A 144,179-nucleotide genomic window follows, 5' to 3' on the forward strand; every position below is an offset into this window, starting at 1 on the left:
TATGTGTGATCTATTTTGGAGTATGATGTAAACTGTAAGTAGGCTTATTTTGAGCCCTTCTTCAACATTGAAGAAGGGCTCATCACTGTTTGGGACCTCCATGTGCCACTTCACATTATACCCCTCTTTGGTCCCCATTTTTGCATGCTTTGGCAGCCCATTTTGCTTCTATTTTTGGTCTTTTTACAGAACTGAAAATAGTCTTATTTTGACCCATTCTTCATGTTTAATTAAGGGCCTTTCATGGTTTGAGGCATATTTTATACACTTCATGTTATATCTCTCTTTTGGGCCCCATTTTTGCATGCTTTGGCAGCCCATTGTGCTTCTGTTTTTGGTCTTTTTATAGAACTGAAAATAGTCTTATCTTGGCCCATTATTCATGTTTCATTAAGGGCCTTTCATGGTTTGAGGCATCTTTTATACACTTCATGTTATATTTCTCTTTTGGGCCCCATTTTTGCATGCTTTGGCAGCCCATTGTGCTTATGTTTTTGGTCTTTTTACAGAACTGAAAATAGTCTTATTTTGGCCCATTCTTCATGTTTCATTAAGAGCCTTTCATGGTTTGAGGCATCTTTCATACACTTCATGTTATATCTCTCTTTTGGGCCTCATTTTTGCATAGCATTTTGGACATGTTTGCATACTGTTTTGGGTCCGGCCATCAACTGTAAAATGCTTTATTTTTGGCCCCTCTTCAACATTGTTGAAGGGCCTCTTTGTGTTTACGGCCAGAAATCACTACTTGCTTCTTTGGCCATCTTTTGGCCCATTTCTTGCATGAGAGTTTAGTCATACCTGTGCTGGTTTTTGTGGTTTTCCATAAACTGTAAAAGATCATATTTTGGGCCCCTCTTCAACTTTGTTGAAGGGCCCTAATCTGTTTGGGGCCAGAAGCTGTGGGTTGTTTCATTACCTCACATTTAGGGCTATTTTTGCATGCTAGTTTTTCCCTATTTGTGTTTGCTGTTTGGCCTCACTTAGAACTGTAAACATGCTTTTTTTGGGGCTGCCTTGAATCTGTCTTCACATGTCATGATCAAATAATGCATGCTTTGTATAGCTGTAAGCCATTTCATGTACCTAGTTTTGCATTTCGGGAAAAATTCCATGCATCGGGTGTCATTTCACCTTGTTTTGGGGCTGTTTTGCCCCTCATTTTGCTACTGATTTTTGCATGTTTGCATATCATATTCCATGTCTTTTCCATGTCTCATTAGAGTGGCATTTCGGTGCCTGAGGGTCGGTCCTCGGTTTGCGTGCACGCGTGCACGCATTTCGAGTTGTCTTGTTTTCATCTGATGGCCTCCTATGTGAGTGTGGCTGAGGCTTTCTCATGTTGGTGTAAGCCCATTATTGCATTGCGTATGCCATTTCATCCATAGCATTGTGTATGCTCGGTTGTGTATTACCTCGTGCAGCGTGTATGCCATTCCATAACATTGTGTATGTTAGGATTGTATCTTAGTTGCATTTCATGCATGTCATGCATATTGCATCGTGTTCGGGATAGGAGTTAGTCCGGGCACGGGAAACGAGGTGCATTTCGTACTCCGAGTGACGGAACGTGTCTCAATTCCCCAGTCACCGACACTCCGGATTATTCATGATGGAGTTAGGTTCTAGTTGTGTTTTCATGTGCATTCATCCTATATTGAATTGCGCGATTCGACTCCTCGGCCATCATGCATCGAGATGCGTGATTGGTGGCACGAGGATCGAGGCATGCATACATTTGTGAAAATACATTGCCATGCCCTTTTCCTGCTCTCTGTTGCAGCAAATCAAGAATCAGTAACTTTTCAGAGTTTGGCACGCATTTCGAGAACAGGTGCAAACAGAGGCTAATTGGGGCATCGTCATGGATTTCCGCGCAAAGGCAACCCGGGCATGCATCATTCATCAGAAACAAGGCAGCCCCTGGCTTGCACGCCAGTTTTACAGCTTTCTTAGTTAATTTGTTAATTAATTAGGAATTTGTACATTATTTGGACTGTATTATTTGGACTGTAATATTCTTTTATTCGGGACTGTATATTTATTCGGACCCTCTGTGCGAGGGCATAATTGTAATAAGTGTGGGTGAGTGTGATGTATGTCTTCCAACCCCACGTCTTTCTTCCCTTTTATTTACCTGCTTATGATGGTTAGATTAGGGCATATTTCAATTAGCATACAGTATGACAGCATGTTTGCTTCATTCATCTGTTTTGCATGCACCGGGCTCGGCGCATCATACTAACTGCATTTGTATTTCAATTTCAAAGTTGAATACTTGTTAGCTGTTGCATCTCATATGCCATGTTTAGAATAGCCGAGCCTGCTATAGTTTGCATTCTTGTATGTGTTGCATTAGGCATTTCTGTATACTTAGGATTCATGCATGATTTCTAATGAGTTTTTGTTTTGGCTTGGAGTACTCGGTGAGTTTTATGCTTTAGCATCCTTGGATGAGTGTGAGTGACTGCCATGAATAGCATGCTTACCATGAGGCTAAATGCTTATGTAATATATTTGCCTGAATGCCTGTGGGTGAAGGTTGGGTTACTTGGATTGGAATAAATCATCAACTGTTTGTTTTAAGCCCACTAGATAGTGGCAAAACCATCTTTTCTAAGCCCACCTGCGGGTGGCAAAATCTGCATTTTAAGCTTACTTGCGAGTAGCAAACCATCTTTCAAATAAACAAGCATGAAATGTTTTGTTCCAATTCGGGCAACCCAGTCTATACTTATATGCTGTGTGCATCACTTAGTAACCTAGGCTAATAACCGGAATAAGAACACACAATGTTTTCAAAACTTGATATCATGGTTAGTAGAGGCCGATCTTTGATCGGGCGAGCGGCGGTGCTCACGAAGTGACCTTCCCCAATCGTACCCAAGTTCCCGAGCCGAGGCAACTTTGGTGATGACGGACACGTGGCCTTAGGCAACGAGTCAGGGTTTCCTAAATTTCCCCAAAATAAAATATATAGGTGGCGACTCTGTATCTGGCAAAGCAGTCCATGTTTGACACTTCTTTTCTAAAAATCTGTTTTCTCAAAACGATTTGCCGGATCTGGACTCTTTGGTTCAGATTTAGAACCGTGACAAATTTGAGAGTCCTGAGCTGTAGTGACCCCAAATGAATAGAACGGGAGCTCGTTCCTCTCGGGGCGTTCGGGGACGTCTACACACACGGGCACTATCGTGTCGTGTATGAATCACGGGTGCGGTTTGGAAGTTCGTGGCCACATAGAGGCATGATGGACCAACCATTTTTATAGACTTTTGCAGTAGCAATTCACAATTTTCATCCATATTCTGCTCCGCGTCTTGGCAGACAAACAACCTCCAACAAACCATCCACACAAATTGACTTATAGACCAAAAGGACAAAACTTTCTCCCATGCTTGAGTAGAATCACCCATGCCACACATGCCATTCAATTTTTTTGAGCCACCAAGACTGCATCTTTCAAGTTTATAAAACCAAGAAGATAATGCACATGTTTGATAAACAAAACCAAGAAAACTTTTAGCACATTGCATGACAAGAATATCAACCAAAATCTCTTATATTTTTCAACCCATATCATGTTATCTATGAGGCACAATAACCAAGATGATCATAAACATTCAGAACATGACTTACCAAGAAGTTGAAAAACAACTATTATGAAATATAAAAATCAAAACATCTTGCATCAATAATTAGAAATAAATTTTGTCAAAAAGAGGTTTTTCCAAAACACAACTCATTAAATCCATTAGGATAAAAATCCTAACATAAACAACTAAAAAAAAGAAGTATAAATTTGTTTAACAGATCGGTGAAAGCACAACAATAATAATCCACAATAACAACAACTAAAAAAGATAGAACACTGTTGAAAACAATTTGTTTATGTAAAAAAAAAATAAAATAAAATTATCTGTTACAATCATTACCATCATCAAGAAGAAAAAGAAAAATAGCTCTTTCCATCTCTATTCTGAGATCCCTAAATCATAACAAACCCCAAATCAAAGACATAGATATACATGTATAGCTAAAAAAATTGAATATAGATATACGTTGTTTTTCTTGTTATTTATATCACCAATTTTCTCTTAAAAAAATCTCAATCGGAGATATCCATCGAAGGAAAACACCTGAACTTGGGTATCTTAAAAAAATATCAATGGCTTGTCGAATCAAATTCAAATTGCCATAAATTTTGATCAAATCGACGAAATGAACTTGGTGGTGGTAAGGTGCGGGGTTACTCCACTGTTACTTTGTTTACTATTTCTTTCTCAGAAAGCAGCACATTGAAGAAGAAGAAGAAACAAATGTGAAATGAGTAACCTTAAGGGCATCATCAATCAAATTGAACAAAAGAAAAACAAAGTAGAGTGGAAAAGAGAAAGCCCTAGAATGAAAAGGAATCAAGGAATTGAAAAACCTTATCAGTTTGGGGATCACTGATGATGAGGACTTGGAGGGAGTTTTGGAGGATGATCCTTCTATACTCTCTCTTGTCATTATGACCACAGCCGATTGCCAACGATGAGGAGTTCAGATTGGATTTGATCTAGTGCCCAGGCTATGGCGGTGATCGACAATAGAGTTAGAGAGGCGACAGTGGGACTCATGGCCGGAACAAGATAGAGAGAGAGAAAAGAGATTAGCGCTGTGTGTGTGTGTGTGTGTGTGTGTGAGAGAGAGAGAGAGAGAGAGAGAGAGAGAGAGAGAGTGAATTCGATCTAGTGTGCAAGCCATGGCGGCGATCAATGATGGAGTCATGGCGGTGACAGTGGGATTCATGGTCGGAGCGAGAGAGAAAGAAATAAGAGATAAGAGAGATAGAAGGGAGATTGATGGCGTGAGTGTATGAGAGAGAGAGAGAGAGAGAGAGAGAGAGAGTATTTAGGGTTTGGACAGTGTTGAATATGGTTTATATACAGAAGGGTATGTTGGTCATTTCATATATGCTTGTCCTTATGGACAAAGAAAATCAGTGCCTGGACCTTTGAACCAATAAAATTCGAAATTAGACTTCTTAACCAAGTGTCCTAATTTTTAATGTATTTTTATTTTTTGTTTGTATCTTCTATAAATTTGTTGTATATGGTACACATAATTATTATAACGATTCCGGTTTTGACTCGACCTTTGTTATATTCTGGACTCGGGTTTTGTGGTTTAATATTGCTATTCATGTCTTGTTTTCCCTCATTTGTCTTTGAATTGGTGTTTTGGAGTGCCTTGGGCATGTTTGGTATAGGTTAGCTGCTAGTTGTTCAAGTTGTTGCTGTGCAGAAATTTGCTTCTTCCCTTGAGCGAGACTTCTTGCGCTCAAATGAGTTTTGTGAGCTTCCAGCATTATTGTAGGCTTGCAGAGATTTTGGAAGGGTGATGTTCTTTGCTCGAGTGACAGTGTGCGTCTGTAAAACTTCTGAAGGAATGTATTCTGTGCTTGAGTGATGCTTCTTGCGCTCGAGTGTGGTCACTTATTATGACTGATTGCTCGAGCGACAACTCCTTCGCTGTCGCTCGAGCGAGCCTTGCGTATATCAGGTCGCAGCATCACTTTCTTCTTCATTTTTTTTGACCTGTTTTTACTCAAAAACCCTGGATCGGCTCTCTCTCTCTCTAAAAATCAACTTCTCTCTAAAAATCCTCTAGGATCTAAGGGTTTCTCTACCCTACTCCCTTTGAGAAAAATGTGGTGCATCTTAAGGGCTACCATTACATCCGAATAGAGTTTGATTTCATCATTTTTGAAGTTTCTCCTCTTCTCCTTTGGGCTTCTACACTTGATGTAGAGATATTTTACACTTTGTTATGATCTTTAACTTAGTTATTTGTTGTTATGTATAAATGGTGAGTTTTGGGATGTTTGGAGAAAACCTAGGGTTTGGATTCAAATTGAAAAGAGGGATTTCTATGTTGTACTCTATAAATGAATATGTGGTTTTGAATATGAGGTTATCTTGGGTTAGAATGGTAGATTTTAGCCTTTGGATTGATATTTGGAAAAGGGGAAAGTTTGCCCTAATATGTGTTAAATAATTATTTTGTATAAATAATGGAATTGGTATGAGAAATGTGAAATTGGGAGGATGTATGAATGAATGGTGTAGTTGGATTTGTTAAATCACTCACCTATGGAAATTTGATGAATTATCTGTTATAAAGATTGCATATCTGTTTAGAAATAACTGTATTGGGCTATCGGTGGAGAATAACTATGATTGTTGTAGAAATTGTATGAGGATTAGGTGAATTGAAACTAATCATTTAATTATATCATCGAACATGACGGTGTGTTAAGGCATTGAATATGTATAATTGATAGTCATTGAATATGACGGTACTTTAAAAACATTGTATATGTATAATGTTTTGGAAGAAGAAAGGGGTTGTACTCCATGTTTTGGGAGGAGATAGGGGATGGACTCCATTGAAACTAAGTTGGCCGGAGTGTCTAGGATGAAAGTCCCGAAATCATTTGCATACATGGGTGCTGATCTCGTGGACGAAATTTTCGTAAAATGGTAAGGTTGAAGTGCTTGTGTGATAGTTATGTAAAATGAGAACCACTGAGTTGTAGTCTCGGTTGGGTTATTTGGAAAATTATACACTTGGTATATGAATTGAAATGAAATAATTTCGTTGAGGCACAATTCATATGAGTATCAGTATTGAATGGTCATGGGAAGATTGTACGTTGGTCATAAATATTGAATGTTAGCTGACACTTATATCTTAGTTAAACTTCATATATTGTGATAAACTGTTTCTACTGGGTTTTGGCTCATCCTTTCCTCCAAGGACGTAGTTTGGGAGGACTTAGGAGCTGGAGGCTCTATTTTGTTATTTTATGTTTAAATGTTTATTCAAGCCGAGGGCTTTATATGTATGGAGCTTATGACTCATTTTTGTTGTAAAGAAGCAATGTTTTGGAAATATGTAAGCCTATAAGACATTTATTTTTGATGATACAGTTACGATACAACGGGTTCCAGAGGGAATGGGTCGGACTGGTCCACGTTTCTCCAACCGATATCTAAATGGCCAAGCCCACCTGAGAACCTGCACAGGAGTTCAATGGGGAACGGGGAGTCCCCCAGCGAACCCTCCGACGAGCAAGTTAGAGAGAGAAGTGGAATGTAGAGATATGAATTAGAAATAGAGAACTTAACCTTTTTCTTGTCTTCAATGTCTGCTTATATCCTTTGGTAATCATTTCGTTGTCTCGTCCGACCTGTCACCTTGGCCAAAAGTCTATGCTGTAACTTACCTTGTTCAGGGTGAAGGCGTGCTGTCCCGACGGAGGGGTGTTGTTGTAATAAATGCTGTGAGGGGCCACATTAATGGTGATGTGCAGTGGCAATAACTTTGCAGATCTTTGTCTGCTAAGGTGGCTTTCCCTTTACCTGCCACATGTCTGATATCATTGGTCCTTCATGTCATGTTGACTTCCCATAAAGGCCATAACCCACTATGAACAACCCAAGCCTACCACTTAGGGCCCAATACATAACCCAACTGATAAGGCCCAGCACAGTTGGAAGTCAACATGACATGAAGTACCAATGATATTCAGACACGTGGCAGCTAAAGGGCAAGCCACCTCAGCAGACAAAGATCTACAAAGTTATTGCCACTGCACATCACCATTAATGCAGCCCCTCACAGCATTTATTATGACAACACCCCTCCATCAGGACAGCATGCCCTCACCCTGAACAAGGTAAGCTACAGCATAGATTTTTGGCCAAGGTGACAGGTCGGACGGGACAACGAAATGATTACCAAAGGATATAAGCAGACGTTGAAGACAAGAAAAAGGTTAAGTTCTTTATTTCTAATTCATATCTCTACATTCCACTTCTCTCTCTAACTTGCTCGTCAGAGGGTTCATTGGGGGACTCCCCGTTCCCCGTTGAACTCTTGTGCAGGTTCTTAGGTGGGCTTGGCCATTCAGGTATCAGTTGGAGAAGCATGGACCAGTCTGACCCATTCCCTCTGGAACCTGTTGTATCGTAACTGTATCATCAGTTGGCGCCGTCTGTGGGAACGCTTTGCTCCGCGCGCCAGTTGTGCTCATTGTCGCCGGGGACCCTGTTCCAATAACCTTTTCCTGCTACCCATCAACGTGTATGGTCACGACTAGATCCATGGCTTCTCACCAAAATGCTGCTGACCATCAAGTCGATCCCCCCAATCCAAACAACGCATCACAGTATTTCATCGAGCTTACCAACGGCATCAACCGCATGGCCGAGCAAAACCAAGCCCTGATAAATTCTCTACTCCAAAAGGACCTTCCTATGCCTCCTTCACCACCTCTAGATATTCTGTCCAACCAAGAATGAGCCCCGAGCCATACTATCCCGCAGCCCTATCCACCAAACTTGGAAGGCCTGCAACCTCCTCCTCTTCATATAAATCCACCACCTCAACCCCCGCATCCATTGGTCCTGGCACCAACCCCCGAGGGGGAAGCCAGTAGCGTCCAACCCCCGCTCCCTTCCGGTGGTGATAATATCCCTCTCTGGGATGCAGAACTCCGAGCCATGAAGCTCCAACTCCAAGGGGTCATGAAGAACATCCAGCATAAACCCTCTACCATAGCAAACTCACCATTTGTTGCCTCTATCCGAGACAAACCCCTACTCCCAAGTTCAAAATGCCCACCATCGACTCTTTTGACGGCACGACGGACCCAGTCGACCATCTAGAGACCTACAGAACCCTCATGATTCTCTATGCATTCCCTGACAAGATCATGTGTCGAGCTTTTCCCGTGACACTGAAGGGGTCAGTTCGGCTGTGGTTTAGCCAGTTACCAGCAGACTCCGTCTCCACTTTTCAGCATCTCAGTGACTCATTCCTCAGTCATTTTATTGGAGCCCAGCGCCAGCGCCGTCCGGCAGCCCAGCTCCTCAACATCTGCCAGACCGAGGGGGAGTCCCTGCGTAGTTTCGTTACCCGCTTCAACACTGAAGCCTTGCAGGTGGCAGAAAACGATGATAAGGTCATCCTTACGGCTTTCATGGCCGGTCTGCGGTCGTCCGACTTCCTGTTCTCCCTCTCTAAAAACCCCCCGACCTCCATGGCAGCCCTACTCTCCAAAGCCCAAAAATACATGAATGCAGAGGATTCCTTAGTTGCCCGGCAAGATCCAATAACTAAAAACCCGACCCCTAGAGAAAAGAGAAAAGACTCAGAACCCAGAAACACCCAGTATAATAGCCAAACACTGCACTATACCGACTGACCCGCCCGAGCTGACCGATCGGCACCAGCCCGACCGCCCGGTCGGTTCGAGCAGTACACACCCCTTAATTCCCCCATGGAACAAGTCCTCAATCAGATCCAACGGGACTACCCCCTTAAATGGCCCCAACCTTCACGAACCCCTTCCAATCGGAAAGACCAATCCAAATATTGCCGTTTTCACTAGGACTATGGCCATAACACCGATGAGTGCGTTAACCTCAAAGATCAGGTCGAGACCCTAATACGTCAGGGATGTCTTAGCCGGTTCACGGACACCCGCCCTCGGTAGAGGCAAAGAACTGAGCCCCCCAGAAACAACCGCCGACGCAGTCCCCTCCGGCAGCCAGCCCAACCTAACCAAGGCCATGATCGCCTTCCATAGCAACCTCGGTCGCCAGGCAATCCCCCTCCACTTGTTGGAGAAATCAGAGTCATTTCAGGCGGCCTTGCTTGTGGGGGACCATCCCGCTCTGTTCAGAGGGCAGAACTCAGAAAGATAAGGCATGGCTCAGACAAAGCAGTTGCCACGGTCGACCGACCCTCTAAACAGCCCAAGCAGTGGACCGAGTCTATCACCTTCATGGACGCCGACTGTATAGACATCCGTTACCCTCATGATGACCCTCTCGTCATTTCTGCCCTCCTCTCCAACTACAAGGTCAGACGAGTTCTCATCGACAACGGCAGTTTTTCAGACATCATCTTTCTCAATTGTTTTCGCCAGCTCGAAATTGGGAAGGAAAGTCTGTCTCCTCTCCAAACCTCTTTGGTCGGTTTCACTGGCGACCGGGTGACCTCCATCGGCTCCATCGATCTCCCCATCACAATCGGCAAGTACCCACGGCAGACTACAAAGTTGCTCACCTTCCTTGTTGTCGACTGCCTATCCGCCTATAACATCATCCTTGGCCGCATCGCCCTAAATGCCTTTCAAGCCATCATATCAACTTATCACCTTGCCATTAAGTTTTCCACCGATCTGGGGGTCGAGACTGTAAGGGGAGAACAGACCTTAGCCAGGGAATGCTATGTCGCCTCACTCAAAGAAATCAAGCTGAAAGAGACAATGATCATTGAAGGACTTGGCGTCCGGGATGAGGATAAGCTGGTCAGAGGGGAACCTGTGGAGGAGCTCATTGAGGTTCCCATCGACCTCACCAACCCGGCGAAAACAGCCAAAATCGGCAGCCAACTGTCCCCCCAAGCAAAGGCCGACCTTACTGCCCTCCTGATTAAGCACAACGATGTATTCGCTTGGACCCACTCAGACATGCCGGGTATTGACCCCTCATTCATAACACATCGCTTCAGCATTGAACCCCATTTCCGATCTTACCGCCAGAAGCAGCGCATTTTCCATGCGGAGCGCAATACTCTCATTGCCGCAGAGGTCGACAAGCTCCTTGAGGCACAATTCATCAAGAACGTGGACTACCCTAGATGGTTGTCAAACGTGGTCCTGGTCCGCAAGAACAATGGTAAATGACGACTCTGTGTTGACTACTCAGACCTCAATCGAGCTTGCCCCAAAGACAGTTATCCCCTTCCCCGCGTAGATCTGCTGGTCGACGCCACGATCGGTCACCAAATGCTCAGCTTCATGGATGCCTTCTCTGGGTATAACCAAATTCTGATGCACCCATCTAATCGGGAACACACCTCCTTCATTACCGACCGAGGCACCTACCATTACTGTGTGATGCCATTTGGACTGAAAAATGCTGGGGCCACCTACCAACGGTTGGTCAACGCCGTTTTCCATCATCAGATCGATCGAAACATGGAAGTATATGTCGATGACATGCTAGTCAAGAGCAAACTCTCCGCTGACCATCTGACCGACCTGCGAGAGACCTTCGCCACCCTACAGAAGTACCAAATGAAGCTCAACCCAGAGAAGTGCGCCTTCGGCGTAGGATCTGGGAAGTTCTTGGGTTTCATGGTCAGTCAGCGGGGCATTGAAGCTAACCCTGAAAAGATCAAGGCCTTGATTGAAATGCAGCCACCCAGAACGGTTAAGGAAGTTCAAAGACTCACTGGCCGAGTCGCCGCCCTCAACCGCTTCATTTCCCGCGCAACGGATAAGTGCCTCCCCTTCTTCAAAGTTCTTTGAAAAACTTTTGAGTGGGCGACCGAGTCCGAAGAAGCCTTTCAGCAGTTGAAGCAGTGCATGGCCAACCCCCCCTCCTTTCTCAGGCAATCACTGGCGAACCCCTCTTCCTCTACTTAGCCGTTTCAAGCACCGCAGTCAGTGAAACTCTTATCAGGGAAGACGACTCTGTTCAACGGCCGGTCTACTACATCAGTCGAGCCCTCAGGGGCGCCGAGCAGAATTATCCATTGTTAGAAAAATTGTCCTTGGCCTTGGTCACCACCTCCAGACGACTCTGTCCTTGCTTCTAAGCCCATTCCATAGTGGTCCTCACCGACCAACCTTTGAAGAAGGTAATGTAGCAACCAGAGCTCTCTGGCAGACTCATGCAATGATCGGTGGAACTCAGCCAGTTTGATATCTCCTACAGACCTCGAACAGCAATTAAGGGGCAGGTTGTCGCTGATTTCATCCTAGAGTTCACTAATCTTACCCCAACCACGGCCCCTCCACCCCCACCAACCCCTACCGAGCCAGAAGACCGTCATTCTTGGACTCTCAACGTCGACGGATCATCCCGTAGAGAAGGCAGCGGGGCTGGTCTCATCCTCACCGCTTCTGAGGGTGGTTATTTCAAATGTGCTCTCCGTTTCTTGTTCGATGCTAGTAACAATGAGGCCGAATATGAGGCATTGATAGCAGGTCTCCGCCTGACTAGGGACATTGGTATCAGCCACATCCGGGTGTTTAGCGACTCCCAGCTCATTGTTGGACAAATTACGAGGGAATTCGATGCAAAGGAGGACACAATACGGGCTTACAGGGATATTGCACTTCCCCTTGTTTGCCTCTTCAATACTTTCCACATCCAGCACATCCCTCGGGCGGAAAACTCTAAGACAGACAAGATGGCTCAGTTGGCTTCCGCAGACTAGTCCGATCTCAGCCGTGGTGTCCGTCTCGAGTACCTAGCCCACCCTACCATTTCTCCCGACCAGCAAGAAATACAGTTCCTCCAGAATGAGCCCATCCCTTGGGCGTCGGACATCTTTCTATTTTTGACAACGTGGAAACTTCCAGATGACCAACAACAAGCCGCCAAAGTTAAGGCCCGGTCGTCCAATTACATCCTCGTAAGTGGTGTCTTGTACAAACGTGACTTTTCACGCCAGTACCTGCGATGCCTCAATCCGGCTCAAGCAACCTATGTGATGCGAGAAATCCATGAGGGTATCTGCGGTAATCATTCAGGCTGCAGGTCCCTAGCCCACAAAATACTTCGCACTGGTTATTTCTGGCCTACTCTCAACCAAGATGCGACTGACTTCGTTCTCAAATGTGATAAGTGTCAACGCTTTGCCAACATTTCCCATGCTCTTCCTACAGAGCTGATCACACTTTGCAGTCCCTATTCGTTCGCCAAATGGGGGATCGACTTAGTTGGACCACTTCCCACCGGCCGAGGCCAGACCAAGTTCGCGATTGTCGCCATTGATTACTTCACCAAGTGGGTAGAGGCAGAACCCCTTGCCACCATTACCAAACGGAACACAACCAAATTCATCTGGCAGTCGATCGTATGCAGGTTTGGCATTCCTCAAGCCATCGTCTCCGACAACGGCAAACAATTCGATAACGCCAAGTACAGGAAGTTCTGTGCAGACCTCCAGATCCACCTCTGTTTCTCCTCCCCAAGTCATCCCCAAGCCAATGGCCAAGTCGAGGTTACCAACCGTTCTCTTCTGAAGATCATCAAAACTAAGCTAGAAGCTGCTAAAGGACTTTGGGCTGAGGAATTACCAAATGTACTTTGGGCATACCGTACTACCACTCGGACTCCCACTGGGAAGACCCCCTTTCGCTTAACATACGGCGTTGAGGCGGTCATCCCAGTGGAAGTCGGTCTGCCTACCCCAAGGGTTTTACATCCGAACCCAGAACTGGCCGAAGAGCTCCGTCGGGCTGACCTTGACCTAATCAAAGAGCTCAGAGAAACCACTGCTGTCAGACTGGCCTCCTACCAACAGAAAATGAGAACACACTATAACCGCAGAGTCCGACCAAGGGAGTTCACCGTAGGGGACCTTGTCTTACGCGATGCAACCCTCGCCACCAAGAATTCGGCTGAGGGCAAGCTGACAGCCAAATGGGAAGGACCTTACGTTGTTAAAGCCAGACCTCGCCCAGGCACTTACCGACTTCAGGACATGGAAGGTCGAGACCTCCCTCATCCTTGGAATGCTGAGCATTTGAAGCGCTATTTTCAATAAAAGTTGTATTTTTGTATTGTCTAATTGATGCATGTTCTTTTTGACAATCTGCACACTTGAATGTTCTCATTTTCTCCGCATATGGTGTAAATTTATGATCCAATGGGCTACACTTTAATGACAACAAGCTTATATCTCAAATATCTGCATGATCTTTCAAATAACACTTTGATTGTAGCCTCAGCCAAACTGAGCATCAAAGCCTCGGCCAGACCGAGCGTGCAAAGTCTCAGCCAGACTGAGCATCAAAGCCTCGGCCAGACCGAGCATGCAACGCCTCAGCCAGACTGAGCATGACGAGCCTCGGTCAGATCGAGCGTGCAAAGCCTCAACTAGACTGAGCATGACAAGCCTTGGCCAAACCGAGCGTGCAAAGCCTCAGCCAGACTGAGCATAAAAGCCTCGGCTAGATCGAGCGTGCAAAGCCTCAACCAGACTGAGTATAAAAGCCTCGGCCAGACCGAGCATGCAAAGCCTCAGCCAGACTACACGCGACAAACCTTTGCTAGACCGAGCGTGACAAGCCCAGCCAACTTGAGTTACTTTAGGTCTCAGCCAAACTGAGCACGAAGAGCTCTGCCAGACTGGACTACTCAAAGCTCCTGAATTACTTGAAGAATCAGTTAACCGAAACCGCGCGCGCACTCGGTCAAGGTCATTCACGTAAACTTCACGCTTGTGGCATTAGTAGCCACACTTGGTCAAAATCCCAGGTCCATGTTGTTACAATACTCTTTACTTAGTCAAATTCCTTAGTCAAATTCCAAACTACCTTTTTATTTACCAACACTCTTACAACATGATTTACAACTCCATTTTGTGGGTAATTTGACACTTTACATCTTTGATGCTTTTACAAGTCTCTTTTACAAGTCAGATTGTTTTCTTACTTATCAACTTTTTGCAAGTCGAGTTCAGACTCACCAAAATAAAGACAACAGTGTGGCAAACACAAATTTATAATTTTATTACATTTTCAACCTCACTCTGCATGGCGTTTGTATTACAAGTTCAACTTCACTTTGCATTGAGTTTTTCTTAACTTTACTATGCATCCAGTTTTTCTTACATTTCCAGGTGCACAAGCAAAAACAATGGAATGAAAACACAACTCCAATTTTATTTATTCACAAACTTGTACATAAGTTCATTACAGCAATTCAAAAAAAACAAAAAAAAACAAAAAAAACAAAAACAACACAAAACAAAACACAACCAAAACTCTTAAGTACATATTTTTTCACTCCATTCACTCCTCTCCTTCACACGAGGCGAGATCTCCTTCCTCAATCCCCTCATCTAGGGGGGTCTGGGCTACGTCGTCCTCATCGATTCTAACACCACTGAAGTCTAAGTCTGGGAACAGCTCTTCTGCTTTACGCTTGAACATCTTCCACCCACTGTCCCAGAACTCAGCTATCTCGTGTTTGTAGAAGTCCGACCGCTGGAAGCTCTCAATAACTTCTGCTTCAGTCCTGTCCCCAGCGGTCGCCCCCGACGTGCCCGCCTCCCCAGCCACCTCCTTCGCTAAGTTGCTGGGGACCGCGACATCGATTGCCATCTAAAATTCAACAGACCCCTTGAATTGTTCTACTGCTGCGACACATAGATCGGGGTATGCTGCCCTTTTAGAGGCTGCCTTAGTTCTTTCTTCCTCCAACTCCTTCTGCAACCTCACCTTCTCCTCCATTGCTTTTGCCCGCTCATCTTCCAGCTCCTTCTGCAGCCCAGCAATCTTCAGGTCTGCTTCATCCTTCTCTTCGATTTGTTGGGCGCGCAGATCTTCATTACTGGTCATAGTCTCTTCAAACCGCTCGATGGCGACTGTGCAGCTCTTTTCAGCATTTTCTACCGTTTTCTGCTCGCCAGCCAGCTGGAACTCGAGCGACACTACGTTACGACGCTCGTCCTCTAACTCTAATTGGGCCGCGAGCAGCTCAGCACCCACTCGAGTGGCAATATTACGCTGCACAATCGCCAACACTTCCATTTTCTTCGCCTTCTGAGCCTCCTCCACCCCTTGGTGTACGCGCTTTGCGCAGCTTTCTTCCAGCCTGCACTCTCCTTCTTGAAACTTGCAAGTTGAACCTTCGTTTCCTCCAACTTGGCCTTCGCAGCCGCCGTCTTTCTCAGCAGAGCCCCTGCTTGGGTGGTTGCCTCCATCTGGGCAGAGCACAACCCCCTTAGCAGCATCGCCTCATTGAACCTAGCTGCAGAACGCACGGCTCCTTCGTCCACCACCCCCAAAAGAAGATCTGCCGCTGTCCTGGCTGGGCCTTCTTCTCCCTCCAGTCGCCCAGAAACTACTGGAGCATGGTAGATGGCATACTTGGCCTCACCCCCTCTCCTTGGGGCGCAGGACCCCCCTGGGGCTGTTTCTCTCCCCTTGCCTCAGGGCCAGTTGCCCCACCTTCCACTTGAATTTCGGGGGTGACCTTTGCGACCTCTAAGGTGATCTCCACCACTAATGGGATGACCTCTGAGGCAACCGCCACCATTTCTGGGGCAACCACCCTTCCTGGGGTTTGCCCCACTCCCTCATCTTCTGCCTTTTTGGCCATGGGGGTCTCCTCTGCCGTCACCTCCCTCCTCCTCTTCAAGGCAGGCTCCTCCTCACCCCTCCTCACATTTCTCTTTTTCTTCTTCCCCACACACTCCATCTCCATCTCCTTGTTGGCCCTCTGCTTCAAAGGATCAATTGGAGGCGGTCGTGGCTCAGATTCACCCAAGTCTTTTTCCCTCAGCGATTTGGGGCGCGGTCGGATCTTCTCCCGAGCGATCGGCTTCGGCAGCCAGTCTGCCTGCGACTCCTTGAATTTGCTGGCCTTGGCGAGAATGGACCTATCCTCCACCTCTTGCGCCTTTCTTCTCGCCTCTAATTCTGCCGGTTCCAAGTCCCCATCGGTTGGCCAAGGGCCCAACCCCGCAGCAAACAAAGCCGAAGGTTGAACGAGTTCGTCCCACCTGACTCCCTCCTCCTCCCTCCATGCCTTCACCTTCTTTACTCTCTCCTTCGCTGCTGCTCCCAGTTTTGGCTCCACAGATTTGGTGGGCACTCTCCACACCGTGCGCACCCCAACCCCTCCATTCGCAGAGACGTAGAACCACCGCGGCATCCATTCCTTAATTGATGACGGCAAACCAGTCACCAGATCCGTCCCTGCCGCTGCCTGCAACGTTACCCACGTTTCTTGCTGTCCTAAGGCCTTATAGCACGCGAAAAACTCATCCACCGTCATAGCCGCCCCTTCGTTCACCTTCGGCCACGTGCTTGCATAGGCCAGTATAATCTTCCACGCGTTGGGCATTAGTTGGCCCGGCGCCACCTCCAACCGGTTCAGGACATTTACCACCACTTGCGGAAGCGGCAGCCTCAGTCCTTCTTTTAGTGCTTCCTCGTAAAGGGCAAACTCCCCCGGCCGGGCGTCGGATGGCCTCTTCGTTGACGTCGGCAACAGTAGCTCTATTTCGGCGGGAACTTGGTATTTTTCGCGCATACCCTTCAATTCCACCGCAGTCACCGTCGATTTGTCAGCCTTCGTGTGCCAGTGATCTGGTTTCGCCTGACTGATTGGCTTCATAGCAGCCATCATGGTGGAAGAATGAGATTGTACTGCCGGCTCCCCCACCCTCTTTACTTGCCTCTCCGTCCTGTACTACTCCGCCAACTCCACCGCGTCGTCATCCTCAAGTGGATCAACCCTGGCGGTTTCAGCTTCTTCTTGGGCCATTTCTGTGATGTGTCTATGAATCGCTTCGGATGCAGGCGCAAGGAAATTCCAAAAATGTCGCAAGGGTGTATCACTTGCAACGAAGGAGCCTACACTTGGAATGTTTTCGTTTTTCGAAAAAATGTAGATACAATGTATAATACCAAAAGCCTAAGGTTTCCCTGTATTCCAAGGGTCGCAATTAATTTTCGCCAGTTTGAAAAATTTTCAACCTTTCGCCAAAACTGTCTTTTCAACACCCATTTTGACCCATCGTTTCACTTTTGGCCTAACGCCTAACCTCCCCCCACCACGAGATGCTGCCACGTGTACGGCCACGATTCACTGCCCCATTCCCCTACCCTGTCTCTTTCACTTCAAGTCACCACGTGACTCGCCGCCTCTCGAGCCTCGCACCCCGCCACCTCACCCTTCGCGGTCGGCCCTCCTCATGGTCGGTCCCCCCACTCGACTACCCTTCGCGGTCGGCCCTCCTCATGGTCGGTCCCCCCACTCAGTTACCCTTCGCGGTCGGCCCTCCTCATGGTCGGTCCCTCCACTCGACTACCCTTCACGGTCGGCCCCCCTCATGGTCGGTTCCCCCACTCGGTTACCCTTCGCGGTCGGCCCTCCTCACGGCGGGTCCCTCCACTCGGTTGCTTCCGATCGGTCATTCCTTCCACTCGACCTTCAACCCCCATCTTCCTTATTATTACCTTCGTTGGGCTAAAGCTGCACTTGGGAATGGCGGACTACTAACGTGGGTAGGCCCATAAAGGCCATAACCCACTATGAACAACCCAAGCCTACTACTTAGGGCCCAATACATAACCCAACTGATAAAGCCCAGCATAGTTAGAAGTCAACATGACATGAAGGACCAATGACATTCAGACACGTGGCAGGTAAAGGGCAAGCCACCTCAGCAGACAAAGATCTGCAAAGTTATTGCCACTACACATCACCATTAATGCAGCCCCTCACAGCATTTATTACGACAACACCCCTCCGTCGGGACAGCACGCCCTTACCCTGAACAAGGTAAGCTACAGCATAGACTTTTGGCCAAGGTGATAGGTCGGACGGGACAACGAAATGATTACCAGAGGATATAAGTAGACGTTGAAGACAAGAAAAATGTTAAGTTCTCTATTTCTAATTCATATCTCTACATTCCACTTCTCTCTCTAACTTGCTCGTCGAAGGGTTCGCTGGGGGACTCCCCGTTTCCCGTTGAACTCCTGTGCAGGTTCTTAGGTGGGCTTGGCCATTCAGATATCGGTTGGAGAAGCGTGGACCAGTCCGACCCATTCCCTCTGGAACCCATTGTATCGTAACTGTATCATCAATTTTATTGTTGTTAACTGGTGTTATATGCTATAGATTCAAGATGAACATTTGTGAATGTATATTGCATGTATTATCTTTTATAATACGAACTCTGATATATGAAAGTATACCAATTCTATTATAATCATTTCTCTTACGAGTTGGATTATTTATATTATTTTTGGGGGCGTTACAATTATTGATGTAAATCATAATTATTGATATAAATTTTGAACATTTTTTATTATTAACACTTAATTTATTCATACTTTTTTGTGACATAGTAAATTAAATTGTAAAAATTGATTAATTTCAACTTAAGAAATTATTTTTTTAGAAACGATTGTAATTCGTATAATATTCTAGAAATAATTCACATATTTGGCAAACAACCATTCATTATTTTTAAATATAAAAAAAATTTATGTCATTCTAAACTACAAGGACTTAAACAATAATTTTTTTTGATACAAATATTTTTTTTAATAAAATACAAAAATATTAAGAAAATAAATGATTTTCTTAACAATTGCCAAATATAATGGATTTTATTATTTTTTTAATCTCATTTGTCAATTAAATAAATTAAAATAAAAAAATAATTTTTTTGACTTAAATAGTTAAGAAGTGACTTTTGCTAAAATCAAATAGAAATAAATATATATATATTTTTTTCTATTAAAAGTGATACTTGGTGGAACTTATTTTTTTATATAACAAAAAAGTAAAATAGGAATTACATGTGATAATTTATTGTTTCAGCAATATTACAAACCCACATTTTTACCCACAATGATGTGACAAAGGAGTTGGGGCCCATGACATTAAATGTATAGCAAATCAAGAGTTGATACATATGATACCACATCATTATAGACACAATTGTGGGTATTGTTTTGTGGGTCTCAAAATATTTTTCTTATTGTTCATCTAAACTTTTTTAGCACTTGTGAAATATGGTGGATCTTGTTAATTTTTTTTTGCTCAAATTGCTAAAAAGTGAGTTTTGCTAAAATAAATAGAAATAAATGTTATTTTTCTAATAAAAGTGATGGTTTGTGAAATATTTATTTTTATTTAAAAAAAATGAGGGTTATAGGTGATAATTTATTGGTCATCTATAATTATTTGTAGATCAAATGAGAATACCGTTCTAAATTTTCTTCTTACTTTTTTTTATATAGGTACTTTTATTTTGTAGAAATTTAATTTTATTATATTTAAATATTTAATTTTAATTTTTAAATTAAAAATAATTTTGAAAAATCATATTTAAATTATTTTATGCCATTATAAAATATATTTTTTTAATATCATCTTATTCAATGATCCATTTCTAAAAAGGTGTATTTGCTTTTATTCATTAATATTAAAATTTTAATTAATCTTATTTATTATTAAAAAATAAATTAGAAAATAATTTTATATATTTATATATACAATTTTGTTTCGATTGCTCAGGTTATTTGGTTTCTTTGTCCAAGTCCATTCAAATTTATTCAAAATTTTGAATTTTACATAGGTTTTTACCGAATTAAAAATTATCTTGCACAATTTCTAAATATTTATAGGCTTGACTTGAGTTGCTTGTGTTTAAGTCACCCAAATTTACAACTTTAGCAAGGGAGTTGAAAGTTACATTATTGAAGTTGTGACAAATTAAAAATTGATACATAAATTTTGATAAAATTATAAAACTTAAATTGTAAGTTTCAATATTTTTTATTTTTATTTTCATAATTTACATACAAAAATCTAACTATTTATATTATTTCATATAAACATATTTTATTAATTTTTTCATCCCATGTTTTCACTAGTTTTAAACATATTACAATACGACTAAGGACAAGCATTAAACCCCCTTTGCCTTTCAATTTTCAAAAATAATTTTCTAAATTTTCAATTTGTATATTTATATTTTTAATAATTTTTAAAAATATTTTAATTAAATTTTTTATTTTTAGATTTACTTAATCTTAATATACTTAAAAATGAAAAAAAAATTGTATAAAAATCTTTAAAAAATTCATTGAATACAACAAAATATGAAAATATATTGAATTTTTTTTTTTTTTTTTTTTTTTTGTATTTGGTATTTTTTTTTTGTATAAAAAATTCACAACTATTAAGAGTATTTAGATTAAGTGTATTTTAAAAAATAAAATAAAATAATGTAAAATATTTTAAAAAATCACTAAAAATAAAAAAATATGAAAAACAAAAATACAATTCAAATTTTCAAAATGTACAATATATTTTTTAAGGTTTTTTACCCTTTAGGTATGGTATGGGAGCTTCTATTTACACACTGGTATTTATCTCAATACACAATTTGCATTGTTTAGATATCAATTTATGAACAAAATACAAATGTTCAGATATCAACAATCGAAGGAAATTTTTGTTCGAACAATTGTTTTTTTTTTCAGAAGTTGATATTCGAAGGTAATTTTTTGATAAATCTCATTTTTAAGTGTTTTATTCTATCTAACCCATATTCTTTTTTGATATTCTATTAGGTCCTATTTAATATAATATGACCAAATCACACTTCTAATTTTTTGTGAATGTTTCCATTTTGAAATTAGTACACAATAAAAAATAACAATAGTCTCTCATTCTATAGAGAAAATCTCTTACATTATCAAAATCTTAAATCGTCTACCTTCTAAAAATCTTTCATTAAATGTTGATGGGAGCTTTTACATTACAAATGTATGTTGGTAAATAACATCCCCTCATAGAACAATACACACACTTAATGTTACATGAGTGTGTGAACATTAATATTGGGTGCGATTACTTATTTGTATTACAAAATTAATGTGAATATTCACATTTCTATGTACACAATACGTTTGTGACCAAAATAACACATTGTTGTTTTTATTAGTATGACTATTTTTGAATGTGAATATTAACACATTGTTGTTTGCGCTTGTATTACTATTCCTGAATGTGAATATTAACATCGATTAATGATGTGCCGATCACAATACTAATTGCAACACATTACAATGTGAACATTCACATTGTAGTGAGAAAACATGAAACAAAATAATAAAAAAAAAAGTGAAAATCGACTATTTTGATTGTTCAATGGTAACAAAAATGATTGTTCAACTAACAACTAACATTCGAAAAAATAAAACTCATATCAAAATACAATGTGAATGTTTATAGTTTTCAATTAATATACAACTAGCCTTAAAAAAAATTAAATTTATACTAATGTGAACATTCACACTGCAACATGAAAATATGAAACAAAATTGAAAAGAGTGAATTGACTATTCCGATTGTTCAATGGTAACAAAAATAATTGTTTAACCAACAAATATATTAACAAACAATATGCAACAAATCATTAGACAATATATAAAAAAAAAAACATTAAATAGTTCATATATATTTGATGCACATTTTTATAAAAATCTGTATATAAACAATACCGGTATAATACAGGTGAATAAACTATACAATATCGGTGACTATACAAACCAATGAAGAGACTATGATTTATATATAACAGTGGCAAAAAAATGATTGTTCGTCGCCAGTTTACCATCATATCTGTTGTGAGTTCATCATCATCATCTCTATCATCGGTCTGTAACTAACATTCTCTTCCAAATATTCTACCATAATAGGACCTTAATGCAAAAATGGTGAAAGGAGATCCTTGATCAATTCCTTATATTGAGGCAAAGAAAATGCTAAGAATAATAATCTTTCATATTCTATATACAATGTTTTATATACTATAAACGAAATATATCAAATAATTAATATTTTCTTCCATAAATATATAGTATAATATATATATTATAATAAAAGTCTAAAAAAGTAAAATAATCCACATAATTATTCTAATATGGAAAAAATGACCTATTAGAATACTAGTCTACATGAGACTTGATGGACACTAGAAATTTTGTGGACTTATTGGGCTATAAGTTAACTAAATGAGATTTATAAATAAATCTCTCTTTCATTTTTGTTCAGAAGTTAATATTCTAATGGCATGTTTGATTGGAAGGATTAGAGCATGGGATTGAGATTATTAATCCGCGGGCCCAATTATCCTATGTTTGTTTTGACATTTTGTTTTAGGATTATCAATCCAATAGATAATTAATCCAACAAATTTGTAGGATTATTAGTAATGGGGTAGAGGTGGGATTGTGAATACCACACTAATTTGATTGGATTATTAATACCTCACTATTAGTCTTGTGGAATCAAACATGGCCTAACAGTATTAATAGTGTGTACTGAGATAAAGTATAATGTTTGAATATAATTATGCTAACAAAATCCTTAAAACCCTTCTCAAGTAATTTGTTCTCTCTCTCTCTCTCTCTCTCAACTTAGAGCATCTCTCCCTAAACCTCCCTCCTTAAGCCTTTTATTGGGTGTATTGCTGGAGGTGCAGGCCACTCTCTCCTCTATCCTCATTTCATCCAATTTTTCTTATTTTTCTTGTCTTTTTGCTTAATAATATTGGAAGCTTATCATTTCAACCCTTTTCAACACCACCACCACTATACTGCCACTAGATTTGCTACCTTCTTGCCTCCATGGATGCATTCTTACCAAATCTACCTCATCTTTTTCAAATCTACCTCTGACTATCGGTGTCGGTGTCGCCTTTCTCTCTTCTAATCTTCCAAGTTTGATGTTTGGCTTGTGCCCAAACTTTTACTCTCGCACCTAAAACTTTATGATCTGATTTCAAGTTTTTTCACAATCAGAATACCGGTGTTGTTTAATGCATTCGTTTTATGGTAGGTGATCACCTCAACCTCAATGTTCTATTTTGACCGGCAAAGGTGAAGTCTTTAGATTTTAAGTTGAAAATTACGGTACAATCAAGTTTTGGATGCGTTTAGTGACTTCAATCTAAGTTATTTTTGATTTGCTTTTTATTTTTTTTATTATTTTCTGTATATCTTAAAAAAAAAAAAAAAACTGACTTTTTAACTTGCCTCCCTGTTTACCAAGCTCACCTCCATCAATCACCAACATTTACCCGCCATTTATTGGTTATAAATACGGTCAATCCTTCCTCAAACGAACATACAGAACGCTACACAGAGAGAGATGGGTTTGGAGTTGATAGCTTCGGGATTTCACATTTCCATACCCTAGAAAATGTCATCGTTCGACCCAATCGTCTCCATTAAGGTTCCTTCGTCCATGGATGGATATCCTGTAAAAATCCCCAAGGGTTATGACCCTTTTACAGGCCACAATCACCTCTATATGTGGCTCGTCGACAAGGTCTCTTTCAGGTATTCATTTATATTGTATTCACGAATCATTAACCATAATTATTTGTTTAATAATTGATCTGCATTTTTAGTATTTCTTTCAAGAGTTGGTTTTTGGGATGTGCTTGGTTGGTTTCTTGATGTTGCAGGGTAGATGTGGAAGAAGATGAAGGAGCAGTGATAATTTATATAACACATATTTTAAAAATAGTTTCAAAATCAGAGTATTTGGCATCCCAAATTATAGGATTTTGCAGTCCCAAATTGGTTTGATCAAATATTGAGCCCAAAGAACAATCACAAGATTCACAACTCACAAGAGGTTGTGGATTTTTCACTAAAAAATCAACTTCTTTAATACATTGCCCAAAAAATATTTTCTTCTTTGTGGTTTATGACATAGTGCAAACTTCTAATATCATTCATAATAACACAATTACAAACTATTCCATGCATATCATATAAAGATACAATAGCAAAGTAAATCAATCAAGCATCAAAATTTTGAAATTCAAGACCTATCTTATTCTTCTCCAATTCTTGTTCTTTAACCCAAGAAACGAATCTCTTATCGCATGCATTATGTTCACAACATCATCCATTGTCACACGCTCTCTTGATTCTGCATTTGAACATGACAGGCCAACTCTCATCACTGCAACCAAACACTCTTCTCTTTTTCTTGCACTAGTTTGGGTATCATCCTCTTTGATTATTTCTCTTTCTCGTATTACTTCTCCATTTTCATCATCATTTTCTCCTCCTCCAATGAGCAATGACGGGTCTACTATGTCCATGATGCATTTAGGAAAAGCCATTGTGACAAACTTGTGAAGGCTGAGACCATCTTGAAATATGTCATCAGTTGGTCTTTTTCCAGTAAACATCTCCAGTATGAGTATCCCATAGCTGTACACATCTCCGAGTATAGACACTTGGCCACCCGTACCATACTCTGCATTTCAACAGTACTGTCAAGTGTCAAATATTCTTTATGTCAATGGCAAATGAAGTATTTTGTTCCTTATAATATTTCATATACATAGTATCCCATAGCTGTACACATCACGGTGTAACGGTATGAGTATCCAATTGAACTGAAAGTGAAGTCAGTTTTGATAAATAAAGATATACCTGGAGGTATGTACCCAATTGAACCTTTCAGCCCAACAGACGTACTTGAGGGGATGGCTGATGATGATGCTTCAAGGAGGAACTTTGCCAATCCAAAGTCTCCAACATGGGCTGTCATATCTTCATCAAGAAGCACATTGCTTGGCTTCAGGTCACAGTGAACAATTGGTGTTTGACAATGGTAATGGAGATAATTCAAGGCAGAAGCAACATCAATGGCTATGTTCAGCCTCTGTACAATGCTAAAACTCTTTGCTCGAGGTTGCTTGTTGTCATCCGTTGGATGCAACCATTGGTCTAGGCTTCCATTACACATGAACTCGAATACCAATGCTTTGAAATCATTACCCTCAAGATCCACACTTGAACACAAAGTTATGATCTTAAGGAGGTTTCTGTGTCGTATAGTTGTCAAGGCTTTGCATTCGTCTATGAAACTCTTTGAAGCTCCTTCTTGTTGCAGGTTTAGTACTTTCACTGCAACAACTTTTCCATCACCACTTAGACCCTTGTATACCGAACCAAAACTTCCCGAGCCTATCAGATTTTCCATGGAAAAGCCATTAGTTGATTTCATGAGCTCTGAGTAAGAAACTCTTGATCTCAAACCCTCCAAAGACGATGCAATTGAAGTACTGGTTCTTGATTTTTGCAGCATTAAATATGCAACTAAACAACAAAACATAATACATATCAATATGATTGCAGTGATTGCAGGGATTAGTACTTTGGGGGCAAGAAGATTTCCTGATGAATGAAGCTTCTTAGAGCATGTTGGTAAAAGTAATTCTGGGATACCCCCACAGAGCTTGTCATTTCCAAGAATTGAAAGTGCACTTGTATTCGTGAAGATCCCTTCTTTAGGTACTTCACCCTCGAAATCATTGAAAGAAAGGTCAAGTTTCTTGAGAGAGAATGTTCCAAGAAAACTTGGGATCTGCCCAGAGAAGTTATTATGTGAAAGATCTATCTCTAGTAAACCCCTTAAAGCTTTCAAAGGTTGAGAAATTGTTCCTTGAAACATATTATGCTCCATATGGAGGATCTCCAGGCTAGTACAACTAGCTATGGAGCTGGGTATTTCACCGGTGAAGTTGTTCATTGACACATCTAACTCCATGAGGTTTACCAAATTGCCCACTTCAGATGGTATTGGACCTGTCAAAGAATTATAAGAAATGTCTAAAGAAATTGAGAGGGAAGAGAGACCAATAACTTGTATGGGTATGGTACCACTTAGATTATTCCTGGACAGATTTAGTGTTTGCAAGTTATAGCAGTTTCCGATGCTTGAAGGTATAGTTCCATCAAAGCTATTCTCCTCCATAAGAAGCTTGGTTAAGCTGGTTAAGTTACCAAATAGGGGTGGCATTGGCCCGGATAAATCGTTACCATTCAATGACAATCCTTGTAAGTTCTGAAGCTTTCCAATAACATCAGGGACATTACCGGTGAAAAGGTTATCTTCCATTGCTAGATTGTTCAAGTTGACCAGGTTTCCAATCCCAAAAGGGATGTTTCCATATATTAGATTGGAACCCATTGTAAATTTTGCCATCTGTGTTGAAAGGTTGGCTATTGAACCGGGCAATTCTCCTCCAAAATGGTTTCGTGCTATGCCCAACTTAAACAGATTTGTACAGTTGACCAGGGAGTTTACAAAATTCAACTCTCCATTCTTCCCATATCCTAGTTCATTATCATCGAAATTTAGCCAATACAAAGCTCTTAACCTTCCTAAACTCGTGGGCAGAGTTCCTGTGAGATTGTTTTGAGCAAAGTCAAGTATCTGGAGTCCAGAGGCATTTGATATCGATACAGGAATGGTTCCTTTGAAATTGTTGACACCACCAGCAAAAATTTGGAGATTAGGAAGAGTAAGGCCAACGTCTGTTGGTATCTGCCCGTGTAAATGGTTTTGAGTAACCGAGAAGTAGTAAATGGAAGAGATGTTGTAAATGGAAGGAGGGACTATACCTGACAGTTGATTTCCATACAGTTGAAAAATCCCCAGGTGTGACAGATGGCCAAGCTCATCCGGTATGCTACCAACAAGATTGTTCTGGGTGAGTCCGAGAATCAATAGCGATGAAAAGTTACCAATCCAAGCTGGGATTTTTCCTGCGAGGCTATTAACACCTAGGCTCAGAATCAATAATTTTGAAAGTGAACTAAGCTGGTCCGGTATTGGTCCAGTGAGCTCATTATAATTCAATTTGAGGATTCTGAGCTCAGTACAATGGGTCAGATTTGTTGGAATCATTCCACCTAATGAATTTGCAGTCAAATTTAGATGTTGCAGGTGCAACAAACGGCCCAACTCTGGTGGGATTTCACCGTGGAAGCTGTTGTTTTGCAGGTTGATCCCAGTGAGCAATGAAAGGTTTCCTATAGAAGATGGTATGGAGCCAACCAGCTTCTGTGCTTCCAGGTTCAGAATCATAACTCGTCCGTTGGAAGGATTGCAAGTAACACCTGCCCAGTTGCAGAAATGGAGCGATTCATTCCATGAGCTCATGATTTGTAGTGGATCCTGAATAATATGACTCTTGAAAGCAAGCAAGGCCAAGTGATCCGACTCATTTCCGGAGGTGGCTGCTCTTGCAGGCAATTCCAGGCCTAAGCTCAATGACAGAACAAAAGTTCCATGAAGCGCACACACCAAAAACCATTTGACATGTGTAGATGAATGCTCCATTTTGTGACTACCAACTACAGTATCTTCTTGATTAGTTCTGAAAACTTAGGCCAGCAACAGGCAGGTGTTTATAGGCGTTGAATTTAATGCAGCATTAATTGAATTGAAAATATCCAGAAAGCTCAGCTGCGGTGATGTACGATTTTTGAGCGAGATTCCCACTCCACGTTTAGCATCAGGCAAAAAACAAGGTGTGAACATTGTTGTACGTACTTAATTTGTTTATATTGTTATGATGTTTATTGAATGGGACTGAAAAGCTGAGAGTCACCCAGAGAGAGACTGCTCAACCAACACAAATTTACAATTCAAAATCGTTTTCGAGTGCATTACTTTTTTCTTCTCCTTGTCTTGGTGTGTGATAGCAAACATGCTCGTCCACGTCGTATGTTCTAATCAAGCAATTAGGTTGTGTTTAGCTGTTTCTGGCCACTTGAGATGCCATAAACATTTATTTAAGGGTCATAAATCTAATTATAAATTTTTTGGAGCAATAATCTCAATCTCTATTCGTTTTGGGCTAAAAAGGATAAAACAATTTGAAAGATCATATTACTTTTATTTATTTGTATATTTGTTCACGTCACCTATTTGTTTACGTGTTATCTATCTGTCCACATGTCAATTATTTATTTGTACACAAGCCATTTATATGTCCTTCTAATCTACGTATCTATCTATATTACCACCACTACCACCACCACCAATCGCTGCCACTGGCTAGCTCTAGTGACTTTTCTTATCATTTTTTTTTGGCACCAACAATTTTTTTGGCAATCAATCGATGACAGTTTGATGGCAGTGGGTAAAAATAAAAAAAAACTCTTTCGATACATCAATTTTTTCTTCTCACTAAACAATTTTAAAATCAATTCTTGAATCTAATGCCATATCTCATATAAATGGACTCATCACTAAAAAAATAAACCCTCGTCTTGTTTGGGAGCAATGAAAGAGAATGGACCACTCTCATTACAATTTCAGTGTAAACACATATGGCCTCTTTGCAGAAATACTTGTTGGTATACTTTTCAAGAGTTCTATTCTGACATACTTTTCAAGAGAATGGACCATTTATTGTTTTTTTTTAGTAAATTACATTGTCACACTGTAATTTAAATGAAGTGTTACATCAATCCTCACAATTTTAATTTTAACAATTTGGTGTTGACATTTTCAATTTTGTTGTAATGATAATTTCTCCGTCACTTATCATTAAATTTGAAAAAGAAGACCATGCGTGAAATTAGAATGATCAAAATGGAATTCAAAACAAATTATAGGGATTACCGGAATAATGTCTCTATAGTTTCACGTGAATTTATTTATTTATAGTTCAAAATGTTAACAACATATGATGCAGGAACACATTGTAACAAACTTGAAAGTATAAGCATAGAGATGAAATAACTAGTCCTTAACTTCCTAATGTAATGGTCATTTTTCTAAATTACTCATATCTATTTTTCTGAAAATTGTGGTTTGGTTTGGGAACTAAAAAATTCAAAAGGTCACTAAAAAAGTTAAAAAAACAAACAATTATATAAAAAAGTTAAAGATTTTTTTTTTCTCTATATTTTTGCATGTTTTTTTGTAAAAAGCTAAAAAAATCATCCAAAATATACTAATTTTTTTTAGGCTCAGGCTTGTTTTTAGGTGGACCCAACTAGAGTGTGCTATTGGGCCTCTGCGGGCCCACCATGGAACCCACATTGATGATCTGAATCGTTCAATGCATAGGACTCGTTCAGTAGTTCATCTATGTAAAAAATTATGTTGATCGAATATCAATAACCACTTGATTAGATCACATTTGTATTAACAATTTATTTTAAAATCATAGTTACCGTTGACACAAATTTGATATAATCAAGTGGCTATCAATATCCGATCAACGTGATTTTTTTTAAGGATAAAATACTCGATGAGGTTTGTATATTAACAGTTCACAGATCATCGATGTGGGCTCAATGGTGGGCCCATGGAACCCAACATGTTCCAGTTTGATAAGCTGTTCCCTTTTTTTAACTTCATATTTTAGCCAAAAAGTTACTAAAATAGTAGCAAAAGAGTTTTTTGTGTTTTTTATTTTTATTTATTTTTTATTTTTAGTGAATTTTTAAAATATTTTACGTAATTTTTTTTTAGATACACTTATCTACAAATAAAAAAAAAAAGAAAAAGAAAAAAGAAAAAGAAAAGATATACTCAATCTAGATATAATATTTGTGAATTTTATACAAAAATACCAAAAATTATGAAAATTTAATACATTTTCGTATTTTGTTGTATTCAATGAGTTTTTTAAAATTTTTTGTACAAATTTTACACTTTTTAAGTATATTAAGATTAAGTGGATCTAAAAAAAATAAAATAAAAAAATTGATTAAAATATTTTAAAAAATTACTAAAAATATAAAAATACAAATTGAAAACTCAGAAAATCATTTTTAATGTGAATTCTTTTCTTTTTTTTTACTGAGCGAAATGTAAGAATAAGTATTTTAACAGGGATTCGGCTCCTTTCCAATTGGGCTTTGTGGGTCCACTAGGCCATCTCGATAATCCAAATGATTCATATTGTAGGGCTTGTTGAAAAAATTATTTTCACAAAAAACCAAACTATTTAGACAACTGTAACCACATGATTATCACAAAAATAGATATACAATTGTAATTTTGAAAATAGACCATTCATTATTTTGAAGACAAATGTAATTTAATAATGCGTCTATAGTTGTTCGATCAATATGATTTTTTTGTAAAGATGATCTTTTAGTATACCCTACAATATGTACGGTTTGTATCATCGAGATGGGTATCTTGATGGACTCACATGAACGTTTCCTTTTAATAGAATGGCTATTGGCAATTCTATTTTAGTGAACTAAATATCATCATGGTTTTTTTTTTTTTTTAATTTGATCGGGAAGAAAATTTTTATTACAAAATCGATAAAAAATCGGATCAATTTTGTACAGCGATAGCAAAAGGTCTCATAATGAGATAACAAACTTCTATAGGAGAAAGAATCCTAACCTCCATAGAAGAGAGGAAAAATACTGTCGTGCTAAATACTACCTTTGACTCAAATTATTAGTTCGGTATGAAAAACAAGAACCTAATGTATTTTTTCTGCCGAAATTTTCCCCCAAAAAATCACAAATTAATAGCATTAAGAGATCTTTTAATTGATGAAAAGAATTCAAAATTTTCAGTATGAGAATAAATTATTTTTAGAGTAAATTACATTGACCTTTACCAAAATTTGAAGAAAATACAGTAAACTCACAGTTTTGACATAATTATATTTACTTTTATTTAAATAAGATTAAATAAACCGAAATTAATTATCAAAGATGGTGTGAAAATCCAATGATAAATAATAATTTTCATGTAAAAGAGATGACAAAATTATTTTTACATCTATATAAGTAACAAATTATTGACCAAAAGGAGGTTATGTGTTAAGTGAATTAAATTTTTTAAAAGAATTAAATATAATTATGTAAAAATTATAAAACTTAATATGTTTTTTTTTTTTAATTTTAATTTCACTGTAACTTATTTTTATTTTTTAAATTCTTGTTTTCCATATAAACAAACAATTTGGACGGTGGGAGTATAATAACAATTTGGACGGTGGAAACATGATTTTCCGGCCGACTTGTAATTAATAAGACCAAAGCACCCCTTTTTGTCTTTTTTTTTTTTTTTTATAAAAAATGTTGTTTTGTTTTATTTTTTATGTTGGACTTGGTTGACTAATACTCAATGAAAAGAGCCAGTCTGGTGATTCACATGATTAGGCATGGTCATGATAAAAGAAAAACAAACTTGCTAAAGTTATACAAGTTTCAAATATAATATTTATGTAATTCTTATTATATAAAGTATTATGATGATAGCAATAAAATTATTCCAAAATAAAGTTATGAAATGCATGCGTAAATAAAAGCAGAACTATAACAACTATACTTAATGATGATTATGAAAAGATTTTAAAGTTTTATGGAGAGATTCATAATCATAAATTATGAAAGTCGCAAAAAAAAAAAAAAAAAAAAAAATAGAAAAAGGAAAAAGAAAAAAAGGCACTGAGCGAAAGTTGAAGATTTAATTTTTTTTTTTTTTTTTCCCTTCGCAGAATTAAAGTTTAAGATGTTCATGTGATTCCTGTGGGCAAAAAATGCAAATATTTTCAAATTAAGGAATTTGAAATTGAATTTTATAAATTATAAGAAGATTAGTTATTGAAGAATGTGGAGGATTGAATATATATTTTTAATTTATTTTGTGAAGATTTTTGTTCAAATAGAAATTCATTATGCAAGTGTGAAAAAAGTGATATAATGTTACTCGATATATGATATCACTAATCAATATAATTTTCATGTCACTATTCAAATGTAAATTCTTGTTTCAAAACAATTTTATTTCAACTTTTATTTATATATTTTATTTTTTATTGAACTGCCTTCTCATTATTCTTGGGCTCCTTGATTTACCCAAAAAGTAGTATTAACGGTGATGACTGACGATTAATGGGCAGGCTCTCCTACTCGAACCGATGTCGGTGTGTTTGCATCGAGACTCTTCATTGGAGAAACTCCACTCAATTCATTAGAGAGAAACTCTAGAGTTTACATGCATAACATTGGGAGCCAAACATACATTGTTTGAAACTTATACTATTACAACAAATTAAGATTTGTAAGACAAAAATTTAGAGGCAAAATCATTTTTTAGAGACGAAACATTTGACATGGTTATATTTGAGTGACGAAATATGCTTTTAGGGCTAAATAAATTAAATTTCCCGTTCGTCCAAACAAACACACCCTTAGTTATGAATTACTATCCTTTTGAGAACAACATTTTAATCTGCAAAAGTAAATTTTTCTTGGCACGGAATTGTTTTTTTTCCCCTAAAAGCATATTTAGCCCCGGTTTGGCATTCATGTTGGGGCTAAATAATCATGAAAAGACAGAATTGACTACAAAGGTCAATAAGACAAAAAATTACTTTTTACTTATAATCATTACACTTTTTTTCTCATAAAAGTAAAAAAAGCTCCAAAACAAAAACCAATCGAGGCTAAAAAAGTTTCAACACAAAAAAGTTGACTATATTAACTAATGTTAAATGAGCTCTTACTAGCAACATTTTTAAAATTTTCACTAAAGTTTGTTTTTTAAAAAACTTTATAGCTTTTAGTGACGATTCTTGTGACGACAATAATTGGTCTTCTAATGTTTCTTGCAACAATTTTATTTTATTTAATTTTTTTACTTTTAGAGACAAAAAATTTGATTCTTAAAATTCTTATGTGTTTAAAGTTTAATACTATAAGTGGGGAGTCCATCTTTGAAGAGGCCAATTGTGTGGAAAAAATTTGAAGAATTATTAAAAAACAGTGGGAAAACTTTGATGTTTTGTTCAAAAAAAGTGGGAGATTTTGAAGATCTATCTGGAAAAATGGGCAACACTTTAAAGATGAAGTGAGCACGACTTTTTGCTTAGATCAACAAGCTTTACAGTTCTGTTAAAGTTCCATATTTCCAAAGTGTTAGCCCTGCCCCAACGTCTACACAAAGGAATTGCCAATGAAAAATTGTTTGTTAAATATGAAAATCTTTCTTGCTATCAAACTAATGCACTTAAAACTGTGAATGCATTTTGTTATAAAAAGTCACAAAACTATTGATGTTAATATGTTAAAACCTGTTGTTTTATTGCACTCCTGCCATGAGGTTGAGCGTAGTACGGTCATTTGTCTCGATTGTTGCTATCCTTTCGTGCATGTGCATGCCTCTGTTGCACAAAGCTTCTCAAATAGTAGCCACCACCGTACTAGGTGCAAATGAGACTGATCACCTAGCCTTGCTTTCCATCAAGGCTCAAATAACTCATGATCCAATGCTAGTCACAAGCTCATGGAATGATTCTCTCCATTTCTGCCAGTGGGAAGGTGTTTTATGTGGCCATCGCCATCGGAGGGTCATTGCCTTGAGTTTAGAGTCCCGTAATTTAGTAGGTTCTATATCTCCTTCCATTGGAAACCTTAGTTTCCTTAGAACTGCTAATCTCTCAAACAACAGCTTTCAAGGTGAAATTCCTCATGAAATGGGTCGGTTATTCAGGCTGCAAGTTCTGGTATTGACCAATAACTTGTTGGAAGGACGAATTCCGGCGAACCTTTCAAACTGCAATGACTTGAGGAGTCTTCATTTAGGCAACAACAAGTTTATAGGAAACCTTCCTAAAGAGCTTGGTTCCTTATCCCAATTGGTGCTACTTTATATTGATTCCAACAATTTGACAGGGGCAATCCCAACTATTTATGCAAACCTTTCATCTCTTGAACGTTTCTTGGCTCATTTGAATATGTTAGAGGGAAGTATTCCGGAATCCCTAGGCGGCCTGAAAAGCTTAACATATCTTTCATTCTTCTCAAATAAACTATCAGGTGTGATTCCTTTATCTATCTATAATATCTCGTCATTGATTGCTTTGGAGGCACCAAGTAATTTACTTGAAGGAAGTCTTCCTCAAAATTTAGGCCTCACTTTGCCAAATGTTGAAGTGATTAATATTTGGGGAAACCAATTTGGTGGCTCGATTCCACTTTCAATATCAAATGCTTCAAACCTAAAATACCTTGACTTATCGCTTAACAAATTCTCTCCTGGAGTGGCTATTAATTTTGGAAACCTAAAGAATCTCTCTTGGTTGAGTTTAGATAAGAGTGGTTTGGGAACTGGGCATGCCAATGACCTTAATTTCTTAACTACTTTAGCCAATTGTAGCAAATTGAGAGTGTTGCAATTACAGGAAAATAATTTTGGAGGTGTTTTACCGAATTCTTTAGCTAACTTCTCGACAAAACTTGAGCATTTATCAGTGGCAGCAAACAAGATATCTGGAAACGTTCTAGCAGATATTGGAAATCTTGTGAGCCTAAATGCTCTAGCTATGGACGAGAATCAATTGATAGGAAGTATTCCGACCTCTATTGGTAAACTTGTTAAGCTTCAAGACTTGGGTTTTAGTGAAAACAAATTGTCTGGGGAAATCCCTTCCTCTATTGGAAATTTAACACTATTGAACCGGCTTTGGTTAGAAGAAAATTATTTTCAGGGAAACATACCTTCAAGTCTTGGAAATGGCCAAGGTTTGATACTGTTGCATCTTTATGGTAATGGTTTGTTTGGTAGCATACCCCGAGAAGTAATTGGTCTCTCGTCTTTGGCAATATCTCTTGACTTGTCTCGAAACTGTCTAACTGGTCCTATCCCTGTGGAAGTCGGTAACTTGAAAAATCTTGTTGAACTAAATCTTTCTCATAACAAGTTATCTGGTGGAATTCCTAGCAGCCTTGGTAGTTGCACTTCTTTGGAACGTCTTTATTTGGACAACAATTCATTTGGAGGAACCTTTCCACAATCGTTGAGTTCTCTAAAGGCCATTGAAGAATTAAGTCTCTCACACAATAACCTATCGGGTGAAATTCCCAAATTTTTAGAAAGCTTTCCCTTTTTGAGGAATTTAAACCTTTCTTTCAATAATCTTGAGGGAGAGGTACCAGTAGGGGGAGTGTTCCTGAATGCAACTGCAATTTCAGTGTCAGGAAATAACAAGCTTTGTGGGGGTATACCTGCATTACAGTTTTCGGCTTGTGCTTCTAAAAAACCAAGAAAGTTAATTATTCCCATAGTTTATGGGGTTTTGGGTATCATTTTGGCATCATCTATTCTAATCCTTTGTTGGCTTAGAAAAACGAGAAAGCAGTCTTGTGTGCCATCTTCTTTGATAGATTCTTCTTTGAAAATATCATATGGAAATCTTCTCAAAGCGACAAATGGGTTCTCTTTAACTAACTTGATTGGTACAGGAAGCTTTGGTTTAGTATACAAAGGAATTCTCCATCCAAATGAAATGGCTATCGCGGTGAAGGTACTTGACCAACAAAACAGAGAAGCTTCAAAGAGTTTTGTGGCCGAATGCAAAACTCTTAGAAACATCAGGCATCGAAACCTCGTCAAAATTATCAGTGTTTGTGCAAGTGTTGATTTCCAAGGTAATGACTTCAAAGCCCTAATATATGAGTTCATGGAAAATGGGAGTCTTGAAAGTTGGTTGCATCCAATTCCACAAGCAGGTGGTGCTGGTGCCCATGAGCAGCCGAAAAGTTTAAGCCTTTTTCAACGATTAGGCATAGCGATTGATGTGGCTTATGCTTTGGATTATCTTCACAACCATTGTCACATCCCAGTCATACATTGTGATATAAAGCCAAGCAACATTCTTCTTAATAATGACATGACTGCCCATATCGGTGATTTTGGTTTAGCAAGGTTCCTACAACATTGCAACAATGAAATTTCTCAGAGCCAAACCAGCTCTGTTGGTATCAAAGGAACTATTGGATATATAGCACCAGGTAATCCACAATATACCTTATATTTTGAGTGATGTATTCACATATATGTCTATATATATATGTATGCATTTGTAAGTATAAATAAATAATCAGTTTGTTTAGGTGATATTTATTATTATTTATATTTTTTTTGGCATTTTCTGACCTTTGGTTCAACGGAAGATGAAAGCCTGCAAAAATTGCTTTTCGTGGTTAATGGAAAACAAAATTATTTAGAAAGAAAATGTTTTTACTTTTGAAAGGTGAAAAATATTTTTCAGATTGAAGTTTTTTCAAAGCCACCACTCGTCTACCGCCATATGACCATCACCATCACCACTACTACTGCCACCAATTACAATCATCGCCAACCCACTGCTAGTGCCACCTTTGCCCTACCCTTATCATCATCACAACGACAACCACCTCGCCACTACCCCCACACTAGTACTACCACTATTATAATCTCTAGCACATTAGTTTCATGGTCACAATCAAACATAAGAAAATATTTTTTCTATAAAAAATATTTTTTTCATGAAAACATTCCATATGCTTTTTTCCCCATAGAAATAAATGGTGCAGAAGATTGAATTTAAAATGTATTATATGTGTCATGCAGAATATGGCATGGGGAGTCAAGTGTCCATCGATGGTGATGTATATAGCTATGGGATCCTCTTGTTAGAATTGTTCACGGGAAAAAGACCAACTGATGACATGTTTAAAGATGGCTTGACCCTTCACAAATTAGCCTCGACAGCTTTGTCAGAAAGAGTAATGGAGATTGTTGATCGGAAACTTGTATCAGTTGCAGACGGGGAGGAAGCAACCAACATAAATTCCAGAAAACAAATAGGAAAAGGAAAATTCCATGAGTGCTTAATTCTGATACTCAGGATTGGAGTCACATGCTCCGAGGAATCACCAAGAGAACGAATGGCCATTGTTGAGGCGATTAAGGAACTACATTTAGTTAAGGACATGTTACTTGGGAGAAGGATTTCAAGCAATGTGCGAACTGCTCAAAATGGATAATAAAGGTCCTCTCTCAGTGTTTTCTCTCAATTTCAAAATCTAAACTTCATCCTCATATTAGGCATGGACCTTAGTTGAATGATCTGAACTGTTATTTTTTTAGAGTCTTCCTTGTATATCATTCATGAAAGAAATTTAATTTATTTGATAATCGTAATATTTTTATTTTATTGCATTTGTCATTGAAAAAATAAACGACAAGTATATTTTTGAAAATTAGTCATTGATTTTTTTGAAGACAAACGTGATAAAATAAAAATATTATAATTATCGAATCGACTTAATATTTTTTTCAAAAATGATATACAAGAAGATCCGTACAAGTTGAATGATTCGGATTATTGAAACAAAATTCATAATGGCCACACAACCCTAACATGATAGTCAAGTTAAGATTTTAAACTTGAAAGAGTCTCCGTCCTAGTTTCACAAAGATAGACATGAGGTGGGGCCCATCCCCTTGTCAATTTTTTTTTATTATATAATTTTATGTATTCTATTTCTGTGTATTTTGTTTCCCTATCTTATCTGACTAATTAATAAATTAGTAGATCTAGTGTACCTTTTGCATTTCCTTTCTTTCATTCGTTCACCATAATTAATTCCATTCTTAAACCATAATTAACTTTCTTTTGTCATTGTAATTTTAATTGTATCAATTTTATTCTTCAGTTTTGATATTGTGTTGATTTAGTATAATTGATAATGACCCTTAAAAAATTGAGATTTTTTGCCATAACTCCTTCATGGAGCCACTTTTCTTGAAAAGGACAAACTCTAATTTTTTTGCTCATAAATTCCAAAATAAAGAAATCATGTAAGAAAGACAAAAAATTTTAGATTTATATTTTGTGTGACAAATTTACCCCTTCACACACTCTCTCTATCTTTCTCTTCTTTCTCTCCCTTAATTTGTCTAAACTCTTTTTCTCTCTCTCTCTCTAAGAGTTCTCTCCACTACCACCACCACTACCACTACCACCGTCTACACCACTACCACCACCATCTCCATTACCACCACTACCATGACCACCACCGTTTCCACCCCCTCCACTGTCTTCACCACCACCGTTTCAACCACCAGCGCCGTTTGTCATAGCCACCACTACTACCGTTTCTACCACCACTGTCTCAACCATCGGTGCCATTCGATGCCCACTATACCACTGGCAACCACCATTGTTAACCTTCGCCTCCATGACTTTAGATTTGAGATTGACGACCTAAAATATGAGATCCATTATCTCATATCTATATCTTTCCCTCTCTTTCTCTTTGTCTCCTCATGATGCTTTGGTTTTTAGACAGTAAAGTGCCGTTTGGTAACACTTACGTTTTCAGTTTCCTGTTTATATTTACAAAAATTTAAAAAACTCAAATAAAAACTTGTTTGGTAAATTTTTGATTTATAAATCAGTGGTCTCAGTTTATAAATTTGGCCAAAAAATCTAAACTCAAAAAATGAGTTTCCGTTTTGAGTTTTTAGTTTTTTTTTTTTTTACCACCCAACACTAGCTACCACCCGCCACCATTTTCCACCACCGTCTTCTGCTACCACCACCCACCCCCCACCACCAACTGCTACCACCACTCACCACCCACCACCCGCCACCACCACTCACCATCCGCCACCACCACCCACCTGTCACCCACCACCCACCTGCCATCCACTTGCCATCACCACCCACTCCTCGCCGCCATCACCACCACCACCCACTCCTCGCCACCACCACCACCACCACCCACTACACAACTGTCATCCACCTGCCACCACCCATTCCTCGCCGCCACCACCACCACCACCCACTACACACCTGCCATCCACTCGCCACCACCCACCACCCGCCACTACCATCCACCGCCTGCCACCACCACTCACCATCCACCTTCCACCACCATCCACTACCCGCCACCACCAGCCACCAGCCACCTGTCACCCACCCGTTACCACCACCCACCACCACTATCACCTACTACCCACCTACTTGCCACCACCACCCACCACCACCACCACTACCCACTCGTTACCACACACTACCCGCCACTGTCACCCACCCACCCATCACCACCACCCGCCACCACCACCCACCCGCCACAACCCACTACCACCCGCCATCCGCCACCCACTTGCAACCACCACCCACCACCCGCCACCACCACCCACTCGCTACTACCCACCACCCACCACTGTCACCCACCCATCCACCCATCATAACCACCCGCCATCACCCGCCACCCACTTGCCACTACCACCTGCCACCACCACCACCACCACCACTACCACCACCGCCACCACCCACTCGCTACCACCCATCACCCGTCACCGTCACCCACCCACCCACCACCCACCACCACCACCACCATACACCCGCTACCACCCACCACCACCCGCCATCCGCCACCCACCATCCGCCGCCACCACTACCACAACCCACTCGCTACCACCTAACACCGTCACCCACCCACCTATCACCACCACCTACTACCACCCGCTACCCACCACCCACCGTCACCACTTTCCACGACCGTCTTCCGCCGCCACTTGTCATTTTTCACTCTTTTTTATATTTTTAAATTTTTTTATACATTTTGTCAATTACCGAACGCGTTTGTAGTTTATGTTTTTCTAAAAATAAACAAAAACCAGTTTATAAAATTTTTGTAAATATAAACTGAAAACGTAAACGCTACCAAACAGACCCTAAGATTTTATTCTAGCTTGAACTATATCTGAGGCAATATATGTGTTCTCTCTATCTCTCTATCTCTCTATATTTTTCTCTCTCTCTGTATATGTATATATTTTTATTTTAGTGCATTTTTTTTGTCATTATTAGTTTGAATATTGATTTTGAGATCTCAAACGAAAATATTATTTTAGTACGTTCAATAGCAAAATAATAAAATTTTACTCTGTGAAAAAGTAAAATTTTACTATTAACGTTATTAATTCAATGTTTTGACTAATTTCTCATTTAATATCTATATGAATAATGGTAATAATTATAGTAAGTGTGGTGGTTAGTGATAACAATGGAAAAATTCACTATTTATATGTTTAAAGTAAATAGTAAAATTGTACTGTCACTAGAGAATCTCGCCGAAAATTTTTTGCCGACCTATGGTTGTCGTTGGAAAATTGTCGCCGACTAGGGTGATCAACGGTGGCCGACAGGGGTCAGTGATGGCATACAATAGTCGGCGGTGGTTGTGGTAATGTAAGAAAATGATAAAAGCTAAGGGTATTATTGTCATATTTTTTACATATTTTGAATTTTGTGCTGAATGAATTAAATGCTTTTAATTTATCCTTTTGGCAATAAAGTTTGAAATTGAGGAACTTATTACCAAAAGGATAATGTTAGGAATACCAAATTTTCTGCTACATGAATGACCAAATGTTTCGGAGTTGGGATACCTGCTGTGCACCTAACACAGCAGGCACTGCTGTGCTACCTTATGGGCTTATTTCGGGGTTCGTTTTAATAATCCGAACCGTTCACATTTTAGAATACATCGAGTAGAACACACTACTAAAAAAAACACTTTTTGCGACCGCTATAAACCGTCGCAAATAATAAAAAACAGTCGCAAAAGACTTTTTGCGACGGCCCATGCGACGGCAAATGGGGGTCGCGAATATGGGGGTGGCAAATACTTTTTGCGACGGCAAAACAACGGTCGCAAATTATTTGCGACCACCTAAACTACTTATGGCGACCGCTATTTTGCCGTCGCAAAAAACAAAGAAAAACACTAACATGATCTTTGGCGACCATCTTGTTACCGTCGCAAAAAATTAAAAATAAAAATAAAAATAAATAAATAAATAAAAGTGTAGCGTTAAGCACTCTAGGAATAACAATGACAAGAATTCAGACAGTATAGCATTATAGTTTTATTGAACATTCTATTTGAGTATCAAAATTTGAGCTACATGTAAAAGTTATTACAACTAAAAACTTGGAAAAAGTTCTTTTATGAAAAAAATACAATCCAGAACTGGCCAATCTTCTCATCAATTTTCTTGCTCAGGTGTTTCTCCGGTCTATCAATGAACTGGCATAACACCTTGTACCCATATTCATCAAAATCATTTCAGCAAACACTTCCACCAATGCTTTGGCAACCTATATTTTATGCCAACCAAAATGTCACAAGCAACAAAGATGAATTATTTCACTATAAAGGTGAGGGCAGAAATCCTTCCAGATTCATGGGGTTAATTTTTGGAGCGCATGTGCATGTGTAAGCAAGCACACACATAATTATTCTATGTCACATGAACATAAGAAAGACTAGAAAATATAACCAAAATTCTGGTTATCAGAACAAAAACAAGTGAAACAAGAAGGATTGCGGGAACTATAATATGTATAATAGAACTACTAGTGTAATCTATTGCCAAATTAAAAAAACCAACCTTTATTGGGTTGATCCTCATTTCCCTCAGAAATTCAAGTTATCAACCTGAAAGCTAAGGAACTTCCTGTCAATATAGCACATAAGAGTAGAATCTCAAATGCATACTATAACTAAAATTACATAAGCTAATGTGCAGCTGTCAAGGTATGTATATAGCTTCGCTAGAATGTACAAATATCGGGCTAATCTAAAATTTGTCTATAGGATTTTACTAGCATGTGACAGGTACTAGTGGAGTTGTCAAAAAATAAAAATAAATAAACAAAAGGGAAAAAACAATTAAATAACTACTGGTATGACCAAATTGAAGTACCATGTGTGGTTAATTTTGACAGCAAACGTCATTTTTGCCATTTGGTATTAACCCCAAGGGGTGTTCATTGTACCAAATCGAACTTCAAGGGGACTCTCTGTTTTTTGACCTAACCACAGAGGGGTAGAGTGTAATTTACCCAAAGATAAATAATTTCATTTCATTATCACTGGTTTGATCCAATTCCAAATATTATGAAGAACCACCTAACACCGTTAGAAAGTTTTACAAAAAATAGTACCTCCCCATAGCTGCATAGCACCATTGCAAAGAGAGTTTCTGAGTGTTTCCTGATCTTGCATTAATTTTTCTAGCTCCTGCTTCCGACTCTCTTGTGTTTCTGGATTATATTCAAAGTCACGAATCTGAATCACAAGCAAAATCAAATATGCAATACATAAGAAGGCACCTGCTATTGAGATCGTTATATTTGACATATTATTCATCCACTTATCTCACCAGAGAATAGGAGCTAGAAATTCTTGAATTTCAACAAAACAGAAGCTAAAATTGTTATCATAACAGGCATCAAAAAACACAAGGGCTGCTTGAGTGACAAACTCACTTGAAAACCTCTGCCGCGTGCCTTAGTTCTAAAGTTGTCAGCATCACGACTGAATAGTGTTACAGTATAAAGAGCATATTTTGGGAACCTAAAACGATTAGTTCAATGAAAAAGTAGTTTTTTTTTTTTTTTGGTAAGCAACCAAAAAAAAAAAAATAGTAATACATTCCATTACTTCAAACATTGATACAATACATGACCAAGAAAGATGGCACTTCTGAATTGTAAAATATGTAACAAGCACAATTCTCTAATCCTCGGTGAACTTGCCAATTAAATCTGTGGTGTAGCAATTAAAGCTACCATGCAATTTCAAATTCAAATAATAAACTGACAGTCATGATTACAAAATAAGGTGACATCATAAACAACAAAGGGAATTTTACCACATAAGCGGTGAGTGTCTTGTAGCTTGACAACCAATCTTTCTGTGAGTATTTAGGGACAATAGCAAGGAGGGTTGTCAAATGCTCTGTTATGATGATATCCTGAGGCTTCACTAAATTGGACAGATCACAGACAGCCAAGCTGGAATAAGAAGAAGTTCAAATCAACTACAAAATCTAGACAAAGTATGTATCATGATACAATTTGATGTGTCAACCAAAATGAGGTCCTAGTATCTTTAAAAGGTCTGTAAATCAACAATTTCCCCACCCACCGATCCTTCATTATTACACTAAAAACCCTACAACATCACCACACCCTATCCTTACCCCAGTCCTTTCCCCAGCAAGCAGTAGAACCTCAGATCTCCAAGAATTGTCAATGCTTGTCAAATGTCAACATAACATTAATGTAGTAGCCAATTCTATTTTCCACCGAAATGTGCAGAAGAACAAATATATTAATTATTTCTATTCTAGTAACAACAATTTTTTAAAGAATTATTCCAGTAATTTCCATAATACTATGTCAAGGTAGAACCAAATTTAATCTCTCAGTTAGCCTTTATCACAAGTAATGTCTATAAAACCACCACCCACCCTACCCCTCCCATGAAAAAAATTCGAATTTTAAACAACAATTCTAAAGTAGAGCATAAATAATGGATAATCCTATTGTTCTACGTAAAAAATGCCAATGTGACCACCCAGTGATCACCAATATCAATTTTTTAGTAGTGATCACCAATATCATCAACTAGCATCTGAAACACAAAATCGACAGATGAAGTGTCAAGCTTCAAATATTTCATTTCATCAATTTGACCAAAAAAATAAAAACCTGAAAAATGTTACATTAATAACAAATTAATGGTCATGTGACGCCTAAACTATTAGAATCTGCAAATCCAAATTAGAAATAAATAAAGAAAGAAAGAACATTCAAGCATACAACACGTAAAATGGGAAAATCAAAGAAAAGGTACTTCACTTTGAAAGAACAGAATCATGTGTTGGATCGTAAGGATGGTCCTTGGAAGGAATCTTCAAAATTGCTGGAATTGGATTGTTGTAGCTATCTACTAAAAACTTTATCATGTTTACAACCTGAAGATGAACATTGTTACATTAGACAATGTTTTATCCACAGAATCAAATGACAAATGAAAAATCACACCACCACAAAATCAATGTACTCATTCGTCTCTTACTACCAGACTATAATAATTGTGGAACTTTGTGATTTATATGAATGTTGCAATAAAGGTTTAACTTGAAGTTTAGGAAGCATTAGTAAATTCAGCACCAAACTTCCATTGACTAAAACATTAATGTAACATGCTAAATCTGTGACACGACCCATATTCATTCATCATAAACTTTTAATATTTTTTCTCATTCACATGATAGAATTTAAATAAAGAAGAAAAAGAAAAAAGAAGCATCTTAGTGTGCTCATGATGCATCTGATAGGGTATAAGCATGCACTATAATCATATGCATAAGTCATACCACAGAAGAGCATTAAAATCAATCAAAAATATGACAGAGTAGAACAAAAACTTACATATTGGCTGATCATCACTATTACAACGTCTTCTCTTGTTGTAAACTCCTTGAATGCTTCTTCAATTTGCTTAACAGTTGTTTCTAAGCCATAATAAAAGAACATTTATAAGCCAAAATAAGAATATCCAAAAATTCAATTGAATTGAAATTAATTCGCGGGAAAGGACAGATTCTAATTCCATAACTAAGGATACAGGTCAAGAACAAAAATTTGGAGCTGTATAACAGCATCTGAAACCCATGTAGTTTCAAGTTCTCTCTCTCTCTCTCTCTCTCTCTCTCTCTCTCTCTCTCTCAACAATTTTAAAGCAAATTGCTCTGCTGGGGATTGAGACCAAGAATCTAACAATTGAAAAGCATTAGGGAATAAGAAACTTCACATTCAAATACAAAGCAAATTGCATAACAAAGGAAATTACTACCTGATTCATGTACTGAGGGTTGGAGAGGAGAACTTGCATCATCTGTGATACAACTGGATTTTGTGCAAACTGACTTAATGAAGCAGTATCCTGCATGGAACCAAACATCTCTGGGAGACCAAGACTACCAAGGCCACCAACTGCCGGCAGCCTAGCATCCCCAGCAGGATTCGATCTTGTAGTGGAGTTTGTTTGAGCACCACCAGCTGCCATATTCACAATAAGTTAACAATATATTAGCAACAATTACATGCAATGGAAGACACAGAAGAGGCACATGGGGTCCATGGCCTCCAAAACTTTAGAAAATTTAAGGGGCCCAATACATTTTTTTGGATATTTATAACAAAAAATAGTAGTTTGCCTCCTTCCCAACGTCTAAGTAACTTTTACCTTGCCCCCTTCTAAAATTTCATCTTAATTTAACTCCATTCTAGTATTTCCAATTAGTCATCTATCTAACTCTTAGATTTTTTTCTTATCTTATCTTACATTTTTTCTGGAAAAGTACCCAAAGTAATTGAGAATTGCATTTGGGATCAAACTTTTCTTTGTGTTAGTGGTGGTAGTGGTGATGGTGGTAGCATTAATGGAGTGGTGGAGGTGATGGTAATAATAGTGGAGGTGATGATAATAATAGTGGAGGCATTTAAACGGTTACTTATGTTCAACTCATTCAAATTCAATTTTAATTAAGTTTACAAAGTATAACTATTAATAAAGCGAGTCATGTTTTGAATTTCAAATTTTAAGATTTTCCTGAGATTTGCACAGAACTAAATCAGGTTTATGAGATATTTATCAAATCTCAAAACACTTCACAACCATTGAATTATGTTTCAAGATTCCTATGATCTAATTACAAAAACAACAGAAGAAATTAAGGATAAAAGATCCTTGGTCAATTAATCCTTACCTTTGACAGGGATGTAATCCTATGTTTGATCCGTTAAAATGACTAGTCACTTTTGTATGATTCATTGAACCAGTAACAGATGACAATCTTAATTTTGGCATAGCTTTCTCTGCTTTTTGCAGCAAATATTGCAAAGCCAATACCCAAATCTCTTTACCTTTCCACACAAACAGGGCAAAGAAGAAAAAGATCACCAGTTTTCTTGGTGATGGCACTTCATTCACCCCCCCGGTCACCCTCTCTAACTTCACAAACCACTAACCATTAAAAACACTTCCCAATCTAACCCCAAAGTCAGTCGCCCTGATTCAGGATCAGATATGTATCTAAGAATATATTATGGATCGTACCAATGATAATCAGCTAATTCTAGATCACAACATAATAAATATAAAAATTTAGAAATTCCTAAAATCATTGTATGATGGCAAAATTGGAGTCATATCATTTTGATGACTGAAATAATCAAACATATCCATCAAACATAATTCTTCATCAATAATCAATCATTTTGGAGCCATTTTTTCATCAAATTTGAATCTGATGAAAAAATTGATGAACAATTGGAGATGCACAACCAAGAGAGACAAAACTGATAAAATTATAAAGCATTATGAGAAATCCTAATGAATCTAACCTCTGAGAGAAACAAAGAACTTCGGATACGATTGCCTAGAGTTGGAAACTAACCTGCTCAATATGTCCTTGAGGAAAATAGAACACGCGCTCGCCTTCACGAGGCACTATCACGAGCAAACCAGCACAAGTGCGCTATAGCTTAGGTGTAAAGCATTGTTTCGGGATCCACTGCACCAAGAAGAAAAGAAAGAAAAAAAATACTCAAAATCAGAGCTAGAGATCACTGTAAACTCGCCGGAAAAGCACCGGAATTACAGAGAGAGTTGAATCGATGAAGATATGTCAAACATTAGAGAGAGACAAAGAGAAGTGTTTAGGCTTACCGATTGTGAATCTCGATTATGATTCGATCGAAATCTGCATCAACAGCAGATTGAAATCTTCAAATCTTCGTCAACAATCGGTCATAATCTTCAAATCTTCATCAAAGTGAGATTCGAGCGAGAGAGACAACAATCGATCATAATCTTCAAATCTTCATCAAAGTGAGATTCGAGCGAGAGAGACAGTGAGATTTGAGTGAGAGTCAAGCGAGAGACAAATTTTGAGAGAGAGAGGGATAAAGAGTTCAGATTTGGGAAATAAGAGAAAACGGCACATAGGTCAAGTTTTACTGATTTGGTTTTTTTAATTTTAATTTATTTATTTTATTAAGTTAAGAACATGATTTGGTCAAGTAAAATGGAATTCTCATATAAAAAATGATTTTTTGCGACGGTCATATAATCAGTCGCAAAAAAACAGACGCAAAAAGGTGTATTTCTAGTAGTGACATACTTGTAAAAAAATTAAGTTAATCAGTTATCATTAACTCTTTCATCCACTCACATTTCTATTCATTTTAATATTTTAAATAACAATATCATTTATTTTTAAAGATACAAATGTGAGAGGATGAAAGAGTTAACGATATCCGATCAACTTAATTTTTTATAGGTATATTCTACTCGATGCACTCTAAAATGTGAATAGTTTGGATGATCAAAACGAACCCTGAAATAAGTCCATAGGGCTGCACAACAGTGCCTACTGTGCTAGGTGCACAACAGATACCCCAAATCCAAATGTTTTCCGTAGATGTGATAGACCCTATACCTATATAAGATATTGAGTCATTTATTTGCTAAAAAATTTGAAGCCTATATCATTTTATTTTTACCAAAAATCTTTAAAAAATTAGGTTAGAATTGTGGAACAAAATATTCATGTTTCCCAAAATGATTGAGAAATTAGTGTCAAATTTAAAATGATTTATAATTTTTTCAAAGAATCATTTTACCTTCAGTTTTGTATAAAGGAAAATTACACCCATAATTCGTCAACTTTGCTATTCTTATCATTTTGGTCTCTATGTTTTTAAATGGCTTAATTTTAATCTTAAATTTTATATTTTGTATCAATTTGGTCTAATAAAGAACATCTATTAAAATTTAACAGAAAAATTGTAGATAGATGGCATATGACCATTTTCAGGGGGGAAAATAGATATTTCACCCATTCTCTTCTCTCAGCTCCTTCCGCCTCCACTGTAGCAAACAACCAGTTTCTACCACACACACCCACCATCGACTACTGACCACCGCTCCGACCACCCGTCTATCACCCACCACCACCAAACAATACAACCCACAACCATCAAAAACAAAAACAAAAACAAAATCAAATCAAAATTCACCAACAAAAGCAAAATTAAAATGTATGTCAAAACTCAATCAAAAAATAAACATAAAATCCAGTTTCCAAAATCACCAATCAAAATTCAAGATTCATTGCTTAAACATTGCCAAGAAATTGGAATTGATAAGATCTGAAAGAAAAGAAAAGAAAAAACTAGAATTGAAGAAATGTAAACAAAGATCTCTGTTTCTCCTCCTTTTATTCAAAGCAATACAAATGGTTTCTAACCCTTCAAAACCCTCTCTTCCCTCCATTGCATCTCCCCCTTTCCCTACGTTTTCGCCACCGTCTTCCCCCTTCCCTAGTGCCGCCTCACGACTTGCCTCCTTCCTTTACCCTTTCCGTGTAAATATAAAATAAAATCTGGTTATTATTTTAGGTGTAAATTACATTGACACCTCCTGAAATTTATGTTTATTATAGTTCCCTCCTCACATTTTAGAAATTACATTCCCTCATTGAGGTTTAAAGTTTCATTACAGATTACTCCCTTCAGTAATTTAATTTTTTTAAATACCAATTTTGCTCTCACTGGGTAATTACATTGACACTCCTTACATTTTAAAAATTACAATCTCCTTCTCAAGATTTAAAATAACATTACAAATTGCTCCCTCGATTAGTATTAGTTGAAAAAAAAATTCATTGGAAAAAAAATTAATTGAAAAAAATTTTTGTTAGTCAAATTTTTAAATTTCTATTTAAAAACCAACGTAAGATAAAAATTACACTGACACCCCCTGAGATTTATGTTTATTACCCTTGAAAGATAAAAATTATATAAAAATGATAATTATTTTTTATTTTTTATTTCTTAAAAAAATTAATTTTTAATTTAAAAAAAAAATTTTAAAAATCAAACCATACATAGCCTAAGAATCTTTTGATAAGTCATTTCTCATGTTGGTTACTTATTTAATTATTTGTTAATTTTACGACATTTTTATCATCTGAGGCCTGTTTGGTAACCATTTTGTTTTCAATTTTCAATTTATATTTACAAAAATTTAAAAAACTGTCATAAAAACTTGTTTGATAATTTTTTTGGTTTATAAATAATTGTTTCAGCTTGTAAATTTGAGGAAAAAATGTAAATTCAAAAAATGAGTTTACGTTGATTTTTATACAGAAATTTAAAAATTTGACAAACAATTTTTTTTTTCAAATAATTTTTTTTTCCAATGATTTTTTTTTTCAACTAATACTAACCGATGGGGCAATTGGTAATGCCACTTTAAATATTGGGGAGGGGATTGTAATTTCTAAAATGTGAGAGGTGTCAATGTAATTTACCTAGTGAGGAAAAAATTGGTATTTAAAAAAATTAAATTGCTGGAGGGAGCAATCTGTAATGAAACTTTAAACCTCAAGGAGGGAGATGTAATTTCAAAAAGGTGAGGAGAGAACTGTAATAAACATAAACCTCAGGAGGTGTCAATATAATTTACCCTTATTTTAGTGAGTTAACTCACTTAGGGTATGTTTGTTTGAACGGACTAGACAAGGAGGGATTGTAATCCATCAGACTGTTAGTTTTGGGACATATTGTCCCCGAACTATTTGGTTAGACTGGATTTGTATCTTATGTTTGTTTAGTCATGTGATTAAATGTCTAGATTGGACTATTTTTAGTGAATTCAATATTTGGTTGGATCAAGTGGATAATGATAAATGTTCAAAAAATTATTATACCCATGTAATTTATAATTTTTATTTAATATATAATTTTAAATTTGTAATTTGTAATTTATAATTTAACAACACTAAAAAAATTTAATGGTCCAATCCCATGGAATAATCCCTCAAAACAAACACACTGTTAGTTATGAGACATGGAAAAATCTAGTAGGGGTGAGCAGCGGATATATCGATCCGCCAAAACCGACTGAACCGAACCGATCCGCCGCATTTTGGACGGATGCGTGATGACGAGCGGACGGTTGCGGATTGATTTTCTCTAATCCGCCAATTTGGCGGACGAATGGCGGATTTGAGATTTTTTGGCCGCAACCGAACCGCCAAACCGCCAAATCTCGAACACCCCTAGTAATTTATAAGACTTTGTATTTTCAATTTGTTTAAATATTATGTTTGTGTTTTCAATTGAAAAAGAGTTTAAATATTCTGTTGAAAAAAAGTTTTCAACTTGAATATATTTTTTGAATTGAAAAAAATAAACGTATTATTCATCTATATTTTTTAGTTTTTAAATCTAACTCTTAAAATAATAAATAGAAAATATGATATATGCTGGTTGATTTTTGTTTTCAAAAACATATGTAGATGTAACAATACAGAGACATTCAATCTCTACTACTGCTCTGTTCATGGTTTTGGTGGTTTGAATTGTTATTATATTTTAAGAATCACAGATTGTAATACTTTATGGGGATGAATCATGCTGTGATTGTAATATGTGGATGAGGCATGCAGTGATCGTGATATTCTAAAGTTTCAAACTTTCTTTCTTTGGATATAAGGCATACAGTGATTGTAATACTTTTTTAAGTCATTGACTGTAATACTTTCTCTTTTTTTTTTTTTTTTTTTTTTGAGGAAGTGCACAAGTTGAATTATGTTGAAAATTTATAAAATTTTAAACCGCCAAACCGATTCGCATCCATCCACCAAACCGCCAATCCGCTCAATCCACATCCGCCGGATTGACGGACGGATGCGGATTGATTTTTTTCAATTCGCCAATCTGGCGGACGGATGGCGGATTGGAGGTTTTGTGGCCGCAACCGACCCGCGCCCACCCCTAAAATCTAGTGACTTAACTCACTCACAGGTAAATTTAAAATACTAACCTTACAAACATGGCACATGCTATGCACGTGGGCTAATTCTGTCAAAAAAATAAACTGACATTATCAATTGGACTAAAATAAAACATAATTTAAAATATAAGGTTAAAATCAAGTTAATTGAAATTATGAGAATAAAAATGATACATAGAAAAAAAAAATATATAAAAACTATTAACATAATTTATCCTTTGTATAATTTATTAATGGATTAAATTGACATAATGTGTAAAGATTAAAAAGTAAAATTGGTATAATTAAAACTACATAGTAAATTGACATAAGAGTTATCCTAGGGCCAGTGGTATAATTTGTCAAAAAAATTAATTCGATCCATATTCAATATATATATATATATTTAGATGGTATGTTGAATATATATTGAGTCCAGTAAATGCTAAAAGCACTAACCGATTTATTAATATACATATCAAAAAAGATAATTATTCAGTAATTCTGGAATATAAACACGTAATATTTAATAGTATTATGATTAGTGGAGAAGGTAAGTAGGTGGGATATTATGTTAAGTGATTGAAGAATACGAAGAGATATATTAAATGATAATTGATTAAAGAATACAGACACATACATATTTCAAAAATATTGAATAATTTCCCAAACAAATCATATATATATATATATGGGTTACTAGATAAGGAATAAAACTTCAATACAATACTATTCATCATTGACACGTGATCATTATTATGATTTCTTTTTTTTTTTTTCTTGACCTGAGATCAAACTAACATTAATTTCAGCATACTTTTGTTTGCCAAAATTTTAGGAATACAAAAATTAAGCACAAAATTAGACACGATCCTTCTCATGAGCTGCGTTTCACATTTTCTGGGATTCCACATCTATATAGAAAAATTACATACAATTATGGACATAATGCTTCCGTGTGTGTACCTATGGACCATTAGTTATGACTTTTTGGTGTTTGGTTATGGTGATGTTAATTATAATTTTAAAAGTCATTTGGTTATACTTCAAAATCATGCTACAAACTCAGAATTTTATGTTCAAAATTTATCCAGAATTTTTAACATATGGTTCAGATTTATTTTACATATAGACCCCACAATACACTCATCTGATCTCCACCATTCATCTGCATTCTAGGTAAATTCTGGTACCCATTTTTTGGATTCCCAGATTAATTCTTATGGTAATCAAATCAATAAATATTATAATTTATATATAATACACACATTTTTAAATCAAAAAAGGCCCACTCACACAATGAAATGACATTTGAGAGTAGACCTTAAGACCCCGTTTGATTGTTAGGATTGAATATAAGAGTTTGAAGAGGATATGCAATACTTAAGTAGAAATATAGAATATAATATGTTATAGAATATGAGATGGATTATATATACTATAGGGTCACTTATATTATATTTGGTTAAAATATTATATAAAATGGGATAAGATGAGAGATTTTTGTTGACTTTTAAATGAAAGATTCCCTATATCGAACAGTGAGAATATACAATATCATGGATATGGTATTACATATTTTCTTTTTGCATTATATATTAACCAAACTCCCTATATAGAAATAAAAAAATATGTGAGACTCCTTTCATATTATATCTAATCAAATATTCATATCAATCCCTCATATACGGTAAACAAGTAGGGTCTAAGAACATCCTCATCAAGCTCTTTAAAATCATTTTTTAGCTAATAAACTTCAAAAAATCAACTCCATCAAACTCGCTTACAGCTCGTCAAAATTTACGATAGTTACAGTAACTCGTTACAACAAGCGAGACATTGTTCATCGCTACTTGTGTGTTACCGGATGTTTGCCCGGAAGTCCGGCCAGTCAACCGGTCAACGGCAAATTTTTTTTTTTTTTTTTAAGAATTGTTTGACTGGTAACTTATTAATTTAATAAAAAAAGAAAGACTAACAAACAAAATAAGAAAAAAAATATTTAATAAGAATAAATTAGAATAAGTAACTAATTAAAATAACAAAATAATTTTAATTTGACTAAAAATTTAAAAGATTAAGGTTGGTTTGGAGTGTCTTAAAAAAATAAATTTTTTGTCTTTTTATGAAAATATGTACAGAAAAATAGAGAAATGATGTGATGAAAAAAAGATAAAAAAATAAAAAGATAAATTATATAAATTATGCCAAACGAAGTGTTAGTGTGAATGCTCTATGGAGCCGATGCGCCAAAGAGGTCTCCCTTTTGTACCATTAGTTGCGAGAACTGTTTATTTGTACTCAATTAGCAGACTACTTTCTTTACCACGTGTTTGACTTTTAAGGATATAGAGAGACTTTTGTACCATTACTTTTGAAGTGCCGGTCTTTCGAAGAATTGAATTTTTGTTTTTATTTTTTATTTTTAATTTTTAATTTTTTTGTTAAGTCTGATAATCTTTCAATCTGTGTCAATACAATTAAGATGTCAAAAGTCTGTAATTTTTCAATCTGTGTCAATACATTTGAGATATCTATCCTACGTGTAAAGAAAAAATTAATTTGTGGTTCATAATTATTATGAGATAGAATTTAAACTATATATTAATTTTTGGTGATGTTACGTTGAATTTGGTTTCACTTGAATTGTTTGAATTTATTCACTATAAAAAATTAAAATTTTGACAATCGAAATTTGGGGATAAAATAATTTTTTAAGGATCAAATATTTTTTTTGAAAAAATATCATCATTATATTTTTAGCAATGAAAATTAGACATTAGTGATGAATTATTATCTTTTTGAAACCAAATTTTTTGTCTAAAAAAATAAATTCTTTTGAGACCAAATTATTTTGTCTCTAAAAGTGTATTTATTAGCGTCATTTTCAAAATTTTGCCACTAAATGCCTTACTTTTGAATTTTCGGGATGACCTTTTAACGACTATCTTCATGATGATAAAAATTGGTCCATAAATGCTTTTCGTGACAAAATTTTTACTTTTAGAGACTAAAAAGTTTGATTTTTAAAACTCTTATATGTTGTAGTAGTTGATGCTAGTTGTTCAGATGATAGGGTGACGATCAAGGTAGACGAGAATGAAACGGATTGTCCAACCAGACGACTAGCATCAACAAATTTGGACAATTTCAGACGACAACAATTCAGTAGATAAATCATTTCACATTAATTTTAAAGAAATGTTTAGAAATCCTATATGAATTACCAAATATTTATGTGTGTGAAACCTATATGTGTTCCATGGGTGTGGGTCTCACCCATATAAATATTTAGTAATTCATTTGAGATTATACTATAGCATGTCTGTTAATTTTATGCATATTTTCCTTCGTCTTAGATCAAATCCTCCTTGAGTTTGGCGATGAACTTCTAGTAAATTGGGTTGATGAAAATATTTCGAGTTAGGTTAGAATATATATTTTTTTTAATTTTAAAAGGCAATATTTGAACCTACTAGATCGTATATAATGAGTTACAATAAATTTTCTTTTAGGATAATATGAAACTTCATTTAATAATTTTCTGTCTACATATACAATGATGAGGACGCAATAGAATACCTACAAAAATTATGACCCAGAAGAACCGGTGCCTGATATTATATTTCTGTAGTTAAAAAAATCAGAATAAGAGAGCGAGATTGAATTGCACTTATGGTCCATAATCATTATTAAGTATGGTAACACTACACTTATAATGAAATTACATTTTGTATGCACTTTTAACTTTTGACGAAGAAAAACTTAAATGGTACGTGTACATCAAAAATCACACAAACTGTATAGAGAAATTAATGTGTGACCGATATTCATTAATAGGATTAATTTAGAACATACATACTTTTTTGTTTACTTTCTTTCACATTTTAGTTTTTCCAAATTTTTGTGAACAGAATCTATGCTACACGCAAAAAAAATAAAAAATAAAAAATACACAAAAGATTAATGTGTGGTCCATATTTATTATAGTGGAATCACACCAGGGCACACATTAATTTTGTGTGAATGACAATTTACACAAAAGATTAATGTGCGGTCCCTCTTTAGCATGACTTGGAAAAAGACCGGCATAGAACAGTAGGATGACTTTGAGGATTTAGCAGAATGACAATTTACGTCATTGTTTTTATATTGCAGGTCTTTTCAATAATGCAATCAGTGAGTGTTACTTTTGAAGTTTCTTCTTTCTGTGTCCATACTTAAGCTAAGATAGCATTTTGCAAAAATTCTTAGAATCTTGCAGTCAATATGTTTAAGCTTTTTAGGGTACTCCGATTGTTTATCCTTCTGTGTGTTTGCATGCCCACTAGTATCATACTAGGTGGAAATGAGACCGATCACTTAGCCATGCTTTCAATGAAGGCTCAAATAACTCGTGATCCAATGCTAGTCACAAGCTCATGGAACGATTCTCTCCATTTTTGCCAGTGGGAAGGTGTTTCATGTGGTCGTCGCCATCAAAGGGTCATTAGCTTGAATTTAGCGTCGCGCAATTTAGAAGGTTCTATATCTCCTTCCATTGGAAACCTTAGTTTCCTCAGAATCGTTAATCTCTCAAACAATAGCTTCCAAGGTGAAATTCCTTGTGAAATGGGAAGGTTATTTAGGCTGCAAGTTCTAGACTTGAACGGTAACTTGTTTGGAGGACAAATTCCAGCAAGCCTCTCAAACTGCAGTAACTTGAGGGTCCTTCGTTTGAGCAACAACAAGTTGATTGGAAATCTTCCTAAAGATGCTTTCACTCAATTAGTGCAACTTCATATGAGCTCCAACAATTTGTTAGGATCAATCCCGCCTTCTTTTGGGAACCTTTCCACACTCAAACTTTTCTTAGCACAAAAGAATTTGTTGGAGGGAAGTATTCCAGACTCACTTGGTAGCTTGAAAAGCTTAACATATGTTTCATTATCGGCAAATAAGCTAACAGGTACCATTCCTCCATCTATCTATAATATCTCATCATTGACTGCTCTCGAGGCACCAAATAATCTACTTGAAGGGAGTCTTCCTCAAAATTTAGGCCTCACTTTGCCAAATATCAAAAGGCTTAATCTTTGGGGAAACCAACTAAGTGGATCGATTCCGGTTTCAATATCAAATGCTTCAAAACTAGAACACCTTGACTTATCGCTGAACAATTTTTCCCCTGGAGTGGCTGTTAATTTTGGAAACCTAATGAATTTCTCGTGGTTGAGTTTATTTACGGCAGGTTTGGGAACTGGGGATGCTAATGACCTTGATTTCGTTTCCACTTTAGCCAACTGTAGCAAATTGAGTGTGATAGAATTACAAGAAAATAATTTTGGAGGTGTTTTGTCAAATTCCTTAGCCAACTTCTCAACCAAACTCCAATATTTAACTGTGGCGAAAAACAAGATATTTGGAAGCATACCAGAAGATATTGGAAATCTTGTAAGCTTAAATGCTCTAGATATGCACTACAATCAATTGACAGGAAGCATTCCAAACTCTATCGGTAAACTTGATAAGCTTCAACAGTTGGGCTTTGGTAAAAACAAATTGTCTGGAGAAATCCCTTCCTCCATTGCAAATTTAACATTGTTGACCAAGCTTTGGTTAGAAGAAAATCATTTTCAGGGAAACATACCTTCAAGTCTTGGAAATTTCTTGGGTTTGATAGAGCTGCATCTTAATGGTAATAATTTGTCTGGTAGCATACCGCAAGAAGTAATTGGTCTCTCATCTTTGTCTATATCTTTGGACTTGTCTGGAAACCGTCTAACTGGTCCCATTCCTTTGGAAGTCGGTAACTTGAGAAATCTTGTTGAACTAAATCTTTCTTATAACAAGTTATCTGGTAAAATTCCTACTAGCCTTGGTAGCTGTCATACTTTGGAATACCTTTATTTGGACAACAATGCATTAATAGGAGCCATTCCACAATCCTTGAGTTCTCTAAAGGGTATTGAAGAATTAGGTCTTTCCCACAATAACCTCACAGGTGAAATTCCTAAGTTTTTAAATAGCTTTCCCTTTCTAAGCATTTTAAACCTTTCTTTTAATGATCTTGAGGGAGAGATACCTACAGGGGGAGTGTTCCAAAATGCAACTGCAATTTTAGTTTCGGGAAATAACAAGCTTTGCGGTGGTATACCTACACTACAAATGCAGTCATGTGCTTCGAAAAATGCAAGAAAGTTAATTATTCCTATAGTTTGTGGGGTATTGGGTATAGTTTTTGCATTATCTGTTCTATTGCTTTGTTGGCTTAGAAAGATGAGAAAGCAATCTATTGTGGCATCTTGTTTGATGGATTCTTCTATGGATATGTCATATAGAGAGCTCTTCAAAGCAACAAATGGGTTTTCTTCAGACAACTTGATTGGTAGCGGAAGTTTTGGTTCAGTATACAAAGGAATTCTTCACCCAAATGAAAAGGCTATTGCGGTGAAGTTATTCGATCAAGAAAATAGAGGAGCTTCAAGAAGTTTTATCACTGAATGCAAAACTTTGGGAAACATCAGGCATCGAAACCTCGTCAAGATTATAAATGCTTGTGCAAGTGTTGATTTCCAAGGTAATGATTTCAAAGCCCTAATATATGAGTTTATGGAAAATGGGAGCCTTGAAAGTTGGTTGCATCCAACTCCACAAACAAGTGTTGCCCATAAACAACCAAGAAGTTTAAACCTTTTTCAGCGATTAAACATAGCAATTGATGTGGCTTCTGCTTTGAATTATCTTCACAATCATTGTGACAACACGATCATACATTGTGATATAAAGCCAAGCAACATTCTTCTTGACAGTGACATGACAGCCCATGTTGGTGATTTTGGTTTAGCAAGGCTTTTACTACAACCCAACAATGAACTTTCAAAAAGCCAAACTAGCTTTGTCGGTATAAGAGGAACCACTGGATATGCAGCACCAGGTAATCCACCATATATGCCTATGAAAATGTATTTTGTGTGACCAATATACTGAGGTGGTGTAGCGATGCCTCTAACAATATCACCTCAGTGTCCTAGTTATGCAAACTATCACCCCTATTTTTAAACGTGTAGATGCATTTGCAAGTACAAATTAAAATTTATCATATGTGCATTGCAGAATATGGCATGGGGAGACGGGTATCCATTCATGGTGATGTATACAGCTATGGAATCCTCTTGTTAGAATTGTTCACAGGAAAAAGACCCACTGATGACATGTTTATAGATGGCTTGAACCTTCACAGATTAGCCAAAATAGCTTTGCCAAAAAGTGTGATGGAGATTGTTGATCAGAAACTTATATCAGTTGTAGAAGAGGAGGAAACAAGCAAAGCAAATTCCAAGACACAAATGGAAAGGAAAAAATTCATTGAGTGCTTAATTCTGATACTCAGGGTTGGAGTTGAGTGCTCTGAAGAATCACCAAGAGAAAGAATAACCATTGTTGATGCGACTAAGAAACTACATTTAATTAAGGAGATGCTACTTGGGAGAAGGATTTCCACCAATGTGCAAATTGCTTAAATCAAGTAATTAAGGTACTCTCTTTAGGTGTTGGCCCTTTAAAATTTTCTTTACAATTATGCCATTTGCATACAAATAAATCGCAAAAAATTTCACGAGAGAGAAACGAAAGGGTGTGGGCGCTCTTGTGAAACTTTCTGTGTTTTATTTATATATAAGTATACATTTTCTTTCTCTTTCATATCTGATTAATTCATACATCATTAGATTGTATGATATCTACAACAATGCTACGCAAGTTTGCATTTTGTTTTTGTTATTTATTTATTTTTTATATCGTTGTTATGTTAGAGAATAGAGTAATATATGCTTGAGTTAATTTGTCACTTGATTTTTGCTTTTGGTTAATTAATATATGAGGTTCTATTCTCTTCTAGCTGATTTTGGTTTAGCTTTGATTAATATCACCTTCCAGAATAATTTTTATTCATTAGACTCAAATATTCAAATAAATTGAAGAAACTGTAAAAGCTCTAGAAAGGAACAGTCAAGAAAGAGGATACACCTATATTTCACGAAATAATATTAGAAATAATGAATTTTGTATAAAATTTTCATATAAAATAGGGTAAATTATATTGGTGGTTTCTACATTTTGCTCCTTATATCATTTTGGTTCCTACACTTTCAATTGGCACAATTTTGACTTTTAATTCTAAATTTGTGTTAATTTGGTCAAATTGATAATGTCATTAGTATTTTGACTGAAAATAATCATCTAATTGGTTGAGATTAACTCACTGAGGTTAGTAAATTTATAATTTTACTTTAAAAAATATGACACATGCCACTTATATGCATATTTTTCATAAAAAATGCTAAGAATTGGAATCAATTGGATTAAATTGAAACAAAATCATAAATTTAGGCTAAAAATCGATTCAATTGAAATTAAAGTGACCGAAATAACATAAGGACTAAGTATAAGGACAACTTTCGCAATTTATCTTATAAATAATCTGTCTAATTATGATAATTCATAAAATTATTTTATGAGTAATGAATTTTGTATAAAATTTTAATACAATACGATGTGGTTGATTGTGGGCCTTTTGTCTTTCATTGTAAGTCTAATCACACACAATTGTAGATTACAAATTTTGGTAGTGATACAGTCATATCATTCAAAATTAGATTTCTATATAAAATTTTTGTTTGAATACCATGTCTTGTATTTTTAAAAATTATCATATCTACATGTTTGTATATGTAACGTCCCAAATTTCTAGCTCAAATGATAATACAACAATCATGGTTCTTTCAAGGAAAACTGACTATAAATCTCTAAACTTACATTACATGATACAATAGTTCTTCATGCAACAATACATTAATCCAACAACAAGTAAATAAACAAATAAATACCCCCAAGGGGTTTACAAGTTTCCAATACTTGAGCCTGGTTACACAAAATGGTTATTCAAACCCACACAAACACAACCCTTAGCTTACATACAGAGTCACAACGAAATAAGAGCATTATACTCCCAACATACATACTTCCACGCCCCTAGTTGGATGGGATTACCACATCTTTTCTAGCACAAAAATCTCGTAGGGTGAGCATAAAGCCCAGTAGAAAATTCTTAACAAAGTATATACATTTTATACAAGTCTCAAGAGATGAAATGCATATGCATGCTATGCCCTTTTTGAAGATAAATCACATTTTCATCTTTTGAAAACCATCATGCTCAATGATATCATGCAATTTCAATTGTTCAAAACTTAACAATTTATTTCAAGGGCGGTAAATACGATTCTGGTAATCCCTAAGTCGGTGTCTGCAAGTAAACTATATAAGTACTACCAATTTGGCATTTTTACCAGCATTGATTGGAAGGCTCGGCACCTATAATCTGTCATTTTTACTAGTATTAACTGGAAGGCTCGACACCTATTCAATTTCATCTACACTACCTGTTAAGACTTACCACCGTATTTACCTCAAAACCAATTCATGGAAACTTGTTTCTCAACATTCTTTTCTCAATGCAAGTTTTCAAATCAACTTTTCAAGTTTAATGTAATCAAATGAATTGATATGCCAATAACACAAGATGAATATAAATACTTTTATTCCAATTTATCATTCAAGGAATAACACAATTCTCTCTTCTCAAGTATCCTCAACAATTAGTCATTTCAAGACTATTTCAACGTTTTGAACAATAATTTCCAAAATGAACAACAATTCTCATATTTCCTTAAATTCATCAATTATATAAATATAAATAAGAAAATTTCCAAACATCAATTTATTTTGACACACAAAATAAATATAACAATATCATTCATGGATTTTTAGTCTCTTAAAAAACAAAATCCCCAAATTCTAGGTTTTCTTACCAAAACTATACAACTCAAATCATTTGAAAGAAAACTTTCCAAAATCATCTTTTCTTCAATCAACAAAAATCAAAACCCATAAGATCATTTTAAAAGAACAAGAGACAAACCCATTTTTAAAATCGCTCAACTTCTTGAATTAACTATCAATTTTCAAAGCTATCGAAAGATGATTTCGAAAATCATCTAGATCTTGCAAAAATATATATAACTCTAAGAAAATTCCTACCTCAAGTTTTGAAGAAGAAATGAGATGAAACTCCCAAAATTAACGGTGTCCAAACTCGATCTTCACCGCACACAACGAAGCCCTTGAGGAGCTCACCAACTTTGATGAAGAACTTAGGTCAAAATCCCAAAGGATTTGAAGAAATCGAAGATCTTGTGAGGTTTTTGGTAGGAAATGTTGAGAGAAGGGAGAGGAAATGTTTTAGAGACAGAGAGAGATATACAAAAGTGATTCAACTTCAGCCCAAAGAGAGAAGAAAATGGAAAAAATTTCGGATCTCACTAACCCACCGCACTTCACTCCCGCACCTACTTTTTTAGCAGTGTGCAAGCTGTGCTCTCCCCTGAAATCCGCACATGCGGTTTGCTCTCCCACTCGAGTGGAGAAGCAACTTTGAATGCATTTTGTATTTTTGTTTTGGGGGCGCTACCCCTCAACCCCGCCAGGGCGCTGCCTTAAGACCCGTTAAGGGGCGCTGTCCCCTGGACCCCACGAGCTGATGACCCCTGCCAGGGCGCTGCCCTTGGACCCGCCAAGGGGCGCTACTCCCTGGATCGCCGCGAGCTGACTAGGCAACTCGACCCCCGACATACTCAGCAAAGTGGAAAAACTGGGATCGTTACAACCTTCCCCCATTAAAGAATTTCGTCATCGAAATTTCAAATCAACTACCCAAACAAAGGGTTTCTAGTGATCAAAACCACGCTATTTCATTTTCAAATCACAATACTAACTCTCAACCAAATTCCACCATTTCCACCATGGTTATCTCATTAACGACAACCTCCCAAATACGCATAAACATGAAATTTCTCAAAAAGTAATGGCAACTCTAAACAACTTTATGCTTAAAACAACAACACACATATCAACATGTGGTTAACAACTTTAAATACGTTTCCCTCAACACTAGGGAATATTACAAAGAAAAACAACTTAAGCATTTTCAAATAAATTCAGATATTTGAAGCGGACTTCCGCCTCCCGTTCCCACTTCGCTTCTTCAACCCCATGGTGTCTCCACGACAGTTTTACCAACGGTATAGTTTTGCCTCGTAGCACTTGCTCCCGGGTATCTAATATTTGAATCGGTCGTTCTTCGTAAGAGGCATTCTCATCTACCTCCAAGTCAACCCAATCAAGAACATGTGAAGAGTCGGGTTCATACTTCCTAAGCATAGATACATGAAATACGTTGTGAACTCCCAAAAGTTATGGCGGTAAAGCTAACCGGTATGCCACTTCCCCAATTCGCTCTAAGATCTCAAAAGGGCTAATGAACCTTAGAGATAATTTACCATTCTTACCAAATCTCATCAAACCCCGCCTTGGTGAGATTTTTAGAAACACATGGTCACCAACTTCAAAAGATAAAGGTCATCTCCTCTTATCGGCATAACTCTTTTGTCGGCTGTAGGCCGTAGCTAACCTCTTTCAAATGAGAACAATTTTCTCGGTTGTCTCTTTAACAATTTCCGAACCCAGTAACGGTGCATCACCCACTTTGGCCCAACAAACCGGTGATCTACAAGGTCGGCCATATAAGGCCTCAAATGGTGCCATCCCAATACTAGCTTGCTAACTATTGTTGTAAGCAAACTCAATCAATGGTAAGTGCCTTTCCCAAGGCCCCTTAAAATCAAGGACACAAGCTCTAAGCAACTATCTCTCTAATGTACAACTCTGTTAAGTGTTCAACTGAGTCGCTGGTGCACATCAGAATGAAATGGGTAGACTTAGTCAACTTATCAACAATCACCCAAACGACGTCATCGCCTTGTTGTGTTCTAGGAAGCCCAACTACAAAATCCATGGAAACACGCTCCCATTTCCACTCGGCTATTGGTAAGGGTTGTAACAAACCCGCTGCTCGTTGGTGTTCGGCTTTCACTTGTTGACAAGTAAGGCACTTCGATACAAATTAAGCGACATCTTATTTCATATCCCTCCACTAAAACTGACGACTAAGATCATGATACACCTGGGTGTACCGCAAGGCATGAATGATGGAACTCCCGAAGTACTTCCTCTCTACAAGATTCTGGTATAAACAAACGGTCTAGGTAACGTACACTCAGATCCGAGTGAACGTTCAAACATTTCTCTTCCTTTCCATTGGAAATCTTAACACGGATTGATTCCACATCACAGTCTCCTTGTTATGCCTCTATGACCTTACTAACCAAGGTAGGTTGAGCATTCAAAGTAAACAAGGTAGCACTCTCTCCGGACTCACCCAAGTGCAAATCAAACTTGTTAATAACATCTAGCATATCCCATTCCCGAATGACCACGCTTGCCAAACTACTCACAGATTTTCGACTCAAAGCATCGGCCACCACATTGGCTTTTCCCGGATGATAGTGTAACTTAAAGTCATAATCCTTCATAAATTCCATCCACCTCCGTTGTCATAAATTTAAGTCTTTTCGAGAAAACAAATACTTTAGACTCTTATGATCGGAAAAAATCTCAAATTTCTCACCATACAAGTAATGCCTCCAAATTTTCAAGGCAAAAATCGCCGCCGCTAATTCTAAATCATGGGTGGGGTGATTCTTCTCGTGAGTTTTCAATTGTCGTGATCCGTAGGCCACAACTTTTCCCTCTTGCATCAAGACACAACCAAGTCCATCCCCGGACGCATCACAATAGATAGTGTAATTCAAACCCCTTTCCGGAATTATCAAAACCGGTGCGGTAGTTAATCTAGTCTTAAGCTCTTGGAATGACTTTTCACAAGCCTCACTCCACACAAATTTAATACCCTTTCTAGTCAAGCTAGTCAAAGGTCAAGCTAGTCTAGAGAAGTCCCTTACAAAACGTCGATAATACCCCGCTAATCCCAAGAAACTCCGAATTTCAAAAACATTCTTGGGTTGTTCCCAATCCTATACGGGATCCATCTTTGAGGAGTCCACAGTCACTTCCTCTCTAGACATTACATGCCCTAAAAACTTCACCTCTGTTAACCAAAACTCGCATTTTTCAAATTTGGCATACAATTGGTGCTCACTAAGTAAACCCAGCACTACCCGCAAGTGAGTCTCGTGTTCCTCTTCAGAGGTTGAATAAATCAAGATGTCGTCCACAAAGATGACCACAAAACGATCTAAGTATTCTCGAAAAATTCTGTTCATCAAATCCATAAAGGAAGCCGGTGCATTGGTCAACCCAAAAGGCATTACAAGGAATTCATAGTGGCCATAACGAGTATGAAAAGCCGTCTTTTGAATGTCCTCCTCCCGGACTCTTAACTGATGGTACCCTGACCTCAAATCTATTTTTGAGAAACAACGAGATAAGTTGGTGAAACAAATCATCTATTATGGGTAGAGGATACTTGTTCTTAACTATAACTCTATTCAACTTACGATAATCAGTACACAACCGCAATGACCCATCCTTCTTCTTCGCAAAGAGAGCCGGCGCTCCCCAAGGCGATGTACTAGGGCGAATGAAGCCCTTGTCTAAAAGTTCTTGAAGTTGAATCTTCAATTCATGCAATTCGGCGGGTGCAAATCTATACGGTGACATGGAAATTGGTGCCGTGCCAGACACTAATTCAATGGAGAACTTGATCTCCCAGTAAGGTGGTAAACTAGTAAGATCTTCTGGAAAGACATCCGAGTATTCACAAACTATCCTTGGTAACTCAACACAAGCCCCGTCACTCTTATTATTCAAGAGAGTTGCAAGAAGGCCATTAAGTTTGCTTCTACTACGAGGGTCAACAATTGGCGACAAGACTCTATCAACTTGGTTCCCCAGAAAATAGAAACGATCGTAGCTCGAAGTGCACACCGTAACTCTCTGACGGTAACAATCAATCATAGCTTGGTCAGAACATAACCAGTCCATGCCTAAAATGACATAAAAAATCAACATATCTAGCAACACAAAAGCAAACGGAAGTCGACTATAACGCCCCGAAAATAATCCCACATAACTATTACATCAACCCACTTCCAAAATGAGATATTAACCAAAATCAATTACATAGTTCCAAATGTTTACCAAAGTATTCTCACATGCCATCATACATTTATTTACAAACTAGTACATGAACTTATAGCATGTAAAAGAAATCATTAAATCCCAACAAATAAGGCCCTCAAGGGCTTACAAGTTCCAAGGCAATAGCCCGGTTACACATAATGGTCTCACGGACCTAAACATATTAGCCCTTGGCTTACAAGAATAACACAACAAAATAAGAGTCAAACTACTCTTCTTCAAACATATCCACGCCCTTAGCTTGGCGGGGTCACCACATCTTTACCTGCACCAAATCCCATAGGGGTGAGCATAAAGCCCAGTAGAGATTCCTCACAAAGTATATACAGTTATGCCAATACCATCAACATTAAAAAAAAAATGCATATGTAATGCCATGCAAGTGCCAATATTGAAGGAAAATTTTATTTGAATGCACTATTTCAAAATCACCATGTTCTCAATAATGTTATGCAATCTCATCAATTTCAAACTTCCAATATTTAAATCAACAAGGGCGGTAAATACAACATTGGTAATCCCTAGGCTGGTGTCTGCAAGTAGACTCTACGAGTACTACCAAACTGTCATTTTTACCGGTATTAACCGGAAGGCTCAAAACCTATATGCGTGGCTTTGGGGTCTTTCACCTTGGATACTCAGGCCAACTTATCAAATTCATCTACACCCCTTATCCGGACTTACCAACGTATTTACCCCATACACATTTCCATTAGTTCTCATCACAATAACATTTTTCGTCATGATGTAAATCTCTTCAATTTAGATTCACAACGCACAATGATAAATGAAGTAATATGCAATGCAATAATCTTTTCCATACCTCATAACATTTCTTCGTTTTGAATATCTCAACAACAATGCCAACATTTGCATTCTCATATTCTCCTTTCAATATTCATCCACAAAATTTAACATGTTGCCACAATTCTCTTTTCACATGCCATGAGAATTTAATCTCACCATGGCTACAAGTGACTTATTTCAAATATAAATCCCCACTATTTACAATTTTCCCTCCATTTATGATATCCAATGATTTATCACACACAAGCTTGCATTATTCAAGTATTAGCCATAACATTTAAATAACACTTCCCTTTCATACATCAAGTAAATTAGTCATCTTGGTAAACATTGATAAAAAAACCCTCCCATTCATCATTTTAACACAAGAAAGTAAGAAATTTCAAGACATTTTCCCTTTTACCAAAAATCCCTAATTTCTAGGGTTTTCATCAATAACAAACTATCATTATTTTCTTATAGGAACTCCATCACACCATTTTCCATGAGTTTAATAGAGGAAAACCCACCAAATAATAGTAAAAGGTTGAAATACAAACTCACATACAAGACCCTCTTCATTTTGAAATCAAAATCAAAGAAATCAACTCAAAACTTCAAAACCCTTTTTAAATCAACATTAATCTAGCAAAACTTGTATATATAACTCAAAAAATCCGTACCTCAAAGCCTTTGAGAAGATGGAGAAGAGAAACCGTAGCTTTGATGGCTGATTCTTCACTTAACACCACACCAAGAGGAGCCCTAGTTCTTGAGCTTCAAGATTTAGATGAAGAGGATGAGGATCTTGGCCCAAAGATTGCAAGAATCAAAGGGTTTCAATGCTTGAGGGAGTTTTCTAGAGAGAAGGGGGAGAAAAATAGGGTTTAGAGTGAGAGAGAGATGACCAAAATGAGAGATACATTCGGATTAAAAAGAGGGGAAAAAATAGGGTTCGGACTACCCAGTTGGCCGCTCGTGCGGCCTTCCCCGCCGCTCGTGCGGCCACCTTGACCGCTCGTGCGACCCACTTATCCGCTCATGTGCCCTTAGACAGTATGCAATTTATGGGTCCAAGCCTCCACCGCTCGTGTGGCCCATCTCCGCACGTGCGGCCTAGGGCCCCGCACGTGCCGCCCAAGCCTAGCCACCCAAAAATTCTGCTTTGCTCCTGGCACCTCAGACTCACCCACGTATCCTCTAGAACAAGCGAAATTCAACATTTGACAAAAACAAGAACTAGAATTTTAACTTGGGGAACCATTTCTGGATGCTTCGAACCCAACGAAGGCAAATGGAGAACGAAGCGAAGAAAAAAAGAGAAAGGGAAGGAACCCGGCCGTCACATTGACGCCCGGCAACTTCTATTTCACAATCACGGCAACCCCAGTCTAAATCAACTGTACCCCCAACAGGTGACTCTACTCTGAGTGGAGGCACTAACCGTGCTACCTCTAACCCCAATACAGAAGCAAATGCAGTAGATACAAATGAATGAGACGCACCCGTGTCTATCAATACATTAGCCAAAGAATTAGACACAACAAAAATACCTCTCACAACTGAGGATTCTGGCAACTTCTCTGGCACGATAACAACATACACACGCCCCTGTGGCCCTTGATTAACTTGCTTCCCTCTTAGAGCATAGGCCTATTGTATTGATTGAGCCGAAGTGGCTCCCTGATTAACTCGCAAAGCTTGGACTGATTGAGCCTACTGGTGGCTCTGAGTCTGCCTCGACCCTAATGCGCTAGCTGTGCCTCCCAACTGTGGGCAAGTTCTCTTCATATGCCCTGGCTGACCACACTGATAACAATTAAACCCTTGACCTTTATTTTGAGACTGAGACTGACTTTGAGATCGGTTAGGTGGTGGTAACATTAATTGTCCTCCTCCCTTCTGTGGCCATGAGAAGAATTTGTGACCCGGTTGGCCACACTTGAAACATGAGAAGCTACTCGATGCACTTTGTCCCAGACCCACACTAGGCAAAGGAAAAGTGGATCTAGACTGCTGTGGTTGGGACTGGGATGGATAGGTGTTCCAGCTCGTCTTGTTCTGCCTATAGTTTTCTTGAGACTCTTGGCCCCTAGATCTTGAACTCCGAAGCCTTTTTTTTCTTGACTTGTATGGAAATTTCTACGTGTGTCACTGTCACCACAAAATGGTCATATTCCCGAATCTTATTTCCGACAAGCTTGAACATAATTTTTGTTTTCAATTTCTTTTCAAATTCAATGCAACGGCGCTCTTCTGTTGCCACCAACTCTGGTGCAAATCTAGACAAACTAGAGAAGACCGCCTCAAACTCGGCCGCGGGCATGTCAAGTTGTTGAGGTCTTTAAACTCTTGCCCCAATCTCTCCCTAACAGTGGGAGGTAAGTACTTATCTTCGAAAGCAACCGCAAAGGCTTTCTAGGTTGGCTCCACTCTATCCTTGGCATATTTCCACCATTGACCCACGTCTCCCTTAAGGTAGTAACTCGCTAGAGTCACTATTAGTTCACTATCTTCAATGTGAAGCATCTTAAATGTCTTCACAGTTTGTTCGAGCCACTCATCTGCTTTCTTGGGCTCGGGGCCACCATGGAACTCATCCGGTTTGGCCCGCAAGAACTCTCTAGTAAGGAAACTCGCCCTTGACTCCGTGGTGTTCTCTCAGGCTTGATTCTCCACCCTCAACAAGTTCATAGACTCTCTTAAAGCCCTTGCCATTGCTCGAGCTAGGGCCCCCATTGCGGTTTGACCCGCTTGTTCCACCTGCTCGGCCACATTAGCTTGACCAAACCCTTTTTCTTGCACCGGAACCCTATGGACCGGTACCTCATGCACACCTCGGCGAGCCTTACCACGCCTCCCGCCTCTACCACCATGGACTTGACCCCTTCCTGACATCCTAATAAAGAACACAAGAGAAATAATTTAGCACATTAACTCATATGTGCTCGTAACTTGACTCACACGTTTGACTACAACAATTCTATATATTTCTTTACCATATACACAATTCAATTTCAATACACAATTCAATTTCACTCCACATAAGCACTTAGTCATGTAAACACATACATACTATTCTTTTACGATGAAATCCGTCCCACAAAAAACAGAGAATTCTTAGTAGAACGAGTATTGATCAAGTACCCTTCTAATGAGACCTCAAGGAATTTAACATGAGCAAACATCCCAAAAATCCAATCCCATACCCATTTAGTCCCATAAGCATGTTATCACATAGTCACAAAATGCATAACACTTCCTAAGCATTGTAAATGAACCCATTGTGGTTAAACAACCACTTCCCACGAGTTCCAAGTATTCAAACCCGGTAGCTCTGATACCAAGTTGTAATGTCCCAAATTTCTAGCCTAAATGATAATACAACAATCATGGCTCTTTCAAGGAAAACAGAATATAAATCTCCAAACTTACATTACATGATACAATAATTTTTCATGCAACAATACATTAATCCAACATCAAGTAAATAAAAAAATAAATACCCCCAAGGGGTTAACGGTTATTCAAACCCACACAAACATAACCCTTGGCTTACATACAGAGTTACAGCAAAATGAGAGCATTGTACTCCCAACACACATATTTCCACGCCCCTAGTTGGATGGGATCACCACATCTTTTCCGGCACAAAAATCCCGTAGGGTGAGCATAAAGCCCAGTAGGAAATTCTTGACAAAGTATATACATTTTATACAAGTCTCAAGAGATGAAATGCACATGCCATGCTATGCCCTTTTTGAAGATAAATCATATTTTCATCTTTTGAAAACCATCATGCTTAACGATATCATGCAATTTCAATTGTTCAAAACTTAACAATTTATTTCAAGGGTGGTAAATATGATTCTGGTAATCCCTAGGTCGGTATCTGCAAGTAGACTATACAAGTACTACCAATTTGTCAATTTTACCAGCATTGACTGGAAGACTCGACACCTATAATCTGTCATTTTTACCAATATTAACTAGATGGCTCGACACCTATTCAATTTCATCTACACCACTTGTCAAGACTTACCACCGAATTTACCCCAAAACCAATTGATGGAAACTTGTTTCTTAACATTCTTTTCTCAATGCAAGTTTTTAAATCAACTTTCAAAGTTTAATGTAATCAAATGAATTGATATGCCAATAACACAAGATGAATATAAATACTTTTATTCCAATTCATCATCCCAGGAATAACACAATTCCTTCTTCTCAAGTATCCTCAACAATTAGTCATGTCAAGACTATTTCAACGTTTTGAACAATAATTTCCAAAATGAACAACAATTCTCATATTCCCTGAAATTCATCATTTATATAAATATAAATAAGAAAATTTCCAAACATCCATTTATTTTGACACACAAAATAAATATAAAAATATCATTCATGGATTTTCAGTCTCTTTAAAAAAAAATCCCCAAATTCTAGGTTTTCTCACCAAAACTATACAACTCAAATCTTTTGACTGAAAATTTTCCAAAATCATCTTTTCTTCAATCAATGAAGATCAAAAACCATAAGCTCATTTTAAAAGAATAAGAGACAAACCCATTTTCAAAATCGCTCAACTTCTTGAATTAACAATCAATTTTCAAAGCTATCGAAGGATGATTTCGAAAATCATCTAGATCTTGCAAAAATATATATATATATAACTCTAACAAAATCCCTACCTCAAGTTTTGAAGAAGAAATGAGATGAAATCTCCAAAATCAACAATGTCCAAACTTGATCTTCACCGCACACAACGAAGCCCTCGAGGAGCTAACCAGCTTTGATGAAGAACTTAGGTCCAAATCCCAAAGGATTTGAAGAAATCAAAGATCTTGTGAGGTTTTTGGTAGGAAATGTAGAGAGAAGGGAGAGGAAATGTTTTTAGAGAGAGAGAGAGAGATATAAAAAAGTGATTCAACTTCAACCCAAAGAGAGAAGAAAAGGGAAAAAAATTCAGATCTCACCAACCCACCGCACCTCACTCCCGCACCTGCCTTTTTAGCAGTGTGCAAGTTGTGCTCTCCCCTGAAATCCGCACGTGTGGCTTGCTCTCCCGCTCGAGCGGACAAGCAACTTCGAATGCATTTTGCATTTTTATTTTGGGGGCGCTGCCCCTCAACCTCGCCAGGGCGCTGCCCTAGGACCTGCCAAGGGGCGTTGCCCCCTGGACCCCCGCGAGTTGACCGGGCAGCTTGACCCTCGCCAGGGCGCTGCCCTCTAGACCCCCGCGAGCTGACAGGGCAGCTTGATCCCGACATACACAGCGAAGTGGCAAAACTGGGATCGCTACAGTATATATCAAAATATATATAGGTGTGTATCATATGTAAATTATAACTAAATAAGAAAATAATATAATTTCATATTTTTTGAGTCATAAATACAAAGAAAAAAAAATCATAATCAAACATCACATGAGACATAACCAAAGATTTTATGAGTTATAATTAAAATAATGTCATAACTAAATAAAAAAAATTGGTTATAATTAAAGAAAAAAATGACATAACTAGGGGTGCATATAATACACTCCTTTTGAGTGGTGTGTATAGCAGAATTTACCATATAATTTTGACATAAATATATTAACTCTCTTCCAGTGATGAAAAAGTGGTGTACACTTGTTAGCAAAAATTTGATTTGAAGTAAATCTACAGACAAAATCAGTTTTTATAAATAACCAACAAATTAGGCAATGTGGTTGGTATTTTTTATCTTGGTAGTTTTAAGAATTTCTTTAGAGGTTGTAATGTGGGAAAACATAATAAAACAACCACTGAAACTTGATTAATAACACTCAAATTTGTCACTTAATTACAAGAATTAAATTATTAGTATCAAGTATTACAATTGATAGGGTTACAAAAGCACTGGTTATAAAAACTAACTATTAATCTATATATATACTTAACTATTCCTAGATATATTAAATTATTCCTAAATTTCACAAATATTATGAATTGGGTTAAAAGTCTCTCTTGTATCTTCCATGGCCTTTTATAGGCATATTTTCAAGTGAAAATTGCCCAAAGCAGTTTTGCAAAACAATTATTCAAAGTAGTTCATAAATAAAAAATCAACCCACAGTTCCTTGAATCAACCCACATTCTTAGTATAAAATCACATGTGTTCATCTTTCAACTTGTCACCAAGGAGTGCCTAGACAACAACAATAACACCAACATAATAATAATAATAAATTTAAACGTGACCATATTTATTTGTAAAAAAGATAATTTTATGATCTAAATTCAAGAGATTGACCGATCACAATTAATTAGATTAGATTTGGTCGATTAACGGGTCATAATAGATAGAAATTAATTTGTGGTGTCAACAACACTATTAACTTTGATAATTAAATTTATTTTTTACTATGGGGATATATTTTCTGAGTACCAACACGTGGCTAAGGTGACACCGACGTGTCAGCCGAGGTGCCACGTGTTCTGGACATGACACCGAGGTTATCTCAGCGAGGTCGAGGTTACCTCCGAAGATATCAGAATCCGAGATAAGCGGATAAGGCACAAGAGTCCTAGAAAAGGGGAAGACTACAGTTGGGAAAGGATAAGACTCTTAGGGAGTTTATCCCAATCCTACTAGGAGTACAAGATTGATGGTAATCCTAAGTCCATTAGAGCTAGGCTCCTGTTGGGACAAGGATTGAGTTAGCTATAAAAGAGAGGCACCCCCATGGGTCTAAGGTACACAATTTATATTCTGAACAGTGAGATTAACACTATTGATTGTCTTTGAGAGATATACTGACTTGATCGTCAGAGTGCCCCCGGGTGGACGAACCACCGCCGGAATCTTCTCTTTTTGTTACAGGTTAGCCAGGTGTCATCTATTCTGCCAGTGTTCTCCAGTTGAATACTGAGTTGGGTAGTGTGATCGGAAAATCACTCACACAATTTGGCGCCGTCTGTGGGAAAGAAAGTAGAATAGATGGCCAGTAACGGACAGAAGGAAAAGATTGGGGACGACACTCCTGCTGGGAGTGGGAGACCTATGGACCTTGATATCACAAGAGACGGATGCAACGTAGAAACTCGTGACCAGAATCACGAAGTGAAAGATGTCGGCCAGACTGGCGAGGCACCAAAGAAACCAGATCGAAGTGGATACTACAACGAGGACGACCTCCAGGTTTGGAAGGATAGGTGCCTACGGAGGGACGGAGATGTAAAAGAGATGACAAACAAACTGGCAGACCTGCAGTCCGTCGTCAATTTCATGATGCAAAATAACGTCATGCAGCCACCGTTCCCGCTGTACGACACGCCGATTCCAGCGTCCAATACCCAGAAGGGAGGGCAGAAAACAATCCCCGTAGCCCCTCAGCATAACGGGAGCGAGAGACACTCTCACCGACCCTCTAAAGAAGTCGGACGAAGAGAGTCAAGAAGAAAAGAATCATGGAGGACGCATCACACAAAGGAGATAGACCCCAAAGGACATCGACATGTTTAGGGGCAGGCGCTGTGCTTCGACACAACTCATGGAGAAGGATCGAAAAGGGCTCACCACGAGGCCGAGAGTAGTGTACCAAAAAGACTGAAGTTGAAAGATAGCCGAGCTCCTGGGCGGAGCAAAGAAGACTTGAGAGATTACCTCAAGAGGAAGCAACAGAACACTAATGCCGAGGTAACTTCACCTGTTAAGCCGAGAACACCATTCTCGGTGGAATTAGACAAATTCGAGGCACCAAAGAGATTCAGTATGCCGAGGTTTCAAATATACGATGGTAAGTCAGATCCCAACTTCCACGTTGGATTATACTTGAACTCAATGGCATTATATAGTGGGAACGAGTCGTTGCTCTGCAAAGTGTTCCCCTCGTCCTTCGGGGAGATTGCATCAGATTGGTTTCACAAACTACCAAAGGGAAGTGTGAAGACCTGGGAAGGCCTGGCCGAGATGTTTGTGGCCAAGTTCGTGACAAACAAGCTGCAGCCATTAAGGGTGGACTCATTGATGGCTCTGAAGATCAGCAAGGATGAAGGCCTTAGGGCCTATGCAAAAAGATACTATGAGGTGTTCAATCGAATACCCGAATGTAATCAAGAGGTGGCGGTCGTATCTTTCAAGAACGGCCTGAAAGACAACTGTCCACTACGAAAGTCTTTGGCAAAGACATTGCCAAAAAGTATGGAAGAGCTCATGGCAAGAATCGAAAAGTATGCCAGAGCCGAAGAAGACACGTCGGGGGCTAAGGAGATAAAACAAGAGAAAGAAAATGGCTCGCCAAAGCGAGGCCGAGGTAACAATGGATGGAACAAACAAGAAGCAGAACTGAGGGCCACACAAGCAGTAACAACTGTGTTCCAAATTCCAATTTACAAAGTCCTGGATCAAATTCGGAACCAGCCCTATTTCAGAACGCCAGAGAGGACTCCAGGAGAGTTCATGGGAAGAAATATTGGCAGGCATTGTACCTACCACAATGAAGATGGGCATACAACTCAGGGTTGTAGAGCCCTGAAAACACATTTGGAAGACCTGGTGAGACAAGGACATCTGAGAGACCTTGTCGATGAGACTAGGACAAGGGAAGAACAGGCAAGGTTGCCTCAGGCACCAGCAGCCCCACCTCCCCCAGCACAGCAGCCGCAGGCAGGAGGACCTCGGGTAATCAACGTAATCCACTCGAAGGTCAACGAAAACGAAATCCGAGGAGAGACCTAGAAGGTAAAACACCTAGAACATGTCTACCACGTCGGGGAGAAAAGACATCGGACAGAAGAGTGCCAGGGACCAATGATAACCTTTACTGAAGCCGACCTAGAAATGGTCCAGCATCCGCATAATGATGCCTTGGTAGTATCCCTCCAAGTTGGAGAGTGCTAAGTGAAACGCATCCTGATTGACCAAGGCAGCTCTTGTGACATCATGTATGTCCGATGTTACAAGGAGCTCGGCCTTCACCAAGATGATATAGAACAATCCTATGGCCCAATGGTTGGGTTCAATGGAACGCCGACATGGCCACTAGGAACAGTAAGCTTGGAGGTGCAGGCTGGCACCAGGAAGATCAAGACAGAATTCACCATCATCGACACACCCTTCCCTTACAACATCATCTTGAAGGCCATGGCTGCATATGATGGGGGCAGTTCCCTCAACATTGCACCAACTATTGCGATTCCCAACAGAGCATGGGATAGAGGAAGTCAGAGGCGATCAGCTGCAGGCGAAGAATTGCTCCATGGCAGCAATGAAATCTACCTGCAACATACGAGAGCCAGAAAAGGCAGAAATTGAAAATGAGGACATAGAAGTCCTAGAAGACATCAGCAAGGAGCCAGCCGAAAAAAGCGAAGAGGCATTGAAGAAAATCCTCGTCCAGGATGGGGATGAAGAACGCCTATTTCTTCTCGGCTCGGGCTTAGCCGAAGAAGAGAAAAAAGAGTTGGAAGCTTTTCTAAGAGCAAATATTGAGGTGTTTGCTTGGACACCTTACGAAATGCCTGGCATTGACGCCGAGGTCACTTGCCACAAACTGAATGTTGATAGGTCGGCTAAACCTGTAATTTAGCGAGCCAGAAGACTGACGTTAATGCATGTCAAAGCAGTCGAGGAAGAAGTAGACAGACTTCTGGAAGCCAGGGCCATTAGAGAAGTTCACTACCCGACATGGCTATCTAATATAGTGGTGGTAAAGAAGAAGAACGGTAAATGAAGGGTCTGCGTAGACTTTACCAGCCTCAACAAAGCCTGTCCCAAAGATAGTTTTCCTCTACCCAAGATTGACCAGCTAGTAAATGCCACTTTAGGGCATGGAAGAATGAGCTTCCTAGATGCCTATAGGGGGTACCACCAGATAGCCATGTACCCCCCAGACGAAGAGAAGACCACTCTCATCACCCTAAAAGGCCTGTACTGTTATAGAGTAATGCCTTTCGGGTTGAAAAACGCAAGAGCAACTTACCAAAGGTTGGTAACCAAAATGTTCAAACACCTGATTGGCCGAACAGTTGAAGTCTACATCGACAACATGGTCGTTAAGACCAAGGAGCCTGAGGGTCATCTCGCTGATTTAAAAGCAGTCTTTAAAATTCTTAAAACATATCGGCTCCGACTCAATGCATTGAAGTGTGTGTTTGGAGTTGGATCTGGTAAGTTTTTAGGATACCCGGTGACCAGAAGGGGCATTGTGGCCAGCCCAGATCAGATCAAGGCCATCCTAGAGTTAAAGAGCCTGACGTCGGCAAAATAGGTACAGATGCTAACTGGAAGGGTTGCAGCCCTGAACAGGTTCATAAGCAGAAGCTCAGACAAGTGCAAACCTTTCTTCAACTTAATGAAGAAAGCCACAGACTTCCTGTGGACCGAAGAATACGAAGCCGCTTTGGCCAACCAGAAGAAGTACTTAACCACAGCTCCAGTTCTTTCAAATCCAGAATCTGGGGAGGAGTTGTTCCTGTACTTAGCCGTTTCAGAACATACAATAAGTGCAGTACTAATCCGAGAAGAAAAATGGGAGTAAAGGGCTGTTTATTATGTAAGCAGAACCCTAGCCGACGCAGAAACAAGGTATCTACCCTTAGAGAAATTGGCACTAGCTTTAGTAATGGCTTCAAAGAAGTTGAACCATTACTTCCAGGCCCATAAAAGTGTGATGCTAACAGAGCATCCCTTGAAGTCCTTACAGTAACAAGGAGACCTGACAGGAAGAATAGCCAGGTGGGCAGTCACCCTAGGCCAGTATGACCTAGAGTACAGGCCAAGGACAGCAATCAAAGGCCAGGTTCTACCTGACTTTGTGGTCGAGTTCACGCCAGAATCCATCGAACATCGGGCTCCGTTGAGCCAGGATGAACGATGTCCAGACAAGCAAGGAGAAGCCTAGGCAAAGGCGAAAGAACAAAAGAAAGAAGAAAAACTCAGACCCTGCAGCATTTACATCGCCTACTCCTTTCGACTGTTCATTGATGGGAGTTCAAACCGACTGGGAGCGGGGGCAGGAGTAGTATTGATATCCCCAGATGGGCAGGTACTAGAACAATCAATTCGTTTGGGGTTCAAAGCCTCAAACAATTAAGCAGAGTATGAAGCACTCATTGCAGGACTGAAGCTGGCAGCAACAGTGCAAGCAGATGAGGTAATAGTTTTTTGTGATTCACAACTCATAGTTAACCAGACAACGGGTGAGTTTGCAGCCCGAGATGAAAGAATGTCAGCCTACGCGAAGGAGGTCATTAGGTTGTCAGCCTTGTTTCAAAACTGCCGACTACTTCAGGTAAGCCGAGATGATAACAGCCACGCCGATGCGTTGGCCAACCTAGCTAGTGCGGTACAACCTGGAAAAACAAGAACCATAATGGTCGATTACTTGTTGGGCCCGAGCATCGAACCACTGACCACAGAGCGCGAAGCGATGTGTGTAGCCATGGGACCAAGCTGGATGGATGCAATTATTGCATTCCTAAAAGAAGAAAAGTTGCCAGATGACCGCAATGAGGCACACAAGATCAGATTGAAGTCGGCAAGATTCAGTCTGACAGAAGAATGACGTCTCTACAGAAAGTCCTTCACTGGACCCCTTTTAAGGTGCGTACACCATTTACAAGTCAAAGATTTTTTATATGAAATACATGAAGGAATCTGTGGAAGCCACGTTGGGGGCAGATCACTCGCTCATAGGGCCATCACCTAGGGGTATTGGTGGCCTTACATGCAGAAAGATGCAGAAGCTTATGTAAAGAAGTGTAAGCAATGCCAAAGGTTTGTACCTCTGATACACCAGTCAGCAACAGACCTGAACCATGTATCCAATCCTTGGCCATTTCCCCAGTGGGGCATGGATCTCATCGGGCAACTGCCCCAAGCAACTGGGCAAAGGAAGTACTTGCTGGTAGCAACAGACTACTTCACTAAATGGATAGAAGCTGAACCTCTTGCCAAGATCCGAGATGTGGACGTGAAGAACTTCATTTGGAAGAACATTATCACCAGGTTAAGGATGCCAAGAGCAATTGTTGTAGACAATGGAACTCAATTTGACAGTAAGCTAATCAAGAACTTTTGTGCAAAGTTCAAGATCAAGAACTATTTTTCAACCCCAAGCTTTCCAGAAAGCAATGGACAAGCAGAAGCATCCAACAAAGTAATTCTGGATGGGATAAAGAAGAGGCTGCAGGTAGCAAAAGGAAAGTGAGTAGACGAATTGCCCAATGTACTCTGGGCATATCGGACTACGCCGAGAAGATCAACAGGGGAATTCCTCTTTGCCATGGCTTATGGCACAGAAGCAGTCATTCCGCTGGAGGTCGGCATTCCTGGCATCAGAACCCAGGGGGTAGAGAACTGGACTAATGATGTACTCTTAGCCCAAGATCTAGATCTTCTAGAAGAACGAAGGGAGAAAGTTACAATTCAGCTCGCAGCATACCAGCAACAGCTTGCCAGAGCTTATAACAAAAAGGTTAACCCAAGGGAATTTCAGATTGGTGACCTCGTCCTAAGAAAAGTCGTCGGCAACAAGAAGGATCCCAAAGAGGGCAAGCTTGGCCCAAATTGGGAAGGACCTTACAGAATCATCTCGGTACTGGGTAATGGGGCATATCGGCTTGAAGATAATGAGGGCAAAGAGTTGCCAAGGCCTTGGAACACTTGCAATTTGAAATTTTTCTATCATTAGAATTTCTTTGTTCCTTTGTCATTTACCGAAGTAAATAACTAAAGATTCAGTTCTCTTTTCAAGATACTTGATATTGTCTCTAAAATACATGCATAATGAGAACCCAAGTGGAACTCAGGTTCACATTAGGGGGCAGAGAGAAGAAGAATATGTTTAACACTTGTTGAAATTTGCAGACAATTTACAAGTTGAAGTTAAATCGAAATCATTGTTTAACACTTGTTGAAATTTGTGGACAATTTACAAGTTGAAGTTAAACCGAAATCATTGTTTAACACTTGTTGAAATTTGTGGATAATTTACAAGTTGAAGTTAAACCAAAACCATTGTTTAATACTTGTTGAAATTTGTGGACAATTTATAAGTTGAAGTTAAACTGAGATCATTGTTTAACACTTGTTGAAATATGTGGACAATTTACAAGTTGAAGTTAAACCGAAATCATTGTTTAACACTTGTTGAAATTTGTGGACAATTTATAAGTTGAAGTTAAACTGAGATCATTATTTAACACTTGTTGAAATTTGTGGATAATTTACAAGTTGGAGTTAAACTGAGATGATATCTAACATTTGTTGAAATTTGTGGACAATTTATAGGATGAAAGACTAAGGTTAAACACTTGTTGAAATTTTGTATTTACAAGGTGGAACCAAGATTACCCCGAGAAAGGTAGTTAGGTACTTGCCGAGATAAATCATCAGTTTATACAACCGAGGTGTGTCACCTCGAGGAGGTTGCAAAGGATCGAAGTGTATATTGAAGACATGCAAAAATTTCTAAGTATAGAATCATACAAGAGGAATAAAGAGAAGACAAAGATACAAGCACTCAGAGAAGGAAAGTTGTAGTAATATTCAGAAAAGGCACGTTGGCCAAAAGCTTACAATTGTTCCCACAAAAGAAAAACAAAAGTACAAAAGACAGAAGAAAATAACATCAAAATTAAGAGTCTTCAGCAGGCTGGGTTTGGACCTCGGAGGATTGCTGAGAAGACATCTCGGCAACCTTCTCGGCCGCAAGCTCAGCATCAATTTCTTGAAAGGTTTCATCTAGGCTCTTATCAGCAGGAGGAACATCGGATAAAGCTTTCTCAGGAGCAGCATCTTTATGAACCTCCTCATCTTCCTCATCTTGAGTCAAGTCCTGGACTTGCTCATTTTGAGGAGGAGACTTGGCCCCAGTAGTCTCTTTTGACTTCCTCACTAAAACCTCCTCCTCGGCCTCATCCTCAAAATTAGATTCATCATCAGATTGAGCTAGAGTTGGAGTTAGAGGGAATAGAAGAGGAATGGCGTCGGCGCTTCTCAAAGGCGAATCCTCAGGGACATTAAGCTTTTTTAGAAGGGACATCCAACCAAGGGTGAAACCCTTGTTGCATGCCTCCTTCACTTGCTTTTCGTAGGCCTCCGTGACATCGGCCATGCCCTGGGCATACGCCTTCTCGTTGGCATCCTTGATTTTAGCCTTTTTGGTAGCCAAGGCCTCCTGCAGCTCTTTTTGGGCCTGGGCCATCTTCTCATCGGCCTCTCTTTTTTGGGACTCAGCAACCTTCCTAATGGCCTCAGCAGAATCAAACTTCTCCTCGGCATCGGTCTGAGCCTTGATGGCAGCTTCGGCCTTGTCCTCCAACTTCTTCATTTTCGATTAAAGGCTTTTGTTGGCTTTTTGAAGAGAAGAGAACTCCCTCTTCATCTCGGCCAACTTCTCTCGATTTTCAAAAGATTGAACAGAGAAAGAATGGGCATGCTGGATGGCTTGGAAAAACACAAGACAAAAGTTATTGCAAAATCTTCTAAAGTACAGGAAAGGGAAAAATTACCAGGCAAGGACACTCACTTGAATAGAACATTGAAGCATCATAGCGTAATTTTCATACTCACTCAACCCAGCGTTCCTGTCAAGATCGCTGGGAAGAAGCAGAGTAGTACTGAAGGCTACGCCGACGTTTATGTCCTCGGCGCTATCATTGACCATGACTGGCTTATCTTCCAAGGTAATTTCGGGGGCCCAGGGGGCAGCAGGCTTTTTAGACCCCGAGGTCGTTGCAGAAGATGACCTCGACTTTTTTGATTTTGGCGATTCGGATGGTTGGGCCTCAGAGCGCCTCTTCCCAGTAGAGGATTGAGATTTGTTACTCTCAGCCAACTTAGAGATTGACAAAGCATCCTCAGACTCAATTTGAGTAACCTTAGCCTTTGGCTGAGCCTTTTTTATTCTTTTCAGCTTCGGTAGAGGTAGGGTTTGTGTTAATTGAGCATCAACATCAGTTGGAATGTTGGCTAGAAGATCTTTAGCAACTGGTTTTGGGCGACCCATCTCGACAGTAGAAACTGTTCGGCGTCGACGGCGGCGTTGGGATATTGGAATCAAGTATGGAGCCGAGGTTGACGGTTGCTCAGCTGGATCAGAGGTTGACCCTTGGTCTATCTGAGATGTGGACGCGGTTTGTGGCGTTGTGGAAGAGGGTGGAGAAAGCCTTTTTTTCTTCCTCTTAGGGACGTCGGGCAGAGCTGACTTGTATGTTGGAATAAAATTGAGAAGCAGAGGCGCTGTCCGTTCATGGACTGGCAGGTCCAAGAGTTTCTTCAAATCCTTGTTGAGAATGAAGGATTGGCGAAATTTTTTTGGTGGCTTAGGAACAGCTGCAAGAAAAAACAGACATTAAGAAATAGATGAAGTATGAAAGACTTAAAAAAAAAAAAAACAAAGTCGGTGTGATGCAGGGCTCTTACCATTACCCTCTACAAAGACTAATCGAAGGAGAGGGAAGAGATGGAGGTCTTCATCTGGGGCGAACTCCCAGTTCCTTGAAGTAATGAAATAATCGTCCCCAGCTCCCTTGTTGGAGTCGGGGAGGTCGACAACGATTTTGTATTCAGTGGACCTCGGCTTGAGGTAGTAAACGTAGCCAGTGTCTTTTTTAAGGCCACACATAGTGTAGCAATATTAGATGTCGGCTAATGTGATCCTAGCATTTTCTTATTTGGCTAAGGCTATGATACCATTGATGGTTCGATAGGAATTGATGGAAAGTTGTATTGGGTTCAACTTGTAATAATGAAGTATTTCACGAAAAAGGTTGTTGAGTGGGAGCCGAAGTCCACACTCAATGAAGGCTACCACAGGGAAATGCATGGAGTCATCAGTAGGCATGATGGAGTTATCATCCCTAGCCAACCTTTGATGGACGTCGGCTGGGATTTCAAACTCCTATCTAAAGAATTCTAGTTTGGATGGGGTGTTTACCCTATGTTTCCACATACCCATGATGTCGGCTTAAGTGGGGATATCAGATTTCAGGAAGAAGTATTTTTGAAGGTTTAAAGGACCTCGGCCAAAAACCTAAAAGTACACTTTGGTTAGGGTTTTTGTATGGATTAAGAGGGAGTTCATTTTAGTTTTTCCTATATTGTGGGTTCTACAGACAAATCCCAAACCTAAGTCTATGGATATAAAGATTGAAGGCACGAATCTAGAAAAGACAAAAAAAAAAAAAAAAACAGAAACAAGAACGAGTTTCAGAATCAAGAACAGAGATGGTCTATCAAGAGCATAAAGAATACAAGAAGTATAGGGCCAAGAACAGTGGCAAAAGTACAGGGAAGTGGTGAAACAGTGCATGCGTTCTAGATATGGGCAAGGGCAAGATCATGGAAAAACCACATTCAGATGTATGATTCACAAGTTAAAAGTTTGAACAAATGCAGCAATGGCAGCAAGTAATAGAAAGCATCAAAGAATTGAAAACGAAAGGAACAGTAAACTCACCGAAGAAAAGAAGCCCGTGTAAGGATTGCTGAAGTCAGACAATAGTTACAGAAGTAAGAAAACGACAGAAGCTTCACCAGAAGGAGGAATAAAGGCAGTTGCAAAGCTTGAGGTCTGGAACAATGGCGTATTCAAGAGCTAAAGAGAGAAAAAGCAATGGAATCGAATGAAAAGTGAAAAAAACGAAAGAGGGAAACAAGTTTTGTCAAAAACTTGAAACGGCGGCAAAAGAGGGCAATTAATGCGCCTGGGACAACGTGAGCGTCAGACAGTGCACGTATGTGCGCGATGATTACGAAGCACGTGCCAAGTACGATCCAATAAGAAAGGGACACGTAGCTGAAACGGTTGAATGGTGATGTATGCCAGCTCATACGCGTGGAGAAGCCCTTGGGATTCTTGATCTTGAAGAGGACATATCGGCTTACGATGATGATCTCGGCTTAAGCCAATGTACTAGCATGAGGTACTGTCATAGGTTCCATCACCTCAGAATGCCGAGGTAATAGAACCTACGGGGTAGTTGTGGGGATATATTTTTTGAGTACCAACACGTGGCTAAGGTGACGCCGACGTGTCAGCCGAGGTGCCATGTGTTCTGGACATGACGCCGAGGTTATCTCGGCGAGGCCGAGGTTACCTCTGAAGATATCAGAATCCTAGATAAGTGGATAAGGAACAAGAGTCCTAGAAAAGGGGAAGACTACAGTTGGGAAAGGATAAGACTCTTAGGGAGTTTATCCCAATCCTACTAGGAGTCCAAGATTGATGGTAATCCTAAGTCCATTAGAGCTAGGCTCCTGTTGGGACAAGGATTGAGTTAGATATAAAAGAGAGGCACCCCCATGGGTCTAAGGTACGCAATTTATATTCTGAACAGTGAGATTAGCACTATTGATTATCTTTGAGAGATATACTGACTTGATCGTCGGAGTGCCCCCGGGTGGACGAACTACCGTCGGAATCTTCTCTTTCTGTTACAGGTTAGCCAGGTGTCATCTATTCTGCCAGTGTTCTCCAGCTGAATACTGAGTTGGGCAGTGTGATCGGAAAATCACTCACACATTTACCATTCATAGAAGTAATCAAATTTAACATTAACGTCAAAGGGCAAAATTACCACTCTCTGTATCAAAATTAAAATCTGCATCAAAATTAAAAGGGATGACACTCCTGTGAGGAAAAACTATTCAATGCCCCCATGTATAATTGGTGTTTTTTTCATGTGAGAGTTATTAGAGTATTTTTTCATATTTCATGGCCCCATGTATAGTTGTCAGTGTAAAGTCAAACTAATTTAATTAAAAATAAAATATATATTTTTGTGTTAAAATTGATGACATTATCATTTTTCATCAAGTTAGTTCCATTAACAGTGTGAGGGTATTACATCAATTTAAACTCTAAGTTTGTGTTTGGATTATAGATTTGTATAGTGAGTTTGAAAGAAAAAGAAAAAAGTTAGGAAAATAGAAAAAAAAAAATTAATACAAACATAGCCTAAGAAAGTAGCCAATGGTTATGTCAAAATTATAAATTATATATATATATATATATATATTTTTTCATGCTTTTAGCACCTCGGTGTAATTTACCATTTTAAATTTTAAAAAATACAAATTATATGTAATTGTCAATAATCGGAGACATGATTCCAACTGGACCCGGTCAACCAGTTGCCATTACGGGTCCCGTTTTGAAAATCTGAACCGTTCAATGTGTAGAAATCTTCGAGTACTATATGCCTGTAAAAAATCACATTGATCTGATATCGATAACTATGTGATCAAATCAATTTTGTATAAAAAAAAATGGACGGTGAATAAATTAACGGTTGACAAAAAATTGATTTGATCACATAGCTATCGATATCCGATCAACGTGATTTTTTACAAGCATATAGTACTCGAAGAGTTCTGCACATTGAACGGTTCAGATTTTCAAAACGGGACTCGTGGTGGGCCCCCATCGGCCCAACAGCACGGTCCAGTCCGATGGTGGACTGGACCAAAGCCAGACCCAAAAAAAAAAAATACCAAGAAATTCTATTTTATTTTTAAGATTATTATTACTATTAAGTTTTAATATGCACAACTAAGATTTATTTGTTATAAAATGTTCTCAAAAGGTCCATTATTTCATAATTGTGTGTTTTATCCCAATTGTACCTTCTCATTTAATATGAACAACAATTTTATTACAGGCACTCAGTTCAAAAGTCTAAATTCAAATTTCTTTCGCTCAAAGGTCCAAGCGAGAAATTATTATGTTTATAAGGACATATTTCAGCACAATAACCAAACTATCCTTATATATATACACTAGCATATTATAGCGATCCGGGTTTTTCCTCCATTGTTTATTGTATTCCGGACTCGGTTCCGTGGATGTTTGTTGTTGTCTATATCGCATTTCCGCCCTTTAATTCTTTGTATTTGAGTTTTGGGATGTATTGGGCAGGTTTGTAACAGGTTGGTAGTGAGTTGAAATAAATTGTTGCTGCCCAGAATTTGGCTTCTTCGCTCGAGCGGGGCTTTTTGCACTCAAGTGAGGTCTAGGGTTTTGCTTCTTCGCTCGAGCGAGCTTTCTTGCGCTCGAGGGAGGATTGAGAGTCTTCAGGTTTCTTTCCAGACAAAGCTTCTGCTCGAGTGAGCTTGGTCTGGTGTGTCTCTTCGCTTGAGCGAGCGGTCTTGCGCTCTAGCGTGCGTCTGTGTCTCTTTTTGACCTGAAGGTTGTGTTTCTTCGCTCGAGCGAGCTTTCCTTCGCTCGAGCGAGCAAGGACTATGTTTTGAGTTTCTTTGCTCGAGCGAGCACTCTTGCGCTCGAGCGTGCTTCTGGGTTGCAGGCCTGAAGCTTCGCATTGTTCGCTCGAGCGACGCTTCTTGCGCTCGAGCGAGGTCCTTTTGTGTCTGGTCGCTCGAGCAACCACTCCTTCGTTGGAGCGAGCCTCGAGTATATTAGTTCGCAGCAGTGTGTTTTTACACACTTTTTCACTCTCTTCTTCCTTCAAACCCTAGATCCGGCACACACTCTCTCTCTACATACACATTCTCTCTACAAATACACCTTGTTCTTGGACCTCTCTACCCTAGTCTCTTTGTAAGAAAGGTAGAGCTTCGCGTGGGCTCCATTTTAATTCAAAAAGTTGTGGGTTTGAAGCACTTTGATTTTCGTCCTTCTTCTCCTTTGAGCTCCGAAATTTGAGGTAGGGATAACCTACTCTTTGTTATGAGTTTTAACATAAATTTTAGTCATTTTGTATAAAATGGTGAAATACGGAGATTTTGAAAGGCTAGGGTTTGAATTTGAAATTATAGAAAGGGGGTTTTCAATTGTTTGAGCTCCATGTCTATGTGAAACCTTGGGAAATGGGATTGTTGGTGTAGAATTGATGAAATTGAACCTTAGGGTTGATGTTTGAGAAAAGGGAGAAAAAGTCCTAATTGAAATTAAATAATTAATTTGGGGAAATATGGAAATATGAAATTGAGTTGAAAATTATGAAATTGGGAAATTATGAGATTGAATGGTGTAGTTGGATTGATTAATCACTCACCAAAATTGTTGATAATTTATCCGTTTGATAATTTATTATCTGTTTAGAAATAATTGTTTTGGGCTATCGGTGGAGGATAGTCTTGATTGTTGTAGACACTACATGATGAATAGGTAAATGGAAACTAATCACCCGGAATATGTCATTGAATATGACTGTTGAGTTAACACATTGAATATGTGCCTGGATTGATCATTGTATATGACAAAGCGTTTAAATACATTGCATATGTAACTTGTTTGGAAGGAGATAGGGGATGTACTCTATGGTTTGGGAGAAGATAGGTGATGTACTCTCAAACCTGTTTGGGAGGAGGTAGGGGATGGACTCCATTGATAACTAAGTTGGCCGAAGTGTCCAGGGTGAAAGTCCCAAAATCTTGATTACGTTTGCATAACGTAGATGAATTGAAGTATTGAAGTATTAATAATATGAGTTGTAGTCTCATTTGGAATTGAAGTATGGAAGTGTTAATGATATGAGTTGTAGTCTCATTTTAAATTGATTATGATTGAAGTGTTGATAGTATGAGTTGTAATCTCATTTGAAACTGTTCGGATAAACAATGAACCATATCTATGAATTGATTTGGATAATGACACGGAAAAGGATTGAAATATGGTTGTGAATATAGATTAGTTATGGAAGAGATGTACGTTGGTTTATATGAGTTAAACATTTATCAAATGCTAATATTTTAGTTAACTCTCATATTATGTTTAGTGTATCTCTACTGGGCTTTGGCTCACCCTATATGGGACATTATTTTCAGGTACAGGTGATATGCCGCCTCCAAGGATGTAGCTTGGGAGGTTTAGAAGGCTGAAAGTGTATTTTTGTATTGTTACTTTTGGTGTTACATGTAAATTCAAGCCAAAGGTTTAATATGTAAAGAGTTAAAACTCTCTTATTTTTTTGTAATCGAGTGTTGGCTTGGAAAGTTGTAAGCCCGTAGGGCATTTACTTTTCTTGTTAACATGTAATACTTTGTACTGAATACTCTGATAAATGAAAATGTCTTATTTTCTTATGTCCATGGATGTCAAGAATGATTGGTTTATATGTATTGTTTTGAGGGCGTTACACATATCACCCGTGCTATGCACGGGATAAAATAATATATTATTTATTAAAAAATATGATAATTATATTTAATTTTTTTATATTTTGTCTCTCGTAAATAAATTTTTTTATATAAGTTTACGGATGTTCCTTTACTATAATATATAGTATAGATAGATTAAAATTGTAGTATTGACAATTAATAATTAAAATTATGTTGTCTTTTTTATAAAAAAAAATAACATAATTCTAATACTTTACTATTTTAGAATAAAAATATATCAATTTTAAAAAATTATCATATTGGTTTTGAAAGGGAAATAATTAAAGAAATTTTAAAAATTTAATGAGTAAGAAAGAATCATCGTAACATGTAAAACCGCTAAAATCACGATTAAACCAACAAATCATTCAAATAAAAAACAATTTAGCTTAATCAGTTAGGTCAAAAGACCAACCAGCTTACACAAATATTAATTAATTAAAACTTTTAAATTTTATTTTATTAAAATTTAAACTATCACCAAATATGGAAAGCAATATATTGATTTAAATTTAAAATCGACACAATGTAAATTTAAAATTATAATAATCTATTTCATAATTTATAAGTTTTAAACACAAATTTAAAATTATCATAATTATCTCATAATTTTTGTATTATGAAGTAGTAAGAGTGACATTGAGATTATCGATGTATTTATATATTTTATAAAAAAATACTTTTAAGGAAAGATATTATGAGAGTTTCAAAATCCCATAGAAAATTATTTTGAAAATCAAAACCTCTATGTGAGATTGTAAAATAAAAGTTAAATGGAAGCTAGCCAATCAGGATTTTCTTAATTGTTTAAAATTAAGAAAATAAAAAATATTAGTATGAGTTATTGATCATAAGGTTTCTCACTAAAAATCTTATTTTGCTTTTATAAATGGGAGTATAAGATTCACTTTATGTAAGTGAAACAATTCGCTTTTTCATTTTTTTTTTTGATGTGGGATTATAAAATAAAAGTTAAATAAAAGCTAGGCAATGGAGATTTTCTTAATTGTTTAAAAGTTAATAATTGTTTGGGCGAAAAGTTTATTTCGAATCAAACAATCTTAGCCGTTTAATGTTTAATTAGGTCAATCTTTAATTTATTTTGAATCAAACAAATTTAAACAATATATTTTGATAAAACAGCTAAAATTACAGTTAAGTCAATGAATAAGTCAAACCGAAAACGGTTCACCCTATCGGCTAGGTCAAAGGATCAACCAACTTATACAAAAATTAATTAATTAAAACTTTTAAATTTTATTTTAATTTTAAAGTTTAAACTGTCTTGAACTGAAACATACATAACACTACAATGTTAAACGGGAGCATAAGGTTTATATAGTGAAACAATTCATTTTTTTTTCTCCTTTTCCTAATGTGGGATTATAAAATAAAAGTTAATAGTTGTTTGGGGTTGAAATTCATTTCTAATCAAGCAATTTCAGTCGTTTAATTTTTAATAAGGTCAATCTTAATTTATTTCAAATCAAACAAATCTAAGTAATATATTTTCATAAAACAACTAAAACCGCAGTTATACTAGTAAATTAGTCAAACCGAAAATGATTCAGCCTAATCGGCTAAGTCAAAAGACCAACCAATTATTTACAACAACATTAATTAATTAAAACCTTAAATTTTATTTTAAAATTTAAACAATCTTGAACTGAAACATGCACAATACTATAATATTAAATGAGAGTATAAGATTCACTTTATATAAGTGAAATAACCGAGTTTTTGTTTATTTTCTCGATATGGAATTGTAATTATTTTAAAGTTAAATATTATGAGAGTTTCAAAATCTCATACGAAATTATTTTTAAAATAAAAACATCTATGTGGGATTGTAAAATAAAAAATAAATGGAAGCTAACCAATGGAGTGTTGGACAATCTTCACTGTATTTGAATAAATTAATTTTGTTTGTGTATTTAATAGCAAACAGAATACAAAAGAAATAAAAGAAAGGAGAGAAATAAGTTTGATTAAAAAAATCAAACTAGAAATAAAAAGTAAATAAATAAAAACATATTTTATTTTGTTACGAAAACAAAATTGAAATCTAATTTAAATAAACAAAAAAAAAAAAAAAATAATTTACTTGATTTATAACTTGAATATTTTTCCGATCAAGTCCAGTGTTCGACACTGTCTCCTTAAGACAGATTCGTCCTCTCCACGGTACTTTCAGAATATGGACGTCTATCTCCCAGGATAAAATGATCGACAACAAATAAATGCAGCATTACAATTTATTTGTTCAACGAACACACTTAGTGTATACACTTTTTCTCACAGAAATTAAATGTAGCAAAACGAAGAATAAATTTGCAGAGGAGAAGTACGAAATTTCTGAATGTAAAACATCAAATGAGGGCTGCCTATTTATAGATGTAGTGGTGGCTATTGATTTTGAATTAAACAGGTGCTAACCTATTTTGAACATGTATGAAACCTGTTTGGTTTTGAATTAAACAGATTTAAATATGTTGGGTTCAAAATTCAAAAAAATAAACACGGAAGGGACCTGTTTGGGTGTAGAGAAAAACCGGAACAGATTAATTTCGGAATTAATTTGAATTCTGGACAGTTGGATAGATTTTATTTCAAAAAATAAAATTAAATCCAAATGTTTTTGACCCAAAAAGATTAGTATTGGGCCGGACAAGCCCAACCTCACACCACGCACCCGCACTCAAGCCTAGGCCCAGCCCAGCCCAGCCTAGCCCGCCCAACCGGACGGACGGCGTTGGCGGCGCGCACGGTGATTTTCGGGTCCAATGGGTCTAGCCCATTTTGCTCATAACATCTCCCTTCTACAAACTTGGGGTGCCCCTTGGGGCCCTCCCCAAGTTATAATTCCAAGCGATATAAACCCATTTAAAACTTCCCACCAAACCAATGTAGGACAAGCCTAATTCAAACCTTTAAGGATTTTCCACCAAAAACTCCATTTCCATGTAGCACACTTTGGCTTCAATTTCCCATTCACTCGATAATGGTTTTGAGCAACCAAATTTTTCACGTGAATCACAACGTAGCATAGAACGTGTTACTACTTAGACCCACCAAATTTGACGCTCGGGTCTCACCTAAATAATAGACCAAAATTAGGAAAAAATTCTGGTTTTACCTAGAATTTTCCAACAATTTCCAACAATCCCCCATATGAATGGAATTTGATGACAACGAAAATGCAACAATATGCAGACTTTATCGAAAGAGTATAAGTTGAAAATATCTTGCATCAGGATAGGTAGCTTTCGGCCTTGAACCTTCCCTAGTGATAACCTATCGGACTTACTAGCTAACCAATGGACGCGATGCCTTGAATTGTTCAGCCGTTTGTGTAAGCCAAGACAATAGATTTCACACAAAATATCTTCTAACACATCGTGGTTCTCACTGTTGTGTTCATTTTGGCTTTGAACGCTCCTAGTTTTCATGAGTGTTTCTAGAGAATTTAGCCTCTTTATTCTCATGGAACCGGCCCCAGTTCGACACTCATATAGGTGATTCTTATTGCAAGTATCTTTTTATACTTGTCTTGATTTTTATACCTAAATCAAGATATAAGTAATCATTAAAAGCAACGCTTATCCTTATGCCCCTGCAGACAACATATGTTGCAGATATCACTCACACCATAGGAATGGGTAGGGAATTTTAATCCCTTGGTGATTTCTGGCGAGCCACACATAACTTAGTTGTCCCTTTGAAGTTAGTTCTTGGGATCTCCAGTCATATAAGTAGGGTTACCATTATGATGACTCTTATGTAATAAGCTTTAATCCCATCCCTTTCGATGAACTATACATTAGCTCTTTTGTCAAACCTTTTGTTAACGGATCCACAACATTCTCTTTAGATTTTATATAATCTATTGAGATTATTCCATTTGACAACAATTGCCTAACGGTATTATGTCGACGACGAATATGTCGTGACTTACCATTTTACATATGATTCTGTGCCTTGCCTATTGCAGATTGACTATTACAATGAATGCAAATAGTTGGCACAGGTTTTGGCCACATTGGAATATCTTCTAAGAAGTGACGAAGCCATTCTGATTCTTCTCATGCTTTGTCTAAAGCAATGAACTCGGATTCCATTGTGGATCGTGCGATGCATGTTTGTTTCGTGGACTTCCAAGAAACAGCAGTGCCTCCCAGAGTAAAGACATATCCACTAGTGGATTTTGAATCTTTAGTATCCGATATCAAATTGGAATCACAAAAAGCTTCGAGTACTGCTGGATATCGAGTAAAGTTCAAACCATGATCACGAGTAAATCTTAGATATCTAAGAACCCGAATGATCGCTTTCCAATGGTCTTCTCCGGAGTTACTAGTGTACCTACTTAATTTACTGATTGCATAAGCTATGTCAGGACGAGTACAAATCATTAGGTACATTAGGCTTCCAATGATTTGGGAGTATTTTAACCGAGACATTGCATCACCTTTATTTTTCGATAAATAAAGACTGATGTCTACAGGTGTTCTAGCTACATTCAAACCATCCTTGATAAATTTTCCAAGAATTTTCTCAATATAATGTGATTGAGATAATGCATATTCGTCAGATGTTTTAGTAATTTTCATTGCTAATATAACATCTGCGACCCCCATATCTTTCATATCAAATCTTTTGTTAAGCATTTGCTTAGTTAATTTGATCATGTTTTGACTACTTCCAATGATAAGCATGTCATCCACATAAAGACAAACTATGATATATCCTTGGTCAGTGTTTTTAACATAGACGCATTTGTCACATTTGTTTATCTTAAACCCATTAGTAAGCATTGCATGATCAAATTTATCATGCCATTGCTTAGGTGCTTGTTTTAATCCATAAAGAGATTTTACAAGCCGACAAACTTTCTTTTCTTGCCCCGACACTACAAACCCTTCGGGTTGCTCCATATGGATCTCTTCATTTAGATCACCGTTTAAGAAAGTTGTCTTAATATCCATTTGATGTATTTCTAAATTAAACAACACTGCTATAGCAATAAGCATGCGAATGGATATTATTCTTGTCACAAGGGAATATGTGTCAAAATAGTTCAAACCTTCCTTTTGTCTGTAACCTTTTACTACAAGTCTTGCTTTATACTTGTCTATTGAGCCATCTGCTTTCATTTTTCTCTTGAATATCCACTTATAACCAAGAGGTTTAGAACCAGGTGGAAGATCCACCAATTCCCAAGTTTGATTTTGCATAATGGATTCAATTTCATTATTAACAGCCTCTTTCCACAAAGGTGCTTCAGAACTTGCCATTGCTTCCTTAAAGCTTTGAGGTTCATTTTCTAACAGGTATGTTAGAAAATCTGGACCAAAGGATTTTTATGTTCTCGCTCTCTTACTTCGTCTTGGTTCATCATCAGTTAAATCCTGTTGGTTGAGACCATTACTAGTCTCTTGTGTTTGATTGTCATTAGTCTCTTGACTTTGTGTACAATCATAAGTTCTTTTCTGTAAACTTAATTCCTGTTCTTTCTTATAAGGAAAGACATGTTTAAAAAACACAACATTCCTTGACTCTATAATAATGTTCACATTTATATCGAGTATTTGTGATTTATAAGTCAGAAACCGGTATGCACGACTATTCTGAGCATAACCAATAAACACACAATCTACTGTTTTTGGTCCAATCTTAGTCTTTTTAGGAATAGGAACTTCAACTTTTTCCAAACAGCCCCGCACTTTTAAGTATTTGTAGGAAGGTGGTCGACCTTTCCATAATTCATAAGGAGTGCTGTTGGTTTTCTTGTGGGGTATTCTGTTAAGAACATAATTAGCAGACAATATTGTTTCCCCCCACAAGTTCTGTGGTAAGCCTGAACTTAGTAACATGGCATTCATCATTTCTTTTAGGGTTCTATTCTTCCTTTCAGCAATTCCATTTTGCTGAGGAGAATAGGGTGCTGTGGTTTGGTGAATAATGCCATGTTGTGCACAAAATTCATTTAATGATGCATCATATTCACCACCCCTATCACTTCTAACCATTTTAATGGTTTTACCAAGTTGATTTTCAACTTCTGTTTTGTAGAGTTTAAACATTTCTAATGCTTCATTTTTACTTCTAAGTAAATAAACATAACAATATCTTGTGCAATCATCGATAAATGGGCAAAGGAAGTACTTGCTGGTAGGTTTGTACCTCTGATACACCAGTCAGCAACAGACCTGAACCATGTATCCAATCCTTGGCCATTTCCCCAGTGGGGCATGGATCTCATCGGGCAACTGCCCCAAGCAACTGGGCAAAGGAAGTACTTGCTGGTAGCAACAGACTACTTCACTAAATGGATAGAAGCTGAACCTCTTGCCAAGATCCGAGATGTGGACGTGAAGAACTTCATTTGGAAGAACATTATCACCAGGTTAAGGATGCCAAGAGCAATTGTTGTAGACAATGGAACTCAATTTGACAGTAAGCTAATCAAGAACTTTTGTGCAAAGTTCAAGATCAAGAACTATTTTTCAACCCCAAGCTTTCCAGAAAGCAATGGACAAGCAGAAGCATCCAACAAAGTAATTCTGGATGGGATAAAGAAGAGGCTGCAGGTAGCAAAAGGAAAGTGAGTAGACGAATTGCCCAATGTACTCTGGGCATATCGGACTACGCCGAGAAGATCAACAGGGGAATTCCTCTTTGCCATGGCTTATGGCACAGAAGCAGTCATTCCGCTGGAGGTCGGCATTCCTGGCATCAGAACCCAGGGGGTAGAGAACTGGACTAATGATGTACTCTTAGCCCAAGATCTAGATCTTCTAGAAGAACGAAGGGAGAAAGTTACAATTCAGCTCGCAGCATACCAGCAACAGCTTGCCAGAGCTTATAACAAAAAGGTTAACCCAAGGGAATTTCAGATTGGTGACCTCGTCCTAAGAAAAGTCGTCGGCAACAAGAAGGATCCCAAAGAGGGCAAGCTTGGCCCAAATTGGGAAGGACCTTACAGAATCATCTCGGTACTGGGTAATGGGGCATATCGGCTTGAAGATAATGAGGGCAAAGAGTTGCCAAGGCCTTGGAACACTTGCAATTTGAAATTTTTCTATCATTAGAATTTCTTTGTTCCTTTGTCATTTACCGAAGTAAATAACTAAAGATTCAGTTCTCTTTTCAAGATACTTGATATTGTCTCTAAAATACATGCATAATGAGAACCCAAGTGGAACTCAGGTTCACATTAGGGGGCAGAGAGAAGAAGAATATGTTTAACACTTGTTGAAATTTGCAGACAATTTACAAGTTGAAGTTAAATCGAAATCATTGTTTAACACTTGTTGAAATTTGTGGACAATTTACAAGTTGAAGTTAAACCGAAATCATTGTTTAACACTTGTTGAAATTTGTGGATAATTTACAAGTTGAAGTTAAACCAAAACCATTGTTTAATACTTGTTGAAATTTGTGGACGATTTATAAGTTGAAGTTAAACTGAGATCATTGTTTAACACTTGTTGAAATATGTGGACAATTTACAAGTTGAAGTTAAACCGAAATCATTGTTTAACACTTGTTGAAATTTGTGGACAATTTATAAGTTGAAGTTAAACTGAGATCATTATTTAACACTTGTTGAAATTTGTGGATAATTTACAAGTTGGAGTTAAACTGAGATGATATCTAACATTTGTTGAAATTTGTGGACAATTTATAGGATGAAAGACTAAGGTTAAACACTTGTTGAAATTTTGTATTTACAAGGTGGAACCAAGATTACCCCGAGAAAGGTAGTTAGGTACTTGCCGAGATAAATCATCAGTTTATACAACCGAGGTGTGTCACCTCGAGGAGGTTGCAAAGGATCGAAGTGTATATTGAAGACATGCAAAAATTTCTAAGTATAGAATCATACAAGAGGAATAAAGAGAAGACAAAGATACAAGCACTCAGAGAAGGAAAGTTGTAGTAATATTCAGAAAAGGCACGTTGGCCAAAAGCTTACAATTGTTCCCACAAAAGAAAAACAAAAGTACAAAAGACAGAAGAAAATAACATCAAAATTAAGAGTCTTCAGCAGGCTGGGTTTGGACCTCGGAGGATTGCTGAGAAGACATCTCGGCAACCTTCTCGGCCGCAAGCTCAGCATCAATTTCTTGAAAGGTTTCATCTAGGCTCTTATCAGCAGGAGGAACATCGGATAAAGCTTTCTCAGGAGCAGCATCTTTATGAACCTCCTCATCTTCCTCATCTTGAGTCAAGTCCTGGACTTGCTCATTTTGAGGAGGAGACTTGGCCCCAGTAGTCTCTTTTGACTTCCTCACTAAAACCTCCTCCTCGGCCTCATCCTCAAAATTAGATTCATCATCAGATTGAGCTAGAGTTGGAGTTAGAGGGAATAGAAGAGGAATGGCGTCGGCGCTTCTCAAAGGCGAATCCTCAGGGACATTAAGCTTTTTTAGAAGGGACATCCAACCAAGGGTGAAACCCTTGTTGCATGCCTCCTTCACTTGCTTTTCGTAGGCCTCCGTGACATCGGCCATGCCCTGGGCATACGCCTTCTCGTTGGCATCCTTGATTTTAGCCTTTTTGGTAGCCAAGGCCTCCTGCAGCTCTTTTTGGGCCTGGGCCATCTTCTCATCGGCCTCTCTTTTTTGGGACTCAGCAACCTTCCTAATGGCCTCAGCAGAATCAAACTTCTCCTCGGCATCGGTCTGAGCCTTGATGGCAGCTTCGGCCTTGTCCTCCAACTTCTTCATTTTCGATTAAAGGCTTTTGTTGGCTTTTTGAAGAGAAGAGAACTCCCTCTTCATCTCGGCCAACTTCTCTCGATTTTCAAAAGATTGAACAGAGAAAGAATGGGCATGCTGGATGGCTTGGAAAAACACAAGACAAAAGTTATTGCAAAATCTTCTAAAGTACAGGAAAGGGAAAAATTACCAGGCAAGGACACTCACTTGAATAGAACATTGAAGCATCATAGCGTAATTTTCATACTCACTCAACCCAGCGTTCCTGTCAAGATCGCTGGGAAGAAGCAGAGTAGTACTGAAGGCTACGCCGACGTTTATGTCCTCGGCGCTATCATTGACCATGACTGGCTTATCTTCCAAGGTAATTTCGGGGGCCCAGGGGGCAGCAGGCTTTTTAGACCCCGAGGTCGTTGCAGAAGATGACCTCGACTTTTTTGATTTTGGCGATTCGGATGGTTGGGCCTCAGAGCGCCTCTTCCCAGTAGAGGATTGAGATTTGTTACTCTCAGCCAACTTAGAGATTGACAAAGCATCCTCAGACTCAATTTGAGTAACCTTAGCCTTTGGCTGAGCCTTTTTTATTCTTTTCAGCTTCGGTAGAGGTAGGGTTTGTGTTAATTGAGCATCAACATCAGTTGGAATGTTGGCTAGAAGATCTTTAGCAACTGGTTTTGGGCGACCCATCTCGACAGTAGAAACTGTTCGGCGTCGACGGCGGCGTTGGGATATTGGAATCAAGTATGGAGCCGAGGTTGACGGTTGCTCAGCTGGATCAGAGGTTGACCCTTGGTCTATCTGAGATGTGGACGCGGTTTGTGGCGTTGTGGAAGAGGGTGGAGAAAGCCTTTTTTTCTTCCTCTTAGGGACGTCGGGCAGAGCTGACTTGTATGTTGGAATAAAATTGAGAAGCAGAGGCGCTGTCCGTTCATGGACTGGCAGGTCCAAGAGTTTCTTCAAATCCTTGTTGAGAATGAAGGATTGGCGAAATTTTTTTGGTGGCTTAGGAACAGCTGCAAGAAAAAACAGACATTAAGAAATAGATGAAGTATGAAAGACTTAAAAAAAAAAAAAACAAAGTCGGTGTGATGCAGGGCTCTTACCATTACCCTCTACAAAGACTAATCGAAGGAGAGGGAAGAGATGGAGGTCTTCATCTGGGGCGAACTCCCAGTTCCTTGAAGTAATGAAATAATCGTCCCCAGCTCCCTTGTTGGAGTCGGGGAGGTCGACAACGATTTTGTATTCAGTGGACCTCGGCTTGAGGTAGTAAACGTAGCCAGTGTCTTTTTTAAGGCCACACATAGTGTAGCAATATTAGATGTCGGCTAATGTGATCCTAGCATTTTCTTATTTGGCTAAGGCTATGATACCATTGATGGTTCGATAGGAATTGATGGAAAGTTGTATTGGGTTCAACTTGTAATAATGAAGTATTTCACGAAAAAGGTTGTTGAGTGGGAGCCGAAGTCCACACTCAATGAAGGCTACCACAGGGAAATGCATGGAGTCATCAGTAGGCATGATGGAGTTATCATCCCTAGCCAACCTTTGATGGACGTCGGCTGGGATTTCAAACTCCTATCTAAAGAATTCTAGTTTGGATGGGGTGTTTACCCTATGTTTCCACATACCCATGATGTCGGCTTAAGTGGGGATATCAGATTTCAGGAAGAAGTATTTTTGAAGGTTTAAAGGACCTCGGCCAAAAACCTAAAAGTACACTTTGGTTAGGGTTTTTGTATGGATTAAGAGGGAGTTCATTTTAGTTTTTCCTATATTGTGGGTTCTACAGACAAATCCCAAACCTAAGTCTATGGATATAAAGATTGAAGGCACGAATCTAGAAAAGACAAAAAAAAAAAAAAAAACAGAAACAAGAACGAGTTTCAGAATCAAGAACAGAGATGGTCTATCAAGAGCATAAAGAATACAAGAAGTATAGGGCCAAGAACAGTGGCAAAAGTACAGGGAAGTGGTGAAACAGTGCATGCGTTCTAGATATGGGCAAGGGCAAGATCATGGAAAAACCACATTCAGATGTATGATTCACAAGTTAAAAGTTTGAACAAATGCAGCAATGGCAGCAAGTAATAGAAAGCATCAAAGAATTGAAAACGAAAGGAACAGTAAACTCACCGAAGAAAAGAAGCCCGTGTAAGGATTGCTGAAGTCAGACAATAGTTACAGAAGTAAGAAAACGACAGAAGCTTCACCAGAAGGAGGAATAAAGGCAGTTGCAAAGCTTGAGGTCTGGAACAATGGCGTATTCAAGAGCTAAAGAGAGAAAAAGCAATGGAATCGAATGAAAAGTGAAAAAAACGAAAGAGGGAAACAAGTTTTGTCAAAAACTTGAAACGGCGGCAAAAGAGGGCAATTAATGCGCCTGGGACAACGTGAGCGTCAGACAGTGCACGTATGTGCGCGATGATTACGAAGCACGTGCCAAGTACGATCCAATAAGAAAGGGACACGTAGCTGAAACGGTTGAATGGTGATGTATGCCAGCTCATACGCGTGGAGAAGCCCTTGGGATTCTTGATCTTGAAGAGGACATATCGGCTTACGATGATGATCTCGGCTTAAGCCAATGTACTAGCATGAGGTACTGTCATAGGTTCCATCACCTCAGAATGCCGAGGTAATAGAACCTACGGGGTAGTTGTGGGGATATATTTTTTGAGTACCAACACGTGGCTAAGGTGACGCCGACGTGTCAGCCGAGGTGCCATGTGTTCTGGACATGACGCCGAGGTTATCTCGGCGAGGCCGAGGTTACCTCTGAAGATATCAGAATCCTAGATAAGTGGATAAGGAACAAGAGTCCTAGAAAAGGGGAAGACTACAGTTGGGAAAGGATAAGACTCTTAGGGAGTTTATCCCAATCCTACTAGGAGTCCAAGATTGATGGTAATCCTAAGTCCATTAGAGCTAGGCTCCTGTTGGGACAAGGATTGAGTTAGATATAAAAGAGAGGCACCCCCATGGGTCTAAGGTACGCAATTTATATTCTGAACAGTGAGATTAGCACTATTGATTATCTTTGAGAGATATACTGACTTGATCGTCGGAGTGCCCCCGGGTGGACGAACTACCGTCGGAATCTTCTCTTTCTGTTACAGGTTAGCCAGGTGTCATCTATTCTGCCAGTGTTCTCCAGCTGAATACTGAGTTGGGCAGTGTGATCGGAAAATCACTCACACATTTACCATTCATAGAAGTAATCAAATTTAACATTAACGTCAAAGGGCAAAATTACCACTCTCTGTATCAAAATTAAAATCTGCATCAAAATTAAAAGGGATGACACTCCTGTGAGGAAAAACTATTCAATGCCCCCATGTATAATTGGTGTTTTTTTCATGTGAGAGTTATTAGAGTATTTTTTCATATTTCATGGCCCCATGTATAGTTGTCAGTGTAAAGTCAAACTAATTTAATTAAAAATAAAATATATATTTTTGTGTTAAAATTGATGACATTATCATTTTTCATCAAGTTAGTTCCATTAACAGTGTGAGGGTATTACATCAATTTAAACTCTAAGTTTGTGTTTGGATTATAGATTTGTATAGTGAGTTTGAAAGAAAAAGAAAAAAGTTAGGAAAATAGAAAAAAAAAAATTAATACAAACATAGCCTAAGAAAGTAGCCAATGGTTATGTCAAAATTATAAATTATATATATATATATATATATATTTTTTCATGCTTTTAGCACCTCGGTGTAATTTACCATTTTAAATTTTAAAAAATACAAATTATATGTAATTGTCAATAATCGGAGACATGATTCCAACTGGACCCGGTCAACCAGTTGCCATTACGGGTCCCGTTTTGAAAATCTGAACCGTTCAATGTGTAGAAATCTTCGAGTACTATATGCCTGTAAAAAATCACATTGATCTGATATCGATAACTATGTGATCAAATCAATTTTGTATAAAAAAAAATGGACGGTGAATAAATTAACGGTTGACAAAAAATTGATTTGATCACATAGCTATCGATATCCGATCAACGTGATTTTTTACAAGCATATAGTACTCGAAGAGTTCTGCACATTGAACGGTTCAGATTTTCAAAACGGGACTCGTGGTGGGCCCCCATCGGCCCAACAGCACGGTCCAGTCCGATGGTGGACTGGACCAAAGCCAGACCCAAAAAAAAAAAATACCAAGAAATTCTATTTTATTTTTAAGATTATTATTACTATTAAGTTTTAATATGCACAACTAAGATTTATTTGTTATAAAATGTTCTCAAAAGGTCCATTATTTCATAATTGTGTGTTTTATCCCAATTGTACCTTCTCATTTAATATGAACAACAATTTTATTACAGGCACTCAGTTCAAAAGTCTAAATTCAAATTTCTTTCGCTCAAAGGTCCAAGCGAGAAATTATTATGTTTATAAGGACATATTTCAGCACAATAACCAAACTATCCTTATATATATACACTAGCATATTATAGCGATCCGGGTTTTTCCTCCATTGTTTATTGTATTCCGGACTCGGTTCCGTGGATGTTTGTTGTTGTCTATATCGCATTTCCGCCCTTTAATTCTTTGTATTTGAGTTTTGGGATGTATTGGGCAGGTTTGTAACAGGTTGGTAGTGAGTTGAAATAAATTGTTGCTGCCCAGAATTTGGCTTCTTCGCTCGAGCGGGGCTTTTTGCACTCAAGTGAGGTCTAGGGTTTTGCTTCTTCGCTCGAGCGAGCTTTCTTGCGCTCGAGGGAGGATTGAGAGTCTTCAGGTTTCTTTCCAGACAAAGCTTCTGCTCGAGTGAGCTTGGTCTGGTGTGTCTCTTCGCTTGAGCGAGCGGTCTTGCGCTCTAGCGTGCGTCTGTGTCTCTTTTTGACCTGAAGGTTGTGTTTCTTCGCTCGAGCGAGCTTTCCTTCGCTCGAGCGAGCAAGGACTATGTTTTGAGTTTCTTTGCTCGAGCGAGCACTCTTGCGCTCGAGCGTGCTTCTGGGTTGCAGGCCTGAAGCTTCGCATTGTTCGCTCGAGCGACGCTTCTTGCGCTCGAGCGAGGTCCTTTTGTGTCTGGTCGCTCGAGCAACCACTCCTTCGTTGGAGCGAGCCTCGAGTATATTAGTTCGCAGCAGTGTGTTTTTACACACTTTTTCACTCTCTTCTTCCTTCAAACCCTAGATCCGGCACACACTCTCTCTCTACATACACATTCTCTCTACAAATACACCTTGTTCTTGGACCTCTCTACCCTAGTCTCTTTGTAAGAAAGGTAGAGCTTCGCGTGGGCTCCATTTTAATTCAAAAAGTTGTGGGTTTGAAGCACTTTGATTTTCGTCCTTCTTCTCCTTTGAGCTCCGAAATTTGAGGTAGGGATAACCTACTCTTTGTTATGAGTTTTAACATAAATTTTAGTCATTTTGTATAAAATGGTGAAATACGGAGATTTTGAAAGGCTAGGGTTTGAATTTGAAATTATAGAAAGGGGGTTTTCAATTGTTTGAGCTCCATGTCTATGTGAAACCTTGGGAAATGGGATTGTTGGTGTAGAATTGATGAAATTGAACCTTAGGGTTGATGTTTGAGAAAAGGGAGAAAAAGTCCTAATTGAAATTAAATAATTAATTTGGGGAAATATGGAAATATGAAATTGAGTTGAAAATTATGAAATTGGGAAATTATGAGATTGAATGGTGTAGTTGGATTGATTAATCACTCACCAAAATTGTTGATAATTTATCCGTTTGATAATTTATTATCTGTTTAGAAATAATTGTTTTGGGCTATCGGTGGAGGATAGTCTTGATTGTTGTAGACACTACATGATGAATAGGTAAATGGAAACTAATCACCCGGAATATGTCATTGAATATGACTGTTGAGTTAACACATTGAATATGTGCCTGGATTGATCATTGTATATGACAAAGCGTTTAAATACATTGCATATGTAACTTGTTTGGAAGGAGATAGGGGATGTACTCTATGGTTTGGGAGAAGATAGGTGATGTACTCTCAAACCTGTTTGGGAGGAGGTAGGGGATGGACTCCATTGATAACTAAGTTGGCCGAAGTGTCCAGGGTGAAAGTCCCAAAATCTTGATTACGTTTGCATAACGTAGATGAATTGAAGTATTGAAGTATTAATAATATGAGTTGTAGTCTCATTTGGAATTGAAGTATGGAAGTGTTAATGATATGAGTTGTAGTCTCATTTTAAATTGATTATGATTGAAGTGTTGATAGTATGAGTTGTAATCTCATTTGAAACTGTTCGGATAAACAATGAACCATATCTATGAATTGATTTGGATAATGACACGGAAAAGGATTGAAATATGGTTGTGAATATAGATTAGTTATGGAAGAGATGTACGTTGGTTTATATGAGTTAAACATTTATCAAATGCTAATATTTTAGTTAACTCTCATATTATGTTTAGTGTATCTCTACTGGGCTTTGGCTCACCCTATATGGGACATTATTTTCAGGTACAGGTGATATGCCGCCTCCAAGGATGTAGCTTGGGAGGTTTAGAAGGCTGAAAGTGTATTTTTGTATTGTTACTTTTGGTGTTACATGTAAATTCAAGCCAAAGGTTTAATATGTAAAGAGTTAAAACTCTCTTATTTTTTTGTAATCGAGTGTTGGCTTGGAAAGTTGTAAGCCCGTAGGGCATTTACTTTTCTTGTTAACATGTAATACTTTGTACTGAATACTCTGATAAATGAAAATGTCTTATTTTCTTATGTCCATGGATGTCAAGAATGATTGGTTTATATGTATTGTTTTGAGGGCGTTACACATATCACCCGTGCTATGCACGGGATAAAATAATATATTATTTATTAAAAAATATGATAATTATATTTAATTTTTTTATATTTTGTCTCTCGTAAATAAATTTTTTTATATAAGTTTACGGATGTTCCTTTACTATAATATATAGTATAGATAGATTAAAATTGTAGTATTGACAATTAATAATTAAAATTATGTTGTCTTTTTTATAAAAAAAAATAACATAATTCTAATACTTTACTATTTTAGAATAAAAATATATCAATTTTAAAAAATTATCATATTGGTTTTGAAAGGGAAATAATTAAAGAAATTTTAAAAATTTAATGAGTAAGAAAGAATCATCGTAACATGTAAAACCGCTAAAATCACGATTAAACCAACAAATCATTCAAATAAAAAACAATTTAGCTTAATCAGTTAGGTCAAAAGACCAACCAGCTTACACAAATATTAATTAATTAAAACTTTTAAATTTTATTTTATTAAAATTTAAACTATCACCAAATATGGAAAGCAATATATTGATTTAAATTTAAAATCGACACAATGTAAATTTAAAATTATAATAATCTATTTCATAATTTATAAGTTTTAAACACAAATTTAAAATTATCATAATTATCTCATAATTTTTGTATTATGAAGTAGTAAGAGTGACATTGAGATTATCGATGTATTTATATATTTTATAAAAAAATACTTTTAAGGAAAGATATTATGAGAGTTTCAAAATCCCATAGAAAATTATTTTGAAAATCAAAACCTCTATGTGAGATTGTAAAATAAAAGTTAAATGGAAGCTAGCCAATCAGGATTTTCTTAATTGTTTAAAATTAAGAAAATAAAAAATATTAGTATGAGTTATTGATCATAAGGTTTCTCACTAAAAATCTTATTTTGCTTTTATAAATGGGAGTATAAGATTCACTTTATGTAAGTGAAACAATTCGCTTTTTCATTTTTTTTTTGATGTGGGATTATAAAATAAAAGTTAAATAAAAGCTAGGCAATGGAGATTTTCTTAATTGTTTAAAAGTTAATAATTGTTTGGGCGAAAAGTTTATTTCGAATCAAACAATCTTAGCCGTTTAATGTTTAATTAGGTCAATCTTTAATTTATTTTGAATCAAACAAATTTAAACAATATATTTTGATAAAACAGCTAAAATTACAGTTAAGTCAATGAATAAGTCAAACCGAAAACGGTTCACCCTATCGGCTAGGTCAAAGGATCAACCAACTTATACAAAAATTAATTAATTAAAACTTTTAAATTTTATTTTAATTTTAAAGTTTAAACTGTCTTGAACTGAAACATACATAACACTACAATGTTAAACGGGAGCATAAGGTTTATATAGTGAAACAATTCATTTTTTTTTCTCCTTTTCCTAATGTGGGATTATAAAATAAAAGTTAATAGTTGTTTGGGGTTGAAATTCATTTCTAATCAAGCAATTTCAGTCGTTTAATTTTTAATAAGGTCAATCTTAATTTATTTCAAATCAAACAAATCTAAGTAATATATTTTCATAAAACAACTAAAACCGCAGTTATACTAGTAAATTAGTCAAACCGAAAATGATTCAGCCTAATCGGCTAAGTCAAAAGACCAACCAATTATTTACAACAACATTAATTAATTAAAACCTTAAATTTTATTTTAAAATTTAAACAATCTTGAACTGAAACATGCACAATACTATAATATTAAATGAGAGTATAAGATTCACTTTATATAAGTGAAATAACCGAGTTTTTGTTTATTTTCTCGATATGGAATTGTAATTATTTTAAAGTTAAATATTATGAGAGTTTCAAAATCTCATACGAAATTATTTTTAAAATAAAAACATCTATGTGGGATTGTAAAATAAAAAATAAATGGAAGCTAACCAATGGAGTGTTGGACAATCTTCACTGTATTTGAATAAATTAATTTTGTTTGTGTATTTAATAGCAAACAGAATACAAAAGAAATAAAAGAAAGGAGAGAAATAAGTTTGATTAAAAAAATCAAACTAGAAATAAAAAGTAAATAAATAAAAACATATTTTATTTTGTTACGAAAACAAAATTGAAATCTAATTTAAATAAACAAAAAAAAAAAAAAAATAATTTACTTGATTTATAACTTGAATATTTTTCCGATCAAGTCCAGTGTTCGACACTGTCTCCTTAAGACAGATTCGTCCTCTCCACGGTACTTTCAGAATATGGACGTCTATCTCCCAGGATAAAATGATCGACAACAAATAAATGCAGCACTACAATTTATTTGTTCAACGAACACACTTAGTGTATACACTTTTTCTCACAGAAATTAAATGTAGCAAAACGAAGAATAAATTTGCAGAGGAGAAGTACGAAATTTCTGAATGTAAAACATCAAATGAGGGCTGCCTATTTATAGATGTAGTGGTGGCTATTGATTTTGAATTAAACAGGTGCTAACCTATTTTGAACATGTATGAAACCTGTTTGGTTTTGAATTAAACAGATTTAAATATGTTGGGTTCAAAATTCAAAAAAATAAACACGGAAGGGACCTGTTTGGGTGTAGAGAAAAACCGGAACAGATTAATTTCGGAATTAATTTGAATTCTGGACAGTTGGATAGATTTTATTTCAAAAAATAAAATTAAATCCAAATGTTTTTGACCCAAAAAGATTAGTATTGGGCCGGACAAGCCCAACCTCACACCACGCACCCGCACTCAAGCCTAGGCCCAGCCCAGCCCAGCCTAGCCCGCCCAACCGGACGGACGGCGTTGGCGGCGCGCACGGTGATTTTCGGGTCCAATGGGTCTAGCCCATTTTGCTCATAACATCTCCCTTCTACAAACTTGGGGTGCCCCTTGGGGCCCTCCCCAAGTTATAATTCCAAGCGATATAAACCCATTTAAAACTTCCCACCAAACCAATGTAGGACAAGCCTAATTCAAACCTTTAAGGATTTTCCACCAAAAACTCCATTTCCATGTAGCACACTTTGGCTTCAATTTCCCATTCACTCGATAATGGTTTTGAGCAACCAAATTTTTCACGTGAATCACAACGTAGCATAGAACGTGTTACTACTTAGACCCACCAAATTTGACGCTCGGGTCTCACCTAAATAATAGACCAAAATTAGGAAAAAATTCTGGTTTTACCTAGAATTTTCCAACAATTTCCAACAATCCCCCATATGAATGGAATTTGATGACAACGAAAATGCAACAATATGCAGACTTTATCGAAAGAGTATAAGTTGAAAATATCTTGCATCAGGATAGGTAGCTTTCGGCCTTGAACCTTCCCTAGTGATAACCTATCGGACTTACTAGCTAACCAATGGACGCGATGCCTTGAATTGTTCAGCCGTTTGTGTAAGCCAAGACAATAGATTTCACACAAAATATCTTCTAACACATCGTGGTTCTCACTGTTGTGTTCATTTTGGCTTTGAACGCTCCTAGTTTTCATGAGTGTTTCTAGAGAATTTAGCCTCTTTATTCTCATGGAACCGGCCCCAGTTCGACACTCATATAGGTGATTCTTATTGCAAGTATCTTTTTATACTTGTCTTGATTTTTATACCTAAATCAAGATATAAGTAATCATTAAAAGCAACGCTTATCCTTATGCCCCTGCAGACAACATATGTTGCAGATATCACTCACACCATAGGAATGGGTAGGGAATTTTAATCCCTTGGTGATTTCTGGCGAGCCACACATAACTTAGTTGTCCCTTTGAAGTTAGTTCTTGGGATCTCCAGTCATATAAGTAGGGTTACCATTATGATGACTCTTATGTAATAAGCTTTAATCCCATCCCTTTCGATGAACTATACATTAGCTCTTTTGTCAAACCTTTTGTTAACGGATCCACAACATTCTCTTTAGATTTTATATAATCTATTGAGATTATTCCATTTGACAACAATTGCCTAACGGTATTATGTCGACGACGAATATGTCGTGACTTACCATTTTACATATGATTCTGTGCCTTGCCTATTGCAGATTGACTATTACAATGAATGCAAATAGTTGGCACAGGTTTTGGCCACATTGGAATATCTTCTAAGAAGTGACGAAGCCATTCTGATTCTTCTCATGCTTTGTCTAAAGCAATGAACTCGGATTCCATTGTGGATCGTGCGATGCATGTTTGTTTCGTGGACTTCCAAGAAACAGCAGTGCCTCCCAGAGTAAAGACATATCCACTAGTGGATTTTGAATCTTTAGTATCCGATATCAAATTGGAATCACAAAAAGCTTCGAGTACTGCTGGATATCGAGTAAAGTTCAAACCATGATCACGAGTAAATCTTAGATATCTAAGAACCCGAATGATCGCTTTCCAATGGTCTTCTCCGGAGTTACTAGTGTACCTACTTAATTTACTGATTGCATAAGCTATGTCAGGACGAGTACAAATCATTAGGTACATTAGGCTTCCAATGATTTGGGAGTATTTTAACCGAGACATTGCATCACCTTTATTTTTCGATAAATAAAGACTGATGTCTACAGGTGTTCTAGCTACATTCAAACCATCCTTGATAAATTTTCCAAGAATTTTCTCAATATAATGTGATTGAGATAATGCATATTCGTCAGATGTTTTAGTAATTTTCATTGCTAATATAACATCTGCGACCCCCATATCTTTCATATCAAATCTTTTGTTAAGCATTTGCTTAGTTAATTTGATCATGTTTTGACTACTTCCAATGATAAGCATGTCATCCACATAAAGACAAACTATGATATATCCTTGGTCAGTGTTTTTAACATAGACGCATTTGTCACATTTGTTTATCTTAAACCCATTAGTAAGCATTGCATGATCAAATTTATCATGCCATTGCTTAGGTGCTTGTTTTAATCCATAAAGAGATTTTACAAGCCGACAAACTTTCTTTTCTTGCCCCGACACTACAAACCCTTCGGGTTGCTCCATATGGATCTCTTCATTTAGATCACCGTTTAAGAAAGTTGTCTTAATATCCATTTGATGTATTTCTAAATTAAACAACACTGCTATAGCAATAAGCATGCGAATGGATATTATTCTTGTCACAAGGGAATATGTGTCAAAATAGTTCAAACCTTCCTTTTGTCTGTAACCTTTTACTACAAGTCTTGCTTTATACTTGTCTATTGAGCCATCTGCTTTCATTTTTCTCTTGAATATCCACTTATAACCAAGAGGTTTAGAACCAGGTGGAAGATCCACCAATTCCCAAGTTTGATTTTGCATAATGGATTCAATTTCATTATTAACAGCCTCTTTCCACAAAGGTGCTTCAGAACTTGCCATTGCTTCCTTAAAGCTTTGAGGTTCATTTTCTAACAGGTATGTTAGAAAATCTGGACCAAAGGATTTTTATGTTCTCGCTCTCTTACTTCGTCTTGGTTCATCATCAGTTAAATCCTGTTGGTTGAGACCATTACTAGTCTCTTGTGTTTGATTGTCATTAGTCTCTTGACTTTGTGTACAATCATAAGTTCTTTTCTGTAAACTTAATTCCTGTTCTTTCTTATAAGGAAAGACATGTTTAAAAAACACAACATTCCTTGACTCTATAATAATGTTCACATTTATATCGAGTATTTGTGATTTATAAGTCAGAAACCGGTATGCACGACTATTCTGAGCATAACCAATAAACACACAATCTACTGTTTTTGGTCCAATCTTAGTCTTTTTAGGAATAGGAACTTCAACTTTTTCCAAACAGCCCCGCACTTTTAAGTATTTGTAGGAAGGTGGTCGACCTTTCCATAATTCATAAGGAGTGCTGTTGGTTTTCTTGTGGGGTATTCTGTTAAGAACATAATTAGCAGACAATATTGTTTCCCCCCACAAGTTCTGTGGTAAGCCTGAACTTAGTAACATGGCATTCATCATTTCTTTTAGGGTTCTATTCTTCCTTTCAGCAATTCCATTTTGCTGAGGAGAATAGGGTGCTGTGGTTTGGTGAATAATGCCATGTTGTGCACAAAATTCATTTAATGATGCATCATATTCACCACCCCTATCACTTCTAACCATTTTAATGGTTTTACCAAGTTGATTTTCAACTTCTGTTTTGTAGAGTTTAAACATTTCTAAGGCTTCATTTTTACTTCTAAGTAAATAAACATAACAATATCTTGTGCAATCATCGATAAATGTTATGAAATACTTTTTGCCTCCTCTAGTTTGAACAAATTTAAGATCACATACGTCTGTATGAATTAATTCTAGAGGTTCGATTTTCCTTTCAACCGATTTAAATGGAGCCCTAGTTAGTTTTGCTTCTACACAAATTTCACATTTATGATTAGGTTTAATTTCAAACTTTGGTATATAATCTAAACCAATTAATCTACGCAAAGCATCAAAATTCACATATCCTAATCTACCATGCCATAAATTTGACTCAAGAATATAAGCAAAGGATGTGTTATTCTTATAGCAACTTTCGGTACAACTGTCATTACATTCAATTTAAAGAGACCATCACTCATGTATCCCTTATCAACATACATACCACTCTTTGTTAATACAAATTTATCAAACTTAAAAATAAGCCTAAAACCATTTTTACTTAACAAAGAACCAGAAACTAAATTCTTCCGGCTGTCAGGTACATGCAGTACGTTGTTGAGGGTCAGTTCTTTCCCTGATGTCATCTTCAAGATCACTTTCCCTTGTCTAGCCATAGTAGAAGTAGAAGAATTTCCTATGAAAAGTTGTTCACCACTTGCAGCCTCATTGTAGGTAGTGAACATCTTCTTGTCTACACATATGTGACGAGTTGCTCCAGTGTCAACCCACCACTCTTTAGGATTTCCAACCAAGTTAGCCTCAGACACCACAGCAGTGAGCTTGATGTCATTTATCCCGTCAGAGATGTAATCTAATTCTGTCACATTGGCTTGATTGGTGGTCTTCTTACTTGTACTTCTGTGATCCTTCTTAGGGTGGCGGCAGTTAGAAGCTCGATGCATAGTTTTGCCACAGTTATAACATTTTCCTTTGAATTTCTTGTTGCTATTGTTGTCGCCTTGTTTAGGACCATCTCCAGTAAACTTCCTCTTTTCGTTATGTGGTTTGTGAACTTGTTCAACCACATTAGCCTTGGACTCAATGGAATTTTTCCCATTCCTCTTTTCAGCCTTACGATTAACTTTCTTAATTCTTAGTCTTACAATAAGTTCATCCATGGTCATCTCTTTGCGTTTATGTTTTAAATAATTATTGAAATCTTTCCAAGCCGGTGGTAACTTCTCCACTAAAGCAGCAGCTTGGAAAGACTCGCTCAGAGACATACCCTCAGAATGAATATCATGTAAAATTAATTGAAAACTTTGAACTTGAGAAATTACCGTTTGGGAGTCGACCATAACGAAGTCCAGAAATTTACCGACAACAAATTTCTTCTTGCCGACATCCTCTGTCTTGTATTTTTTTCTCCAAAGAATCCTACAATTCTTTTGCTATTTTCAGAGGGCTGTAAACATTATACAACATGTTGTCAAGGCCATTGAGGATGTAGTTTCTGCTAGGAAATCTGAATGTTTCCAAACATCTATAGCGGCAACAACTTGCCGATCACTTTCACCCCCTTTAAGTGCTGGAGCCTCTTCATGGAGAAACTGGGCCAAATTAAGAGTTGTAAGATAGAACAGCATCTTCTGCTGCCATCTCTTAAACTCAGTACCGTTGAATTTTTTTGATTTTTCTCCATGATTTATTGGTACTTGAACATGGTTCTGGATAGGGACCGGTGTCGGTGTAACAGTTGCAGTACCACTTCCAGTTGCAGTTTCAGTTGCAGTAGCCATAAAATCTAATTACAAAAATCAGAAAAACAGACAACAAATTAATTTTCTAGTTACTAAAACCAGAAAATAAATTATAACACAAAATAATTTTATTTTCCTTGTTACTAAAACCATAAAGTAAAATACTACAATAATTTTCTGTAACACCAAATAATATTCTGCAATTGTTAATGACACCAGTATATTACTACTAGTTGTCAAAGAAAATATACAGTATTTTACTATTATCTGTCAAATAGTTTATAAATATTATTTGTATTTTCCAACCAGAATATTACTTTGAAAACATAGAAAATTAAATACAATGAAGACACCAAATATAATATGTCTTAAGAATGTTGGACAATCTTCACTGTATTTGAATAAATTAATTCTGTTTGTGTACTTAACAGCAAACAGAATACAAAAGAAATAAAAGAAATGAGAGAAATAAGTTTGATTACAAAAATTAAACTGGAAATTAAAAGTAAATAAATAAAACAGATTTTATTTTGTTACAAAAACAAAATTAAAATCTGATTTAAATAATCAAACAAACAGAAAATAAATAAAAAACTTACTTGATTTATAACTTGAATATTATTCTAATCAAGTCCAGTGTTCGACACTGTCTCCTTAAGACAGATTCGTCCTCTCCACGGTGCTTTCAGAATATGGACGTCTATCTCACAGGATAAAATGATCAACAACAAATAAATGCGGCACTACAATTTATTTGTTCAACGAACACACTTAGTGTATACACTCTTTCTCATAGAAATTAAAAGCAGCAAAATGAAAAATAAATTTGCAGAGGAGAAGTACAAAATTTCTGAATGTAAAACATCAAATGAGGGCTGCCTATTATAGATGTAGTGGTGGCTATTGATTTTGAATTAAATAGGTGCTAACCTATTTTGAACAGGTATGAAACCTATTTGGTTTTGAATTGAACAGATTTAAATCAGTTGGCTTCAAAATTTAAATAGATAAAAACGGAAGGGACCTATTTGGGTGTAGAGAAAAACCATAATAGATTAATTCCGGAATTAATTTGAATTCTGGACAATTGGACAGATTTTATTTCAAAAAATAAAATTAAATCTAAATATTTTTGGCCCAAAAAGATTAGTATTGGGCCGGACAAGCCCAACCTCACACCACACACCCGCGCCCAAGCCCAGCTCGCCTGATCGGCGGCGGCGGCGCGCGTGTGTGGTGATTTTTGGGTCCAATGGGTCTAGCCCATTTTGCCCATAACCTCTTCCTTCTACAAACTTGGGGTGCCCCTTGGGGCCCTCCCCAAGTTATAATTCCAAGCTATATAAACCCATTCAAAACTTTCCACCAAACCAATGTGGGACAAGCCTAATTCAAACCTTTAAGGATTTTCCACAAAAAACTCCATTTCCATGTAGCAAACTTTGGTTTCAATTTCCCATTCACCCAATAATGGTTTTGAGCAACCAAATATACCACGTGAATCACAACGCGGCATAGAACGCGTTACCACTTAGACCCGCCAAATTTGTCGCTCGGGTCCCACCTAAATAATAGACCAAAGTTAGGAAAAAATTCTGGTTTTACCCAGAATTTTCCAACCATTTCCAACATGGAGATTTTCTTAATTGTTTAAAATTAAGGAAAAAAAAAATTGTATTGATTATAGAACTTCTCACTAAAAATCTTATTTTGCTTATATAAATGAGAGTATAAGATTCACTTTATATAAATGAAGCAATTCACTTTTTCCTTCTTTTTTTTTTCCCCCGATGTGAGATTGTAAAATAAAAGTTAAATGGAAGCTAATCAATGAGGATTTTCTTAGTTGTTTAAAATTAAGAAAATTCAATAATTTATATAAATTGGAGCATAAGATTCACTTTATGTAAATGAAACAGTTCACTTTTTCCTTTTTTTCCTGATTTGGGATTGTAAAATAAAAGATAAATGGAAGCTAGCCAATGAAAATTTTCTTAATTGTTTAAAATTAAGAAAATTCAATAATTTTAGAATGAGGGTTTAGAACTTCTAAAAGGCTTCTTCCTCAAAACCCCTTTATAAGATTCACCTTATATAAGTGAAACAACTTACTTTTTCTTTCTTTTTTCGATATGGGATTGTAATTATTTTAAAGTTAAATATTATGAGAGTTTCAAAATCTTATACAAAATTATTTTTAAAATCAAAACGTCTATGTGGGATTGTAAAATAAAAGTTAAATGAAAGTTAGCCAATGGGGATTTTTTTAATTGTTTAAAATTATTAAAATCAAAAAAATGAGTATGAGATATTGATCATAAGGTTTTTCAGTAAAAATCTCCTTTTGCTTATATAAATGGGAGCATAAGATTCATTTTATGTAAGTAAAATAATTTACTTTTTTTCCCGATGTGGAATTATAAAATAAAAGGTAAATGGAAACTAACCAATGAGAATTTTCTTAATTGTTTAAAAGTAAGCAAATTTAATAATTTTAGAATAAGGATTTGGAGCTCCTAGGAGGCTTTGCCCTAAAAACTCCATTTTCCTTATATAATATATAGGTAGATGGTTTCCACGGTAGAAACACAAACATCCCCAAACCCTCTCTCTTTATCTCCTTCTCTCTCTCTCTCTCTCTCTCTCTCTCTCTCTCTCTCTGCTCTTTCGGTGCTACTGGAGATAGTTTGGCAATGGATTGGATGGCAAAATCCTTATTGTCGCACCACCACCACCATCTGTGATGATCGGGTCTTTGTTTCCTCTCTTTTTCTTCTTCTACTCCTTCACTCTGTTCTTTTGCTCTCGTTGAGTTTGGAAATGTCAGAAAATTAGTTCCAAATAAAGTTCTTATCTTTGTTTTGTTCGGTGATTGAATTTCACCCATTCCGGAGAGGGCGCGGTTGAGTCCGGGGTGCTCGGGGGCCGAACCTGAGAATTTTGGTCGATTGGGCCAGGGCCGCATGTGCGGGAGGCCAAGTGTAGACACCCAATTTTTGACCAACCTTAAGACTCAGACGTCATCGATTGAGCGCTCGATGATTATGCATGTTCGTGCTCGTTTCGAGGTTTTCGGAGTTTTCGGCTGAGTGCCTTGCCTCCGGGCCTCTGAACTCTTTGTGTTTTGGCTCGGTTTATGGACCAAGCCTTGTTGACCTTGCCTGGAGGAAGAGAGAGGTCCGTAGACCACTTTTTGTGGTCGTAGACCACTTTTCCCTCTTGTAGGCCAATTTTCGATTTCCGGAGCCTTTGGCCGAGCGCCTTATCTTGCTTCCCTTTTGGTTTGGTTTTGAACCGAACCATGTTTTCCCTTGCCTAGAGGGAGGGAAAGGTCTGTAGACCACTTTCTTGTGGTCGTAGACTACTTTTCCCTCTTGGAGATTAGTTTTCAATTTCTGGAGTCTTCCGCCGCGCACCTTGTCTTTGAATCGCTTAACGTTCTCCTTTCGGCCTGGTTTTCGGATCATGCCTTGTTGCCTTGGTCTAGAGGATACTGAGGTCTGGGAGACCACTTTTTTGTGGTCGTAAACCACTTTTCCCTCGTAGACCACTTTTGGTGCCCGTAGACTAGTTTTCGAGGCTTCCGGCTGTGCGCCTCGACCTCCGGACTCTTGTCTTGCATCCTTTTTGGTTTGTTTTTGGCACAAACCTTGTTTTCCTTGCTTGGAGGGTGGAATAGGGGTGGGAGACTAGTTTCTATTCTCGTAAACCAGTTTTCTTCCCCGCCAGCCAGTTTTCTGGTCGGCCAGCTGGTCTTGGTGGCCTTTGGACCACCAAAAGTGGTAGGCCACCATGCCACCACCTTGCTTTTTGTGTGCAGACCCCTCCTCCCCTTGGTTGACCACTTTTATTTCTGGGAGACCACTTTCACTGGTTGGCCGACTAGTGTAAGTAGCTGGCCGACCACTTCAAGTGGTCGGCTGCTTTCCTGTACCTTTTTGAAGATCTTTTCTTGCCAGCTGTGCCAGCTGGTGAGCACAGAAGCCATCCTCCATACACATGTATAGAGGGATGGCTTGGTGGTCTTAGCTTCCTCAACAAGCTTGAGGCTTGGTCTTCTATATAAGGGATGCCCTCTCTCCCTTCTCCACGTTCAGAAAAAACTTGCTTGAAGATATAGATACACCTTTATCTCTATATTGCTTCTTCTCTTCATTTTTGTGCTCAAAAGTGTAGTTTCTTCATACTTTTTCACACAAACACATAGTGAAACACCATCCTTTTGTTGCTAAGGCACCTAGGAGCTGTTTTTAGTGTTTTTGATCTGGTTTGAGCTCAGAAAGGTTGCTAGAGTTGCAGCTTTGAAGTGGTTCTACAAGGGTGAGCTTCTAACCCTTTAAACCTTGGTTTTTGTTCAAGGTTTTGGCCCTACTTGCATGCTTATTTAGGCCTAACTTTCTATTGAATTTTTTTTTTGATTTTTAGTGTTCTAAATGTTTGTTTAGGGCTTTGTTGGTATTGGGGGTGGTCTACCCCCTCTTGTGCTTTGGCCTTATTTTTGTGCTATCCTTTTAATCTATTGGGACCACCTCCTTTTGGCCTTCCCACAACTGAAACTCAGAGGAATTTCAGTGGTGGAAAGTGTGTTTTGAGGTCCCAAATAGGAGGGGGTCATCCCCTTCCTTGTCTCTTGAATGCTTGCCTTATTAGCCTCATGTTTGAGCATGTTTATCTAGCATATGTTGGCTCCATCTCAGCATATTTTTGGTGTTATTTTGACATGACATACCTCAATTTTTGGTTGTCTTGGTCACCCCTTGCATGCATTATGCACTTGTAGTGTAATCTTGCATGCTAGCTTAACATGCATCATGCTTTTGGACCATCATTCTAGCATCTTTTGGCTCTACTCAAAGAAGCTTTTGTTCATGTTTTACCATGGTTGAGGTCTGATTTATGTTGTTTTGGTCATGCATGCCATGTTTTGTATAGCCATAGTGCATTCTAGCTCACTACCTTTGAGTTTCCAAGCCACTAGCATGCATTGCTTGGGCTATTTGCATGATTTGGCATCATTTTTTATGTGATTTCAGAGCATGTTTCATTGCCATGTCTTCACATCTTTCACTCATTCAATGCTTTGGAGGGTTGGTATTTTATGCGCTTTTGTTCATGTTTTACCATGCTTGAGGTCTGATTTATATTGTTTTGGTCATGCATGCCATGTTTTGTATAGCCATAGTGCATTCTAGCTCACTACCTTTGAGTTTCCAAGCCACTAGCATGCATTGCTTGGGCTATTTGCATGATTTGGCATCATTTTTTTATGTGATTTCAGAGCATGTTTCATTGCCATGTCTTCACATCTTTCACTCATTCAATGCTTTGGAGGGTTGGTATTTTATGCGCTTTTGTTCATGTTTTACCATGCTTGAGGTCTGATTTATGTTGTTTTGGTCATGCATGCCATGTTTTGTATAGCCATAGTGCATTCTAGCTCACTACCTTTGAGTTTCCAAGCCACTAGCATGCATTGCTTGGGCTATTTGCATGATTTGGCATCATTTTTTATGTGATTTCAGAGCATGTTTCATTGCCATGTCTTCACATCTTTCACTCATTCAATGCTTTGGAGGGTTGGTATTTTATGCCTTAAGTATGAGCCATTGTGTATGCCATCTTGCCTAGGCTTTTGGACCACCATTTCTGTGTGTGTTTTGGTGTTTTTTTACCATGATACAACTCCGTTTTTGGTTTGTTAGTGCATCCCTCATTTTCTTCTTACACTTGCAGTGTAAGTCCTCTTTGCTAGTCTTGCATGCCTAATGAGTGAGCTTGTTATTCCAGCATGTATTGACTTGGTATTAGCCCACTTTTTGTGTTAATTTGACATGCCATAACTCTGATTTTTGTTGGTGAAGCCATCTCATGCTTGGTTTTGGTAGGTGTAGTATAACCTTCCTTATTGGCCTTGCATACTCCATGCTTCATGCCTTCATGCTAGCTTATTTTGGCTTTAGTCTATGCATGTTTTGTCATTGTTTTGGCATACTCTAGAACTGTTTTGGGTTGTATTGGCCATATGCTTCATGTATTGCACAGTTGTAGTGCAATTGGCCTTTCTAGCTTTGAGTTTTGAGCACCATAGCATGCTTCATTTGTGACATGTACATGATTTGGCATCATCTACCATGTTCTCACTTTTTCACTCTTTGAATGCTTTTAAGAGTTGTGCATTGTTGCCTTGTATGTGGCTTAGCTTGTATGCACGCATGCCTAGACCTTTGAGCTCTCATCTCAGCATGTTTTGGTCCTTGTTTTGACCTATTTAAGCTCTTTTTGTGGCTGGTTCATCCATTTGTGCCATGCATTGCATGCCTCTTGTGTAGTCCCATTCACTAGCTTTCATGCCTTAGGCCCCTTGCATGCCATACTTGTGTTATTTGAGTGGTTTGGCACCATTTCATACATGATTTTAGTGCATTTAGTGTTCTCACACTTCCATATTTGTCACTCCTTGCTCATGTTTGAGAGTTGTGCTTTTATGCTTAGTTAATGGGCTAATGCATGTGCATACATTGTCTTGCATTTCATGCCATCTTTTAAGAGTGTTTTGGCCACTATTTTGGGTATGATTGAGGTCTGTCCATATTCGGTTTAAGTCCATTGGGCATGTTTGTTTGCATGTTGTTCACATGTTGTTACATTCCATGTTGTTTGCATGTGCATGCATTGCATAGTGTGTGCATGCCTTGCATTGCATTGTGGTTGGAATTTTGTGCATGCCATTCTAGCATTGGTAGAATAGCATGTTGTATGCTTGTTGCATTGCATTATGTTGTTGCATGCTTGTTGCATTGCATTGTGTGATTGCATGCTCATGTTGTTTACATTATACTTGCCATGCTCATGTTGCATTGCATAGTGTGTGCATGCATTGCATTGTGTTTGGATAGGGTGTTAGTCCAAACACGAGAAACAAGGGACGTTCATACTTGAAGTGATGAAACGTGCCTCGATTCTCGGTCACTGACCCTCTTGACCATGCATGATAGAGGTTAAGGCCCTTTATGTGTTATTTGTGCATTCATTTACATTGAATCGTGCAATCTTGGCATCTCGGCCATCGTGCATTGCGATGCTCGGTTGGTGTCCCGAGAGTCGAGAACTAAACTCCCTTGAGATCATGAAATGATAGGGAGAGTGGTTGTGCACACATATCTTGCAAATACATTGCCATGCCCCTTATTGTTCTCTGTTGTAGCAAACTAGAGAAGTGCAGCAAAAACTGGTCGGCAGACCAGTAAAAGGAGCTGGCCGACCACTTTTTCTGGTCTGCAGCAAAGGTAAGTGGTTTACAAGTGGTCGGTAACACCAATAACTGGTCGGCCACCTTCCTAGGGGTCCCCGTGATGGAGTAGAAGCTACCCTGAAGTTTGTGCAGTGATCTAAAATCAATTGAAAACAGAGGCAAGTTGGGGCATTGCGATGGATTTCCGAACGAGGTGACCAAGCATGCATGCACTTCTCGCCCTAAGGACTTCTCCTTGTTTCTTTACTTAATTGCTTAGCTTAGATTAGCTATTTAGTTTTGTACTTAATTAGTTAATGCGTTTAACTATTCAATTTGTGTCTGTAATAACTAGTTAGTTAGCTTGTTAGTTAATTAGCTTCATTTTGTAATAATTAGTTAACTTGTAGGTTAATTAGTTTTGTTTTGTAATAATTAGTTTAATTAGCTTAAATTAGCTAGTTAGCTTATTATTTGGACCCTCCGTCGAGAGGGCGCAACTGTTGTAATAAGCGTGCGTGTGTGTGATGCATGTCTTCCAACCCTCATTTCATTCTCCCTTTTATTTATCTGTTTTCAGCGGTTAGTTTTAGGGCATGTTTCAATTAGCATCCTTATGCTTGCACGCGTGCATTCATTCATCTGTCTTGCATGCACCGGGCTTGGCGCATCATACAAACTACATTGTATTTCAATTCCAATTTAAATACGTGTATCAAGTTGCATTCACATGACATCTTAGAATAGCCGAGCCTATCTTAGTTGCATTTTGCATGTGTTGCATTAGGCATTCTTGACATAAGCTAGGATCATGCATTGATTACTAACTAGCTTTTGTTTTGGCTCGGAGTACACTGTGAGTGTTTTCGCTTTAGCATCCTTGCATGTATGTAAGTGACTGCCATGATTGCATGCTTGCCATGAGGCTAACTGCTTAAATGTTTAACTACATGAATGCCCGTGGGTGAAGGTTTTATTGCTTGAATTGGAACAATTCATCAAAATGCGAGTTTTAAGCCCACTTGAGAGTGGCAAAATCATGTTTTCTAAGCCTACTTGAGGGTGGTAAATTTACGACTTAGCCTACTTGCGAGTAGCAACTTTCAAACCATTTTCAAAACAAACAAACGTTGAGATGTTTTGTTCCAATTTAGGCGATCTAGTCTATACTTGTATGCTGTGCGCATCACATAGTAAATTAGATTAATAACCGGAATAAGAACACATGTGTTTTCAAAAACAACATATCATGTTAGTAGAGGCCGATCCTTTGATCAGGCGAGCGGGGGTACTCATTGCGTGACCTTCTCCTCTCGTACCCAAGTTTCAAAGCTGAGACAACTTTGGTGATGATGGACACATGACCTTAGGCACGAGTCAGGGTTTCCTAAATTTCCCCAAAATAAAATATTTAGATGGCGACTCTGAAATCTGGCAAAGTAGTCCATGTTTGGCGCTTTTTGATTAAAATTGATTTTCCAAAACGATTTGCCAGATTTGGACTCTTTGGTGATTTATCAGTATCAGTCTTACATTGCACTTTGTGAGATTAGATTCAGAACCATGATAGAAGTCTGAACTGTAGTAGCTATGAACAATGATTCGCGCCCTCGCACGCGGAGCGGAGTTCGGGGCAGTCTACACCAAGCTGCACGTGCGGGAAGAGGGGTTTTTCAGTGTTTTTCAGTGGGTTGCATTTTGCAAAAAAAACACGTGCGTGAGGAGGTGCGGGGAGGTGCCGCACGTACGGGAGTGATGGCCGCACTTGCGGGAGGCACTTGACGCACGTGCGGGAAAAGCCCAGATCCGAGGATCTGTTTTTATTTCTCTTTTTGGCCGAATTGTATCTCATTTTTGGTTCTCTTCCTCTCTCTCTAAACCATATTTTCCTCCTCTTTCTCTCTAGAAAACCTTTCTAACACCCTAAAATACTTTGATTCTTGTAACCTTTGGGTCTAGATCATCAACATTTCACACCAATTTTGAAGATCCAAGCTAGGGCTCCTTTGGGTGTTGTGGAAAAATTGAAGAAGTTCCTAATCAAGTTAGGGTTTCACTCTCTCTCTTCATCAACCTTGACGTAGGGACATTCTTGGGGTTATATATATGGGTTTTGCTATTTTGACGATGGTTTTAAGAGTTTCTTCTTATTCCTTGTTGATTTCAATCTTGTGTTACAAAAATGTAGAAAGTTTTAAATGTGGGTTGTATCACTACTCTTTTATAATCCTAGAGGGTTTTCTTTTGTGTTATTTATATATTTATGTAAGTTTTTAGTTTATTTTGTAACTCTCCTTGAAAATTTCGAGAATGGGTTTGGTGGTTCAAGGGATTGATGATTTTTGTGAAACAAACTTTATTTTGTGTTCATTTAGAGATTTTTTTGAAAATTTGGACAACATGAGTTGAGATTGTAGTGTATGATGAGATTTTACAAAAGAAATGAACAATGTTAGGGTTTTTGTGAAAACCTAGAAAATTGGGGCTTATTGAAAACAGAGAAAATTTATGGAATAAACTTCTTTTCTTGTGCAAAAATGGGTGAGTGAGTGTAGAATCCACATCTTGGTAAGAGAAGTGGTAATCTCCTTGATATAAGAAAATGGAGGGTTTATTTTTAAGTTGTTAGATGCATGAAAAATATTTAATTGTGAGATGGTGATTGTTGTGCATTATGAATTGCGAGAATTATGGATAGTGGAGGTTAGTATTTGAAAACCTCACATGTGGCTTCGAAGAGATTAAATTGATGAGAGATTGATGTTGTGTGTTGAAGACACATGGTTATCTTGAGAAAGAGGTAAAGGAAAATGTGATTGTTGGCATTGTTGTAGAGACTTTGAACATGGGAAATGTTATGAGTTATGGAAAATCATTGCATTGCATATTCATTCAATTATTATTTATGCATTGTAAATTTTGATGGAAGATATTTATTTCATGAAAGAAAATAACGTTGTGTTATGAATTATGGAAATGTGTATGGGGTAAATACGGTGGTAAGTCCGGTTAGGGGATGTAGATGAATTTAATAAGTTGGCCTGAGTGTCCATGATGAAAGACCAGAAAACCGCGCGGATAGGTGTCGAGCCTTCCGGTTAATACCGGTAAAAATGACAGTTTGGTAGTACTCGTAGAGTCTACTTGCAGATATCAGCCTAGGGATTACTAGTGTCGTATTTACCACCCCTATCGTTTAAAACTGGAAGATTTGAAATGTGTTGAGATTGCAAGCTTTTATTGAAAAATGGAAATCTTTGAGAAGAGCATGAAATGAAGTTTTCTTTAAAAAGGGAATTGCATGGCATTGACATTTAGCTTTACATTGAGAATTGCATAACTGTATATATTTTGTGAGAATTCTCTACTGGGCTTTATGCTCACCCCTATGGGACTTTGGTACAGGTAAAGACATGATCCCGCCATGTTGAGGGCGCGGATAATCGTAGAGAGCACCTAGCTTTTATTTTTGTTGTGATTTTTTGTAAGCCAAGCGCTAATGTGTTTGGGTCCGAGAGGCCATTTTGTGTAACCGGGCTATTGCCTTGGAAGATGTAAGCCCTTAAGGGCATTTTATTGTTTTGAGATTTGATGCTTCACATGCTATTGATTCCTGTATTTCTTTACCTTGTGAATGTATATCGTATGTGGAACTTTGTACTAAACCCATTTATTATATATGTAAAGTTGGAAGGTTTATTGACATGATTTAGTGAATGTTAATCAATGTGGGTGGTTCATGTCGAATTATTTCGGGGTGTTACACCATCTGTCATGACCCGAACCCGCCCCCATGGGTTAAGGACATAACCGGCCAGTAATCACGAGATTACCTACGACCTTAAACCAAATCAGATATATTTTAACAGAGTTAAGGGGGCCAAACGGAAGCAATTTCAAACTTTTGTCCACAGAGCTATGCTTACATGGCATGTCATAACATTTCACAAACATACATTAATAACTCACATCAAGGAAAGTTAACATATAAGCTTTACACAACAGGATCATTCAAGTCGTGGTCAGCCAATCAAAACTATATACAGCCGTAATCCAAAGTTCTCGCCAACATGACAAAACGAAATATAACAAACTAGCAAAAGGACGAAAACAAGTCTCATGTGTGAGACGTATAGGCTGACTCTTCAAAACCTTGGCTGTTTCACACAAACTTCACTGGGGTTGGGTTTGGACCTCTCTTGGCTCACCTACAGACACATGAATAAGCATGAGCAAAAGCCCAGTGAATAATATCAACTAAAGAAGGTACGCAAATGAGATTCACATATATTAAACGGCCTTGGGCCCATGTAGAATTATATTCAGTGCGTTACTTTAGTACATTAGGCAATTCAAGCCCGAACATACCAAACGGCCTCTGGCCCACTTCGTTCTTGTCAAACGGCCTTCGGCCCATTCATTCGTATCAAACGGCCTTCAGCCCATTCATTCATTCATTGATTCATTCATGTCAAACGGCCTTCGGCCCATTCATTCATATCGAACGGCCTTCGGCCCATTCATTCATTCGTTCATGTCAAACAGCCTTCGACCCATTCATTTATGTCAGACGACCTTTGGCCCATTCATTCATGTATGTCAAACGGCCTTTGGCCCAATCAATTGTATCTAACGGCCTTTGGCCCAACCATATGACATAGCAAACATTTGTCCACAATTCGAATTAACAAACTTATAAGACTTATAGGGAAATAAGTAGTTGGACAAATAACATACTTCAACATATCTTTACTAAGATATTACTCACAGTGTTCTGCTGGTGGATTCACCCTTGAGCTCGACCCTACACATTACATAACATATATGGGTCACAAACGATTCAATCCATTCTTAATTCATACATCCCTCTTAGGCTTCTTTCTTATCCTTTTAACTCATTTATAATGTTCAATGCATGCCTAAGAGTGGTTAGAAGTGAAAGAGAACAAAAAATGAAACACAGAACACTTTTAAAAAATCTCTGAAACAGGGGTCCCCGCTCGAGCGGACCCCTATGGTTTGCAAAAATATTGGTTGCCTCATTTTTACGCTCAAGTGTGACGTTGGACGCTCGAGCTGAAAGTCACTCTACATAGCTCCCCGCTCGAGCGTGAACTTCCCCGCTCGAGCGGACATCAATGTCTGCAAAAATATGCTGGGAGCTCGCATTTCACGCTCGAGCGGCCATTACCCCGCTCGAGCAGACATGCTGGATTTTGGAAATTCCAGAATTGTTTTTGAGGCTCAAATTCAACATTCAAAGGTTCCAAAGCTCGATTAAGGTATCTAAAACATAGGAAGTGATCACATAACATGAGAGCATAGGAGATTCAAGACCAATCATGTAAAACCATGATCACATTCCCAAATTAGTCAACATTTCTCTTGTTATGATCAAAGCCCATGCATTCAAACTTCATATTCTCATTAATCAAACATGCATGTAAGTTTTGACTCCCAATTCTATTCCAAATGGTACAAATAAGGCTTTTGATCATGGAACTTATGAAAATCATGCATGCATGTGAGATTTGGTGCCCAATTCTTTTGGTTCAACATGATTCATGCTTGATTATACAAAATTATAGCAATTATGCACATGCATGTTCATACAAGCTCCCAATTCAACAAATTCAATTCAAGTTATGCTCTTGATCACAAACAAACCTTGAACTTACAAAATTACAAATTCAAACTTATGAATTCATAACCATTTGCTCACCTAGAGGCTCAAATCTTCCTAATTATGGTTAATTCTTGAGTGAAGCTTCAAGATCACCAAGTTTCTTAGTCAAATCTCTATCTTGAGCTCTCTCTCTCTCTTAATTCGGCCCTCTCTCTCTCTAGAGTACAATTTTCAGATGTTGAGCTCCAAACAAAATGGTGAGTTCAAGAGTATATGGGCCTATTTATATACACACCTCAAATCAAATTCCATTAACACTAATTAGTTGAGCATTATTAAATTAATTTAATCTAGTTAACCTAATCCGAACCAATTTTCAATTAAATTTCACCGTAGGCTCTAAAAACTACGCCAATCATAACGACGTAGTCAATTTCGGTTTCTGTGGCCGATAAGGCCTTCAATTTAGATTCCAAAGCATATAATCAAACAGATTTTCCTATGGTGAACAGATACAAATTCAAAATCACATATATTCATATAAATGGTACCCAAAATCATATCTAACACATAATCACATTCATAATCAAGATTAATTAGCATAATACCGAACAGGGTTATCACACCATCGTTGGTGGCCACGACAGCGACTCCATCGTCATCGTCCTTCTCATTATTCACGCTCTCCTTTGAACTTTCCTCACCACCATCTTCTCTATCACTCCAGTGAATCGACCTATCTTCTCTCATTCCCTTGCTCCAACTCGACCGGTCTCGATTTTGGTCGTAGTCATGATCTCGATCTCGATAATCTTTATCATTCTTTACTCTTCGATCCTCTCTCTTCTTCAACTAAGATGTCGCTTCCCATCTCTGTCGTCTCGCATCAGATCAGCTTTGGCACCACTATAAAGTGAGTTTCAGAGTGAAGCCAGAGATCTAGTGGAGATTTGGTGCCGCTATCTTCGTGACTCTAAATCCATCGTCCACTCTAGACCTCCTTGCAATACCGACGGTGAATACATACATATGTGTATATAAATACACATAGATCGATATGAATATATATATACACACATAATGATATGAATGATATGATTAGATTCACTTTTTCAAAAAATTAGATCTATGGATGATGATTGTGGGAGCCCGAAACGGGTTTGTCCCACATCGGTCTGAGAGGTTTCCACAACCCACTTAATAAGTTGACTTAACTCCTCCTAACTAGGATGAGCCTTTTTCTAAAGAAGAACAAAATCGTGAGGCTCCGGTCAAAGCGGACAATATTGTGCTAGTGGGGTTGGGTTTGGGAGGTTACCTATCCTACATGACTATCTAACACCGTTGTAGTAAAGAAGAAAAATGGGACATGATACGTATGTGTGGACTTAAAGAACAAAAATGGGACATGGTGTGCATGTGTGGACTTCACCGATTTGAACAAGACGTGTCCCAAGGATTGTTTTCCAATGGGACATGGCGTGTATGTGTGGATTTCACCAATTTGAACAACTATCCAACACTGTTGTAATAAATAAGAAAAATGGGACATGGCGCGTATGTGTGGACTTCACCTATTTGAACAAGGCGTGTCGCAAGGATTGCTTTCCAATGGGACATGGCGCGTATGTGTGGACTTCACCAATTTGAACAAGACTTGTCCTAAGGATTATTTTCCCTACCACGGATGGATTAGCTTATGGATGCCTTTCAGACCGATGTGGGACAAACTCACTTTGGGCTCCTACATAAGTCTCCAGTTGACTAGCTCCGAATGCGAAGGGACTTATATCAGAGGGATTTCCCACAGACGGCGCCAAATGAAACTGCCAACCTAACCCCACTAGCACAATATTGTCCGCTTTGGCCGAAGCCTTACAGTTTTGTTCTTCTTTAGAAAAGGCCTCATGTTAGTTAGGAGGAGTTAGTCAACTTATTAAGTGGGTTGTGGATGCCTGTCAGACCGATGTGGGATAAACTCATTTCGGGCTCCCATAATGATGATGATCTCAAATGATGATAATGACGATGATGATCTGTGATGATGATGATGCCATTGGTGATAAACAAATTCACTATTCTCTTTATTTTTTATGTATATGTGATGTGATCTGAATTCTTGCTTTTGTTGTTATTGATGAACATATAGAACAAAAAGATAAGATCTATGTGTGAATTTGAATAGATCTGTTTAAATATGAATAGATCATAAAATTAAACAGTTAAATTTGTATAGAAACATATAGAACAAGAATTAACACATATTTTAACAAATAAGGAAAAACATTGATCAGTTAGGGGAAAAAAATTTGAACAGTTAAGGGAAAAAAAATTGGACAAATAAGAAAAAATTAACACATATTTCAACCGATATTGTTTTAACAGATAAGAATAAAGAAAAACTCATAGATTTTGAACAACTAGATAAAGAAACCCACAGAATTTGATCAAATAGGGAAAAAGATGAACATATAAGGAAAAAAATTCAATAGATAGATATAAATTTGAACCAATAGTCAAAAAAATTTGAGCAGATAAAAAATAATTTGAACAGATAGATATAAATTTGAATAGATAGTCAAAAAAAGTCAACTGACAAAAAAGTCATCAGATAAATTAAGGAGGTAAAATTGAAAATAAAATGTCTCTCAAAACAAACAAAAAGACTTTTTACCAAACTATTGCACGAATGGTGGACTTCTCACCAACAAAAAATATCCACTGGACCTAATACTTGTGAGACCACGAAATATCCTATCATATGGATTGTAGAGTTCCAATGAAGAGATGAACTTTGTCCCTGTATATCTGTAAAGATGAGCATGATCGGCGCCACCCAACCGGGGTTGCCAGCCGGAGACACTCCGATGGTAAAGTTAGTCATTTGATTGAAAGAATGAATGTATAAAAATGAAGAGTGTTTGTGCGCTGCGTGGAGCAGAAAGAGATCCCTTTACATTCCATGAGGTGCCTTTCTTTTATAGATGGGGAGTGGGTTGAATAAGCCCAACAGTTGGCCCCTTTGGTGGGTGTAGACGCGCCCCGAGGGCTTTATGCAGTGCTACAGTTCGAACTCAAATGTTACGGTTCTTAATCTAATCTCACAATGTGCAATGTGAGATTGATAAATCACCAAAGAGTCCAAATCTGGCAAGTCGTTTTGGAAAACTGATTTTTGTGAAAAAGTGCCAAACATGGACTGCTTTGCCAGATACAGAGTCGCCACCTAAATATTTTATTTTGGAAAATTTAGGAAACCCTGACTCGTGCCTAAGGCCACGTGTCCGTCAGTTGCCTCGGCTCGGGAACTTGGGTATGAGAGGGGAAGGCCATGCAATGAGCACCCCCGCTCGCCCGATCAAAGATCGGCCTTTACTAATATGATATCTTGTTTTTGAAAACACATGCGTTCTTATTCTGGTTATTAGCCTAGAATTACTATGTGATGCGCACAACACATAAGTATAGACTAGATCGCCTAAGTTGGAACAAATCATCTCATGTTTGTTTGTTTGAAAACAGTTTGAAGGTGCTACTCGCAAGTAGGCTAAGACGTGAGTTTTGCCACCCTCGAGTGGGCTTAGAAAACATGATTTTGCCACAATCAAGTCGGCTTAAAACTCGTATTTCAATGAATTGTTCCAATTCAAGTAATCTAACCTTCACCCACAGGCATTCAGACAGTTATATCATATAAGCAGTTAGCCTCATGGCAAGCATGCTAACATGGCAACACTCACACTCATGTAAGATGCTAAAGCATAAAAGCTTACCTAGTACTCCGAGCCAAAACAATAGCTAGTTAGTAATCAATGCATGATCCTAGTTTATGTTAAGATGGCTAATGCAATACATGCAAAAATGTAACTAAAAAAATAGGCTCGGCTATTCTAAGATGTCATGTGAAATGCAACACTTAGCATGTATTCAAATTGGTATTGAAATACAATGCAGTTAGTATGATGCGCCAAGCTCGGTGTATGCAATATAGATGAATGAATGCAAACATGCGAGCATAGGAATGCTAATTGAAACATGACCTAGAACTAAGCATCATAAGCGGTTAAGTAAAAGGGAGAAAGAGGTGGGGTTGGAAGACATTCACACACTCACGCACACTTATTACAAAATTCGCCCTCTCGACGGATGATCTGAATAAATAATACAAATCAACTAAATAATTAATTACCCTAGCTAATTAATTATTATATGACTTTTAAGTAATTTAAACAAATTAACTAAGCTATGAAACTAAAGAGGCCACCACAGCTCCGCCTCAGAATAATTGAATGATGCATGCTCGATCGCCTCGCTCGGAAACCCGTTGCCATGCCACATGTTGCCTCTGTTTGCACTGTTCTGCACCTCTGAAAACTGCACAAGTCCCAAGGATGCTTTCGAACCACTCCCTGAGCACTGTGAGATGTCACCGGCCAAAATATAGGGACATCGGCCATGTTAAGTTTGTCATCGACCATTTGTGAGGATGTCGGCCAGCAATGTTTAGTCGATTGGCACTGAAGATGGCCGGCCGGCCATATCTTCCTGCAGAATGCTATTTTGCTGCAGCAGAGGACAAACAGAGCATGGCAGTGCATTTTCAAGGCAATGTGTGTACAAACACCCTCCCTATCATGTCATGAGCTCAAGGGAGCGTAGTCCTCGACCCTCGGGCCATCAATCATGCATGTCGATGCATGATGGCCAAAGGAGCCAAGTGTGCGATTCAATATGGAATGCATGCACAAAAACACATGAATGCCTAGAACTCTATCATGTTGGATCAAGAGTGTCGGCGACCGAGGATTGAGGCACGTTTCGTCACTTCAAGTACGAAACGTCCCTCATTCCTCATGTTTGGTTTGACACCCTAAACCAAACATAATGCAATGTATGCAACAATGGAAAAGCTATGTAATGCATCATAAGCATGCCAAATGCAATATAACTCAAACATGTACACAAGGCTAAGGTAACAAGCATGCCAAATGCAATGCGACCTAAACAAGCAAGTGGTAAAATGCAAGCTAACAAGCATGCAAAATGCAACCATAATCCTACGAACATGCATGGCATGCAAAGATGGACAAGCATACAAGCATGATGTAAAGTAGCAACTTTGAACAACATGGCAAATGGACTTAAACTAAAGACGGACAGACCTCAGCCATGCCCAAGATCAGTGGCCAAAATGCCAAGAAATGATGGAAATGAAGCATAAAAAAAACAGGCATGGCAAACATGCATGCCAATTGGCCCAAGGACTAAAGCATAAAGATGCAACTCTTAAGCACACTTAAAGAGTGACAAGCATAAATGTATGACAATACTACATGCTCTAAAATGATGTGAGGAGTGATGCCAAATCAACGAATCAAAGCGAGTATAACATGCAAGAAAGCTCAAGACTTAAGGCTAGCCAAGGAGCTTGTACCATGGCCATAACAAACAAGCCTCAAAGGGCCAAGGTGACTTAAAATAGTCCCAAGGCAGACCAAAACAAGGTTAGAACATGCATGGAATGAGGCCAAAACATGTTAGAAAGGTGAGCACAAAACATGACGCATACAAGGCCAATAAGGATGATTGTACTACACCTATCAAAACCAAACATGGCATGACTTGACCAATGAAAAACAGAGATATGGCATGTCAAAATAGGCCCAAAAACCCACTTAGATGGCATCCGAAAGACCTAATCATGGTGGCATGCACAATGACCCAACCTTAAGGCACAAAACATCAACCTCCCAATGCATGGAAAAGATGATAAATGCAAGTGTATGGCTATACTACGTGGACTGAAATCACATATGAAATGATGCCAAATCATGAAAATGGTCCAAGTAATGCATGCTAATGACTTGGACACTTAAAGCTAACAAGCTAGAATGTATGGTAGCTATACAAAGCATTGCATATATGATCAAAACAACACCAAATAGAGCTTAAACATGGCAAAACATGACTAAAAGTTTCTTTGAGTTGAGCCAAAATATGCAAGCACGATGGTTCAAATGCATGGTGCATGTTAAGGCAAATGAGAGGATTGCAAGGCAAGTATATGGTGCATGCAAGAAGCCATTAAACCAACCTAGAACAGAGGTATATCATGACCAAATGACACCAAATACTTGTGGAAATGAAGCCAAAACATGCTAAGCAAACATGCTACCATTATGAGCCAATAACACAAGCATATGAGACACAAGGAGAGAGGGGTGTCCCTCTCCTATACAAGAATCTAAAACTACTTTTCCACCACTGAAAATCCTCTGGATTTCAGTGGTAGAAAGGTCATGCAAAGGCAAGAACAAAGGCCAAAAGAGGTGGCTCAAAACAAGGCCAAACAAGGCCTAATAGGGGGTAGACAACCCCCAACCAAAAAGTGACCTTAAACAATCATCTTAAGCACACAAAAACAGAACTTTTGTCAGTTTATAGTTAAGCCTAAGACAATAAGAAAATAGGTCTGAAGGCTTAAGCCAAAATAGGAAAACAAAAGGTTAGTTGCTCACCCTTGAAGAACACCTTCAAGAACACAACTCCAGCCACTCCCTTGGATCAAAACTAGCTCAAGAACTTTGAAACCAACTTCCTAGTGCCTCAGCAACCAAAGGAATGTGTTCTACTAGGTGCTATAGTGCAAAAGTATGAACAAAATACACTTTTAAGGCACCAACACACACACAAATATAGAGAGAGAGAGATATAGAGAGAGAGGGATATATGAACTCTATATATATTTTGCTGAACCTCTGGAAAGGGAATGGAGGCTCCCCTCTTATAGGAAATCAAATTCAAAGCTTCTTAGAGAAGCTAAGCTTTGGTTCAAATCCCTCCATACACGTGAATGGAGGGGAGGGTCTGTGCTCACCAGCTAGCACAACTGGTATGCACAATGCCTGAAAAAGGCAAAGAAAAGGCCTCGGCCAGAAAATATGGCCGATCGACCAAAATAAGTTCCGACCGACCAACAAAAGTGCCGACCGGCCAACATTTATGGCCAATGGCAAGGAAGCAAGGCCGATGGCATCATGCCATAGCCGATGGGGTGTGGGGATGGCCAACAAGCAACCCTCTTCCCTTAGAAGCAAAACCACAAGTCCTTGGTCCACAACCAAGCACAAAACAGACAAGTTGAGAGATCCTAGGGCAAGGCACGCAGCCGAGACCTTCGGAAACTCAAAACGAACACGAATATGGATGATCATCGAGTGTTCAAACAATGACGTCCAAGTCTTGAGGACGGTCAAAAATGGGGTGTCTACAGTTGCCCCTCTTTGACAAAACTCGAAAGTCATAAGATGACGGGAGTGAATGTCAAAGCCCAGAGACGACCCATTTTTGACAAGACTGAAGACTCAGACAAGCATACAGGATAACAAAGAGATGCGCCCGCAGGCAGGGGCACGATGCAAATGACATGCAGGATGCCGAATATAACTTATGATCATGCAAAGAGAGCTGTAATGAAGCATTTATGCAAAATAAATACAACAATTTAAACAAGCGAATAAGAGATAACGGTCCTACACATTCCAACAGAAAGGATGTAAGAAAATTATGCAATTCTCGCTGCGTCTCATGCGGAGAAGACTAAAAGCGACTACCGAGGACACCCGGAGTCTCAAACACAACATCTCTTAGTGTGGCACACGCATGAAAGGGAATAGAGCATCTCTCAGCGTGGCACATGCATGAGAGGAAAGAGAGCATCTCTCAGCGTGGCACGCGCATGAGAGGGAAGGACCTCGCAAGAAAGCGTAGTCATCCAAACGCGTGTCAAACGCGAGAGGAGAGAGATACGTCCAAACACATGCCAAATGTGAGTGGAGAAAGGTACGTCCAAACGCGGCACACGAGTGGAGAAAGATTGCACAAGAAAGCGCGATGCATATGAAAGTGCGGGTACATCCAAACGTAGCACGCGAGTGGAGAAAGATAGCAGTCAAACTGAACAAGAGCTTCCTTTGAATGAACCGTACATACAATATCGTGCCTGCAAAAGAAAGAAATTCAACAGGTACAATATAGTAGAAACACACGTTCAATGTTAGATCAAGATATTATTTCAATAAGAGATAAACAGATGCCTACACAATGTGAGTGAGAAGGGGCATAGCAATGCAAGCAAAACATGCACGACAACGCAAGCGAGGGGTGCATAACAGTGTAACGGAAACAAGCATGATAATGCAAATAAAACATGCGCGACTGTAGACACCCCATTTTTTACCAACCTTAAGAATCAGACGTCATTGATTGAGCGCTCGGTGATTGCGCATGTTGTGCTCGTTTCGAGGTTTCGGAGTTCTTGGCTGAGAGCCTCACCTCCGGACCTCAGGACTCTTTGTACTTTGACTCGGTTTGCGGACTAAGTCTTGTTTTCTCTTCCCAGAGGGAGGGAGAGGTCTTGTAGACCATTTCTCAGTGGTCGTAGACTACTTTTCGTGGTCGTAGGCCACTATTCCCGTTTGGAGACTAGTTTTCAATTTTCGGAGCCGTCGGCCGTGCGCCTCGGTTCGGGACCACTTAACATTCTCCGTTTGGCATGGTTTTTGGAACACACCTTGTTTCCTCTGTCTAGAGGGACACTGTGGTCTGGGAGACCACTTTTTTGGTCGAACGCCACTTGTTATGCTCAACAGCCAGTTTTCGAGGCCCGCGGCCGCGCGTCTTGCCTCCTGAACTCTCGTTTTGCATCCGTGTTGGTTCGTTCTTGGCACGAACGTTGTTTTCCTTGTTTGGAAGTGGTACAAGGGTGGGAAACTAGCTTTTTTTTTCTTGGAGACCACTTTTCTCCCCGCCAGCCGATTTTCTGGTTGGGAAACTGGTTTTCTGGGTCTTTGGGCCACATTTTCTGGTTTCCCATCCCACCATTGGCTTGCTTTCAGTGTGGAGACCACCATTTCCCCTGCCCGACCACTTTTTTTTCCAAGGAAACCACTTTGGGTGGTCGGCCGGCCACTTAAAGTAGCAGGCCGACCACCTTTTCTGGTTGGCCCCTTTCTCCCTGTTTTGTCAGGTTATATAGATGCTAGCTGTGCCAGCTGGAGGGCACAGACTGTATCCTCCATACACATTGCATCCATGTTTAGCTTCTCCAAGAAGCTTGAACCTTTGTTTTTGCTATAAGAGAGGGGCTCCCTCTCCATTCCAGAGGTTCAGAAAAATTTCCTAAGGCAAGCATATATCTCCTTCTATATCTCTATATTTGGGGTCTAAAGTGTGTGTTGTTCTTCACCTTTACACTACAACTCTTAACCACGCACCCCACCATTGAACTAAGGCTCTTGGAGGACCTTTTTGGAGGTTGAAAAGTTGGTTTTTGGTTCAGAAAATCTGCTGGTTTTGCTGAGCTTCAAGGGTAATCCCTTTTCTCATCTTTTAAGCTTTGTCTTGATCATTCTCTTAGCCATACTTGCATGCTTATTTGAGCTTTGTTTTCAACTAGAAAAAGCTTCATTTTTGAGCACTTAACATGTTTGTTTAAGGCCTCTTGGGTGTTGAGGGTCTCCTACCCTCTTCCATGCCTTGTTTGGCCTTGTTTTGTGCCATGCCTTAGGGCCTTTGAGCTAATCCTTGCTTGGCCTTTTAGCCACTGAAATCCAGTGGATTTTCAGTGGTTGGCATGTGGTTTTGAGGTCCTAAATCAGAGAGGCGTGACCCTCTCTCTTTTTGTCTTGTTTACTTGCATTTTTGGCCTACCAAAGGAGCATATATTTTCACACTTTCAAGGCTTGGTTCAGGAACTTTTTAGTGACTTTTGGGACCTTCCTAGGCTCTGTCCATGGTTGGTTTGGTCACCCTTGGCATGCTTCTCATATGTGTAGTGTAATCCCATTTGTGGCTCATCAAAGTAGCATGTCTTTCTAGCACGTATTGGCTCCATTTCAGTGGGTTTTTGGCCATCATTTGACATGTCATGACTCTCTTTTTGGCTGGTTTGGTTGGGCCTTTCATGCCTCATGCACTTGTAGTGCAACCCCTTGAAATAGCCTAACATGCATCATGCTTTGACATGTCATTTTAGCATGCTTTTGGCTTAGCTCTGAGAAGACTTTGTTCATGTTTTAGCATGCTTAAGGTCTAATTTATGTTGTTTTGGTCATGCATGCCTTGCTTTGTATAGCCTTAGTGCATTTTTGCTCACTAGCTTTAAGTTTCATGGTCCCTAACAAGGCTTACTTGAGTTGTTTGCATGCTTTGGCCTCGTCTCTAACATGATTTCAGTTTGTGTAATGTGGCCATACTCTCTCATGTTTCACTATTTCAATGCTTTCGGTGAGTTGTGCTCTATAGCTTAAAAGTGAGCCATTGTGTATGCATGTTTGCCTAAACTCTTGAGCTCCATTTCAGCATGTTTTTGACCCTTAATTTGGCATGGTTAAGCTCTATCTAGAGCTGGTTTAGTGGTTTAAGCTTGATATTGCATGCTCCTTGTGTATTGCTCTTAACTAGCCTCATGCTCTAGGACCTTTGCATGCTATACTTGTGTTGTTTGAGTGATTCGGCATCATTCTTCACCTTATTTCAGAGCTTAGAGTGTTGTTACACTCCCATGTTTATAGCTTCTTGAGCACTCTTGAGAGTTGTGCTCTTGGGCCTACTCGATAGGCCATTGCATGTGCACGCGTGCTTGCATTTTGTGCCTTTGTTTTGGGGTTATGGCCACTGATTTGGGTATGACTGAGGTCAGTCCATTTTGGTTTAAGTCCATTGAGCATTGTGTATGCCATGTGCTTCGTTGCGTTGTGTATGCCATGTCCATTTGCATTGTGTATGCTAGTTGTTGTTCATATTGTTGCATGCTTGTGTTGCCTTGCATTGAGTATGTATGCATTAGCATTGTGCATGCCGTTAGCCTTGTTAGGTTGTTCATGTTGAATTGCATATTTGCATGCTTAAGTTGTATTGCATGTTTGCATGTTGTTGCGTGTATTGTGTTTGGATTGGGTGTTAGTCCAAACACGGGAAACGAGGCACGTTTCATACTCAATTCCTGATCGCCGGCACTCTTGACTATACATGACGGAGTTCTAGGCTTTAGGTGTTTGTATGTGCATTCATTCCATATTGAGTTGTGCAATTCGGCCCCTCGGCCATCATGCATCAAAATGCGTGATTGGTGGCCCGAGGGTCGAGGACTACACTTCCTTAAGCTTATGTAATTATGAGAAGAGTGGTCGTGCACACATGTGTTGCAAATACTTTGTCGTGCATCTCTCTTTCCCTTTGTTGCAGAAAACCAGAAACCAGGAGAGAAAAATGGTCGGCCGACCAGATTTATTGGCAAGCCGACCACTTTTTTTGGTTTCCACCACAAAAGGTGGTCGGCAGGTGGTCTCCCATGCCCATAAGCTGGTCGGCAGCCTTCCCACAGATTCCCAGGGTGGAGTTTCATCTCTCTGGAGCTTTGTGCAAATTTCTGAGATCAATTGCAAAGAAAGGCGAGTTGGGGTGTCGCGAGGGATTTTCGAACAAGGCAATTCAAGCATACATGCGTCCTTTGTCATTCAAAGCAGAGCTAAGGCAACCCACATTCATGTAGTTTGCATGCTCATTTAGATTACTTACTTAGTTTTAATGTTGTGTAATAAATAGTTGTAGCTTATTATTCATTTCGTTGTGTAATAATTAGTTTAATAGGATTAGCTTAGGTTAGCTAGTTGGTTTTGTATTATTTATTCGGACCCTCCGTCGAGAGGGAAAATGTTGTAATAAGTGTACGTGTGTGTGATGCATGTCTTTCAATCCCCATTTCTTTCTCCCTTGTATTTACCAGCTTACGATGGTTAGTTTTAGGGCATGTTTCCATTAGCATCCTTATGTTTGCATGTTTGCATCCATTCATCTGTCTTGCATGCACTAGGCTCGGCGCATCATACTAATTGCATTGTATTTCAATTCTTGTTTGAATACATGTATCAAATTGCATTTCACATGACATTTTTAGAATAGCCGAGCCTATCTTAGTTGCATTTTGCATGTGTTGCATTAGGCATTCTTGACATAGCTAGGATCATGCATTGATTTCGAACATAGCTTTTGTTTTGGCTCGGAGTACTCGGTAAGTGTTTATGCTTTAGCATCCTTGCATGTGTGTGAGTGACTGCCATGATAGCATGCTTGCCATGAGGCTAACTGCTTATGTGATATAACTGCCTGATTGCCTGTGGGTGAAGGTTGGATTACTTGAATTGGAACAATTCATTGATTGCAAGTTTTAAGCCCACTTGAGAGTGGCAAATCACCATACTTTCTAAGCCCACTTGAGGGTGGAAAAATCCGCATTTTAGCCTACTTACGAGTAGCAAACCGCTTTCAAAAACAAACATGAGATGTTTTGTTCCAACTTAGGCGATTCAGTCTATACTTTTATGCTGTGCGCATCACGTAGCAATTCTAAGCTAATAAACTGGAATAAGAGCACATATGTTTTCAAAAACAAGATATCATGTTTAGTAGTGGCCCATCTTTGATCAGGCGAGCGGGGGTGCTCATTATATGACCTTCCCCAATCGTACCCAAGTTCCCGAGCCGAGGCAACTTTGGTGATGACGGACACGTGGCCTTAGGCACGAGTCAGGGTTTCCTAAATTCCTCCAAAATAAAATATTTAGGTGCCGACTTTGTATCTGGCAAAGCATTCCATGTTTGACACTTCTTTATTAAAATCAATTTTCCAAAATGATTTGCCGGATTTGGACTCTTTGGTGATTTATCAATCTCGTATTGCACTTTGCGAGATCATATTAAGAACCGTGACATTGAGTCCGAACTGTAGTGAGCCCAATGAACAAAATGGGATTCTCCCGGGACGTTCGGGCGCGTCTACAGCAACAACGCAAGCAAGGGGTGGATAACAATGCAACCTAAGTGTACGCATAACAATGCGACTGAAACAAGCATGATAATGCAAGTAGAACATGCGCGACAATGCAAGCAAGGGGTGCATAACAATGCAACCTAAGTGTACGCATAACAATGCGACTGAAACAAGCATGATAATGCAAGTAGAACATGCGCGACAACGCAAGCAAGGGGTGCATAACAATGCAACCAAAGTGTACGCATAACAATGCGACTGAAACAAGCATGATAATGCAAGTAGAACATGGGCGACAACGCAAGCAAGGGGTGCATAACAATGCAACGCTTAACAATGCAAGGAAAAACATGACAACACATGTAAGTAAAGCATACGCGACAACGCAAGCAATGTGTGTAACAATGCGAAAGGGTGCATAAACACATGTAAGTAAAGCATGCGCAACCATGCAAGCAATGTGTGTAACAATGCAACAACGGGGTGCATAAACACATGTAAGTAAAGCATGCGCAACAACGCAAGCAATGTGTGTAACAATGTGAGAACGGGGTGCAAAAACACATGTAAGTAAAGCATGCGCAACAACGCAAGCAATGTGTGTAACAATGCGAGAACGGGGTGCATAAACACATGTAAGTAAAGTATGCACAACAACGCAAGCAATGTGTGTAACAATACAACAACAAAAAGAGGTATATATTCAACGGAAGCATGGTAAAGGCATATTATTCGTGATGTTGAGATGCAACTCGAAAGCAAGATGAAGCATGCTCAATGCAAGGGCGAAAAGACGCATAACAAGCGCGCTTATTACAATTGCGACAAAACATTGTAACATAACATGCTCAAAAGCAATTCTTGAATTTTTGCAATATACAAAAGGATATGAAAAGGATACACCTCGCGCGCATCGAATGTCGTACACGGAAGACACAGTTCGAGGTCAACACGAAGACCGGTTAAGCTTCAAAAGTGTACTTCCTTGCACTATCTTGAGAGATGAAGGTCCCAAACCACATAATTGACCCAACCAAGGGTGAGGGAGGTTCATCGACCACAAGGGGAGGCCATCGGCCATCCATCGGCCACAAAATGATCTCATCGGCCAAATATTTAGCCGATTGGCTAACAATTTGGCCGATCGGCCAAAAATGGCAGTTTCAGGGGCAGTTTTGTCTTTTGGCCACGGGTCTTTAAATATGGGCTTCCAAACCCCATATTTTCACTTCTCCAAGCTCAAAAATCCTTCCTCTTTCTCTCTAGGTGATTTTCCCGCCTTCGATTTTCGTTTTTCTCTTGTTTTTTAGCCTTTTTCGTTGTTCGATTCGCGAAACCCTTCTCGTTTCGCACATTTTAAACCGAACAAAACTCAGTTTTTGGTGTTTCTTTCTTGGTTTCCACTACTTGGGGTTTGTTTCCCCCCGAGTTTACTTGGTTTTCGTGCCTTTTCCACACTCTGACCTTTTCTTCCATTTTCATCCTCTCGGGGTTGACTTTTGGGTTGACCTTTCACATTCTTGCTCGTTTTTCACATTCTCGGCCATTTTTACGCTCCTTTTGAGATGGAAGACGATATTCCACGTGGTGGGACTCCCCTAGAGATAGACGTAGACCCCGAGGTCGAGCTCCTACCTCTTCGCATCCGGTCGTTCGATCCGGCGACTTACAGGCCGGCGATACACGTGTTGCCTCCCACTGGCATCTGCCACTTCAGAAGCTATGCGCGGGGCACGCCACTGCAGCTTTTGCTGTGTGAGCCAGAGTCATATCTGTCCTACGGCGCTTCTGAGGTACACTCTTCCTCTGTTTCATTTTCTGCAATGTAGAGCATATAACTGCGACAGTCGATCCTGTTTTTTAATTGCTTAACTCAGACACACTAATACATCACATGCTATAGTTCACTGTGAGCATACCCACACCCGATATCTGTTTAAATCTGAACACATGCACACACGCTGCATTCTCAACTAAACAATTCAAACACACTGTTACATCATATGCTGTAGTTCATTGTGAGCACACCCATACCCAATATCTGTTTAAATCTAAACACACGCACCTGCACTGCATTTTCATCAATTCTGAGCGCACCCAAACACATGCGCACACACTGCATTTTCAACTGAATAACCCAAACAAACTGTTACATCGTATGCTTAGCCCATCTAATATCTGTGTAAACTCAAACATATGCACCCACACTGCATTTTCCCCAATTCTGAAGGCATTCAAACACTGTACATCTGACATTGCTTCGCATCTGTTTGTCTTTGAACACAGGGAGATTCCCATGCCTTCTAGGGGTATGGGAATATCGTCACTCGAGGATGGTATATGGAGCTACCCGATGTGGTTCGCCATATTGTCGACTAGGTCGGCTTTGGGACCTTCTGCATGGGACTCTCGCGCCTCACTGCGAGCTGGCCCCTTCTTGCTGCTTTGGTGGAGAGGTGGTGGGACACCACCGACTCCTTCCACCTTTCTGCCACCGGGGAGATGACGATGACTCCCTTTGACTTCTCCATGCTTACAGGCATCGGAGTAGGGGGTGATCCGATCCGCTTTGATACAGATATGGACAAGTGGGATGCCGCTCAGCTATACTTGCTTGGCACTCAGCCACCTCTTGCCTGGTCAGGGTTTGTGAGGTACTCATGGTTCGAGGATCATTTCCGGATCCAGGCGCCTACTACTCGAGAGGAGGAGGAGCAGTATGCTCGTGGCTTCATCATGTTCCTGCTGGGGACCACGCTCTTCGCTGACCGGGCGAACACTGTCACCCTTTACCTACTGAGCGCACTTGTGGACGTGACGTGGATCCGCGGCTACGACTGGGGTGGCGCGGGCTTGGCCACCCTTTACGGATATATGAGCTCATCCTCCCGCCACAGCGGGCAGTTGCTTGGAGGCTACTGGCGAGCCTGGGAGGTACATGTTCCCTTTTCTGTCTTTTCAATTCTATTTTTCATTATCTGTACATCACACACACTGCGCGCACGCAATTTGCTTTACACTGGTTGTACACTGCACACACTGGACAATACACTGCACATACTGCACTCTGCTTTATCTGTATACTGCTTTATCTGATAAGCATACTCATATCTGCTTTGTTACATTTTGTAGTTGTGGGTGTATGCCTACTTTTCTAGGCTCGCCCCAGTGCCGGATGAGGAGATGCCCCTCATGGTTCCGTTTTCTCACTGCTTCGATGTGAGATGCGAGCGGAGGCCATCGGAGCCCTTCATGTTCTTCCGCCGCTACTTTGACACCATCACCGCAGCCGAGGTATGTCAAACATTACAGTTTATTTAAGCTTCATTTTATATTGTACTCTCAATAATAGTAGATAACAAACTGTGTATTATTTGCAGATCACCTGGCAGCCTTGGGCCCCGTTGCCTGACGCAGTTCGTGAGCGGTATGCCGGTGCTTGGGAGACTGCCCGGTTCAGGGTCTTGTTAGAGGGACCGGTCTTCCGCGTTTGGTACTTTGGGGAACGCTTCCTATGGCAGACCTTGGGTGTGCCAGAGCAGACAGTTTCAGCACCTCCTCCTACCCACACGAGGCACACTGAGAGGTACACCTTAGAGGAGATGATAGACTACACGATTGGCTGGAGCTGTGAGCGCTTTAGAGACGAGGGCCATTACACCGAGTACATCCAGGCTTATCTCATGCGGCCTCTGACCGGTGCTTGCCGAGTCGAGAGAGAGAGGCCAGCAGCGCTAGCAGCAGGAGCAGGGGCACCGAGGGCACCTCCGGCGCGAGGCAGGAGTGGGTCCCAGAGAGGGCAGGGAGCTAGATGGCCAGAGCTGCCTACGACGATGACATGCCGAGGACAGGGTGGGAAGACTTACCAGACACCTATCGCTCCTCCTCCGGCTGATCATGAGCTTGTCTGAGTCTATGGCTCGACCCCGGTATGTACTATCACATTTTGCATTCTGTACAGCCATTTCATTTCATTTCTCTTGATATTCCGCAGAATACTGATGCTTTTAACCCTTTTGCAGGCTTCCGTCGAGTACACTCACCAGTCTCTAGAGCTGACTGCCTCTATGATGGGGATGCTGTAGCGAAGCATCGACCTGTTGACCATCTATGGCATCCCGGTAAGTTCTTTCAACCGCAGTCTCAAACTCTGCATAATATGTTTCATACATAATCTGATGCATCACGCTATCAACATGGCACTTGATACATAGCACTCACGGCACCGATACACTATACCCCACATACTGCTCACAGCGTTGCTCACGGCATTCATACACTGTACTCATACACTGCTCACAGCATTCATACACTGTACTCATACACTGTATTTGGTATTGATACACTGCTTTGCATAGCATAACTGATGCATTTGCCATTTGTTCTTTTCAGGCACCATTCCAGATTCCGGTCGTAGGAGGTGCTCCAGCTGGACCATTTGATCCTGCTTGAGGAGGAGGGGGAGCCAGGCGGGGATGACATTCCATAGCCGGGGCAGACATAGGCACGCTCATGCTGAGAGCAATTCGCGAGACCCCTCCCTCGATGATTCTGACGAGGAGGCGGCGTCGTCCCAGGGTGAGGTCGGAGACAACTCAGATTCTGACTATGGAGATGGCGGTGGTGACCCTGGACCCTCGTCCAGGAAGAGGACCAGGACCGACTCCCGCACTTGAGGCCATCGATATTGATCCGGACATTCTGCTGCTTTTTCTTTTCTTTGCTCTGTTGAGACATGTTGTTATTTTTCTCCTCTTTTTTTTGCTTTACTTTTCTTTTTACTGGTAGTTTGAGCACATTGTACTACCTCAGGCAGGTTTTACTTTCCTCAAAATTATGTACTTTTGCAAAAGACATAATAGAAATGAAACATCTATTTTGTTCAAAAAGTGTTGCATTTGTACATTCTATGCATCGCATTGCATTACATAATAATGTAAATGAGATTAAACTTTTGTTTGAAAATTAAGCACTTGCATCGTGATAATCAGGTAGTGAACCGACTAACGACAAAAACAACTCGATAATCAAAACAAAGAACTAGATAAGATAACCAATTGTAAATACAACTCGATAAGCAAAGCAAAGACTTAAAGAATGTGAAATACAACTCGATAAGCAAATGTACAATAACTCAATAAACAAATCGAAGTAACGCAAGCGTGACTTTGCAAAATCATCATCAGAAGGCATTGGAAGTGGTGCCAATCACAAATTCTCAGCATGTTTAATACATAAATAGTTCAGGGAACAAAAAGGAAGGCCATTGGACAAAGGGAAAGGTCACCAGCCACAAGAAATGGCCATCGGCCAACATTTTTAGCTGATCGACCAAAAAGGATGGTTGGTCGGCACTATGTTTAGCCGATTGGCCAAAAATGGCAAGCACCTCCAGAATGTTGACACCTGTCTTCCACTCAACACCTTATCTTCTACAAAAGCCTCAGCTTCGTAGTTTTCCTCATTTCAACACTGATTTGCACCAAATGGAAGAGTTTCTTGTCCAAAATCTCACAACTTGGATTGCCAACTTGGATGGCTCGGAAAGGCTGAATTTCTGGGGTTTTGGCATAAATGCACTATTCACGCTGGGTCGCACCCCGCTGCGTTTTCCGTTCCTCCATGCCGTGGCAAGGTTTTGGAATCCGGTAACACACGTCTTTAGTTTTGGTGGTCAAGAGATGTGTCCCACTTTTGAGGATTTCCAAGCTTTAATGGAATCTGAGCGCGATGAGGAAATCTTGCCTTAGTTCCGGTTCGGCCACGTCCAAGCCTTAGGACGGATGTGCAGCCTTACTGTGCATGACGCTCGGTCATTGATTCATGATGGAGAGTTAGACACTCCGAGCTTGGTTTGTCGATTTTCTGATGCTGGTGACCGCGGCGACCATCATTGGCAGGGTTATCGACGATATGCACTCTGCTTATGCATTCTATCTCATTTCTTACTAGCCTCGGGCTCCGGCAGGTTTAGCACTCGTTTGATCGAAGTCATCGAGGGCTTGAAAGAGGGCAAAAGCTGCATCGCCATGACATTGGCCAAGACATTGATGGGCTTAGATGCTTTTCATTGCCGAGAGACGGCTAGGTTTGTGGGGAGTCCACTATTATTGCAGGTAATGTTTCCCACCCCATCTCACGTATGTATCTCACATCACTTGACCCTTAGGCTCGATTTTTCTCTCAAAACCTTCTGCTCACTTTTTCTCTCAACGTACATCTCTTTATTCTCTGTTCTCTCATTTTTCATCCCTCCCCAGGTGTGGTTGATGGACAAGTTGAGAGTTGTGGACTCGTGTTCGGCATATTCAGCTCGTAGCTATTTCTCCCGATGACGTCTAGTCGATGCTCCGGATGAAGGATGGTGGTACAGCTGGATGTGCAATTTGTTCGTGGATCGCATTGCTTGGCACTGCCCTTGGCTTAACCTGCCGGCAATGAGTTACAGCATGACCCGTCAGCCTGAGATTCAGTTGATTGGCATGACACACTGTGTCTTCTATTTTCTGTTCCGGTTCCGGCGCCAGTTCGGACATGATCAGATTTGCCCGGAGGAGGGGATAGAGTACCCTGCTACATTTCCGGTCCGAGGTGCGCACCTAGCTCAGTATGCCGCAGCATGGAGGACGAGAGAGCTTCTGGCCCCCGCTCCCACTTTCAGCTACACCCTCTCTGATGAGTGCTTAGATTGGCTTAATAAAGAGGCACAGGTAGGGCCCACTTTGGCATCAAAGGCTTTGACCGGCTCTGGGAGGGGACACGGGAACACCTGACTATGCCCCGGATTTATTGAAATCAATGAATGTAATGAAAAGCAACTTCAATTTTGTATTCAAGAGCAGGAGAACTCTGTATTGAAATCAATGAAATTGAAGGTTGTGGGTACTGAAAATTTCCCGTTTGGTCCAAAAATGGTCTAAGTTGTAAAAAGATTAATTTGAACAAAATCAACTATTATTAAAACTTTTCAAAACCATTTTCGATATAGATCAGAACTGGACACGCCTGAGATCTATCACTGAGATGCACAACCTCGAATCCCAGCAACTGGAAAGTTGCCCCTAGTCTGAATAGCACTGCACTGGAGATCACAACCGAGCTCTTGAGTGTTGAATAGACAAAGATAAACAAACATGATCACATGGACAAAGTTGATCGAGGAAGAGTTTATGACTAGACTTTAGGATGAAGTTGCCTACGTAGCCCCAAGATGGGAATCAAGCCTTATGTAGTTCGGCTTGGATTCACTCGTGTATTAACACTCTCTTTTTGCGCTCTAACTTTTGCCAAGGCCGCCCTTTGCTGGTTTTCAACCTTGCGAGCTCAGTTTTTATAATTTCAAATTTTCTGTGCTCTAACTTTTGCTTAGGTCGCCCTTTCGGGTTTTCCGCCTAGCGAGCCTCTCAGGGAAAATATTTCTTCAACTTGTCCATGTTGATCGGTTGGGAGAACTCTAGGCCATCTAGGTCCATCAGAACAACAGCTCCACCCGACCAGATAGACTTGATGATGTAAGGGCCAGTCCAATTGGATCTGAACTTGCCCCTAGGGTCGTGGGTGGGAGCTCAGTTGTCTTTGAGCACCAAATCTCATTCTTTCAAATTCCTGGACTTAACCTTCTTGTTGAAAGCCTTGGCAATTCATCGTTGATAACCTTGAACATGGTACAGTGCTTTCAGCATTCTCTCATCAAAGAGCATGAGTTCCTCGAACCTACTCTGCTGCCAATCTGCCTCAGCTATCCGACACTCAGCCAGTACTCGTAATGACGGAACTTCAATTTCGATATGTAGAACGGCCTCCATCACATAGACCAAGGAATACGGAGTCGCCCCAATTGAAGTTCGAATTGAAGTCCGGTAGCCCCACAGAGCAAATGACAGCTTATCTGGCCAGTCCCGATAGGTTTCCACCATCTTCTGCAAAATGTGTTTGATGTTCTTGTTGGTGGCCTCAACTGCTCCGTTGGTCTGTGGCCGATATGTAGATGACTTGTGAAAAGCCATGTTGTATTTTTCCAACAAGTCGATCACTTCCTTCTTGAAGTGGGAACCATTATCTGAAATGATCTTGTTTGGGACCCCATATCGACAGATGATGTTGTTTCTAATGAATTTCGCAACATGCGATGCCTTCAACACCGCATAAGATTGGGCCTCAACCCACTTTGTGAAATAGTCTATTGCGACCAGAATGAACTCATGCCCATTGGATCCCTTTGGAGTGACAGCCCCGATCACATCAATCCTCCAGACTGAAAATGGCCATGGTGAAGTCATGTTGTACAGCTTCGACGGCGGAATATTCATGCAGTTTGCATGGATCTGG

General features: G+C 38.6%; 3 protein-coding genes and 1 pseudogene across 11 annotated transcripts; 2 read left to right on the top strand and 2 right to left on the bottom strand.

Annotated features, from left to right (window-relative positions):
• Positions 1 to 24,335: 24,335 nt before the first annotated feature.
• Positions 24,336 to 27,767, bottom strand: LOC114266300 (LRR receptor-like serine/threonine-protein kinase EFR). Its single transcript, XM_028207185.2, has 2 exons — positions 25,070 to 27,767; positions 24,336 to 24,890 (listed from the first exon to the last, which is right to left on the bottom strand). Exons 1-2 carry the CDS (start codon positions 27,765 to 27,767, stop codon positions 24,454 to 24,456), a joined length of 3,135 nt encoding a protein of 1,044 aa, XP_028062986.2. The 3' UTR covers positions 24,336 to 24,453.
• Positions 27,768 to 33,545: 5,778 nt separating this feature from the next.
• On the top strand, positions 33,546 to 37,228 carry LOC114266309 (receptor kinase-like protein Xa21 pseudogene; annotated as a pseudogene). The gene is made up of 2 exons (XR_014341446.1): positions 33,546 to 36,211; positions 36,813 to 37,228. The product of XR_014341446.1 is annotated as a receptor kinase-like protein Xa21 pseudogene (transcript).
• A 3,874-nt stretch (positions 37,229 to 41,102) lies between these two features.
• On the bottom strand, positions 41,103 to 47,115 carry LOC145789239 (V-type proton ATPase subunit C-like). 7 transcript variants are annotated; one of them, XR_014341932.1, is made up of 10 exons: positions 46,787 to 47,115; positions 46,515 to 46,631; positions 44,909 to 45,114; positions 44,485 to 44,567; positions 43,909 to 44,024; positions 42,918 to 43,059; positions 42,208 to 42,331; positions 41,967 to 42,075; positions 41,652 to 41,705; positions 41,103 to 41,358 (listed from the first exon to the last, which is right to left on the bottom strand). XR_014341932.1 is itself a non-coding variant. In XM_082891258.1 (9 exons), the coding sequence occupies exons 4-8, from the start codon at positions 44,497 to 44,499 to the stop codon at positions 41,686 to 41,688; spliced, it is 417 nt and encodes a 138-aa protein (XP_082747384.1). In that variant the 5' UTR covers positions 44,500 to 44,567; positions 44,909 to 45,114; positions 46,515 to 46,631; positions 46,787 to 47,108; the 3' UTR covers positions 41,103 to 41,358; positions 41,652 to 41,685. The 7 variants fall into 7 exon arrangements, 3 of the variants coding, with proteins under 3 accessions (XP_082747384.1, XP_082747383.1, XP_082747385.1); XR_014341931.1 differs by having other exon boundaries at positions 41,652 to 41,717; XR_014341934.1 differs by lacking the exon at positions 41,967 to 42,075 and having other exon boundaries at positions 41,652 to 41,698; positions 42,532 to 43,059; positions 46,787 to 47,114.
• Positions 47,116 to 55,077: 7,962 nt separating this feature from the next.
• LOC114266299 (receptor kinase-like protein Xa21) lies at positions 55,078 to 86,645 on the top strand. 2 transcript variants are annotated; one of them, XM_082891260.1, is made up of 3 exons: positions 55,078 to 57,815; positions 57,995 to 58,415; positions 86,540 to 86,645. In XM_082891260.1, exons 1-2 carry the CDS (start codon positions 55,169 to 55,171, stop codon positions 58,399 to 58,401), a joined length of 3,054 nt encoding a protein of 1,017 aa, XP_082747386.1. In that variant the 5' UTR covers positions 55,078 to 55,168; the 3' UTR covers positions 58,402 to 58,415; positions 86,540 to 86,645. The 2 variants fall into 2 exon arrangements, with proteins under 2 accessions (XP_082747386.1, XP_028062985.2); XM_028207184.2 differs by lacking the exon at positions 86,540 to 86,645 and having other exon boundaries at positions 57,995 to 58,777.
• The last annotated feature ends 57,534 nt before the right edge of the window (positions 86,646 to 144,179 follow it).

This window comes from Camellia sinensis, chromosome 10 (genome assembly GCF_055761805.1).
Source record: "Camellia sinensis isolate YWXY chromosome 10, ASM5576180v1, whole genome shotgun sequence".
NCBI lineage: Eukaryota > Viridiplantae > Streptophyta > Magnoliopsida > Ericales > Theaceae > Camellia > Camellia sinensis.

Bases quoted from the DNA above. Each gene is read 5' to 3' on its own strand.
- LOC114266299 (XM_082891260.1), top strand. From the start codon at position 55,169: ATGTTTAAGCTTTTTAGGGTACTCCGATTGTTTATCCTTCTGTGTGTT. The intron at 57,816-57,994 runs GTAATCCACCAT...TGTGCATTGCAG, and splicing joins CACTGGATATGCAGCACCAG to AATATGGCATGGGGAGACGG.
- LOC114266300 (XM_028207185.2), bottom strand. From the start codon at position 27,767: ATGGAGCATTCATCTACACATGTCAAATGGTTTTTGGTGTGTGCGCTT. The intron at 24,891-25,069 runs GTATATCTTTAT...GTTGAAATGCAG, and splicing joins AATTGGGTACATACCTCCAG to AGTATGGTACGGGTGGCCAA.
- LOC145789239 (XM_082891257.1), bottom strand. The intron at 42,332-42,917 runs GTAAAATTCCCT...CTTGTGATTCAG, and splicing joins AGACACTCACCGCTTATGTG to ATTCGTGACTTTGAATATAA. The intron at 41,718-42,207 runs GTACTATTTTTT...CTATATTGACAG, and splicing joins TGCTATGCAGCTATGGGGAG to GAAGTTCCTTAGCTTTCAGG.